Source organism: Pelophylax lessonae, assembly GCF_965119305.1.
Source record: "Pelophylax lessonae genome assembly, chromosome: 3".
NCBI lineage: Eukaryota > Metazoa > Chordata > Amphibia > Anura > Ranidae > Pelophylax > Pelophylax lessonae.
This window is the reverse complement of record NC_138770.1, coordinates 86,822,793-86,966,971: the sequence shown is the minus strand read 5'-3', so window position 1 is coordinate 86,966,971 and position 144,179 is coordinate 86,822,793. Positions and strand designations below refer to the sequence as shown.

General features: G+C 43.2%; 1 protein-coding gene across 1 annotated transcript; it reads left to right on the top strand.

The window, feature by feature from the left end:
- Window positions 1-23,106: 23,106 nt before the first annotated feature.
- Window positions 23,107-139,046, top strand: LOC309550373 (cytochrome P450 2K1-like; the record flags this gene model as incomplete). The annotated part of the gene is made up of 19 exons (XM_082250768.1): window positions 23,107-23,181; window positions 23,307-23,500; window positions 30,835-30,997; window positions 46,510-46,659; window positions 52,271-52,431; window positions 60,667-60,843; window positions 61,103-61,244; window positions 67,382-67,566; window positions 81,957-82,098; window positions 87,084-87,254; window positions 108,331-108,524; window positions 113,061-113,223; window positions 114,736-114,885; window positions 121,975-122,135; window positions 125,772-125,948; window positions 133,873-134,014; window positions 134,985-135,169; window positions 137,768-137,909; window positions 138,868-139,046. The coding sequence occupies exons 2-19, from the start codon at window positions 23,321-23,323 to the stop codon at window positions 139,044-139,046; spliced, it is 2,964 nt and encodes a 987-aa protein (XP_082106894.1). The 5' UTR covers window positions 23,107-23,181; window positions 23,307-23,320.
- Between the last annotated feature and the right edge of the window lie 5,133 nt (window positions 139,047-144,179).

The window sequence follows — 144,179 nt, the reverse complement described above, 5'->3', positions numbered from 1 at the left end:
TTTTCCCATTCACAAAACACTGTGTGGGGGCTCCTCCCGCCCAGCCACATTTTTTGCAGTTTGTGACAGGTAGCCGGGGGAAGAAGATCCTCCGCTAGCTGTCATAACGGGGGAACGGGGGCCGGTGCATCTATAACATGTCACACCCTGAATATGGGTGTAACAAGTAACATATTACAAAAAGGTGAACTTATCCTTTAGGAATCCTGCTGGTAGCTGTAAGAGTTAATTAAATAATCCGTTTGGGGGTTGGGACAGACACATTCATTAGCAGCTTTCCCACAGCCAGTGATCCCTCTTTGACAAAGAACAGCATTTACTGTTTGAAACTAGTTTGATTAGGTCACTGATGACATCACCAAAGGCAGGGGAGCCTGGTCTAAGGTTGCATATGTTGCAATCCACCATAACAAAAATTACAAAAGGGTGCTTATGTCCAATGGATCCTGTGCCAGTGTGAACAGAGCCGTAGATTCCAAAAGGAGTGAGGGCATGGGGTGTAGAAGCTAAAATCACTGGCACCCGAGCAGCTCTTCTGAGAGTGGAAGCAACTCTTAGTGCAGTATTACACAGTTTATTTGGTCAACACAATAAATTACACTTACAAGATGTAGGTGTGTTATAAGCTCATTTGACAATCACAATCCAAGACCAGGTTCCTGCCCCTGTGGTTCCAAGTCCCCTTGCCTACCAGCAGTAATTGGAGGGATCAATGAGAAGGCTTTGTCATCCGGAAGTGTTGGTGGAACGCACACACTGCTCGTGGACCACAAAAAACAAGGAGTGACATTAGAATGTGTGTCACATACCTGGTCAGAGGCTGAAGTGCTGAGAGGGCTCCCCTTCTGGCTAAGTGCAGAACACCCCTGGAGGTGGTACAGCGAATGCAGTGCCCAAAGAAGCATGGGTTGCCAGTTGTAATAGTCTGCAGAGTTGATCACCGGATGGCAGCAGGAACAGACAGGTTGCTCTGTAGGGCAGGTGTCCTTACAGTTAAGGGCATACTTGGCAGCAGGGCAAAGCAGGAAGCAGAACCAGAAGCCAGGTCAAGGATCATACATGGTGGATCAGTCAGTAGCATAGGCAGGTAGCAAAAACCGGAACAAGCTGGGGTCATACACGGGTAAACAGTTAATAGCAGAGTCAGTGAGCCAAGCCAAGGTCAAACACAGTGGATCAAGCAGAAGCAAATCAGATGTTCAACCAGGGGTCAGAGCCAGGAATCAAGGTGAATCAGGTCAAAAGGCTGATAAGCCAAGCCAGGTCGATAATAGGAGGTCCACGATGAGGAAACACAAGGCACAGGAACATGGGAAGCTGACAATCATGCAGCAATTAGTGGTTGCTGGCTTTAAACTGGCCACTGGGTGCCAGACTCTGTCACACATTCCATTTACAGATATTTCAGTTCTTCTGTGGATTGTTATCTGACAATGTGGGCAGTTCAGAGCATGCATACAATGTGGTCTACTGTATGGTTGCTAAATATTTTTTATTCCATGTAAGAGTCCTTGTCTGGTGATAGTCAATTTACACCCCAAAACGCATTTTACTACCTCCCTCATTTGTAAGATATTTTCAAAGCTTGAACTTATCATGTACTTTTTATTACATTTTGTGGCACATAAACCAATCAGCCGTGTATCAAAAACATTGTATTGTAATGTTTGCTTCTGTACAAGTTGGCAGGGAATATGGTTTAGTGCAGCTGCAACTATTGCAGTCCCTCTTACTATAAGTCAAACAGGTCCAACCTGGCCATCCTCAGGAATAATATACAATGTATGTTTACTTGCCAGGAAATACAAAAGACTGAACAAAAGAACACTTGTGGTTCCAGGAGTGCAGTTCTCTGCAGGAGATGGCTGGGACTGGTGTCTCACAGGAATATAGGAGTTCATTTACTAAAACTAGAGAGTGCAAGATCTGGTGCAGCTTTGCATAACCTCTTCTATCTTCATAACAATAAAGTGGTGGGTGGAACCAATAGGAAAAACTACTAGAGTACCAACATCCCTGAAATTTAAAGGAAATTGTGCATGGAATGTGGGACTTTTAGGGTAATCAGGGACTTGAACAAAGATACTGCTGATACAAAAAAATATATTTATCTTAAAACCATTAATATTTTATTTTACATATATTCATAAAAAACAAACAATAACAAATATTGAGTGTCTTATGAGGATATAACCATACAGTTTCTTTATATTAAACTTCAATTTCCGACCGGTTTCGCCGAACAGGCTTCTTCAGGGAAATTAAGATATATACAAAAAGAACATATGTGTAAGACAAATTTGTATTTCATGCATTATAACACAATACAGTATAGTTTCTATATGCCAGAAAACCACATCAACCATCCATATGGTTGAAGAGTTTTTAGTGATTTAAGTGGTATTTTTGTATGCCTTTTTTTTGTTTAAGATTGTCACCAATTTTAGTGGGGGAAATATATTTTTCCCCCTTATTTTTTTTTTTGATTGTGCGTGGGTTTTTCCTGTGTGTCTTGTTTAAAAAAATTTTTCTTTTTTTTTTTTATATAAGAATCAGATAATTATGCACATGTTAGAGGGGGGGAGAAGGGTAGAGGAATTGACTAGAGGTAACCTATTCATCACTAATTATGTATCACAGGGGGGGAGGGGGGGAGGGGGAGAGGGAGGGAGGATTTATTTCCCTTTTTCCCTTTTTTTTCCTCCCCCTACCCTTCCCTGCCCCTTTTTTTTTTTTTTTTTTTTAGGTCACATACTTAAGGGCCAATTTAAGTGGCCCCATAGAGGGGAGAATGAGGGAAAGATGGGGGACCCTCTTTTCTTTGATATATAGGATTTTGATCTTGGTTTATGGGGTAGGAACATTATGATTACCTTTGAGAAGAGAGGGGAGGGGAGAGAAGGGGTTGTGGGGTTTCTTTTTTTTTTTTTTTTTTTTCCTTTGTTGTATTATTACCATTGGTATTAATTAATACATGTAGAAGTATAGAATTATTAGACTGTCCATGTAGAGTTTTATACATGTGGCAGGCCCTTATGCTTACTTATATCTCTGGTATACTTATAAAATTATTAATATTGAAAATAAACCATTGCACTAATAACGAAGGAATATATATATCTATTCTGCATAAGTGCATATAAAAATAAACCAAAACCTTTTTTTTTTTTCTATTTTTAAAAAGCCACTAGTCTTAAGGTTGGCCAAAACCTTCACGCTAGTCTTTATAGAATTACTACCCATAATTTTTTTTTTTTTTTTAATCTTATTATATTTTTAAAAATTTTTTTTTTCTTTTTTTTTTTCTCCCTCTATGGGGTGTGATGCCTTGTGAAAGACCATAAAGGCCTTCTCTTTGTATCTGTGAAATTGTTTTAACTCTTTTTGAGAAAGGTCTGGGAGAGAAGAAAAGAGGAGGGCGATGTCAAGGACTGAATAGCAACCAAGTAGTAATTGTTTTGATAATCTTGCTTAGGTCTGCCTTACAGATATTAACTTTCTTTGTACCATGAAAGGAGTCTAGTCAAATAAATAAATGAATAAATAAACAGGGCAGAATACCAGTAGAAAGAAGGGAGGAGGGGAGGGGAAGAGAGAAGGGAAAGAGTTTCTCCTCTTTTCTTTTTCTCCTTCTTTTTTTTTTTTTTTGTGTGGTTGTTTGTTTTTGTTTTTTGGTTGCTGCATGCATATAGGAAATGGATATAAAATATGCCGGGGGCTGAGAGAGGGAGGGGAGAATCTCAACTCTCTAGCCTACCCCAGCCATTACCCTACATAGGAAATTGCTTAAGAACCAATAATAATTGGATGAGCAACTTAGCTTAAAGCCAAATAGAGACCTCCTTATAACAGAGAGGTCAAGGGAAGAATTTTCCCCTTTTTCCACCCTTTTTTTTTTTTTTTTTTCTCTTTTGATTGTTTGCTGGTTAGAAAATGGAGAACATACGAATTGTATCTGTGAATGCAAAAGGGCTCAACACCCCAGAGAAGAGGAGAATTTTGCTAGATGATGTGAAAAGATTAAGGGCAGATATTGCCATGATACAAGAGACACATTTCTGTGAGGATAAGTGTCCCAAATTGGGTAATGCTCTTTTCCCGATAGTATACCACTCTATGAACCAAGAATCAAAGTCGAGGGGCGTGTCCATACTCCTCTCGAGGAACTTACCATGGAAATGTTCACAGACCCTGAGAGACCCAAACGGGCGTTATTTGTTTATAAAAGGGACTATATGAGAAACTGAAGTTACATTGGCCAATTTATACGTCCCAAATGTACAACAAGATATCTTCATGAGGAAAACTATGGACAAGCTGAATGACTTTAGAGAGGGACAATTAATAATAGGGGGAGACCTTAATATCCCCTTGATTCCATCAGAAGACACGTCACGAGGTACATCTTCAGTTCCTCCAAGAGTACAAAAACAATTTGCAAAAACCCTATACAAAGAACAAGTAATAGATGCATGGCGCTTGATGCACCCAGGAGAAAGGGACTACTCATTTTTTTCTAATTTACACCAACAATACTCCCGTATAGATTATTTTTTAATTCCACATAGTCAACTACATGCTATAAAAGAAATAAAAATAGGTTTATTAACTTGGTCAGACCATGCCCCAATTATAATAACTTATGAATTACCTAATAAACGGTACAGGAGAGAGACGACCTGGAGACTAAATGAAGGCCTCCTACAAGACCAAGAGACCATGACAGAGATTGAATCAGAAATACAATTTTTTTTTCAAACTAACACTACTGAGGACACAGACCCAGGTATTATATGGGAGACCCATAAAGCAGTTATACGAGGCATTTTCATAAAACATGGGGCAAAGATCAAAAAACAACGAACGAAACAATTAGATCTTTTATTTCAATCCTTACATAAAAGCGAGGCAAGACACAAACATATACCCTCAGTTGAAGGAAAAGCAGAACTTATAAAAATAAGGAATAATATTAACGAACTCCTATCCTTTAGAGCTAAAGCGGCAATTCAGAAATCTAAAAGGACTTTCTACGAAGCTGGGGATAAATGCGGGAAATTATTGGCTAAATCTCTCAAAGAGCAAACTCTAACAACGTATATACCCCATATAGTGACTGAAGTAGGCCAAAAAATTACCTATCCGAAACAGGTAGTAGAAGAATTTAAAAAATATTACGCTACACTATACAATCTTCAAACTCCCACAATTCCACAAGGTCAAATGGAGGAATATGTTCGGAAGTCACAAATGCCCCGGCTATTAGAGGAGGAAAGTAACATATTAGAAGAACCAATTACATTGGTAGAATTAATGGAAACTATAAAAAACACCAAAGCAGGGAGAACACCTAGTCCAGATGGATTTACTATCCAATATTATAAAAAATTAATTCCATATTTGAAAGAATTCATGATTGAAATGTTTAATGCATGGGGAACAGGGAATAGAATTCCCAAAGAAACTATTCACGCACATATATCGGTAATTCCTAAGGAGGGGAAAGATCCCACCTCATGCAAAAGTTACAGACCGATCTCGTTATTGAATATAGACTTTAAGATCTTTACAAAGATCTTAGCTACAAGAATACAGAAATATTTGACGAAGTTGATCCATCTGGACCAGGTTGGATTTGTCCCAACCCGGGAAGCAAGAGACAATACCACCAAACTGTTGAACCTATTGCACATAATGCATCAAAATAAATTGCCAAGTGTTTTGTTCAATACTGACGCAGAAAAAGCATTTGATAGGGTCAGATGGGAGTATATGTTTGTAGTGCTTCGACATATAGGAATAAGAGAGAAAATGCTTAATTGGATAAAACAAAGTTACTCAGCCCCCGCTGCAAAAGTAAGAGTAAATGGAATATTATCAACAGAATTTTCAATTACAAATGGAACGAGACAGGGGTGTCCCCTGTCTCCTCTCTTGTTTGTATTATCATTAGAACCGTTTTTGTGTAGAGTTCGAGCGAATTCAGATATCTCAGGTATTAAAGTAGGAAAGGAACAATACAAACTATCAGCATATGCAGATGATGTACTGTTCTCGATTACCAACCCAGTCATATCACTCCCCAATTTGTTACAGGAACTAGAAACATATGGAATCCAATCTAATATGAAGATAAACTTTTCTAAATCGGAAACAATGGGGGTAGAGATCTCAGGATCACTTCAACAACAACTAAGTTTAAATTTCAGATTGAAGTGGACGAAGGTGGCTCTAAAATATTTGGGAACACTGATCACACCTAGAATATCTCAACTATTTACACAGAACTTTATCCCGTTACTTAAATCAATAGATTTATTGTTACAGAAATGGAAATGGGGAATGCATTCTTGGATTGGAAGGTGCAATATAATTAAAATAAGTATACTTCCAAAATTTTTGTATATTTTTCAGGCATTGCCTATTTTTATCCCACCTCGGTACTTTATGCAAATTGAAACCTTGATAATGAACTTTATATGGAAATCTAAAAGTCCGAGACTAGGGAAAAAATATCTAATTAAATCTAGAACAGAAGGTGGATTAGCTGTCCCAAATATGAAGAAATACTATCAAGCTATACAATTGGGAAGAGTGGTAGACTGGTGTCGGCACAGAGAATATAAATTATGGCCAAATTTAAACAGGCACAAAGTGAGATCCCGCTTAAAAGAGCCCCGTGGTGCTATAAAGCAATACCAACCACTATCAAGAAACACCCTATTATAGGAAACACGGTCAAAACATGTGCAAAAATATTTGAACAAGAGAAATTAATACGGGAAAATTCCCTATTGTTCCCAGTACTGGGGAATCCCCATTTCGCTCCAGGATATCAAGACAGGAGGTTCAGAACATTGCTGGAAAAGGGAATTTTTCAGATATCTGACTTCTTATCACAGACAGGATGGGTAACAGTAGATGAACTACGGGACCCTTTGGGGGTCTTTTGCTTAGACTTATGGAAGGCCTTTCAATTACGTGATTTTCTGAGATCTTTACAACTCCCTACCCAGGGAGACAAAGATCTAACAATATATGAAAAAATTTGCACCCAGAAAGGAATACTGGATCATACAATATCAAAACTATACTCCCTGTTAATAACAACAGTAGGGCAACGTAAATTACCTTTTCTAAGGGAATGGGAAAAAGAAATGGGCATTACTTTATCAGTAGAACGAGAAAATCAAATAATCAAATCAGTATTTTCAACTTCAATATGTGTCAGAATGCAAGAATTGAACTATAAAATACTAACCAGGTGGTACTATACCCCGGTAAAAATGAATAAGATCTCCGGAGGAAATACAGACCGGTGCTGGAGGTGTGGGACAGAGAAAGGGACAATGTTTCATATATTTTGGACTTGCCCCAGACTAGAAATATTCTGGGAACAGATTGTCCAGACGATACAGAAAATTATGAAATGTCAAATTTCTAAAGAACCAGCCCTCTTTCTGCTCCATACACCCAGCGCTCCCATTTCAGGTTATAAACAATCTATTATACCACATCTTATAAACGTGGCTAAAACATGCATCCCTCTTAAATGGAGAGATACAGACCCACCTAATATAAAAATGGGGATAAAGAAGGTCGAGGAAATAAATAAATTAGAGAACCTGGTATTATCTGCTCGTCAACAATTAGACAGATATGAGAAGAAATGGAAACAATGGAAAGATTACGTTAAATCGGAAGAGTGCCAAGCATTAATTATAGAAGAAGAACAGGATACTAGAAATAGAAAATAGTTAAAATAGAGCAAATGGGGAAAAAAGAGAGGAAGGAGAAAAGAGGGAAAAAAGGAAGAGAGAAAAGAATTTGAAGAGCTCTAGGTCCTCTATTAAATCTTACTGGGGTGTTTTTTGTTTTTTGTTTTTTTTTTGGGGAAAGAGGGGAAATTGGGAAAGGGGAAGAAATGGGGGATTTGAGAACGGTTATAATATAACTAAGAAATGCCCTGGTTCAGATGTGTTTGTTTTTGTTTTTATAAATCATGACATTGAAGATTGAAATGTGGTGAATAACTGTATATGTAACTGAACTTGAATAAATAAAAATAAAATTTGAAAAAAAAAAAGAAAACCACATCAATGCACAAAAAAAGAAGAAAAAGGGAAGCATGGAGTCCCAAGGTTATTAGAGAAGGTTGAAAAAAATGTGTAATGGGACTACACTTCCAGATGCCCAACAATCGTGCCTGCGAGAGGAGCGACCCCCACCTAATGAATCTCCCGCAGAGGGGGTATCCTGCCCCACATAAGACAGCTCACGATAAATAAAAACCTGTCAAAAATATATATGTGTATTTTATAGATATATTGTATAGATTAAAGTCTTTATTTATGTTTATTCATGTTTTAAAAAAATATCATTATATATACTTACATAGTATGGTGGAGTGAAATTAATGCACAATAGGCGCTACAAATATGCAGAACTCACTCACCCAGCGCTCAGATTAAACAAGAGATATAAATTGTAAATACAGGGGAACCCTGATATAGGGGTCACAGCTGCTGCTATAATGAAAGAATATATAATAATGGTGTAATAGAAAAATCCAAACTATGTAGATAAAACCACCACACTAGCAGCGCTAATAAGTATACATGATATACTGTATACTATAAAACACTAAACGTCAATCCTGCAAGGAAGTAATAATACAAAGTCTCTGATTAAAATCTATTCAGAATCCAGTGAGGCTCAGTCCAAACTTAGGGAAAAGGTGTGAAGGATCTCTCAATCATCCACCAAGTCTCCACCACCACCGGTGCTCCCCCCTCTCTCTGGACACTCACCAGATAATAGATCAAAACTCTCCTTTAGACAATGTACCGATCCTCAAATGATGCATCTCCAAACTTATAGGATCCAAATTCCAAGTGACGTTTAATAGCCTTCACAATACACTCCATTCATCATACCATGTAAATAAATAGAGTGGGGGCACATAGCGTAATTCCGCAAAACTTTAATATAGTAAAAGCAAACACACTTGCCCCTCTCCCCTCCAGGTTCTACTTACAAAAGGAAGCTGTAATGAAGGCATTTAGCAACACATGCACACTCTAATACCTCTGCTGCAATGGTCCTGAATCCAGCAGGAACTCATAGCGTGGCCAAGCGTGACATCAATGGTTGGCGACCGTGCACACATGCGCTGACGCGTTTCGTCGTAAAGGACTTCCACTGAGAGCGCTTGGCCACGCTACGAGTTCCTGCTGGATTTGGGACCATTGCAGCGGAGGTCTTAGAGCGTGCATGTGTTGCTAAATGCCTTCATTACAGCTTCCTTTTGTAAGTAGAACCTGGAGGGGAGAGGGGCAAGTGTGTTTGCTTTTACTATATTACTATAGTACTTTTACTTTTACTATATTATTTTGCGGAATTACGCTATGTGCCCCCACTCTAACTTTTCCCTAAGTTTGGACTGAGCCTCACTGGATTCTGAATAGATTTTAATCAGAGACTTTGTATTATTCCTTCCTTGCAGGATTGACGTTTAGTGTTTTATAGTATATATCATGTATACTTATTAGCGCTGCTAGTGTGGTGGTTTTATCTACATAGTTTGGATTTTTCTATTACACTGTTGTTATATATACTTACATATGTCATATATTGTATCCAGATTGCCTAATGCATCTATGGGTGCCCCTGAAAAAATGAAACCTCTAAAGTGTGGATCTTGTCAAAGGGTTTCCAGATTAACTTGAAAATCGTGTAATAACATGTGATGACAAATGCCAGAAAAAATTGGCGGCCAAAATATATATATAGAAATATTTCAAAAGATCCAAAAAGTATTTTCCACAAGTACAGACGAAGTCAAAATACACCTGAAAATAAATAAAAAAACATTTGCAATTTAGAATCACACAGCTTTTTCAGCTTGTTCAATTAAGCTTTGACGGAAAAAAAAAAAAAACCTGGAAGCTGATTTCTTATTGTCCAGAGCTGCACTAGATTTTGCATTCTCCAGTTTTAGTAAATCAACCCCATAGTTCTTGGGATGTGCAAATAGGTCAGTACAGGTGGCAGGCAGAGACATGGTCAGGAAACAGGCAAAAGATTATTTAAGACACAAGTCAGTGGCTGTATATGTACCTGATGATGATGGTATTGGTGATGGTTGGTGATCAGAACACCTGTTCCAGACAACAAATGGTACTAGATGACACTGTACTGGTTTGGCTGGTAATCCGGGTATTGGTGCTGGCTGGCATTAGTGGGACTAGTGATCAGAAAACTGTTGGAGGCTTCATGGGCTTAGGTGACATTGGCACTAGTGTTGATAGCAAACAGAACAATGTTGTTGGTAGGGATGGGAAAAAGTTTCGGCTCGAGCATGAGTTCAAGCCGAACATTTACTTGTTCGACCGACCACCGAACACCCAAATTTGCAGGGTGCTCATTTGGTGTTCACCCCAATGAACACCCTGCAATGCACTGAATGCTGCACAGTGCATTCTACGCCCTGATTGGGCAAAGCCTTTCCCAATCAGGGTGCAGTGTAAGCTGATTGTTATGGAGTGGGGCTGGGAAGCCGGCCACGGCGTCCATAACAACCGACGAGTCATCAGCTATAAATGGGTTTCCCCGCTGAACAATAAAAAATAAATGCTGGTAAAAAAATAAAGTAAAAAAATTGTGTAGCCCCCCCCACCCCACCCACAGTCCATAACAGGCCCTTTGGATCTGGTATGGATTTGGGAAGGAACCCTGTGCCAAAATTAAAAAATAAAATGGCATGGGGTCCCCCCAACATCTGTGCCAGACTCTTATCCGGGCATGCAGCCTGGCAGGCCAGGAAGTGGGGGGGATGAGCGGGCGCCCCTCCTCCTGAACCATACCAGGCCACATTCCCTCAACATGGGGGGTGGGTGCTCTGAGGCAGGGGGCTCTGCTCCCTCACCCCAAGCACCTTGTCCCTATGTTGATGGGGACAAGGTGCTCATCCCCACAACTAAGGCTTGTGGTTGTGGGGGGTCTGCGGGTGGAGGGCTTATCAGAATGTGGAAACCCCCTCTAACAAGATCCCGGAAGGCTTCTATGTTCCGATAAGCCCCCCCAACCACAGACCCCCACAGCTACCGGCCACTGACATGGGAATGAGGCCCTTGTCCTCATCACACCCACCCTCCTATGTTAAGCAAATGCAGCCTGGCAGGTCAGGAAGTGGGGGGGACTAGCGAGCGACCCCTCAAACCATACCAGGCCACATTCCCTCAACATGGGGGGGTGGGTGCTTTGAGGCAGGGGGCTCTGCTCCCCCACCCCCAAGCACCTTGTCCCAATGTTGATTGGGACAAGGGCCTCATTCCCCACAATTAAGGCCGGTGGTTGTGAGGGTCTGCGGGCGGGGAGCTTATCGGAATGTGGAAACCCCCTTTAACAAGATCCCCTAGATCCTGGGAGGCTTCCATATTCCGATAAGCCCCCCAAAAGCAAACCCCCCCAACTACTGGCCACGGATATAGGAATGAGCCCCTTGTCCCCATCACACCCACCCTCCCATGTTGAGGGAATGTGGCCTGGTATGGTTCAGGAGGGGGGGCGTTTGCTCACCCCCCCTCCCTTTCCTGACCTGCCAGGCTCCATGCCCAAGGAAGGGTCTGGTATGGATTTTGGAGGGACCCCCACACTGTTTTTTTTTTCTTTTCTTTAGAAATGACTTTTTTCTTTAGAAATTACATTTTTATGAAGCATGTTTTATGCATGCTGCACATGAGCCATTTTACAGGCATATTAAGGGGACCCCCCAGGCACAATATTTAAAGGAATTTTTCATTTTAATTTGTTGCACTTTAGGCATAATTTAAATCGCTGCTCCTGATAAAACAATAGTTTTTTTTTTTTTTTAAATTAAGCATCAGTAAATCAATTCTCATTTAAAAATGCTGTTTTTTACAAATTTATTTTTCACTGATACATGTCCCCCAGGGGAGTACCCAGACCCCCATATCCCTTTTATGGCCAATTACTTGCATATATGCTTTCAAAATGGGCACTTTTGATTTTTCCTGTTCGACTCCCATAGACTTCAATAGGGTTCACCGTTTGGGTTTGAACATTTCCCCTGTTTGGGAGTTCTGCTGCAAGTGATTTTCTTTTACCAAAAATATGTAGCAGAATACATATTGGCCTAAATTGATGAAAAACTTTGATTTCTCTTACGTCCTCCAACAGTCGCCGCCCCTCAAATAGTCTTCACCAATGGGTATTGACTTCCGCTCCGCAGGAGTAGCTAGGCATAAGACTTGTTAGAAACAAAAGCTTTTAGCATAGACACCCATGGGGGCTCTCCCACTGGTCAATACCCCCCCTGCTTTAACCACTTTACCGCTGAGTACTGGAAAAGTACTGCGGCAAAGTGGCACGCTCCCGTCTGGTCACGTAGACCTACGTCGGCGCGTTCTCGGCTCCCAGAGCGCGCTCCCGCGCGCTGCGGGTGCCGATTCCGATCGGATTCGGTTGGGAACCGATCAATCACCAGATACTGACCAATGATTTTTGGTCAGTGTCTGGCGATCGGTCCCAGCCAATGGTTAAATCTCCCCTGTCTGTGTAATGTAAACACAGACAGGGGAAGTGATGTCACTGTCCCTCCTGGAGTCCTTTCGGTTCCAGGAGAAGACAGAGACACAGCAAAAACGTGAGTTCCACCAACACTACACTGACACACCTCACATAGGTACATTTAACCCCTTCATCACCCTGATCACCCCCTGATCACCCCCAAAGCCCCTCACAGTGAACACTATATACAGTGGTATACAGATATTTTACTGATCACTGTATAAGTGTCACTTGTGAGCGTAGTTTGCGCTTGCGCTAGGCCCAAATAGGGTTAGGGCACCCGCCACCTATCCCCTAATAAAGTTTTAACCCCTTGATCACCCACAGTTAACCCCTTTACACCCTATTACTCTGTGCACTAAATGCAGTATATAGGTAAATACTGATCACTGTATTTAGTGTCACTAGTGACCCTAATTTGCGCTTGCGCTAAGCCCAGACAGGGTTAGGGCACCCGCCACCTATCCCCTAAAAAACTTTTAACCCCTTGATCTTCCCCAGTTAACCCCTTCACTCTCTAGAACACAGTGCACTAATATATACAGTAAATCAGATAACTACTGATCACTGTATTTAGTGTCACTTGTGACCCTAATTTGCGCTTGCGCTAAGCCCAAATAGGTTTAGGCCACCCGCCATCTATCCCTTATAAAGGTTTAACCCCTTGATCTTCCCCAGTTAACCCCTTCACACACAGTGCACTAATATATACAGTAAATCAGATAACTACTGATCACTGTATTTAGTGTCACTTGTGACCCTAATTTGCGCTTGCGCTAGGCCCGAATAGGTTTAGGCCACCCGCCATCTATCCTCTATAAAGGTTTAACCCCTTGATCTCCCCCAGTTTAACCCCTTCACTTCCCTGTCACAGTGTTCACTATATACAGTGATTACCGATCACTGTATTAGCGTCACGGGTGACACAACTTAGGCTAGCTAGTTAGCGTCAGGGTCCCACTACACCACCGTTACTTAGCGTCAGAGTCAAGTACACTAACACACACACCACCGTTACTAGTATAGTGTTTGAACAGATCAATATCTGATCTGATCAGAACTATACTAGCATCCTCATAATTTAGTGTTCCCAAAACGCAGTGTTTGCACAATCAGCACTGATTCCTGCTAGCACCTGCGTTTAGCCCCCTTGCCCAGACCACCTTACCCAGGCAAGTGTAGTAATCAATAGATTACTGACACTTCCAAAAAACACAAATCACACAAAACCGCTGCGTTAGCAGAGTCAGGCCTGATCTCTGTTAGCACTAGCAGTTTTTTTTTGTAGCGACCAAATAGTCCTCGACAACCAGGTGCTTTTATTACCTAGTAGTTGCATCACTGTACAGGTAAATTTAGTTACCAAAATGTCCAAACGCTCGTACAGTGATGAAGCTATATATAGTATAATGACCATGTCAAGTGAGAGCGATGGGGAAGCCTCACCGGCAGAATCAGGGTCAGTATACGAACCAGATGACAGCAGCGGCTCCCTGACAGATAGCTCCGACAGAGGGGTCCCTGCTAGGGTCAGGCGTACCCGACCCCATTCTGGAGTTGCTGACTTGCAAGAACCGGGGGTTTCTCGTATGCAGCAGAGTGCCAGTACTAGTGCTGCTCACACTTCTCGTGAACTGGCAAGCACGAGTGGCCTAGTACATCCTGGACCTTCAACCAGCACTGCAGTATCACCTGGTGACGTGGCGAGTCACCTGAGTGCAGTTGAAGCTGGTGCGGTGGCTAGCACAAGTCGTGGCCCGCAGCCACCGCGTATCCGAAGACAGGCCCGTAGAGCCCATAGTGTCCTCCCTGAAGCGCTGGCATATCCTAATTGGCAGCCCACAGATTCCACAGCGCCAGTACTTCCCCCATTCACCGCTCAACCCGGAATCCAAGTGGAAACAGCTGGTTTTAATCCCATAAACTTTTTTGAGCTGTTTTTCACTGAAGATCTTTACAGATCTATTGTGGACCAATCAAATTTGTATGCTCAACAATTTATCGCTGCCAACCCAAATTCACCCCTTGCCAGACCATTTGCCTGGAATCCTATTACGATTCAGGAGTTTAAAACCTATCTGGGCCTTTCCTTCAACACGGGCATTACAAGAAAGAATGAATTGCGGTTATATTGGTCCACTGACTCAATTCATCAAATGCACGTGTTCTCTGCTGCTATGTCCAGGATTCGATACGAACAAATATTTCGGTTCATGCATTTCAACGACAATGAACTCTGTCGTCCTCGGGGAGACCCTTAATATGATCGGCTCCACAAAATTCGGCCCCTCATAGACCACTTCAATCAGCAGTTCGCAGCCTTGTTTACCCCCCAACAAGATGTCTGCATTGACGAGTCCCTGATTAAGTTTACTGGTCGCCTTGCTATCAAACAGTACCTCCCCAGCAAGCGTGCCAGATACGGGGTCAAGTTGTATAAGCTTTGTGACAGGGCCACAGGCTATACAGTTAATTTCCGTGTCTATGAGGGAAAAGATAGCACTGTGGAGCCCCCCGACTGCCCAGGCTACATAGGGAGCAGCGGCAAGATAGTTTGGGACTTGGTGTCACCCTTATTCGGAAAGGGGTACCACTTGTACGTGGACAATTTCTATTCAAGCGTGCCACTTGTTAAACACCTCTTTCAATTGCAAATTGGCGCTTGTGGCACCGTGCGATCTAATCGCCGGGGCTTCCCCCAACGGCTAGTAAATGCCCCACTGAGCTCGGGGGAGAGAGCCTGCTTGAGGTGCGAGGAATTGCTTGCAGTGAAGTGGAGGGACAAACGAAACGTTTACGTGCTGTCCTCCATTCACCCAGACACGGCAGTCCAAATTTCTACGGTCACCGGTGTTGTTGTTGAGAAGCCCCTCTGTGTCCACGACTATAACCGTAAAATGGGAGGGGTGGACTTCAACGACTAGATGATGGGACCGTACTTAATTGCCCGTAAGGCCAGATGCTGGTACAAAAAAGTGTCTGTATACCTATTTCAGTTGGCTGTTTACAACGCTTTTGTGTTATACAAAGCGTCTGCCGGAACATTATCCTTCTTTCAATTCCAAGAAGAGATAATCAGAGCCCTCCTGTATCCTCCTGTATCCAGCTGGTGCTCCTGCCCAACTTCCCCAACCAGATGCAGTGAGCCGGCTGCATAAGAGGCATTTTCCGCAATACCTCCCGAGTACCCCTAAACAAAGATACCCCCAAAAAAGATGCCGTGTCTGCAGCAAGCGCGGATTTAGGCGTGACACCCGGAATTATTGTCCCGACTGTCCTGACCGACCTGGTCTTTGCCACGGTGACTGTTTCCGTCACTACCACACACTAGTGGATTATTAGCATAGGGTACAGCACGGCACAGTTTAGGGCACATTTACACAGGGTCTCAAAAGATGTTCGATGGCTATCGTCATTTTGAGAGACCCGAACCTGGAACCTGGAACTCGACGTTTGAAGAAAAAAAAAAAAAATACATAAAAGCCAAAAATAGTTGTCGTCTCAGTCATTTTTTATGTTCTTCTACACTTCCTATGTACTTTTAATGTACTTTGTTAGTTTTTCATTCTTTTGTGACCTGTTTCTCTTGCAGGTACTCGTCGGCTACCACGCATTGATTTTATATATTCTGACACAAACAGCGTTTGCGCTCAGCATATATGGATACCTTTGCTGATAGCAGCTGTGGTGATTTTCTGATTTCAGCACTGCAGTTAAAATCTTATTTTGGTATACGTGGATAGTGCCGTGTATACCCATCATTAAATTCAGTGGGTGGTTGTTTGGGCGGTTAATGATGAGAATCCAAAAACTTTTGTTGTGTCAGTCATTTTATATGTCCTACTCTTCCTAATGTACTTTTTTTAATGTACTTTTTTTTTTTTCATTCTTTTGTGACCTGTTTCTCTTGCAGGTACTCGTCGGCTACCATGCATTGATTTTATATATTCTGACACAAACAGTGTTTGCGCTCAGCATATATGGATACCTTTGCTGATAGCAGCTGTGGTGATTTTCTGATTTCAGCACTGCAGTTAAAATCCTATTTTGGTATACGTGGATAGTGTCGTGTATACCCATCATTAAATTCAGAGAAAGCAGTAAAATATTTAGGGACCTATATATCTGCAAATCTAGATCAGATTTACGAACTAAACTTTACTCCCCTGATCAGAGAAACAAAGAAAACCCTGGAACAATGGAGGGGAGGTCTCCAGTCATGGTTCGGAAGGGGAAATTTAATTAAAATGAACATCCTGCCAAAATACTTATATATTATGAGAGCACTCCCAGTTAAAATACCTAATAGTTTTTTTAAAATTTGGAGGATATATCTGGGCTGGCAAAAAAACACGGATAGCGCGCAATACACTAACGCTCCCTAAAAATATGGGTGGGCTGGCTATACCCCACCTGCGCAGATATTACCATGCCATCCATTTAAATAGAATACTGGACTGGTGGCATCATTGGGAATCGAAAAGATGGGTTCAAATGGAACAAGCACAAACGACGGTATCATTAAAGAGAGCAATCTGGTGCTATGAAACACTCCCTAAATCTGTAAAAGCACATCCCTTACTGGGAAACACAATAAGAATAGGGTTTCAACAGACTAGGAGACAAGGGTTAACCTCGATGGAATCTCCATTATACCCGATCTTGGGAAATCCCAAATTTAGCCCAGGCCTAGAGAAACAGCATTTTAAAAGACTGTGGGAAACAGGACAAGTTGATATTAAAAATTTTACGAGCCAGCAGATGTGGCCTTCAATCGGTAGACTAACGGATGAGGAAGGTCCATATAGGTTACTTTTTTGGGAAGCACTCCAAGTGCGACATTTCTTAGAGACGTTGCCGGAGCCGGAAAAATTAAAAAAAACACTGACATACTTTGAAAAGCTATGTGAGAAAATAGGAGGTATAGATCGTCCATTATCTATTTTATATAAAATGTTGAATACGCCATTAGACCAACCGAATTTGAAATGGTTGGAAAAATGGAAAGTGGATCTAAATATAGACGTAACAGACACACAGAAGCAGAGAATGTTTAGGGCTATATTTGGACCAACTAAATGCACGAAAATGCAGGAAATAAATTATAAAATCCTGACTAGGTGGTATAATACACCGGACAAATTGCATAAGTGGTACACTCAAGAATCAGACGGGTGCTGGAGATGCGGAGAGGGGGAAGGCACGATATGTCACATTTTTTGGAGTTGCCCAGAGATAAAGAAATTTTGGTTAGAGATTGGTGATATAGTTCAAAAAGTAACAGATTATAAAATCAAGGAAGAAGCTGCCTTCTGCCTCCTACAGATATCAGATCAGTCAGAGAGGAAATATGCAAGATCAGTACTGCCACACATGATGAATGCCGCAAGAGCATGTATACCCCAACATTGGAGAAATAGACAAGCGCCAACGGTGTTCGACTGGGTAAGAAAACTAGAACACATTAATAAAATGGAGGAGCTTGTGCTATCCTCACAATACAAACAGGAACAATACAAAAAAACATGGAGAACATGGAACTTATTCATATCCTCAGATGTAGGCAAACAATTGCTGATGTCTCCATCTCAGAACGTGGAAGTGGCATGAGATAGGAGTAGTCTTTTTTCTTTTTTTTTCTCTTTTCTTTCCACTCCTCGAAGGGAGAGGAGAGGCGGGAGAGGGAGGGAGAATTTTCTGGGGGGCTGCGGGGTTTTTCTTTTTTTTTTTTTTTTTACGGATGTGTGTGGTGATTGACAGTGGGTATGAATGAGGAGAATGAGAGGGGAGGGGGGTTAATATAGAAAAAAAAGGGAAAAATGTGGAAAGGAATGGATAGATAGAAGAAGAAGGGGAAACAAAGATAAGATTACTAATTAGGATACTCAAAATAAGCACAAGGAAGTAAAGGAGGCAAGGATTAAATGAGCGGGATTATAGACAGAGACTTGCTGACTTAACAATGCCTTGCTTTAATTGAATATTTGTTAAATGTCTATATATTTATGAGTTGGAAATCTCCAGAGATCTATATCAGATCCAGGAGAGGAGAAAAAGGAGGAGGATAATGTCTTTGTAAGCTATTTACTTATTACAGAGTCATATATTATGTAATGTTTTTCTCTTTTTTCTTTCTGAAAATTCCAAATAAAAATTATAAATAAAAAAATAAATAAATAAATAAATAAATTCAGTGGGTTGTTGTTTGGGCGGTTAATGATGAGTAATACTACGCATTATTCCTGTGCTGATTTCTGATAGGTTCTCTTTTTTTTCGTTCAGCCCACAGGCTGCATGAAAAAAAAAAAACCTATATGCCAAACAAGGACCAGCAATGTACTGGTACGTTGCTGAACTTTGAGTGGTTATACCAGGATGATGCCTGCAGATTTAGGCATCATCTTGGTATCGTTTTTTACAGCCAGCGGTCGGGTTACATGTAAAAGCAATCCTAGCAGGTAATTGGCCGCTAGACTGCTTTTACATGCAGTGGGAGGGGCCTCCCCCCCCACCGCCGCCTTCCGCAGCCTTCCGTGGTTTTTCTCGGGCTCTCCTGTCCCACCGGTTAACCCGAGAGTGCAGCCGGTGGTTCAATTATCTAACCATAGAGCTAATTGGAGATTAGAATGGCTCCAATCATCTCTATGGCCTAAGATACCGGAGGCTACGAGCAATTCATGACTTCTGTTTCGCCAGAAATAAACAGCGCCATTGGGAAATTGGGAAAGTATTTTATCACACCAATTTTGGTGTGGTCAGATGCGTTAAGGTCAGAGGAAAGATCTAGAGTCTAAAAGACCCCAATTTTTTTTAAAAAGAGTACCTGTCACTACAGATTGCTATCATAGGGGAAATTTAAATTCACCGTGATAACAATAAAAATGATAAAAAAAAAAATGAAAGAAAAGGTGTCAAAATAACATAGAAAAGCAAATAAAAAAAAATAAATCAAGCCCCCCTGCCCCCCTGTGCTTGCGCGCAAATGCGCACTCAAGCGTTGGTCTAGTGTCATATGTAAACTGCAATTGCACCATGCATGTGAGGTATCGCCGCGAACGCCAGGTCGAGGGCAGTAATTCTTGCAGTAGACCTCCTCTGTAAGTCCAAAGTGGTAACCTGTAAAGATTTTTAAAGGCTTTTAAAACCGTACGTAGTTTGTTGCCGCGGCACGGGCGTGCGCAATTTTTAAAGCATGTCATGTTAGGTGTCTATGAACTCGGCATAAGATCATCTTTTAAATTTTACCAAACAATTTGGAATTATATAGTGTATTTCTGCATTAAATATAAAAAAAGTGTTTTTTTTTACGCAAAAATTGTGTTTGGAAAATGTGTGCGCAAATACCGTGTGACAAAAAAAATTGCAACATCCACCATTTTGTTCTGTAGGGCCTCTGCTTTAAAAAAATATATAATGTTTGGGGGTTTAAAGTAATTTTCTTGTAAAAAAAAATATTTTTTCATGTAAACAAAAAGTCACAGAAAATGCTTGGTTTTCAATTGGTTAGAAGAGTGGGTGATGTGTTGCTAAAATTGAGCTTAAAATGCCAGGACTGTTCAAACACCCCCCAAATGACCGCTTTTTGGAAAGTAGACACCCGAAGCTATTTGCTGAGAGGCATATTGAGTCCATGGAGTATTTTACATTTTGCCCTAAGTTTCAGGAAAATGACCATTTGTTTTTTTTTTTGTTTTTTTTTTTACACAAAGTTGTCAGTAAATGATATAATGCTCACACATGCCATGGGTATATGTGAAATGACACCCCAAAATACATTCTGCTGCTTCTCCTGAGTACAGGGATACCCCATGTGTGAGACTTTTTGGCAGTCTAGCCGCGTACAGGACCCGGAAAACCAATCCGCACCTTCTGGCTTTCTAAGGGCTTAAATTGTTGATCTCACTCCTTACTACCTATCACACTTTTGAAGGCCATGAAATGCCAAGATAGCACAAAACCTCCCCAAATGACCCCATTTTGCAAAGTAGACACTCCAAGCTATTAGCTGAGAGGCATGGTGAGTCCATGGAATAGTTTATATTTTGCCACAAGTTTCGGGAAAATTATAATTTTTTTGTTTTTTTTGTTTTTTTACACAAAGTTGTCGGTAAATGATATAATGCTCACACATGCCATGAGTATATGTGAAATGACACCCCAAAATACATTCTGCTGCTTCTCCTGAGTACAGGGATACCCCATGTGTGAGACTTTTTGGCAGTCTAGACGCGTACAGGACCCGGAAAACCACTCCCCACCTTCAGGCTTTCTAAGGGCGTAAATTGTTGATCTCACTCCTTACTACCTATCACACTTTTGAAGGCCATGAAATGCCAAGATGGCACAAAACCCCCCCTCCGAAACTGTGATGGGTATTGAGGAGTAAAATCAAAAATTTACGCCATTAGAAAACCTAAAGATGGGGATTGATTATCGGGGTCCCGTACACAGCTAGGCTCCCAAAAAGTCTCACACATGGGGTATCCCCATACTCAGGAGAAGTGGCAGAATGTATTTTGGGGTGTCATTCCACATATACCGATGTCATGTGTGAGAAATTTATCTTTTAGTGACAACTTTGTGTTAAAAAAATAAATAAAAATAAAATTGTAATTTTCCCAAAACTTGTGGCAAAATATAAAATATTCCATGGACTCACCATGCCTCTCAGCAAACAGCTTGGGGTGTCTACTTTCCAAAATGGGGTCATTGGGGGGGGGTTTGTGGTATCTTGACATTTCAGGGCCTCCTAAACCGTAATAGGTAGTGAGAAAATGCAATAAAAAATGTACACCCTTTGAAATTCTGATGGTTGTGATTGGTTTCGAGGTCCCGTACACAGCTAGGCTCCCAAAAAGTCTCACATATGTGGTATCCCTGTACTCAGGAGAAGCAGCAGAATATACTTTGGGGTGTAATTACACATATACCCATGGCATGTGTGAGCAATATATCATTTCAATGACAACTTTGTGTAAAAAAAAAAAAATGAAATATTCAATGAGCTCAACATGCTTCTCAGAACATTCCTTTGGATGTCTACTTTCCAAAAAGTGGTAATTTGGGGGGGGTCTTGTACTGCCCTGCCATTTTAGCACTTCATGAAATGAGATAGGCAGTCAGAAATTAAAGCTGCGTAAAATTTCAGTATTTACACCATAGTTTGTAGACACTATAACTTTTGCGCAAACCAATAAAAATACGCTCATTGAATTTTTTTTTTGTCAAAGACATGTAGCTAAATATATTTTGGCCAAAAAAAATGACATAAATTGAGTATATTGGATATTTTTTAAAAGACAAAGTTGAAAATGTCATTTTTTTGCAAAATTTTCGCTCTTTTTTTATTAATATCGCAAAAAATAAAAATCGCACAGGTGATCAAATACCACCAAAAGAAAGCTCTGTTTGTGGGAAAAAAAGGACGTAAATTTCGTTTGGGTACCACATTGCATGACCGCACCATTGTCAGTTAAAGTCGAACAGTGCCGAAGCACCAAAAGTGTCCCAGACGTAAGACAGCAAAATGCTCTAGTGGTAAAGTGGTTAAAAAAATACAGGGGTTATGGCAGCTAGCTAACCCCGGTATTTAACATCAAAGTACCAATGTAAAACTGCGGCGGGTGGTCCGGAAGTGGTTAATGTGTGGTCCTTGCAGGTCCACCCTCCGGCTGTTAGTGCCCACGTGCCAGATCCCTTTAAGAGACTGGACCTTGCTGCCTCCACTCACAGTTTAGCTTAAGCATTGAATAAGAACAACCTCATTGAGAAACACATCAACCATTTATTATAGTTATAATGCACTCACATAAGTATAAAAATGTCTCTCTATAGTAAAACAGCAGGCTCCTGCCACGCTTTCGATCTTGCGTCCAAACCAGAAGTGACATAATTGGCTCCACCCAATGCGTTGCGTCACTGGTCACTTGACTTCCTCAGGGTAGCATGTGAGCTGGCACTGTGCTTAGTGGCAGATTGGTGGCACTTTGGAACAATTTGGAACATGTTGTATCACTTCCGAAGATTCATATACTTTATTTCACAAAGGTAAAACTTGTGGACCATTGACAGTTGATTTGTTATTATAAGACATTTAACTTTGTGGGTGATAAGTAACACATGGCACACATATATATGTCTGTTAACCACTTTTGTATTAATCAAAATAAGTTGTTTGGTATATTATATGATATTGGATTTATTAATTATAAATTCTGTTCACATTTTGGAGTAGACGGGACTGGAGCTTTGTACATGTAGCATACACAGCACTAATTCAGTTCATTTCATTTTAAGGGACAGCGCATCACTCTAATACACCTTATTTTTTAGATCCTTTAGTGTGCTTGATGGTTGCAACAATTCCACATATTTATCTTTTAGTTCATCCTGTTAGCAGCAAATGAGGTTATCCTGAACCATCTATAGAAATCTTGTATCCTCTGCATTTACTTAACGTTATACTCTATTTGAGTTATCTGGGTTTGAAACAGGTTTACTTTAACTGCAGCATAGCCTGTTTTTTTTGGTCCTGCAGAGGTTCCCAGGTTACATGAGTAGCTGAACAAATTACAACAAATCCATTGGCACGTAAAGCAATTCGCATATATCTATTTCAACTGTGTATTTAGCTGTTTGCCAGTTTAAATCGGTGCTTTGTTTGATGATTTTTTAAGTTTGTAACCTGACCAACATTTCTTTTCTGTCTTGATCAGACTTTGCTGACACAATGAATGTCCCAGATCCAATTACAATGGTTCTATCCATTATTCTCTGTGTGTTTCTGGCCATTGTCTTTTATGGATGGAAAAGAGGGACCCCCAACTTTCCTCCTGGACCCACTCCTTTACCGATCATCGGAAACATGCACATCCTAAACATGAAGAAGCCGTATAAATCATTTCATGAGGTAATAATGGCATCTACAGAATATGCTCAAGAAAAGGACCAGACACAGTTGAAATAATTTTGAGGTCTCAGGGAACACTGGGCAAAAAATTACATATCAGGTCAAAGTACATGATCATTAGGTTGTAGAATGTTTTAAATAGAAATAAAGAAATGACCATAACTAGGGTATTTGACACCCAAAGTGGATTATTTTACAACACTCCCCTGCTCTGTGCAGCAATAGTAATTAAATAAAATAAAAATAAATAAATAAATACATAAATAAGAAAATAAACACAAACTTCGAAAGTTGTAATGCCCCCTTACTTTGGTGGTCTATGGAAAAAAGCCCCCTTTACACTGATAAGTGTGAAAGTGACCTATTACATTGGATATCAGTGGGAAATTGCCCCCTTACATTGGTGGTGATTGTAGGTGGGAGATCGATCTGCCACTTTGCACTGCTTGAGGAACCCATAGCAACCTTTAGGTCAGTGATGGCAAACCTTGACACCCCAGATGGTTTGGAACTACATCTCCCATGATGGTCAACTACACTGCAGAGTGCATGATTATTATTGCAAATGTAGTTCCAAAAAATCTGGGGTACCAAGGTTCGCCATCACTGCTTTAGATGAACCCTAGGATTCCATGGAACCCTGGCGGACAAAGCCACCTTGTGGGCGTGGCCTCCTGCACCCATGCACATGGAGGTATATTATACATGGAGTGTGCTCATCAATGACCTGGACTAGGTGGAAGTGTTGGTCATGTGGAGAACTGAACATTAAGGCAGTCTCCTGTCACGCAGCGCAGGTCTCATACGTGTCCTATGTTAACGCTTTCCTTCCCGTACCCAGTGATCAGGTCTTAGACCTCCGTAAGGCTAGTCTGCTCCCATTGACAAGAGAAGACGAACAGCTAGGGAGGGAGTCAGAGCACTGACCCCCCTCACTACCAGAGGACCTGTCACCTAACCAGGTACCACTTCAAACAACTGGTTGCTATAGCTATGTTTCTTTTTGGTTACCCATAGCAAGTACCTCCTCTTCTTAGCTTTAGTAGGTTAACCTTAGTAGTGGAGTTACCCCATAGTGCTTTAACAGACCCAGGTTCTTTAGGGATAACTAAACTCAACATGCACCCCCTGAATAATGTCAGACCAGGCTCAACACAGCATTTACTAAGAACTCAGCACCACAGATATCCTGATGATTTTGGTACTCCAATGGTGGACCACAGGTTCAAGAAAACTAAAAAAAAAGAGGGCGCACCAGCCTAGCGCATTATCCTCAGTAGGCTTTTATTAATAAATAATTAAAAAGTGTCTACTCACAAACAAGTCATGTAAACCAGCATATTAAATCTGACAGACAACGTCCATAGTGTTGGAGTCCACTGTCTAAGTCCAGGAGACCGGCTGACGTGTTTCGAGGCAGTGCCTCTTCCTCAGAGCCTCTGGTTTACATCACTTGTTTGTGAGTAGACACTTTTTAATTATTTATTAATAAAAGCCTACTGAGGATAATGCGCTAGGCTGGTGCGCCCTCTTTTTTTGTTTATGTGTACAGTGTCAAGTCGACCACCCCGGTCGTAGAGGGCAGCAAGGTCTAGCCATTTGGGGATGCCAAGTGAAAAGTCCCATGATAGAGGGTGTTTGAGAACCAGGTTCTGAGCACAGGAGCAAGGTGCCAAGCATCGCATTTTTCTTCAAGAAAACTTCAGCAAGGCTCCTCTTCTCGTGCCTGTTTCTAGCCCCCTTTAGAGCTCTGTGAAGTAGCTGGAGATTACATGCTGTGTCTTGTCTGTGTCTCTTCCCATGCAGACTGCTCCCTGTGCAGTGCCCTCCCCCCTTTTTATTTACAGGGAGAGAGGCAGAGCCCAGAAAATGTAGAAACTGCAGAAACAGGTTTGACCCTTTACAAGCCTGGACAAGCCATGACTAACTAACTTATACTAGGCAACCTGCCTACAGCCTGATCTAGGAAGTCTGTGTCAAATGATACGCTAAGTTTCCATTGAAAAGGAACATATTTATGCAGACTTTATTGCATAACTATTTTTTGATGATTTTAGCAGAGTGGGAAAACAATATACAATGGCATCAATTTACAAAAACCATGCAGTGTTATCATTATTGTGTATTATTTTCTTTTTTATTTCCATGACTGTGTATTATTTTCTATTTTTTTATCTTTTTGCTTTAATTCACTGGAGCTTTAATTGCATGACATATGAATTAACCTTATCTATATGACATTATCTATTCTAGTTGTTCATCTTTTTATATATATAACCCAACTGACAAAGAAAGTTGCTTGGGTTTTCCATGATTACAGTGTACCTAAACCAAGAAATGCAACATATTAGAATAAAAATGTAATATATTGTAGCTTATTCTTTCTTATGTGTTACTTATGAGGCGCTATTACAAACAATAATATTCCAAAAGTGAAATATATTCAATATTAAACAAAATCAAATGAGTTAATGTCCATATTCTCCTGTGTTTCTTCCAGTCAGTCAAAGTTCCAGTTTCTTCCGTGGTTAAAATGCTTAGAATTCTTCTTAGGGCAGACATAAGGTGTTCATCAATAGTGATCCGCCACCTATATGTGAATGAGCCACTCACCAGATAATCTCAGGCCACCAGGATCCAAACCGCTTAAATTAACTTCCTTGTTCCCCAAGGGTTTTTTTTTTTTTTTTACCTGATGTCCTACCAGTAACACAATTCCTGTTTTAGCATGATATTGCTCACTAAATGTACTGTATATATGAAGTAGTAGGGTTGTTGGCCTAGGACAGGAAGTGTGTTGTAACTACAGAGGACCATCACCCTCCCCTTATCTCCATAACATTGGAGGGGAGGGTGTTATGTAGTCAACAAAGCTAAACTGGGCAAGTCTCAAAAGCTCACTGGACATATGTACTGTAAGTGCAACTGTATATAGGGAGTTGACAAAATGTTAGCAATTAGCTAAGTGGGGGAAAAAAAAAGAAACCGCCATAAAAAATCTGAAATCTGAATGTAATGCTGTATGAAGTTTTCTTTCATACTTGTTGAGGTTCTTCCTCAGCCACATTCTATCTGCATGCATGAGATCCATATATTTTGATAATCTAAACCTTGATTCCCAAAGGACCACATACAGCAGTTAAACAATCTGGCCGTTTCCTCAAGTATGTCTGCAGTATCTTCTTTAGTATTACATATACTGAACATTATGTGCCACTTGTTGTGCTTCAAGGACCACGTTATTCACTAACATACCTCCTTTAGGCCTCTATCTGTGCATCCAGTATGGTCACCTGCTGAATAAGCACCCTCCACAGACAGCTCAACTCTCCATTAAGACATGGCAGTTTAATCCAATGTAGTTTTACTTGTTAAAATGCAGTACCTGGAATGTTTACGGGTCATTTGAAGTGTAAAGATACAATAATCTTCTAAGCCCTATGCCTGATATGAATGCTGGTAGCCAACTGATTCCTCTTGTATTGTATTGTAAATGTATTGTCTGCCCTAATGATGTTTTAAAACTGTTGGCGATATATAAATCTTGTATAATAATAATAATAATAATAATAATAATTATAATAGCTGAGGGAACATGAAGAAGGTGGGAGGGGGGTCTATCTATGGACTAAACCAACAAGCCCCAACATACAGGGAATCTGGATTATACCATTTGCAGTCATAAAATACCAATTTATAGCAAAACTGAGTTGCCACGATAAGTGTCAGCACAAAGATATCATACATTCATATAAAAATCCAATGTTACAGTGATGGTACATGATAATGGTTCCAGAACACAGCCCTTTAGTGATGTTGAAGGCCCTCTCTACTTTGGAAGTTGACAATCACTGATATGGACACTGTCATGTGGAGGTTGGTCTTGGTGCAAGATACCCTATTAAGATGAACAGATGTGAGCAGAGCTATTACTTCTGCTACTGTTTTATATATACACTTTTGGATGAGGTTTGGTTTCACTGCTACCATGGGTTTGAGAGTTGCAGTATCAGTGCATTTATGTGCAGACTTGCTTCAGGAGAATTTAAAACAAATATATAATATACTGTATGACCTTTGAATTTTGGCCAGCAGGCATAGAGGGACCAAAAAGGGTATTTTGGGATAAGCCACAGTGTCAGTGCTTTAGAATATCCTTTACGGATAGGATAGGGAAAGCTGACATACTGCGTAGGAGGAAATTGGGGTCAGTTAGGACATTGTACTTTAACTATTATTACTAGCTATTTGGGCAAAAAAACTCCTATGCTGGCCCTTTGATTTTATCATTGGGGACTTTTTCTTGTCTTCCTTATTTTGCGGTTGATTGTGGTTGATTATCAGCAGTCAATTTCAGCTGCTGTCCCATCCATGGATTTTTTTTTTGCCAAAAGGCTTCCTATAAAAAATGACATTTTGTTTTAGGGGATGGTATTTCGGGGGTAATTGTTTTTTCTTTCTGTTTTACTGTACATTGACAAGGTTTTTTTAAGTTTTAGGTATGCAAAGTGAGGCATTAACAACTTGCCGACCGCCGCAAGTACATATACTGCGGCGGTCAGCCCCTCACAGGCAAAGTGACGTATGGGTACGTCACTAGCCTGTGAGGCTCTGGGGAGTGAGCGCGCGCCGCCGGAGGCGCGCTCCCACGCGGTCACGGACCCCCCACCCGCGCGTGTGACCGACGGACCCGATGTCCGCCGGTCACTCGGCGATCGTCGGTGGAGAGGGAGAAAGGCAGACGGCTAGTGTAAACAAGCCGCCTGTCATTCTCCCCTGTGTAGAAACAATGATCATACGGTTCTACTATGCAGGACCGTTGATCATTGTTCTTACAGCTCAAGCCACAGCCAATCATAGTTAGAATCACGCCCCTAGGGACACACAAAGCCCCTCCCTCTCAAATAAAGTTAACCCCTTCACTGCCAGTGTAATTTTACAGTAACAGTGCATATGTATAGCACTGATTACTGTAGAAATGTCACTGGTAACCCCAAAAGTGTCAAAAATGTCAGTCAAGGGTCCGATCTGTCCGCCGCAATGTTGCAGTATCGCAAAAAAAAAACGCAGATCGCCGCCATTACGCGTTAAAAAAAAAACAACAAAAATGACAAAAATCTTTCCCTTTGTTAGTAAACGCGATAACTTTTGCGCAAACCACTCAAAATACGCTTTATGTAGCATAAAACAAATTGGCCGAAAATGTTAAAAAATTTTGATTTTTACATTTTTTTGGGGGGGAATTTCATATAAAAAAATTTGAAAAATATTGTTATTTTTGCAAAATTGACGCTCTTTTTTTGTTTATAGCGCGTGATCAAAAAATCGCACAGGTGATCAAATACCACCAAAAGAAAGCTCTGTTTGTGGGAAAAAAAGGACGTCAAATTAGTTTAGGTACAGCGTCGCACGACTGCACAATTGTCTGTTAAAGTCACGCAGTGCCAAATTGCAAAATACCCCCTGGTCAGGAAGGGGGTAAAATCTTCCGGGGCTTAAGTGGTTAATTTGTTACTGACCATCCATTTGTGAAGTTGCCTTTTGTTCACTGTGTGAATCATTTGAAAGAAGAATAAAATAAACCCCGTAACGCTGGCGTCTCCTTGCCTTTAAAGGGGTTTCTAATGCTGGGAGGCGGGGTGGGGTTTATGAACATGTGATTGCCATGATTGGCTGTCACAGTGGTCACATGATCGGAAATCTCCAGATTGCTACTTGCCTTCTGTTAGACACTGGTAACTGTGCGTGGAGCACGCAGAGCGTAATCTCCCGACACAGGTTTGTTTACATTTTGGTACGCAAATATGCGGCCTCGCGGCATCAGGGCCCTCCCGCCCAAGAGGCCGCATATTTGCATACCACTGGCACAAAGAGGTTGAGAAAAATGTGCACCTAAACTCCCTCTCGTTGTATCAGTCACATTTACTGCGTTTCCCCCACCTCCCACCCCCATAGTAAAAATAAAAGTTAAACATACATTGGTTAGGCCTATTATCTCTGATTAAAACTTTCTCACTACTGGCTAATTTTAAAGCATGTGTGTTGAAACCACATTAAAAAGCTATTTTTGACTTTAATGATGTACGTAGATTGAGATGCTGTTGTATGTAAGCCATTCCATTTGTAGAAGAAAAAGAAATCAGTTCCAGCCGGTATATGCTATTTCAAGACTGTCCGTGAAAATAAACTGTTTTGTAACAAGCTTGTTGCTTAAAGTGATTGTTAATCCACTATACTATGATCATGCTGTTATATAATGCTATGTGTCCCTGTGCTGTATAAAAAAAAAGCTGATTACACCTTATATCAGAGCGTCTCCTGGCGCTCACGTAACTCCTTGGCTCTTTCCACTGCCCGGATGACAGCTCTAGCTGGAGGGGCCGAGCACTCCCACTGACGTCAGCTGGGGGGAGGAGAGAAGAGAGAGAGCCAAGGAGTCACGTGAGCACCTTAAGACACTCTGATATTACCTATAATCTGCATTTTTTTTATATAGCAGAGGCACAGGGACACATAGCATTATATAACAGAGGGGGTGGCATGATCATAGTATAGATATGAGAGCAGCAGGAAGGGAGGATCATGGAGTGGATGGAGCTGACAGGCAGGGAGGGAAGCAGGAAAGGGGACATAGGAGACACAGGAGAGCAGAGGGAGAGCTGTGAATTATGGAGGCACGTAAACTGACCACAGTGTAAGGGCTCAGCAGCCATTATAAACCGTGGTCAGTTTACAGGGGGAGGGTATAGCCAAGCAGGATCAGCCAGGTCTTTCAGGTGATACAGGGGGGCCGAATTTACACAGCACAAGCACTGTGCTATATAACATGCTTTAAGGCAGGGATCTTCAAATTACAGCCCTCCAGCTGTTGCGGAACTATACGTCCCATGAGGCATTGTAAAACTCTGACATTCACAGACACAGCTAGGCATGATTGGAATTGCAGTTTCTGAACAACTGGAGGGCCATAGTTTGAAGACCTTTGATTTAAGGGAAAAGTATCCATTTTGTTATTTAGGGTAACAAACATTTAAAATAATTTGTATATTCTCAATGTTGCGTTCAAAACTGCATGAAAGGTTATGGTATTTCTTTTTCTACATTGGTACATGCTTTATTTTGAGAATTACTTTTCCTATTAGTCCAAAAAATTGCCATAACCTACTAACAAGATTTGCTTCCCTTAGATTTTAATGGGATTTGATGCTAAGTCCCTCTGCAGATCAAACCCCAGAACATTCACCCATCCCTATATACATTATTCAAAGACGTAACTTTTTTGAAATTTCTGCTTGGTTATATATTTATATTACTGACATTTGGTCCAATTGCAGCTCTCTAAGAAGTATGGTCCGGTGTACAGTATCAAGATAGGAGAGGAAAAAATGGTGATCCTCTGTGGATATGAGACAGTAAAAGATGCGTTGGTAAATCACGCTGATGAGTTTTCCGGAAGACCGATGATTCCCCTCTTCAATGAAATCACCAAAGGACACGGTAACATAAATGTTTTACATTGTGACATTTTCTTTTATTTCCTTGACTTTTACCACTCATTCTTTTCCTCTCTTGTGATTCTGATAAGTAAGAAATATTGTGTATTTATTTTATTTTTAAACACCATTGTTTTAGTTGGTTCACTGCTGTGTTGTGAATGCAGCCCTGCATACTCATACAGTGGGTATAGAAAATAATCACCCCCTTTAAAATAATCACATTTTGTTGCTTTGCAGCCTGAAACAAAGACAGATACAGATTTTGTTTTATCCAGCTGTATTTACTCAGTGCAACTTATAACATCCAAGTGAAAGATATAACACCAACATGTCAGAAAAAAAATGTAAAAAGAACTCAAAAACAGAATCACTGAGTTTGAAACAGTATCACCCCCCTCCTAAAAATGACTTGTAAACTTAATCAGGTGTAGCTAATCAACTTCTCATTGGCACACAAAGCCATTTGACTTTCAACTGTGATCAGCTGTGGTTGATTAGCTCAGCATGAAAAGAGCTTTCCTGGAGTATTTCAGTCCCTGATAGTGCAACTGAAACAAACAATCGACTATGGTTGGCAAGGCACTGTCAAAAGATCTCCGGGATAAAGTTGTGGACAGGCACAAGTCAGGAGATGGGTAAAAAAAATGTCAAAGGCTTTATCAATGCCTAGAAGGACAGTCAAGTCTATTAGTAAGAAATGGAAGGCATTTGGTACAACACAGACCGTCCCTTGATCAGGATGTCGCTCCAAACTGGATGAAAGAGCCTGGAGGAAACTAGTCAGAGAGGCTACCAAGAGACCCACAACAAATTACATAGTTACATATAGTAGGTGAGGTTGAATAAAGACAATAGTCCATCCAGTTCAACCTGTGTAGGTGTGTGTGACTGTAATCATCTAACATAGCCCTCAATCTCCTGATCCTTGAGATGTAAGTCTAAGAGTCTTTTGAAAGTCACCATACTACCCGCAGAAACCACCTCTTGTGGTAGACAATTCCACAATCTTGTAGCCCTAACAGTAAAGAACCCCCCACGTTGCCTGAGGTTAAAACGCTTCTCCTCTAATCACATTGTATGTCCTCGAGTCCTCATGCAATTCCTTCGAATGAACAGCTTTTCTTCTAAGCTGAGATCCCCATTAAGATATTTATAAATTGCTATCATGTCCCCTCTCAGACGTCTTTTCTCCAGGGAAAATAAATCGAGCGATTGCAGCCGCTCTTCATAGGTAAGGTCCTCCAACCCCATAATCAGTTTAGTTGCCCTTCTCTGGACTTTCTCCAGCTCCAACACATCCCTCCTGAGGACTGGCGACCAGAACTGGACAGAATACTCCAGATGCGGTCGGACCAGAGTTTTATAAAGTGGAAGGATTATAGTCTTATCTCTGGAATACATCCCTTTCTTTATGCATGCTAATATTCTGTTGGCTTTGGAAGCTGCCGCTTGGCATTGCATGCTGTTGCCTAATCTATCATCAACTAAGACTCCCAGATCTTTCTCCATTTTTGATTCCCCCAAGGGTTCCCCTCCTAACGTGTATTGTGTTTTTATGTTTTTGGTCCCCAAGTGCAAAACCTTACACTTCTCCACATTAAACCTCATTTGCCATGTCGTTGCCCACTCCGTAATTTTGTCCAGGTCATTCTGTAGGATATCTGCTTCATGCTGTGCAGTTATTGCCCTGGCCAATTTTGTGTCATCTGCAAAAACTGATAACGAACTACTGATCCCTTCCTCAATGCTGTTTATGAATAAATTGAACAAGGTTGGTCCCAGGACTGAGCCCTGGGGCACCCCGCTTACTACCTCAGACCAGTCTGAGTATGCGCTGTTTATTACTACCCTTTGGATACCGCCTTTTAGCCAATTCCGTATCCAAGAGCAAACCCTGCTGTCGATACCTGCAGACCTTATTTTATAAATTAAGCGCTTGTGGGGAACTGTATCAAACGCCTTAGCGAAATCCAAGTACACCACATCCACTGGTCTCCCCCTATCTAGCTCACAGCTCACTTCCTCGTAGAATGCTAAGAGATTGGTTTGACAAGAACGCCCATTTGTAAACCCGTGCTGGTTACTACTGATGATGTTGTTGTCTTTAGCATACTCTACGATATAGTCCCTTATCATCCCCTCCAAAAGTTTACATATTATTGATGTCAGACTGACAGGCCTATAATTTCCCGGGATATGTCTCTGGCCCTTTTTGAATATCGGAATCACGTTAGCCTTCCTCCAATCCCCTGGTACATCTCCTGTCCTAATACTGTCAGCAAAGATCAGGAACAGTGGTCTAGATATAACCATACTGAGTTCCTTGAGCACTCTCGGATGTACGCCATCCGGGCCTGGTGATTTGTTTGTGTTAAGTTTATCCAGTCTTTCCCTGATTTCCCCCTCTGTTAGCCATAGTGGCAAGTCCTGTGTATTACTACTAACCATACAGTCATGGTCAGTGTACCCTTCCTTTTCCTGCGTAAAGACTGACGAGAAAAAAGAATTCAGCACGGTTGCTTTTTCAGTGTCCTCTGTAACCATCCTCCCATCATCATTAATTATGTGTGCAATATGCTCTGCCCTAGTTTTTTTGCTGTTGATATATTTAAAGAATTTCTTTGGGTTTTTTTTACTATCCTCGCTTTTTGTCTCTCAAAGTTGATTTTAGCCATCTTGATTTCGTGTTTACACTTCTTATTTTCCTCCTTGTATTGCTGGAAGGCCGATACTGTGCCCTCTGATTTATATTTCTTGAAGGCCAATTTTTTTCCCCTAATAAGTTTTTTAACGCTACGGTTTAGCCAGCCAGGTTTGGCTTTGTCTCTTCTAAATTTATTCCCCATAGGAATGCACTGCAAGATGCCTTTGCTTAATATTGTTCTAAAGCATTCCCATTTTTCCTCTGTGGTCAGTGATCCCAGGGTTTGGTCCCAGTTTACCCTTTCCATCAATGAGTACAATTTTGGAAAGTCTGCCCTTCTGAAGTTTAGGGTTCTTATGTTCCCCACTTGCCTTTTTATATTGTTATTTATACTAAATGTGATCATCCTGTGATCGCTAGAGCCCAGGTTGTCCTGGACTCCTACCTCCGAGATTATGTCTGGGTCATTAGTGATCAATAGATCCAGGATAGCATTCTCTCTAGTAGGGGAATCCACCAACTGCGACATGTAGTTATCCTGTAAGGTTTCCGTGAATAGCCGGGCCTTATGCGAGTGTGCAGTCCCCTCTTCCCAGTCAATGTCGGGATAATTGAAGTCCCCCAACATGATGACTGATCCTAGTTTTGCCGCTTTACCTATTAGTGCTAAAAATTCCAGCTCTACCTCCTCCCCTTGGTTAGGTGGCCTATAGCAAACCCCCACAACTACTTTTCCCTTATCTTCTTCCCTATCGAGTTCAACCCACACAGATTCTAAATCCATGCTCATCCCATCCGTAATGTCACTCCTTTCTAGCACCTTTATATTGTTCTTGACATAGAGACATACCCCTCCCCCTCTTTTACCAACCCTGTCCTTCCGGTACACCGAATACCCTTGGATATTGGCCAGCCAGTCATGTGAGGGGTCGAACCAAGTCTCCGTTATTCCCACAAGGTCTATGTCTTCCTCATGTACTAACATTTCCAACTCATCCATCTTATTAGCTAGGCTCCTGGCATTAGCATATACCCCTCTTAGTTTTACGGAAGTTAAACGTGATTGGCGGTTTTGTTTATTTCTGTTTGGTCTGCTGTTCTCCCGCACAGACCCGCCAATTGACGTTGTGGACCTACTGTCGCTGTTGACCCTACAACTGCCTTCAGTCCTCTGCTCCCTCCTGACTGATTCTATTTCTGAGCCCTCCCCCCCGTCTCCTAGTTTAAAAGCCCCTCCAACTCGGTGGCCATCTTTCTCCCCAAAAGAGCTGTACCGTCCCCATTAAGGTGCAGCCCATCCTTACTAAAGAGCCGGTAGCCGACTGAGAAGTCAGCCCAGTTCTCCAGGAACCCAAACCCCTCCTTCCTACACCAATTCCTCAGCCACTTGTTAACTTCCCTAAGCTCCTTCTGCCTCTCCTGTGTGGCTCGAGGTACCGGCAGTATTTCAGAGAAAACCACCTTGGAGGTCCTTTTCCTCAATCTATTACCTAAGTCCCTGAAATCGTTCTTAAGGATCCTCCACCTACCTTTAACTTTGTCATTAGTGCCCACATGCACCATGACCGCTGGGTCATCCCCAGCCCCGCCCAACAATCTGTCTGCCAGATCTGCGATGTGCCGAACTCGGGCGCCCGGTAAACAACAAACTGTTCGGTTCACGCGATCTTTTTTACAGATTTCCCTCTCTGTCCTCTTGATAATTGAGTCCCCAACTACCACAACCTGTCTAACCTTTCCTGCGTTACGGCCCCCCTTCTTCCTGGAGCCGTCCCTCCCCTGGCAGCTGGGGGAGGGCGCATGCTCCAGCACTGCCACCCCTGAGTTGATATCCCCCTCAACCTGCAACTCGGCAAACATGTTAGGGTGTACCAACTCAGGGCTGGCCTCCCTGACACTCTTCCCACTACCCTTCCTAACGGTCACCCAGCTGCGTACCTCTGCTGCTTGCATCTCCTCTATTCCTCCCTCCTCTATGCTGACCCCTGCCAGCGCCTGATGGGTAATGTCCAAGCTCCCTTTCAGGTTGTAGATGCCACGCAGTCTTGTCACTGTGTTCTCTAGATCCACGATGTGGGCTTCCAGAGCAACAAGTCGCTCACATCTTGCACAGCAGTATTCGTCCTCGATTGTTTCATCAAGGAACGCATACATGCCGCAAGAAGTGCACTGAGTGGCATCCCCAATCCTGTCGGACATTATTACCCACTACTCTATGGGGATAATATTAACGACCTGCTCTTCCTTACCTACACTACCTCTAACTTCCCTGGTACAAAACCTGGGGTACCCACCAGTCGCTAATACCCTCACCAGTCACTAGATACTCACCAGTCGCAAGGATACTCACCAGTCACAAGGATACTCACCAGTCGCAAGGATACTCACCAGTCGCAAGGATACTCACCAGTCGCAAAGATACTCACCAGTCGCAAAGATACTCACCAGTCGCAAGCTACTTCACCAGTCGCAAGGATACTCACCAGTCGCAAGGATACTCACCAGTCGCAAGATACTCACCAGTCGCAAGGATACTCACCAGTCGCAAGGATACTCACCAGTCGCAAGGATACTCACCAGTCGCAAAGATACTCACCAGTCACAAGGACACTCACCAGTCGCAAAGATACTTCCAGTCGCAAGATACTCACCAGTCGCAAGTTACTTCACCAGTCGCAAGGATACTCACCAGTGCAAGGATATTCACCAGTTGCAAGGATACTCACCAGTTGCAAGGATACTCACCCGTCGCAAGGTACTCACCAGTCGCAAGGATACTCACCTGTCGCAAGGATACTCACCAGTCGCAAAGATACTCACCAGTTGCAAGGATACTCACCAGTCGCAAAGATACTCACCAGTCGCAAAGATACTCACCAGTCGCAAAGATACTCACCAGTCGCAAGGACACTCACCAGTCGCAAAGATACTCACCAGTCGCAAAGATACTCACCAGTCGCAAAGATACTCACCAGTCGCAGGGATACTCACCAGTCGCAGGGATACTCACCAGTCGCAAGGACACTCACCAGTCGCAAGGACACTCACCAGTCGCAAGGACACTCACCAGTCGCAAAGATACTCACCAGTCACAAGGATACTCACCAGTCGCAAGGACACTCACCAGTCGCAAGGACACTCACCAGTCGCAAAGATACTCACCAGTCGCAAAGATACTCACCAGTCGCAAGGACACTCACCAGTCGCAAAGATACTCACCAGTTGCAAGGACACTCACCAGTCGCAAAGATACTCACCAGTCGCAAAGATACTCACCAGTCGCAAGGATACTTACCAGTCGCAAAGATACTCACCAGTCGCAAGGATACTCACCAGTCGCAAAGATACTCACCAGTCGCAAAGATACTCACCAGTCGCAAAGATACTCACCAGTCGCAAAGATACTCACCAGTCGCAAGGACACTCACCAGTCGCAAAGATACTCACCAGTCGCAAAGATACTCACCAGTCGCAGGGATAATCACCAGTCGCAGGGATACTCACCAGTCGCAAGGACACTCACCAGTCGCAAGGACACTCACCAGTCGCAAGGACACTCACCAGTCGCAAGGACACTCACCAGTCGCAAGGACACTCACCAGTCGCAAAGATACTCACCAGTCGCAAGGATACTCACCAGTCGCAAGGACACTCACCAGTCGCAAGGACACTCACCAGTCGCAAAGATACTCACCAGTCGCAAAGATACTCACCAGTCGCAAGGACACTCACCAGTCGCAAAGATACTCACCAGTTGCAAGGACACTCACCAGTCGCAAAGATACTCACCAGTCGCAAAGATACTCACCAGTCGCAAGGATACTTACCAGTCGCAAAGATACTCACCAGTCGCAAGGATACTTACCAGGTACTCAGTTGCAGAGACAGTCACACAGCAGTCAGTCGCAGTACAGACAAACAGCTATTGATTTCTTACAGAGTACAGTCACACAGCTTTCCCCCTGTTTGCAGCTGCTGCTCTACTCACAGCTGCTGACACACACACACACACTGGGACGGATGTCTCCTCCTCCTCACTGGGCACGGACGGTCCTCCTCCTCTTCTTCCAGGCACTAAGGAAGGCGGGTTCTGACCTCCGCCGCCGCCGCCGCTCTCTGCCTCGGCTCCCGTCCTCCACCTCCGCTCAGTTGCTGGTCCCTGCACGGTGCACCCGCACCCCTTGTGCGGCTTCCCCCGCACGTGTCCCCGCAGCTCCTCTTCCTTCCTCCTCTCTCCCTTTGCCGCACGAACCGCACGAACCCTCACTTCCGGTTCCGGTTCAGCAAGTAGTTGCAGGATTTTATGACAAAGAGTGGTCATTGTGTGCATGTGACAAACATTTCAAAAATTCTCCACAAATGTGGCTTGTATGGGAGGATTGCAAGAAAAAAGCCACTCCTTAACCACTTCTGGATTGGAAGATTTTCCCCCTTAATGACCAGGCCATTTTTTGCGATTCGGCACTGCGTTACTTTAACGGACCATTGTGCGGTCGTGCGACGCTGTACCAAAATAAACTTGATGTCCTTTTTATCCCACAAATGGAGCTTTCTTTTGGTGGTATTTGATCACCTCTGCGATTTTTATTTTTTGCGCTATAAACAAAAAAACAGAGACAATTCTGAAAAAAAGAAAAAAACAATATTTTTTACATTCTGCTATATACATAACATTCCCCAAAAAAAAATTAAAAATCAAAATTTTTTAACATTTTAGGCCAATTTGTTTTCTGCTACATATTTTTGGTAAAAAGAAATTGCAATAAGCGTATTTTGATTGGTTTGCGAAGTTATCGTGTATACTAAGATTTATGTCATTTTTATTGTTTTTTTTTTACTAGTAATGGTGGGGATCTGTGATTTTTAGCAGGACTGCGACATTGTGGCAGACAGATCGGACCCCTTGACACTTTTGGGGGTACCAGTGACATTACTACAGCAATCAGTGTTATAAATATGCACTGTTACTGTAATAATGACAGTGGCAGGGAAGGGGCTAACACTGTGGGTGATCAAGGGGTTAAGTGTGAGCCTAGGGGAGTGATTCTAACTGTATGGGGCGGGGCTTGTGAAATTATCACAGAGACCTGTGATCCTATATAGAAGAATCACAGGCGCTCTGTGATCATTCCAGAGAGAAGAATGGTCAGCTGTGTTTACAACAGCTGACCGTCTGTCAGGGAACTAGCCGCATGAATACGCACGCACGTATTGCAAACGCACGTCCGCTAGGGCAAAGTTGTGTGCGTGCTGGCCCACAAAGTGGACGTCCAATCCCAGCACCCTCTGGCCTTTAAAAGGATATCTGTGGCACATGAACATTGCTGACTGGTCTTCAGCTTCCTGTTTCCTGTTTCCTGCTTCCTGTGTTTGCTGCTGCTTCTGATCACCTGTTGTCAACCCGGCTTGTTCTTGGATTCCTCTTGTCTCGCTCCCAGCTCTGACCTCGGATTGTTCACGGATCTTCTCTTGTCATCTGCCCTGTGTATGACCCCAGCTTGCCTAACCACGACTCTTCTATCTGATCTGCTGACCTCTGGCTTACTGACCTCTGCGCTTCTGTCCCGGACTACGCCTTTGGCTGTGCCTTGTCTGCTGTGATCTGCCTTGGTGCCCACCTGCTGTACCCAGCCTGCAGAACCTGCTTCCAGTACTTACCTGTTGATCCTGCCAGCTGCACTCTCCATTACAAACTACTTCCAGCCGTGTGCTGTCTGCAACTTCCACAGCACTCCTGGGTCCTAGTGCTCACCTCCTCTGGTGTTCACCTGCAGAGAGATATTCCTACCATCAACCCTCATCTGGGGCACAGCTGGCAATCCCTGCTACTGTTACCACCTTCAGGGACACCGAGCACTCAGCCGCAAGGAGAGCCCTCTCAGCATTTCGGCTTCAGGACCAGGTACGTGACACCGTCCTTCTCTCTCAGCGGGGAGTGATTGCAGGTGGCAGGCGGCAATCGCAGCCACCTGCCCCGTGCATCGGAGTCCCCGCTGCTATGTTGGCGGCGCGCACTCGTCCCCTTGCTGCAGGTGCACAACCGACGTATACCTACTGCCTGCTGCTGTATAACTGCGGCGGGCGATCCATAAGTGGTTAAGAAAGGCCACATGCAGTCACGTCTGAGCTTACCAAAGCGCACCTTGAAGATTCACCACATGGAAACAGGTGTTCTGGTCAGATGAGGCAAAATGTGAATAATTTGGCCTCAACACCAAATGATATGTCTGGGGCTGAAACCCAATACAGCTCACCAACCAAATTACACCATTCCTACAGTCAGGGCCGGTGCTTCCACTAGGCAAACTAGGCAGCCGCCTAGGGCGCATTGCCACCTAGGGGCGCAGCCAGGAGTCGGCACTCTCTCTCCATCATGAATGATTATTGTGAGCTGAGGGGAGAGGTGGCGGTAGGGGAGGAAGAAGGGACAGAGAAAGATGCCAGGTGTCTTGGGCAGTGGCGGAACTATCAGGCCCTGGCTTTCCACCTCTGTTGGAGGGGCCCCAAGAGGCAGGAATGGAGCCCACCAGAGTGCTGCCTGCATGATGATCCTCTTCAGCTGGAGCTGAACGGCCTTAACCCCAGGCAGGAAGTGACCCTCTGCACTAAGCTGGTAGGCAGCCATTAATTTCCCTGGGTTGGTATTAAGCAGGGAGCGGAGGAGAGCTGAACCTGAGCCGGAGCTCGGCACTGGAGGGCGGAACCTTTACTGGGGCAGAAGCGACGAGGCACCGGAATGGTCTGAGGAGGTTGGTGATGAAGGACATGCGGAGCTCTCTGACTGCTGCTTTTCCCTCCACCAGGAGCCGGTTGGAGCTGTGGTGAGCACTGTGGTCCAGGAGAGGAGCATCCTGGGAGAAGGAATCAGCAGGATCATTGTGAAGGAGGGCAGAGTGGGGCCACTCTCTTCATACCGCCCAGTTAGTGTCCCCAGAACAGGGGATCGGGGTCCCTGGGTGTTACATGGAGCATCCCTGGTATGAAAGGGAATCAGGGTCACCAGGTGTGCCATGGGGAATCAGAGTCACCAGGTGTGACATGGAGGATAGGGGTCACCGGGTGTAACAGGAGTTCTGGGTCACCAGGTGTGCCATGAGGAATTGGGGTACCTGGGTGTGCCATGGGGGATTGGGGTCCCCAAGTGTGACACGGAGGAACATCAGTGTCCCCAGGTGTGACATGGAGGAACATCAGGGTCTGACATAGAGGAACATTGGGGTCACTGAGTATGACAGCATGACATGGAGGAACACAGGGGTCCCTGGGTGTGACATGGAGGAACATCAGGGTCAGTGGGTATGACAGCATGACATGGAGGAATATTGGGGTCCAAGGGTGTGACATAGAAAAACATCAAAGTCCCTGGGTGTGACACGGAGGGACATTAGGGTCCCCGAGTGTGACATGGAGGAATATGGGGCGTCACTGGGTATGAAAGCATAACATGGAGGAACCATCGGACCAGGGTCACTGGGTATGACATAGAGGAGTTTTTAACCCCTTCCCTTTTTTTGGGGGGGGGGGCGCAAGTAGCTGGTCTTGCCTAGGGCGTAAAATAGTCTAGCACCGGCCCTGCCTACAGTAAAACATGGAGGGGGTAGTTTCCTGTTATGAGGGTGTTTCTCTGCAGTAGGGACTTGAACATTTACCAGGATAGAAGCAAAAATGGATGGGGCAAAATACCATCAAATTCCTGAGGAAAATCTGCTGCCTTCTGCCAGAAAGTTGTCTATAGGTAGAAGGTTTACCTTCCAATATGGCAATGACCCAAAGCACACAGCAAAAATGACCACACAGTAATTGAAGGAAAAAAAAAGGAAATGTATTTGCATGGCCTAATCAGAGCCCAGACCTAAACCCCATTGAAAATCTGTGGAACAACTTGAAGACTGCAGTCCACAAATGGACAACATCAAATTTAACTGAACTTGAGCAGTTCTGCAAAGAAGAGTGGGCAAATATTGCAAAAACTAAATGTGCAATGTTAGTAGAAACATATTCCAACAGATTAATTAAACCAAAAGGTGGTTCAAAAAAATATTGACACAAGGGGGTGATCCTTTTTCCAAATCAGTGATTCTGTCCTTGATTTTTATTTTTTTATCTGCCATGTTAATGTTATATCTTTCACTTTGATGTTATAAGTTTCACTGAGTAAATACAGCTGGATGAAACAAAAACTGTCTGTGTCTATCTTCAATGGGGGGGGGGGGGATTATTTTCTCTACCCACTTTATGTATTGGACTTTTATTTATTCACTACTATTTGGACATTGATTCTTCATTAACTGTTTGATGTCCAAAATCAAGGAGGAAGCCGTATATAGAGCTGAGATATGCAAATTATAACATGGCAAAGTATAACATGGCTGGTCCAGTACATATCAAGTTCTCACATAACTTTCATTATTATACGCATGAGTAAAAGTTCTTTTCCTTTTTTTTTCTTCTTTTATATAAACTATATATATATATATACAGTAAAACAGAGAACATAAAATTCCCTTCCTCACCTCATCTTATACATCATTGAACTATATCATCAGAGTATGCATATCAGGTTGTAGGCAGGCATTCAGCACCCAAGAAACTACCACGGACATCCTTCAAGGTGTCACTACCATTCCTCCTCTTCAAGGGCAGTCAGCTACCGTCTCCATAGATTCCACCCATTTAGCCCAAATTCTATTAAAATTTCTTAGCACATCCCCTTGCCTCGTATGTCATTCTATATAACAAGATATTAGAGTTGACCAGAGATTTCCAGGCAGATAATGTAAGGTAATCCATCCTAATGCACTGTATTACAATTAATTTGTAAACATAAAAAAATGCCAATCTTAGAAGGGTTCTTGTACTGTTTTCCATAACCTCCATTTCAATAATTCCCAAACGCCCAGTCAAGGGACTGCATATGTTTGGGAGATCAAAAGCATCCCCTATAAACTGGGTGCCCTATGACCAAAGAGGGCGGACTCTATTATACTCCCACACCATATGCAGAAATGAACCTTCAGCCATTAAACATTTATGACATATGGGGGTATCTCTCCGCCCCATTTTAAACAATCGAAGAGGTGTATAATACATTTGGTGAAGAAATCACCATTGAATCATCTTATCTCTGGCAGGAATTACCATATTCATATAAGAGTTAAGCACTTCATCCCAAAGTTCTTCTGTCAGTTCTGGTATAATATTGTGCCATCTCTCCCGAATTCTCTGTGTTTTTTTAATTTCAACCCCTATTAAAAAAGAGTAGTAAGTAGATACTAATTTAGAATGTTCAGGCTGCAACAGCAGTTTTTCTAAGTTTGTATTAGCAATTTCAGTTGGATCAATTCTGAACTGACGCTGTGCTGCATGTTTCAGTCTAGTATATTGAAAACTCCAAGTGTTTGGTACTCCCATTTCAGCTTGTAGCTGTGGAAATTATTTGAGTCTACCAGTGCCATATATTTGATGGAGATATTTGATCCCAAACTGGGACTACCTATATCCATCTTCCAGTTTAAAAAAATTGTTCAAGCGTGGGTTGAACCATAGTGGAGCATCAGGCGATAAATGTAAGGGTTTATCAGATATACGCTTAAGACATATTCCCAGGATACGCTTAGCAGTCTTTTGTATGGCCATACCCTCTGTTGTGGGTACCTCTCCTCTGTAAGAGAAACTCAGCAGAGTTTCAAAGGAGGACGCCACCGCAGCTTCAGCATCTATTGACGCGTTTTTCAGTTGCGGAAACATCTGCCACTGAATAATGCCAGATGTCAGTCAATTGCACCATATTGCTATGCAGATACTTTGGCTGCCCAGTTTGGGAAAGGGTCAATGTGTTTCTCTCCTTTCCTGTGGTTTTCTTGGGTTCAGCCCCCTGTTATGGATCTTTAAATAATGAGGAAAGGCTCAGGTAAACAGTCATGCAGGCGGGAGATCAGGGGAAGGACTGCTGGACCATGTAGTCTTACCCCCCCCCCCTCTCTCCTAGAGCCAGGAAACCACCAGCTTTGGACTTGCATTGAAGGACTTGTTACCTTGGAGAAGGTATGAACTTTGACAGCCTTTATTAGGTAGTTAGTGTTGGACTTTGTTCATGTAAGGTGCATCATTGGACTGTACAACTGAATGTTCAGCTAAAGTTCCATTACCCAATTTATGCCTGGTCTGAAGTTTGTCCCAAAGGGGTGCTTTAAGGCACATGGTGTGTCAAAAGAACAGGTCCTGTAACATCAATGGGGATGAAGAAGAGAAGCTAGAGTGCCACCAAAGAAGGGTTAACCATACAGAGGAGTAGCAAGAAGTTCTGTCTAACATGTGGTTGCCACGGGTAACCAGGACTGGTGGCCGGTTATGGGTGAGGGGTTCTCTGGTTAGCGATGGGGCAGTGCTCTGACTCCCTCTGGTTAGCGATGGGGCAGTGTTCTGACTCCCTCTGGTTAGCGATGGGGCAGTGATCTGACTCCCTCTGGTTAGCGATGGGGCAGTGATCTGACTCCCTCTGTTTAGCGATGGGGCAGTGCTCTGACTCCCTCTGGTTAGCGATGAGGCAATGCTCTGACTCCCTCTGGTTAGCGATGGGGCAGTGCTCTGACTCCCTCTGGTTAGCGATGGGGCAGTGCTCTGACTCCCTCTGGTTAGCGATGGGGCAGTGCTCTGACTCCCTCTGGTTAGCGATGGGGCAGTGTTCTGACTCCCTCTGGTTAGCGATGGGGCAGTGCTCTGACTCCCTCTGGTTAGCAATGGGGCAGTGCTCTGACTCCCTCTGGTTAGCGATGGGGCAGTGCTCTGACTCCCTCTGTTTAGCGATGGGGCAGGGCTCTGACTCCCACTGGTTAGCGATGGGGCAGTGCTCTGAATCCCTCTGGTTGGCGATGGGGCAGTGTTCTGACTCCCTCTGGTTATCAATGGGGCAGTGCTCTGACTCCCTCTTGTTAGCGATGGGGCAGTGCTCTGACTCCCTCTGGTTAGCGATGGGGCAGTGCTCTGATTCCCTCTGGTTAGCGATGGGGCAGTGTTCTGACTCCCTCTGGTTAGCAATGGGGCAATGCTCTGACTCCCTCTGGTTAGCGATGAGGCAGTGCTCTGACTCCCTCTGGTTAGCGATGGGGCAATGCTCTGACTCCCTCTGGTTAGCAATGGGGCAGTGCTCTGACTCCCTCTTGTTAGCGATGAGGCAGTGCTCTGACTCCCACTGGTTAGCGATGGGGCAGTGCACTGACTCCCTCTGGTTAGGGATGGGGCAGTGCTCTGACTCCCTCTGGTTAGCGATGGGGCAATGCTCTGACTCCCTCTGGTTAGCAATGGGGCAGTGCTCTGACTCCCTCTTGTTAGCGATGGGGCAGTGCTCTGACTCCCTCTGGTTAGCGATGGGGCAGTGCTCTGAATCCCTCTGGTTAGCGATGGGGCAGTGTTCTGACTCCCTCTGGTTAGCAATGGGGCAGTGCTCTGACTCCCTCTTGTTAGCGATGGGGTAGTGCTCTGACTCCCTCTGGTTAGCGATGGGGCAGTGTTCTGACTCCCTCTGGTTAGCAATGGGGCAATGCTCTGACTCCCTCTGGTTAGCGATGAGGCAGTGCTCTGACTCCCTCTGGTTAGCGATGGGGCAATGCTCTGACTCCCTCTGGTTAGCAATGGGGCAGTGCTCTGACTCCCTCTTGTTAGCGATGAGGCAGTGCTCTGACTCCCACTGGTTAGCGATGGGGCAGTGCACTGACTCCCTCTGGTTAGAGATGGGGCAGTGCTCTGACTCCCTCTGGTTAGCGATGGGGCAATGCTCTGACTCCCTCTGGTTAGCAATGGGGCAGTGTTCTGACTCCCTCTTGTTAGCGATGGGGCAGTGCTCTGACTCCCTCTGGTTAGCGATGGGGCAGTGCTCTGACTCCCTCTGGTTAGCGATGGGGCAGTGCTCTGACTCCCTCTGTTTAGCGATGGGGCAGTGCTCTGACTCCCTCTGGTTAGCGATGGGGCAGTGCTCTGACTCCCTCTGGTTAGCGATGGGGCAGTGCTCTGACTCCCTCTGGTTAGTGATGGGGCAGTTTTTTTTTTCATGTTAAAAGGTAGACAACATATACTGTTGCTGCATATTGTGACATGTCTACAATTTATTGATGCAAACTTGTAAAATTACTGAAAAATCCACGTAACCTTTTATCATTACTTCCTAACCTATCCAAACCCCTATCACTAATATAAAACCAATACTTTATACCTGCACACCCTGGATTAATCAAACAATCACTGTAACTCCTATTAGTGCAAAGTGAGCATAAAAAAAGGTGAAATAATAAAATGAGACAAAATTGATGTGAATCAAAATTATTTTAACATAGTTATTACCAAAATAAATTGAGGCAGTGAGTAAAAAAAAAAAGTCCATCATTACCAAAGTGCTTCAAATGGTGACATATTTGAATATTCCAACTCCTCCAAGGAACTGTGTGCAGTAAAAAGTGATCTTCCACCACCGGTAAATGAAATACCTACTCACCAGAGGTATATTTATGTTTTTTAACGCATATTCAACCGATGAGGTCTCCGTCACACCAATAGATAATCTCCACTTGTGCCATCTTTGTTGTTGATGGACCTTTTTCCTATTTATATATTAATAGCACAGATTAAATTAGTGCTTGAGAGCACGGTTTATTTTTTTATCACTAATATAACTCCATATTTCCTTGAATTATTGATTTCAAAATATAAAAGTTCCTTAAGATTTTGATGTTGAAAACTACTTGTCCTTCTTTGATGAGACTACCAGACAGGAATTTATCTGGTATAGGAATATATCACCTGGGGTCATTTGGGATGTACAGAAACTTTTATCAGTTGTGGGTGGACTTATAGACTTTTTTCGTTCTCCCGTTCAGGAGTTATTTTTTCCCAAAATGAAAACTGGAAAGTGATGAGAAGATTTACCCTTTCAACATTACGAGATTTCGGGATGGGGAGGAAGACAATTGAAGACAGAATTCTGGAAGAAAGTGACTGTTTGGTGAAAAAAATCAGATCATTCAAAGGTCTTTTATTCTCAAATTCTGGATGACATTTGTGAATGAATGGCACTCTTGTAAAGCACATCTTATGAACATCTATGTTGTTAGTAACAAAGACTTAGGCCAACTTTCATAATGAAAAGATGATACCCACATATAATATATTATCAAATGTATTGGGACGCCGGCCTTTACACGCACATGAACTTTAATGGCATCCTAGTCTTAGTCCGTAGGGTTCAATATTGATTTGGCCCACCCTTTGCAGCTATAACAGCTTCAACTCTTCTGGGAAGGCTGTCCACAAGGTTTAGGAGTGTGTCTATGAAAATTTTTGACCATTCTTCCAGAAGCGCATTTGTCAGGTTAGGTATTGATGGGGACGAGAAGGCTTGCCTCGCATTCTCCACTGTAATTCATCCCAAAGGTGTTTTATCGGGTTGAGTTTAGGACTCTGTGCAGGCCAGTTAAGTTCCTTCACCCCAAACTCGCTCATCCATGTGCTTATGGACCTTGCCTTGTGCACTGGTCCAAGCCGTTTAGTGGAGGGGGAATTACGGTGTGGGGTTGTTTTTCAGTGGTTGGGCTTGGCCCCTTAGTTCCACTGAAGAGAACTCTTAGGGTGTCAGCATACTAAGACATTTTAGACAATTTCATGCTCCCATCTTAGCCACCTGACAAGTCGTGCTCCATTCAGTGCAATTGAACCGTTCTAATTGGAGCAACTCAAGTCGCTCCAACTTAGAAAAAGGTTCCTGTACTACTTTGGGGGTGACTTGCATTGACTTCTATTAGAGAAGTCGTATGCAAGTCATGCTGAAGTCGCGCTGCACGGGACGACTTCAGAGTCGGCCGACTTTGAAGCCGCCCTAGTGTGAACACAGTCTAAAGGTCAGTAGTGGGTAGGGCAGTGTACAGAGGTCAGTAGTATGTAGGGCAGTGTACAGAGAGGTCAGTAGGATGTAGGGCAGTGTACAGAGGTCAGTAGTATGTAGGGCAGTGTATAGAGGTCAGTAGGATGTAGGGCAGTGTACAGAGGTCAGTAGTATGTAGGGCAGTGTACAGAGGTCAGTAGTATGTAGGGCAGTGTATAGAGGTCAGTAGGATGTAGGGCAGTGTACAGAGGTCAGTAGGATGTAGGGCAGTGTACAGAGGTCAGTAGGATGTAGGGTAGTGTACAGAGGTCAGTAGTTGATAGGTTGTTTACAGAGGTCTGTAGTATGTAGAGCAGTGTACAGAGGTCAGTAATATGTAGGGCAATGTACAGAGGTCAGTAGTATGTAGGGCACTGTACAGAGGTCAGTAGTAGGCAGGGCAGTGTACAGAGATCAGTAGAGCAGATGACAAGAGTGAGCAAAAGAGAGACTAGCAAGGCAGAGATCAGGGCGTCTATAGGGCAAATGACAAGGGGTCAGCAGGGCAAAGGACTGGGGGTCAGCAAGACAGTTTAAAGGGGGGGTCATGAAGGCACAGTACAGACCAGTCAGGAGGGTACAGGGGAGTCCGGAGGGCATGGTACAGGTGGTCTGGAGGGCACGGTACAGGGAGGGGGTCTGGAAGGCACAGTGCTGGGGGGTCTGAAGGGCATGCTACAGGGGGGCCCTGGAGGGCATGCTACAGGGGGGTTCTGGAGGGCATTCTACAGGTGGGTTCTGGAGGGCATGCTACAGGAGGGTTCTGGATTGCATGCTACAGGGGGGTTCTGGAGGGCATGCTACAGGGGGGTTCTGGAAGGCACAGAGTAGGGGGTTAGGAGGCTTCGATACAGGGGGGTCTGAAGGGCACAGTTCAGGGGGTCTGGAGGGCACAGTGCAGGGGGTCTAGAGGGCACGATGCAGGGTCTCTGGAGGACATGATACAGGGGGGGGGGGGCCTGGAAGGCACAGCACAGGGGGGTCTGGAGGACACAGCACAGAGGAGTTTGAGGCCTCAATACCGGGGGGTTTGGAGGGCACGGAGCAGGAGGATATGGAGGGTATGGTACAGAGGGGTCTGGAGGGCACAGTGCAGGGGGGTCTGGAGGGCATAGTGCAGGGGGGTCTGGAGGCCACAGTGCAGGGGGGTCTGGAGGGCATGGTACAGGGGGGCCTGGAGGGCAAAGGAGGACATAGTACAGGGGAGTCTGGAGGGCTGCTGTGGCACAGCTACCTGTTCTGGTGCTCTCCTCCACCCGGTCCTCCTCTCTGGTCACATGGTGTTACCCACTTGAATGAACTGGAGAGGGCCAGCAGGGATCAGCGCACTGCACTCAGGGCTACAAGAGCCCAAATTAGCCTACAATGAATCCTAGGCGGAGGCATTCCCCACCCCACAGCCTCACATGAAAGTGGCATGTTGCAGGGTAGGGAATGCCTCTGTCTAGAACTGGCTATGCTTCCCGACTAGAGATCTCAGATAGCAAGATGCTGCTCTGCCAATCAGTGTGGGGGAGGAAGAGGAGGAGCACTTGCAGGTCAGCAGGAAATACCTGTCATCTTTCCGCGGTCAACAGGTAGATTGTGATCGATGGGCTGCTAACCCCTGGTGTACAATATTATTATTGATCACTGTATTAGAGTCACTAGCGAACAGTGGCGGCTGGTGAAGTTTTAAGATGGGGGGGGCGCAAGACCCCGCCCTTCTATTTTGGCCCCTCCCATTTCTCAGAAGCTACACCCCTTATAGACCCCACCCATTTTGTCCCCTGTATTTTGCTTGCGTGAACCAATTCTCCCAATATATCACATATTAAGGGCTCCATCAGTACTAGTATATCCCATAAAAGGGAGCAGGGGCCCTATTATGGGATATACTGTGAGAGACACCCTATTATGGGATACACTGACTGAGAGTGGCACAAACCCCACAGTACAGGCCCCTTGTACAAACCCCACAGTACAGACTCCCTAGCACAAACCCCACAGTACAGACCCCCTAGCACAAACATCACAGTACAGGCTCCCTAGCACAAACCCCACAGTACAGACCCCCTAGCACAAACCCCACAGTACAGACCCCCTAGCACAGACCACACAGTACATGCCCCCTTTCAATGTAGTGACCAGCGTACATGCCCCCTTTTAATGTAGTGACCAGCGTGCATGCCCCCTTTCAATGTAGTGACCAGCGTACATGCCCCCTTTCAATGTAGTGACCAGCGTACATGCCCCCTTTCAATGTAGTGACCAGCGTACATGCCCCCTTTCAATGTAGTGACCAGCGTACATGCCCCCTTTCAATGTAGTGACCAGTATACAGGCCCCCTTTCAATGTAGTGACCAGCGTACATGCCCCCTTTCAATGTAGTGACCAGTATACAGGCCCCCTTTCAATGTAGTGACCAGTATACAGGCCCCCTTTAAATGTAGTGACCAGCGTACATGCCCCCCTTTCAATGTAGTGACCAGCGTACATGCCCCCTTTCAATGTAGTGACCTTTATACAGGCCCCCTTTCAATGCAGTGACAAGCGTACAGGCCCCCTGCAGAGGTATGGCAGTGGGAGAGATGGGATCAGGCAGAGGGATGGTGGTGGGAGAGATGGGATCAGGCGGTGGGAGGGATGAGATCAGGCAGAGGGATGGAGGTGAGAGAGATGGGATCAGGCAGAGGGATGGCGGTGGGAGAGATGGGATCAGGCAGAGGGATGGTGGTGGGAGAGATGGGATCAGGCAAAGGGATGGCGGTGGGAGGGATGAGGGCATGAGGCAGAGAGGGATGGCAGTGGGAGGGATGGTCATGGGATGAGGCATAGCAGAGGGGGATGGCAGTGGAAAGGCTGGATGGTTGGATGATCATGGGATGAGGCAGAGCAGAGGGGGATGGCGGTGGAAAGGCTGGATGGATGGTCATGGGATGAGGCAGAGCAGAGGGATGGCGGTGGAAAGGCTGGATGGATGGATGGTCATGGGATGAGGCAGAGCAGAGGGGGATGGCGGTGGAAAGGCTGGATGGATGGATGGTCATGGGATGAGGCAGAGCAGAGGGGGACGGCGGTGGAAAGGCTGGATGGATGGATGGTCATGGGATGAGGCAGAGCAGAGGGGGATGGCGGTGGAAAGGCTGGATGGATGGATGGTCATGGGATGAGGCAGAGCAGAGGGGGATGGCGGTGGAAAGGCTGGATGGATGGTCATGGGATGAGGCAGAGCAGAGGGGGATGGCGGTGGAAAGGCTGGATGGATGGATGGTCATGGGATGAGGCAGAGCAGAGGGGGATGGCGGTGGAAAGGCTGGATGGATGGATGGTCATGGGATGAGGCAGAGCAGAGGGGGATGGCGGTGGAAAGGCTGGATGGATGGATGGTCATGGGATGAGGCAGAGCAGAGGGAGATGGCGGTGGAAAGGCTGGATGGATGGATGGTCATGGGATGAGGCAGAGCAGAGGGGGATGGTGGTGGAAAGGCTGGATGGATGGATGGTCATGGGATGAGGCAGAGCAGAGGGGGATGGCGGTGGAAAGGCTGGATGGATGGTCATGGGATGAGGCAGAGCAGAGGGGGATGGCGGTGGAAAGGCTGGATGGATGGATGTTCATGGAGGACTGACAGGACAGGAGGACCACGAGGACTCACTTACCGGTGGTGATGTCTTCTCTTCTTCCAGCAGATGACCTCCGCTCCTCGAGCTGCGGCCTGGTGAGGTGACCGGACCGGTCGTCTGGATCAGATACTGGTGGTCTACTCTCCGGTGCCGCCGTCACTCCCGTCCGGTGTCCACCCGACTCCATCGTCCGTCCGGGTCCGGTCCACTGCTGAGAATGACGCACGCGACGGACGCGTCGGATGTCCTGGAGGCTGTGATTGGTCCAGGCTGGAGGCTGGACCAATCACAGCCAGGAATCCACGAAGTGGGGGTTTCCAAGCAATGTGCCTTGCGCCCAGGTTACGCCCCCACGCCCCCCAGAAGGCAGCCAATCGGCGCCTCTTCTGGGTGGTAACCCCACCCCCCCCCTCCACATCGGCCGGCGGCGGCGGCGAACGCAATTTTTTTCTTTTCAAACTTTATTGCTCGTTTTGTAATTTTTTTTTCTTTTTTTAGGGGGGGCGGCGCCCTGGCGCCCCCTATGCACCGGCCGCCACTGCTAGCGAAGTCAGTGTCAGTCAGTGTCCCTCCCAGCCAGTGTCTGTTAGCGCCAGATTGCCTGCCACACTATCGCAGTACCACTAAAATTCGCTGATCACCACCATTACTGGTATAGCGTCTATAGCTGCGTAAATTCCAGTATATATACCGCACTTTGTAGACAGCATAACGTTCACACAAACCAATTAATATATACTTATTGGGATTTTTTTTTTTTTACCAAAGACATGTAGCAAAATACATTTTGGCCTAAATTTATGAAGAGATTTGGTTTTACTGGATATGTTTTATAACAAAAAGTAGAAAATAACTTTTTTGTTCAGAATTTTCGGTCTTTATTCGTTTATATAATAAAAAAAATACAAAATCCAGTGGTGATCAAATACCACCAAAAAAATAACTCTATTTGAGTGAAAAAAAATGATATGCCTATCATTTCGGTACAGTGTTGAATGACCGCCAGTTAAAGTAGCACAGTGCTGAATATCAACAAATGCCCTGGTCATGAAGGGGGTAAAACCTTCTGGGGGTCAAGTGGTTAATAATACTTTTCTTTCCCTCTGTATTGTAGGTGAAGCTTTTGATAATAAAATGATCATAAATGCTGCAGCAGCCAACATAATCGTTTCCATATTGCTGAGCCATCGGTTTGATTATGAAGATCCGACACTTTTGAGTCTTTTGAAAATAGTTAATGAAAATACCCACATCATTGGTAGCCCAGCCGCAATGGTAAGCCAATAAGCCAATAATTGTTGATATTATTGCGGACTATTATGGGCCGATGTAACGGCCCATAATAACCTTTTTGACCACTTCTGAACCGAGCCTTTTTCTGACACTTGTTGTTTACAAGTTAAAATAATTTTTTTCTTGAAATTACTTAGAACCCCCAAACATTATATATATATATATATATATATATATATATATATATATATATATATATATATTTTTTTTTAGCAGAGACCCCAGAGAATAAAATTGAGATTGTTGCAATATTTTTTTATCAAACCCTATTTGCACAGCGGTCTTACAAACACAGTTTTTTTTTGCAAAAAAATTGCTTTTTTTAATTAAAAAATAGAAAACAGTAAAGTTAGCCCAATTTTTTTCTATAATGTGAAAGATAATGTTAGGCCGAGTAAATAGATACCCAACATGTCATGCTTTAAAATTGCCCACGCTCGTGGAATGGTGACAAACATTGGTACTTAAAAATCCCCATAGGCAACACTTTAAAAATTTCTACAGGTTACCAGTTCAGAGTTACGGAGAAGGTCTAGGGCTCAAAATATTGCTCTCACTTTAACCTCCCTGGCGGTATGATTCTTTTGGATTTTAGGTGCTGAAAGCGGTACCATTATTTTGCATGTAATTCTTGTGAATGAGCAGCCCAAACCAACTGTATACATTTATTATATATATTATATATATGTATGTATACATATATTATATATATATATATATATATATATATATATATATATATAATGTATACAGTTGGTTTGGACTGCTCATTCACAAGAATTACGTATATATATATATATATATATATGTATATATATATATATATATATATATATATATATATATATATATATATATATATATATATATATATATATATATATATATATACACGTGTGTATATATATATATATACACGTGTGTATATATATATATATATATATATATATATATATATATATATACACATATACATATATATATATATATATATACATATATTTACATAAAAAGTACAGTAAAACTGCAGGAAAGGGCACTGGGGGGCAATGTAATGTGAATTTTTTTTATTTTGCATTGTATCAGTGTGTTTGGTGTGTTTTACATTTGAATTTGCCGCCGGTTCCACCCCCCGGCGGACGTCACGTCGCCGGAGACGGAAGCCGGGGCTCGCAGACGATCGGGAGGAAGCTCCGCCGCCGCATACCGCCCGCATACTTCACTGGATCCCGGAGAAAAGGTAAGTAAAACCTCTACCAGGATCCAGCGATCTTCCTAGCGCTACCCCGAGTGTGGCTCGGGGTTACCGCTTTTGGCACTAAAATCTAACCCCGAGTCACGCTCAGGAATACGGTTAATGATCGCGGCGATACCTCACATGTGTGGTTAGAACACCGTTTACATATGTGGGCAGGACTTGCATATGCATTCGCTTCTGAGCGCGAGCTAACGGGGACGGGGCGCTTTAATTTTTCTTTCCTATTTATTTTATCTTTTATTTTTATATTTACACTGTTTTTAAAAAAAAATAAAAAAATGCAGGGATGTAAACATCCATTGTAATAGAAAAAAGCATGACAGGACCTCTTTAATGTGAGATCTGGGGTCAAAAGGACCTCACATCTCACATCTACACTAAAGAAGAAAAAAAAAAAAACGGGCTCTTTAAATCTGTTGCTAGGAAGCGACGTATGACGTTGCTCTGGTCCTCCAAGGCCATAGAGTCATCTTTCCCTCACTCGACTTCCTGCCTAGGAGGACAGAAGACCGGATCCTTTTCCCCGCTACTGGCGGGTCTGGCGAGTGGGGAAAATGACCGGGAAGCGGTGGGAGGAGGGGTGCCCTTTCCCACAGTCCATAAGGGTGATCCTGCGGCTAATCCGCCGCTGGGACCACCCTTATGTTAATGCAGACCGCCCGCAGATTTAAAAAATACCAGGGTTATGGCAGCTAACTGCTGCAATAACCCCGGTATTTAACGTCCAAGTACCAACGTAAAACTGTGGTGGGCGGTTTGTAAGTGGTTAGTTATCCTTTATTTTTTATAACATATTTACTATATTAAATCTCACTTTTTTATTGATTTATTACAATATATTGCCTAATGCCCCGTACACACGTGCAGATTGTCGGCCGAAAAGATTCGGCCGCCGAACGATCGGCCGATTTTCGGCTTGTTAGTATGATGCTTCCGACAGCCGACAGCGCACTTTTCGGCCGAACAGAATCTGTCGTGCAGGCATTAAAATTTTTGTTGGCCGTCACCAGAACAGCCGATTGTTCGCCAGTCAGTACAGATTTCGGCCGACAGACAGCAGATTTGCAAGACTGGGCATGCTCAGAAAAGAAAAAAGACACGGAAAGTTAACCATCACATGACATCACTTCTGCAGTCGGCTGTTGTTGGCCGATAAAATTTGTGTGCAGTCTTTTGCAGTTTTCAACAGACAAGACAGCCCTGGACAAAAGACGGCCGATCGTTCGGCCGACGATCGGTACGTGTGTACGGGGCATTAGTTGTGAACTTGGTGTATGATAGGTCTGGGGCAAGTTCTAATAATGTGCACTCTGACTAGGTCATGCTACCAGAATTTGCTGCACCACTATCAAACACTAATCCAATTAATTGGTGTTTATTTACTAAAACTGAAGCGTGAAAAATCTGGTGCAGCTGTGCATGGTAGACAATCAGCTTCCAACTTCAGCTTTTTCAATTAAGCATTAAAAAAACTGGATGCTGATTGGTTTCTGTGCAGAGCTCCAGTACTCCAGTTTTAATAAATCAGCTCCACTGTGTCCCAAGCAATTTTAATCATTCTGTGTTTAAAGAATTTTATTCTATACTAGTTCCACTTTTAAAAATTTTACAGCATCTCTTCAATCTCATGAAATTATGATTTCTAAATAAATCATACCCCTTAAGCAAATTAGCCATTTCGAATTTTGCAAAGGCAGCACTATTTTCATAGGCGTGTGCACAGGGTGTGCCAGGTGTGCCTGGGCACACCCTAATCACCCTGTGTGGCGCAGATTCCCCCTGTTTAAACCCCTGGTATTTTAGCAAAGCCTCCTAACGGCTCCTACAATTGTTATAAAAAAATAATAAAAATAATAAAATTGTAAAATATCATAAAAAATAAAAACTTCTGACATCATCCACTGTCCTGACACCAATCTCTGCCCTATTGTCACCCACCACTGCTCTACTGACACCATCAGTATATATACACATGTATGTGTTTGAGCTTTGAGGTGCACACGCTAATGCAATAGGCTGTGCACACCTATGACTACTTTATCACTCTGCCAACCCTCTCCCTTGCTTGATAATTCTGTGTACAATGGTGTCATAAAGAACAGGAAGATACAGGAAATCCCCCCCATCTACTTCCTGTCTATGTGACATGGGTAAAACGGGACAGGAAATTAGGTGAAATCTCAGCAATGCAGAGGCAGGCATCAATAAAAATCACATTTTCAAGTAAAACAAGGAAAGTTTTGAGTCTCTCCTGCCTGTTTTTGCATGCAGCATGTCCCCCCCTCACTTCTCCTCCAGGTGTCAGATAGAATAGACAATGTTTTATGAGGACACAGGAAAAACAAAGTAAAAAAAAAAAAAAAAACATATGCAATTTTAAAGCATGTCGCGTTTGGTATCTTTTTACTCAGTGTAACAAAATCTGTTATATTTTACAAAACAATTGGGTATTATATTGTATTTTTGCACCTTAAAATTCATGTGTGTTTTTACAAAAATACGTTTGAAAACTGCAAAAATATATAAAATATGTAACACCTATATATAAAAATATGTAACGCCTATCATTTTATCCTCTAGAGCCTCTGCTTAATATATATATATACAGTGGGTACGGAAAGTATTCAGACCCCCTTAAATTTTTCACTCTTTGTTATATTGCAGCCATTTGCTAAAATCATTTCGGTTCATTCTTCTTCCTCATGAATGTACACATAGCACCCCATACTGACAGAAAAACACAGAATTGTTGACATTGTTGCGGATTTATTAAAAAAGAAAAACTGAAATATCACATGGTCCTAAGTATTCAGACCCTTTGCTCAGTATTTAGTAGAAGCCCCCTTTTGATCTAATACAGCCAGGAGTCTTTTTGGGAAAGATGCAACAAGTCTTTCACACCTGGATTTGGGGATCCTCTGCCATTCCTCCTTGCAGATCCTCTCCAGTTCTGTCAGGTTGGATGGTAAACATTGGTGGACAGCCATTTTTAGGTCTCTCCAGAGATGCTCAATTGGGTTTAAGTCAGGGCTCTGGCTGGGCCATTCAAGAACAGTCACGGAGTTGTTGTGAAGCCACTCCTTCGTTATTTTAGCTGTGTGCTTAGGGTCATTGTCTTGTTGGAAGGTAAACCTTCGGCCCAGTCTGAGGTCCAGAGCACTCTGGAGAAGGTTTTTGTCCAGGATATCCCTGTACTTGACCGCATTCATCTTTCCCTCGATTGCAACCAGTCGTCCTGTCCCTGCAGCTGAAAAACACTCCCACAGCATGATGCTGCCATCACCATGCTTCACTGTTGGACTGTATTGGACAGGTGATGAGCAGTGCCTGGTTTTCTCCACACATACCGCTTAGAATTAAGGCCAAAAAGTTCTATTTTGGTCTCATCAGACCAGAGAATCTTATTTCTCACCATCTTGGAGTCCTTCAGGTGTTTTTTAGCAAACTCCATGCGGGCTTTCATGTGTCTTACACTGAGGAGAGGCTTCCGTCGGGCCACTCTGCCATAAAGCCCCGACTGGTGGAGGGCTGCAGTGATGGTTGACTTTCTACAACTTTCTCCCATCTCCTGACTGCATCTCCGGAGCTCAGCCACAGTGATCTTTGGGTTCTTCTTTACCTCTCTCACCAAGGCTCTTCTCCCCCGATAGCTCAGTTTGGCCAGACGGTCAGCTCTAGGAAGGGTTCTGGTCGTCCCAAACGTCTTCCATTTGAGGATTATGGAGGCCACTGTGCTCTTAGGAACCTTAAGTGCAGCAGAAATCTTTTTGTAACCTTGGCCAGATCTGTGCCTTGCCACAATTCTGTCTCTGAGCTCTTCTTCAGGCAGTTCCTTTGACCTCATGATTCTCATTTGCTCTGACATGCATTGTGATCTGGAAGGTCTTATATAGACAGGTGTGTGGCTTTCCTAATCAAGTCCAATCAGTATAATCAAACACAGCTGGACTCAAATGAAGGTGTAGAACCATCTCAAGGATGATCAGAAGAAATGGAAAGCACCTGAGTTAAATATATGAGTGTCACAGCAAAGGGTCTGAATACTTAGGACCATGTGATATTTCAGTTTTTCTTTTTTAATAAATCTGCAACAATGTCAACAATTCTGTGTTTTTCTGTCAGTATGGGGTGCTATGTGTACATTCATGAGGAAGAAGAATGAACTTAAATGATTTTAGCAAATGGCTGCAATATAACAAAGAGTGAAAAATTTAAGGGGGGTCTGAATACTTTCCGTACCCACTGTATATATATATATATATATATATATATATATATATATATATGTATATATATACACACACTATATTACCAAAAGTATTGGGGCGCCTGCCTTTACAGGCACATGAACTTTAATGGCATTCCAGTCTTAGTCCATAGGGTTCAATATTGAGTTGGCCCACCCTTTGCAGCTATAACAGCTTCAACTCTTCTGGGAAGGCTGTCCACAAGGTTTAGGAGTGCATCTATGGGAATGCTTGACCATTCTTCCAGAAGCGCATTTGGTCAGGTCAGGTATAATGTTGGACGAGAAGAGAAGGCCTGGCTCTCAGTCTCCTCTCTAATTCATCCCAAATGTCTTCTATTGGGTTGAGGTCAGGACTCTGTGCAGGCCAGTCAAGTTCCTCCACCCAAAACTCACTCATCCATGTCTTTATGGACCTTGCTTTGTGCACTGATCCAAATCATTTAGTGGAGGGAGTATTATGGTGTGGGGTTGTTCTTTAGGGGTTGGGCTTGGCCCCTTAATTCCAATGAAGGGAACTCTTAAGGCATCAGCATACCAAGACATTTTGGAAAATTTCATACTCCCAACTTTGTGGGAACAGTTTGGGGATGGCCCTTTTTGTTCCAACATGACTGCGCACCAGTGCACAAACAAGGTCCATAAAGGACATGGATGAGCGAGTTAGGGGCGGAGGAACTTGACTGGTCTGCACAGAGTCCTGATCTCAACCCGACAGAACACCTTTTGGATGAATTAGAGTGCAGACTGCAAGCCAGGCTTTCTCTCCAACTCAAGGGTTTTCATAGATGGGACCAGATAAACATAGTTAGAGCACCAACATCCCCATTAATCATGAAATGATAAAGTATGAGGGCTGTGGGACTTTGAGACCCCATTCACACTGGGGCGACCTGTCAGGCGACCTGGTCGCCTGACAGGTCGCTGTAGGTCACCTGCCATAGAGTAGCTGTGGACCCAATCTAATAGGAGCGACACAAGTCCCTCCGACTTAGAAAAAGGGTCCGGAGCTTCTTTGGGGCGACCTGGAGCGACCTGCATTGACTTCAATGATATGAAGTTCCACCTTAATGGGTCTCCCACAGGGGGGGATATATGGCCAATGGTGTAAAAGTTAAGCACATATCACATAATGACTCAACCTAATAGACAGACACATCCTCTTGAATCCTCCAGGAACTTTGGCTTTTCTAGGACAAAGTAAATATTCGGCCCCTCAGTACTCAGTACTTTCTCTCCTACATCAGTGCCTGACTTCACAAATGCCCTTCTGGAAGAATGGTCAAACATTCCCATAGACACACTCCTAAACCTTGTGGACAGCCTTCCCAGAAGAGTTGAAGCTGTTATAGCTGCAAAGGGTGGGCCAACTCAATATTGAACCCTATGGACTAAGACTGGGATGCCATTAACCACTTAAGCCCCGGAAGATTTTACCCCCTTCCTGACCAGGGCCTATTTTGCTATTCGGCGCTGCGTAACTTTAACGGACAATTGCGCGGTTGTGTGACGCTGTACCTAAACAAATTTGATGTCCTTTTTTTCTCACAAACAGAGCTTTCTTTTGGTGGTATTTTATCACCTGTGCGATTTTTTGATCATGCGCTATAAACAAAAAAAAAGCGTAAAGTTTGCAAAAATAACAATATTTTTCAAAATTTTTTATATGAAATCCCCCCCCGCCCCCCCAAAAAAATGTAAAAATCAAAATTTTTTAACATTTTAGGCCAATTTGTTTTATGCTACATATTTTTGGTTAAAAAAAATCGCAAAAAGCGTATTTTGATTGGTTTGCGCAAAAGTTATTGCGTTTACTAACTAAGGGAAAGATTTTTGTCATTTTTGTTGTTTTTTGTTTTTTAACGCGTAATGGCGGCGATCTGCATTTTTTTTTGCAGGACTGCGACATTGCGGCGGACAGATCGGACCCTTGACTGACATTTTTGACACTTTTGGGGTTACCAGTGACATTACTACAGTAATCAGTGCTATACATATGCACTGTTACTGTAAAAATGACACTGGCAGTGAAGGGGTTAACTTTTTTTTAGAGGGAGGGGTTAAGTGTGTCCCTAGAAGCGTGATTCTAACTGTGATTGGATGTGGCATGAGGTGTAGGAACAGAGATCAACGGTCCTACATAGCAGAACCGTATGATTACTATTCTTACACAGGGGAGAATGACAGCCGCCTGCCTTTCTCCCGGTGTAACGGACGATCGTGAGTGCTCGGTGGACATCGGGTCCGCCGGGCACACGCGGGGGGGGTCATGAGCGAGCGGGAGCGCGCATCCGGCGGCACGCGCTCGCTCCCCAGAGCCTCACAGGCTAGCGACGTAGACCTATGTCGCTTTGCCTGTGAGGGCTGACTGCCGACGTAAATCGTCGTTAGGCAGTCGGCAAGCGGTTAAAGTTCATGTGAGTGAAAAGGCAGGCGCCCCAATACTTCAGGTAATATAGTGTATATAATGTTTTGGGGTTCTGAGTAGTTTTTTAACAACAAAAAAAAAAAAATGCTGATTTTTTACGTGTAGGAAGGGAATGTCAGAATTGGCCCGGACTGGAACTGATTATTAATATACAGCAATAAAAGTCACATAATCCTTTGTTTAGTGCAGGCAGTTTGACGTGTGTTAGTAATTACACATTCATGCTTAAATGCCTAAATATACAGTATGTTATTGTTTCTAAGTTGCTTTTATTTTTTGGGGCAGTTGTATAATGCATTTCCATCACTGATCCGCTGGTTGCCTGGAACACACAAAACGGTCACGAAAAACGTGGATATAATGCATAAATTTGTTAGGGAAACCTTTACAACCCAAAGGAAACAACTGGACGTCAATGACCAGAGGAACCTTGTCGATGCATTCCTGGTGAAACAGCAAGAGGTAAGGCAATAGATTCAGAAAAGAGAAGAAGCCACTAATACAAAGATATTACACCAATATTGCTGAATAAAATAATTACTTAATACTTTAGTTTACTAAGGTAAACTTCATATTTGTCAGAAAATGTATAATAATATATAACTGCTACACGGGCCCTTTTGGAAGCTGGAGTTGGGATGGGTTAATATCAGATACATTTATAGAAATAACAATGGCCACATAGCCTCTATCACAAAGTTTACAAAACTCAATTTTTCAGGAGAAGCCCAGTCATGAGTTATTTTTCACCAATGAAAACCTAACAGCACTTGTAACCGATCTCTTTTCTGCTGGGATGGAGACAACCTCGACCACGCTTCGCTGGGGAATTCTGTTGATGATAATTTACCCAGACATCCAAAGTAAGAGAGAAGCAAAATCTTGTACAGTCTTCATAAATGACCATGCAGCTGTGTTTTTGTTCTAACACCTATCTAAAAATAATGTTGATTACTGTATTATACCGTTGTTATATTCCCCATGCTTGGACCATATTTATGATGGTAATTTCCTATAGTGACTTATACCTACTAACAGATGCAGCGTCAGATATTGGAGTTAGCCTCCATTAGCTGAACTAAAGCTGAGAAGTTTATTACAGAACAAACCAATCAGAGACTGCATCATTTTGGAAAGGTTTCTATTTGCCCAAATCTTTAACCGCTTGCCGACTGCTCACAGTATATTTACTGCGGCAGTCAGCCCCTGCCAGGCAGAGTGACGTAGGTCTACGTCGCTCGCCTGTGAGGCTCTGGGGAGCGAGCGCGCGCCCGCGGAGGCGCGCTCCCGCTCCCGCGCGGTCACGGACCCCCCCCGCGCGTGTGACCAGCGGACCCGATGTCCGCCAGTCACTCGGCGATCGGCGGGGGAGAGGGAGAATGTCAGGCAGCTTGTGTAAACAAGCCACCTGTCATTCTCCTCGGTGTAAAAACACTGATCACATGGATCTACTACGTAGATCCGTTGATCAGTGTCCTTACAGCTCAAGCCACAGCCAATCACAGTAGAAAGCACGCCCCTAGGGACACACACAGCCCCTCCCTCCCAAATAAAGTTAACCCCTTCACTACCAGTGTATTTTTACAGTAACAGTGCATATATATAGCACTGATTACTGTAGAAATGTCACTGGTAACCCCAAAAGTGTCAAAAATGTCAGTCAAGGGTCCGATCTGTCCGCCCCAATGTCGCAGTACCGCAAAAAAAATCGCAGATCGCCGCCATTACACGTTAAAAAAAAAAACACCAAAAATGACAGAAATCTTTCTCTTTGTTAGTAAACGCGCAAACCAATCAAAATACGCTTTTTGCGATTTTTTTTTACCAAACATAGGTAGCATAAAACAAATTGGCCGAAAATTTTAAAAAATTTTGATTTTTACATTTTTTTTGGGGAATTTCATATAAAAAAATGTGAAAAATATTGTTATTTTTGCAAAATGTACGCTCTTTTTTTGTTTATAGCGCAAAAAGTAAAAATCGCATGGGTGATCAAATACCACCAAAAGAAAGCTCTGTTTGTGGGGAAAAAAAGGACGCCAAATTCGTTTAGATACAGCGTCGCACGACCGCGCAATTGTCTGTTAAAATCACGCAGTGCCGAATCGCAAAATACCCCCTGGTCGTTTAGCAGGAAAATCCTCCGGGGCTTAAGTGGTTAAATGACCTAGCAGTCGGTTTTTGAGATGTCTGGAGGTACAGATTTTCATTGATACAAGTTGAATCAGCTAATCTCATTGAAATGAGAAGGACCACAGCTTTCAATAAGATAGGCAAAAACTATCATTATCCATACATGGATTCAGGAATCTCCATTGACGGCTGTTGTGTTTAGCAGCCATGGCATCTGCAGTTGCCTGAATAGAGTAGTGCTTCTGAACAGTGATTGTTTACCCAAGCGTTTTAAGGCCACCCACAGCTTGCAGGGCCAATTGCAACCGATTTCAATCCAAATGTCACTTTTGCTGTAGTACAGTGGTGATCGAAAGTTTGGGCACGCCAGGTAAAAATTTGTATTAATGTGCATAAAGAAGCCAAGGAAAGATGGAAAACTCTCCATAAGGCATCAAATTACAGATTAGACATTCTTATAATATGTCAACAAAAGTTAGATTTTATTTCCGTCATTTACACTTTCAAAATCACAGAAAACAAAAAAAATGGTGTCTGCAAAAGTTTGGGCACCCTGCAGAATTTATAGCATGCACTGCCCCCTTTGCAAGGCTGAGACCTGCCAGTGTCATGGATTGTTCTCAATCATCGTCTGGGAAGACCAGGTGATGTCAATCTCAAAGGTTTTAAATGCCCAGACTCATCTGACCTTGCCCCAACAATCAGTACCATGGGATCTTCTAAGCAGTTGTCTAGAAAACTGAAACTGAAAATAGTTGACGCTTACAAAGCTGGAGAAGGCAATAAGAAGATAGCAAAGCGTTTTCAGATGTCAATATCCTCTGTTCGGAATGTAATTAAGAAATGGCAGTCATCAGGAACAGTGGAAGTTAAAGCAAGATCTGGAAGACCAAGAAAAATATCAGACAGAACAGCTCGCAGGATTGTGAGAAAAACAATTCAAAACCCACGTTTGACTGCACGATCCCTCCAGAAAGATCTGGCAGACACTGGAGTTGTGGTACATTATTCCACTATAAAGAGATACTTGTACAAATATGGTCTTCATGGAAGAGTCATCAGAAGAAAACCTCTCCTACGTCCTCACCACAAAAATCAGCGTTTGAACTTTGCAAATGAACATATAGACAAGCCTGATGCATTTTGGAAACAAGTTCTGTGGACCGATGAGGTTAAAATTTAACTTTTTGGCCGGAATGAGCAAAGGTACGTTTGGAGAAGAAGGGGCACAGAATTTAATGAAAAGAACCTCTGTCCAACTGTTAAGCATGGGGGTGGATCAATCATACTTTGGGGTTGTATTGCAGCCAGTGGCACAGGGAACATCTCACGAGTAGAAGGAAAAATGGATTCAATAAAATTTCAGCAAATTTTGGATGGTAACTTGATGCCATCTGTGAAAAAGCTGAAATTAAATAGAGGATGGCTTCTACAAATGGATAATGATCCTAAACACCTTATATGAGCATGTGGTGATCGTCAGGATTGTGTTCTCACTTATGGTGTTGGAATCCTCTTGCATTCATTTCTGCACTTCAGCATCTGGCTTCACGGACTTTATGGACTTTGTTTAGTCTATGCTTTTTCTTCCACTTATTTGTCATTGTGGCGCTGTACTTTATTACATACACATACACCTCGAAATCCACGGGGGATTACATCAAGAGGCGTAAACTGAAGGTTTTGCCATGACCTTCACAATCTCCTGACCTCAACATAACTGAAAATCTATGGATAGACCTTAAAAGAGCAGTGCGTGACAGACAGCCCAGAAATCTCAAAGAACTGGAAGACTTTTGTAAGGAAGAATTGGCAAAGCTACCTCAAACAAGAATTGAAGACTCTTGGCTGGATATAAAAAGCGTTTACAAGCTGTGATACTTGCCAAAGGGGGCAGTACAAGATATTAACTCAGCCGGGTGCCCAAACTTTTGCAGACGCCATTTTTTTGTTTTCTGTAATTTTGAAAGTGTAAATGATGGAAATAAAATCTAACTTTAAGAATGTCTAATCTGTAATTTGATGCATTTTGGAGATTTTTCCATCTTTCCTTGGCTTCTTTATGCACATTAATACAAATTTGTACCTGGGGTGCCCAAACTTTCGATCACCACTGCACATCCTACAGGTGTGCTACTTCATATGCAAGATGGTATGCCCTAAGCATATTATTTTTTATTTTTATTTTTATTATTGCATTTTAATTCCTACTAAAAGACCTGTTCCCTAATGAATGGCATTTTTTATTTTTTGGACTTGATAAAACACAGTAGATCAAAGCCAGCAGATGACATGGCTCCCCAAATCATCACAGACTGTGGAAAATTTAGCATTTCATTTGGAAATCAAGGTCCCAGAGTCTGGAGGAAGAGTGGAGAGGCACATTATCGAAGTTGCATGAGGTGCAGTGTGAAGTTTCCACAGTCAGTGATGATTTGGGGAGTCATGTCATCTACTGGTGTTGGTCCTCTGTGTTTTATCAAGTCCAAAGTCAGTGCAGCCCTCTACTAGGTAATTCTAAAGCACTTCATGCTTCCCTGTGCTGACCAGATTTATGGAGATGCTGATTTCATTTCCCAGCAGGACTTGGCACCTACCCATACTACCAAAAGTACCAATAACTGGTTTAATGATCATGGTATCACTGTGCTTGATTGGCAAGCAAACTTGCTTTATCTAAACTCCATAGAGAATCTGTGGGGTATTGTCAAGAGGAAGATAAGAGACACCAGACTCAATAATGCAGACGAGCTGAAGGCCGCTATCAAAGAAACCTGGGCTTCTATAACACCTCAGCAGTGCCACAGGCTGATCGCCTCCATGCCATATTGATGGAGTTATTCATGCAAAAGCAGCCCTGACCAAGTATTGAGTGCATACTATACCGTACATGGAATGCTTTTCAGTAAGCCAATATTTCTGTATTATTTTTTATTTTATTTTTATTGGTCTTATGTAATATTCTAATTTTCTGAGATACTGAATTTTGGGTTGTCACTAGCTGTAAGCTATAATCATCAAAATTGAAAGAAAGAAATGCTTGAAATATATCACTTTGTGTGTAACAAATCTATACAAAATACATGAGTTTCACTTTTTGAATTGAATTACTGAAATATAAACTTTTTGATGATATTCTAATTTTATGGGATGCACCTGTATATACAGTATCTCACAGAAGTGAGTACACCCCTCACATTTTTGTAAACGTTTTATTATATCTTTTCATGTGACAACACTGAAGACATGACAGTGAGTGTACAGCTTGTATAACAGTGTAAATTTGCTGTCCTCTCAAAATAACTCAACACACAGCCATTAATGTCTAAACCACTGGCAACAAAAGTGAGTACACCCCTAAGTAAAATTGTAAAAATTGGCCCCAAAGTGTCAATATTTTGTGTGGCCACCATTTTTTTTCCAGCACTGCCTTAACCATCTGGGGCATGGAGTTCACAAGAGCTTCAAGGGTTGCCACTGTAGTCCTCTTCCACTCCTCCATGATGATATCACGGAGCTGGTGGGTGTTAGAGACCTTGCGCTTCTCCACCTTCCATTTGAGGATGCCCCACAGATGCTCAATAGGGTTTAGATCTAGAGACATGCTTGGCCAGTCCATCACCTTTACCCTCAGCTTCTTTAGCAAGGCAGTGGCCGTCTTGGAGGTGTGTTTGGGGTCCTTATCATGTTGGAATACTGCCCTGCAGCCCAGTCTCTGAATGGAGGGGATCATGCTCTGCTTCAGTATGTCACAGTACATGTTGGCATTCATGGTTCCCTCAATGAACTGTAGCTCCCCAGTGCCGGCAGCACTATGCCGCCCAGGACCATGACACTCCCACCACCATGTTTGACTGTAGGCAAGACACACACTTGTCTTTGTACTCCTCACCTGGTTGCCGCTCCACACGCTTGACACCATCTGAACCAAATAAGTTTATCTTGGTCTCATCAGACCACAGGACATGGTTCCAGTAATCCATGTCCTTAGTCTGCTTGTCTTTAGCAACCTGTTTGCAGGCTTTCTTGTGCATCATCTTTAGAAGAGGCTTCCTTCTGGGATGACAGCCATGCAGACCAATGTGATGCAATGTGTGGCATATGGTCTGAGCACTAACAGGCTGACCCCCCATCCCTATTCAACCTCTGCAGCAATGCTAGCAGCACTAATACGTGTATTTCCCAAAGAAATCCTCTGGATATGACGCTGAGAACATGCACTTAACTTCTTTGGTCGACTGTGGCAACCTTTTCCTGAGTGGAACCTGTCCTGTTAAACTGCAGGATGGTCTTGGCCACCGTGCTGCAGCTTAGTTTCAGGGTCTTGGCAATCTTCTTATAGCCTAGGCCATCTTTATGTAGAGCAACAATTATTTTTTTCAGATCCTCAGAAAGTTCTTTACCATGAGGTGCCATGTTGAACTTCCAGTGACCAGTATGAGAGAGTGAGAGCGATAACACCAAATTTAACACACCTGTTCCCTATTCACACCCGAGACCTTGTAACACTAACGATTCATATGACATTGGGGAGGGAAAATGGCTAATTGGGCCCAATTTGGACATTTTCACTTAGGGGTGTACTCACTTTTGTTGCCAGCAGTTTAGACATTAATGGCTGTGTGTTGAGTTATTTTGAGGGAACAGCAAATTTACACCGTTATACAAGCTGTACACTCACTACTTTACATTGTAGCAAAGTGTCATTTCTTCAGTGTTGTCACATGAAAATATATAATAAAATATTTACAAAAATGTGAAAGGTATACTCACTTTAATGAGATGCTGTATATATATATATATATATATATATATATATATATATATATATATATAATATACTGATTTTTTTTTTTTTTTTAATCAGGGAAAGTTCAATGTGAGATTGAAAAAGTGATTGGATCATCTGCGCCACATGCTGGTCACCGTAAGGACATGCCATACACAGATGCTGTTATTCACGAAATTCAAAGATTCGGAAATATTGGTCCAACCAATATCCCACATGCTACTACTAAAGATGTCAATTTCAGGGGTTACTTTCTTCCAAAAGTAAGCAGAAAATATTTTATGCCCCATTATTTAATTCTTCACAGGAAATGTTATAAAGATACTGCTAGCTTTGAGCCGGGATCTCTGGGGCTGTATACATGCATCAAATATGTAGGTTGGAACTAGAAGTATGATGTGAGGAATGATGACTAGAGGATGGTGGACTGTACTAGACAAATGGTATGCCTGGTATGTGGGTTGGTTTACCTAAAGTGGAACTTTAGTCAAAAAATTAAAGTGGATGTAAACCACATTCATGAAATCTGACCTGGGCACAAATATCAGTAATGTTTACCTATCTCTCTCCAAAGCCCTAAGTCCCATGTCTTTCTGCTGCTCCATTCCTCTGGTATCAGCATGATAACTTCTGAAAAGTTCTCTGACACAGGAGATAAAAGCAGCTGAACATTTGTATTGGGGTGAGAACATAGAGATAGATTAGCAGAGAGCTTGTCTATTCACAGCACAGCTCTGCAAGTGTCTTTGTTTCTCTACCTATGTGGGGGGGGGGGTGGATGTGTGCCTTTCCTCCAATCAGCTCACACACAGTGGTATGCCTAGACTCCCCTCCCACTGCTGAAACAGGAAGAAAAATTTGTAACATGATGTGCCCTTTCTAAAGAGTTTAGAAAGCTGAATACAGTAGATATATATGTAAAGCTTATGTAGGGAGTTTTGTCTCATCTCTGTGTATCATCTGAGGCTGTTCACTTCACTGGGTATATGTGATGGTTTACATCCACTTTAAGTCCTGCTAGATGACTTCAGGCTGACCCCTTTTCAAAGTATAACTATCTAAAATATTAAAAATAAGTGCCTATAATGTTTAAAATCCAGGAATACACTGTCTCACCCTGCTCTGCACATGCTCAGTTGCTCTCTATTTTTAGGGACCCTGGCAAATTTGTAGAGGCCAATCTTCTGACAGCCAAAAGATTTACTGCTGTTCAGGTGCTCTGGGCTTCAGCAAAATGGCAACCTCTGGCAAGAAGAAACAGGAGCAAAGCTGAAGGCAATTTGCAGCACACACTAATTCTGGTAGCATAATTATTAATCTGGAATGTATGTACCTTGCTAAAGAACATTATTTTTATCAAGAGTGAAGGAGCTCCACGGAGGTAGTGCATTAAAGCGGCCTCCACAGCCACACGGGACGTGATCCAAACCCCTGAGCCTTAGCACTCACCCCGCGTACTGCCACCAGCATGACCAAGAGAATGAATATCAGCTCAGGGCCACAGAAATTAACAGATTTCTATCCGTCTTCCTCTGTCCACGACCGTCAAAGATGTCGCCGGCGCCCATGCTCCAGCCGGCATCGACCCAACACAGTCTGCTCTACAGACTGACAGCATGAGACCTCTCTCACCATGGCAATCCCAGGGTGAGTTGACCCCTCCAGACAGCCCCACCACATGCAGCCCAGCCAAAAGTAAAAAAAGCAAGCAGGGAGAACAGAAAGCTCCCCCACTCTATGCTTCCTGCCTGGGCTTTGCCTGTACTCCCTCCACACCATCACTAGAAGATTTTTCAGCATCATCTCAGTCTGTCTCCCTAATAGATTTAAAGGACATGCTCATATCCCTGCGTAGCTCTCTACACACTGACGCGTCCAGAATGCTCTCAGTGGTCCCCACAGCAATCCAAGACCTCTCTCTCAGGGTGTCCCAAGCAGAAGATAAAATTGGTGATGTATGCCACGCACAAAATGACCTGATTGATTCCTTTAATAAACATGATACAGAAATTCAAAAAATTAACTCCAAACTTGCTGGCTTTGAGGATCGAGATGCAATAATATCAAATTCAGAGGGATCCTAGAAACTGTAACTGAACCCCTGTCTGAACTGTTACCTAAAGCTGGGAATATGGATCTCATAATTGATAGGGCTCAAGTCACCACATTTCCAAACCGCCCTTTTTACCTGATACATTTCCAAGAGATGTCCTGGCCAGGATTCACTTTTTTCATATTAAATAAGTGATGAAAGCAGCAGGAGCTAACCTTGCACTATCTGAAAAATTCTCTGGAATTACTTTGTACACAGATTTGTCTGCAGCCACCATTTGCCCCAGGAAGCAATTCCTCACACTGACAAAGGCACTCCGCAACCACAGTGTACACTATCAGTGGGGTCGTCTTACCAAACTATTGATTACGAAACAACACAATATACAGTGTACTCTCTGGAGAAAGGCCTCAAGCTGCTGAAAGATTGGAAGATCCTACAACCTGATGCTACAATTCCTGACAAATCTCCACCGCCCAAACTGACAATGGACTGGTCCTGAACACTCCTGGGAACTTGTCTTGCTCATTCCCATATGAAGCTACGGTAATGCACTACTCGTGTTCTCCTTCCTAGGTCTACTGACACCAAGTCAACTTTTCCTGGACTTTTTTCCCAGAAATGTTTTTACAGGTTTTTTGTATGTTCTTTCACTGGTTCTTCAGAACTTTAATCTCTGGTTTTATGCAACACATGTGAACCTGACACCTCCATCACAGAAGCAAACCCTACAGCAGTGGTCCTCAACTCCGGTCCTCAGGACCCATTAACAGGCCAGATTTTAAGTATTACCTTGGGGAGATGCAGACTAGAATACTTCAATCACTGAGCAGCAAATTATATCACCTGGGATGTATTTCAGTTATCTTGAAAACCTGGCCTGTTAGTGGGACCTGAGGACCAGGGTTGAGGACCACTGCCCTACAGGTACAGCTGCAAAGTGAATTCTCATTTGAAACCCTTATCAAAAGACACTTCCAAGATGACATCATAATACCACATATGCTTTATAGGAGGAGCGACAAGATAATTAGCTGCTTGTTATTTTCTCATGGTTCTTAAATTTATTTCATTCAATGTACGCAGACTTAATAGTCCCCTTCAACAGAAGGCTTTTAATAATGAAGTGTGCTCTCTTAATGGAGAAATCCTATTCGTGCAAGAAACTCATTTTGCCAAAAATAAAGAGCCTAAGCTTTAGTTGAAAAACATGGCACACATCTTCACTGCAAACTCTGAAAAAAAAGCTGGAGTCCTCATTTTCATTGCTGCCTCTCTGAACTTTCAACTGATCTCTTCACTGAAAGATGACAACGGTCATTTTATTATCCTAGTATGTAAAATCAATGATGTAATTTATACCCTAGTAAATGTTTATGCCCCAAATGTCAGACAGGTTGCTTTTCTAAAGAAAGTACTGAAGAAGATTTCCTCTTGCCGACAAGGCTTTTTAATATTTGGTGGAGACCTTAACTCAGTAGGTGATCCAACAATTGACTCATTCACCAAGTCCAAACATAAACCATGCACCCTCAATGCGTCTCCCATAAACATAACCTGTTTGACATCTGGAGGTGTCATCATAATACTGTAAGAGATTATACATATTTTCTCTATGGCCCATCATACATATACACACATAGATTTTTTCTTGACTGACCAATGGGCCCTTCCACATGTCACCTCTTCCACGATTGAGACCATATCCTGGTCAGATCATGCCCCTATCATAATCACCTTCTCTTACTCAGCCAAACTCAGACCTGCCTCCCTTTGGAGAATGAATACTTACCTACTCTCGTATCCGGAAACCCAGAAATCTATTGATGAGGCACACAATTTATTCTTCTCCACTAACGATATACATTCCATGAATTGCTTTGTATTATGGAACTCCCACAAGGCGTTCATGAGAGGTATTCTCATCCAAATTAGTTCCTGAGCTAAAAAGCAATGCTCAAAATGCCTCAAGCTAATTATGCAGGATATTTGATCACTGGAAGAGGTGAACAAGCATAATCCCACTCACCAAACCTCAACAGACCTCATGAAGCTGAGGATATCACTTAGAGATTTACTACTTTACCAATATGAAAAACATTTTAAAACACTTAAAGCTGACTTCTATGCCCTTAAAAACAAGGCAGGTGCCTTTTTGGCTAAATGCTTTAAAGGCAAAGGCATCTCGCAGAAAATTCCCTTAATACAAAACAAAACCTCTGGAGCAAATATTTGTTCCCCATGGGGTATAGCAGAAATTTTTAAAGATTACTATGCTGGTCTATATGATCTTAAGGCAGATAAACAGACCCCACAACCTAGTGCTGATCAGATACATTCCTTCCTCCACCCACTTCGCTTACCTAGGTTGACTGACGACCAGGTATCTACGTTATGTTGCCCATTTACAGAGACAGAAATCAAGAAAATTATCTCTAGCTTACCTAAATCCAAAACCCCAGGGATTGATGGATATCCCAATGAATACTACCAAAAATTTACAGATACACTGATCCCCCACATAGTAAACATATACAATTTAGCAATGACCAAGGGTCACTTCCCTAAAGAAATACTACAGGCAGTGATCACCACGATACCAAACCTGATAAAGACACCTCTCTAGATAGCTATTATAGACCTATCTCATTACTTAATTCAGATAAAACATTTACGCAAAAGCCTTAGCTCTCAGACTACTGAGCATTCTTCCCTCTTTAATTCACCAGAAACCAAGTAGGATTCTTTAAAGGGCGTCAAGCTCCAGGCGCCACAAGGCCCAATCGTATCAGTTGTATTAGCGCTCTACTCTCAACCTTCAGCCAAAGTCTTTACATCTGGAGAACTTTCCTCCGAGCTTTATTACCAATGGCACCAGACAGGGCTGCCCACTGTCTCCACTTATTTTTGGGTTAATCATGGAACCTCTAGCACAAATGATCCGTTCATCTCCTAAGGTGACAGGAAAACAAACAGGCCCCACACAGAATAAAATTGGACTCTCTGATAGTCACTAATCCACTTGGCACACTTCAGGAGCTACAAAGGCTACTACATACCTTTAGCTTGGTCTCGTACTACAAAATTAATGAAAGTAAATGTCAAATCTTGGGTCTTAACATTTCACCATCTCTTAAAAATGCTATTACGAAACAATTCCAATTTTCCTGGGCCAATGCACCTTTAACCACTTTAAGACCGGAAGGATTTGCCCCCTTCCTGACCAGGCCCTATTTTGCGATTCAGCACTGCATTACTTTAACGGACAATTGCGTGGTCGTGAGACGCTGTACCCAAATAAAATTGATGTCCATTTTTTCCCATAAATAGAGCTTTCTTTTGGAGGTATTTGATCACCTGTGCAATTTTTATTTTTTGCGCTATAAACAAAAAAAGAGCGACAATTTTGAAAAAAAAAAACAATATTTTTCACATTCTGCTATATTGACATTCTCACAAAAAAAAAAGTAGGCGGCGCTGCAAGATGGACGCTTAGACCAGCAGCTCCGCTCGGCCATCCGGGACTTCAGCCCACTACAGCCCACAAAGCGGGTAAACTTACCTCTCCGACGCTTCTATAGCCCCCGGGAAGGATGAAGGGGAAGAAGGGCTCATCGCAGGTGAATCGGCTGGACGGTTTTCTCATCTCCTCCGCCGCGGGTCTCCGCCAGCATGGCGCGGGTAGGCCGCAACAGCACGCATCCCACTATTCCGGCGAGAGGGAGCTTCCAGGCCAGCCTGTGAGGCAAGTAGCGAACCTGGACAGTGGAAACTCGTCCGGATCCTCCACTCCTCCCTCACCCTCAGCCAGGAGCCTGGCAAAGCAAAAGCCCAGGTGGAGCTCCCCGCCACCGGACCCAGATCAAGCCTGCGGGATGGATCTCACAGCGGCCTCTCCACGGTCTGGGGAGACCCCGGCGCAGACACCAAGGGATCCCTTTGCTGCCTTCCCCTCAGGAGACCAGCCAGTGTCTGCCTCTCTATTGAAAGACATGATGCATTCCCTTTGGTCTTCCCTCCACTCAGACCTCTACCAAGGCCTCACTCAGACCAAGAAGGAGGTGAGACATTTGGAGACCAGGGTAGAGCGTGTTGAAACATCCATGGAAAAATGCTCTCTCTCTCTCAACACCATGGTGGCTGCTCACAACGGCCACGCTGAGGACATTGCGTGGCTGAGAGATAAAGTAGCGGACCTCGAGGACCGATCCCGTCGGAATAATTTGAAACTGAGGGGGATCCCAGAGACGGTTCAGCCCCAACACCTCAGGCAAGTGGCTACTGATCTTTTCTCTGCCTTGATCCCTTCCCTTTCAGCCTCTGACTTAGAGATAGATCGTATCCACAGGATCCCCAAGCCGGGCTTCATAGCCCCTGAACTGCCTAGGGATGTCCTCCTTCGGGTGCACTTCTTTCAGGTGAAAGACAGGATCCTCCAAGCTGCCCGCCAACTGCAAGTTATGCCTGGTGATCACCCCAACGTTCAAGTCCTTCCGGACCTCTCTAGGCATACGCTGCAAAAGCGTAGAAACCTGGCCACTGTCACCAAGGCCCTCCGCAACCATCGCATTCCCCATGAGTGGAAGCATCCAGCCCTGCTCACCATCACCTATCAGAACTCCACGGTGACCATCTCCTCCTTGGAAGAAGGTATGTCTCTACTGACCAAGTGGGGAATCCTGGTAGACCGCACTGCTCCTCCTGAGGCACCCCTGTCCGCCTCAGACCCTTCTGGAGACTGGCAAGTCTTCTCACGCAAGAGAGACAAATCTAGAAGCTTTCCCCCTGGGGCTGGGAAAGACACCCCGCTACTTCTGCCTTTGTCCCTGGCCTAGTTAGTGTCTCTGACCTGCATGGCCCCTGTGTTAATGTTGCAGGCACTGCCTGCCCTTGGACTACTTCTTATGTTTTTTCCTGCGCTTGGCACACCCTGCACCTGGACTCCCTCCCTGCCCCGCTGTTCCAGAGCTCACCTTTTGTTCCAGTTTCTGTTTGCTACTGATCTCCTGTTCCATACACCCCTGTCTACTGGCCTCAGACTCCTGCAGCCTCCGAACTTCTTCAGATATCCACCATGACCATCAAATTCTTATCCCTGAATGTAAATGGCCTTAACCACCCGGCCAAGAGGTTCTCCTTGTGGACTGAGTTATGCAACAGCAAAGCGGATGTGGTCTCCATACAAGAGACCCACTTTAAATCTGGTAAACATCCGAACTTCTCCCACAGGAACTTCCCCGCTCTATTTTTCGCCAATGCCCCTGAAAAGAAGAAGGGTGTGATGATCGCAATAAGAGATACTGTGGCGTTCCGGCTTCACTCGCATACTGCCGATCCTGAAGGAAGGTTTCTTATTCTTCAAGGGGACTTCAACTCGACTCCTCTGACTCTTGTGGCTGTGTACGCTCCTAACAGCCACCAAAAACGCTTTCTCCACAGGCTTTTGAAAACGGTCACCTCTAATGTATATGGTAATCTGGTTGTATGTGGGGATTTGAACATGGTTGTCGACCCTGGGCTTGACGCTTCGGCGCCCGCCCGAGGCCGACAACTCTCCCTCAACTCCCTTCTTTTGAAGGAACAGTTATATGACGTGTGGCGGTGCCTTCATGGCTCCGAAAGGGACTACTCCTTCTACTCTCATAGACATGGTTCATACTCGCAAATTGACATGTTTTTGACAGATCTCCCTTTGCTGGGTAAGGTCTCCTCCTCCGTCATTCGGAATATCACCTGGTCTGATCACGCGGCGGTTGAAATGGTGTTGGAGGAGTCTGGATCCAGGGAACGGACGTCAATCTGGAGATGTGATGCTAGGGTATTGCAAGATCCCTCTTCGGGTAAATTCATCAGGGGCCAATTATCCTCCTACTTTGACATTAACACCCCTTCTGTTTCGGATCCTTGGATTCTGTGGGGTGCACACAAGGCGTTTATTCGCGGTGTCTGTATCCAGCAGTCTGCAAGGATGAGGAAAACTTACAACAAAACGCTGACTACCCTTCTAGCCGACATTAAGGTCCTGGAGGCCCTGCACAAGACCTCGCCCACCCAGACTGTATTATTGCAATTGTCCCAAAAGCGGGAATCCCTGAAATCCCATCTAATGTCACGTTATGACCATCACCTCAAAACTCTTAAACTCAGGTTTTATGCTCATGCAAATAGAGCCGGTAAAGCCCTGGCCCTTCGCATTAAGCAACGTAGAGTTAATTCCCGCATCTCTTACCTCTCCCACAAAACTACTGGCGCAAGACTGTCACACCCTCGAGATATTACTAACGAGTTTGCAGAATTCTATAGCTCCCTCTACAACCTAGCTCAAGACCCCAGCACACTTCACCCCACACCGGAGCTTGTTCGAGCGTTCTTGGACAAGCTGCGTCTGCCCGTTTTGTCCGAATCCCACGTATCTTCCCTAGCCTCCCCCTTTATGTCAGAGGACATCTCCAAGGCCATTAGAACACTTCCCTCCGGGAAGTCCCCTGGACCTGATGGTCTTTGTAACGATTATTATAAACGTTTTGCCTTCCTCCCTAGCCCTTCGCTTGCGAATGTTTTTAACAAAGCAGCATCGACAGCGCGGTTCCCCCCTGACATGTTATCGGCGTACATAACTACCATCCCCAAGCCGGGTAAGGACCCTAGCTCGCCCGCTAATTATCGGCCCATATCCCTCCTCAATAGTGATGTTAAAATTTATGCTAGGATTGTGGCGGCCCGTCTTCAACCTATTCTCCCCCACCTCATTAACCGGGACCAGATGGGCTTCATGCCTGGCCGTCAGACAGCTGACGCCACCAGGAGAATCATTGATCTTGTCCACTTGGCCGAAGCCTCGCGAACGCCTTCTCTGCTCCTCACCTTGGATGCGGAGAAGGCGTTCGATAGAGTTAATTGGTTATTTATGAGAATGACGCTGGAGAAGTTTGGTTTCTCTGGCCCGTCTCTCTCATTGATCCTCGCCTTGTACTCCTGCCCTTCTGCTCAGGTTCTCACCTCGGGTACGACTTCCACTCCGTTCACTATCTCGAATGGCACCCGCCAGGGGTGTCCCCTTTCCCCTTCGATCTTCAATTTGATGATTGAACCCCTGGCGGAGGCCATTAGGTCGCATAGTGGGGTGATGGGCTTCCGAGTCGGGGATGTGACCCACACGGTGAGTCTCTTTGCGGACGACGTTGTAGTGATCCTCACTAACCCTTTACTATCCCTCCCAGCAGTACATCACATCTTGTTTGACTATGGGGCTGTCTCCTACCACAAAGTCAACACGACCAAGTCCCTGGCACTTAACCTAGGAATAGACGACTGAACGCTCACACACCTCCAGTCCTCTTTCCCATACCCCTGGACGGACACACACATTCCGTATTTGGGAATCAACATTACCCCCCGCATATCGTCGCTCCTTTCGGCGAACGTTGACGCTCTCCTTAAGAAGACTGCCAAAGAGATGGCCTCCATTGCCAAGGTTGAACTATCTTGGAGTGGCAGGATGGCAGCGTACAAAATGTCAATACTTCCCCAAATCTTGTACATCTTCAGAGCGGTCCCCCTGATTTTTCCTAAGACGTGCTTAGATGCTTTCACTAGAGCTATGCGCCAGTTTATCTGGTGCGGCAAGAGTGCCCGGGTAGCCACCTCTATTTTGACACAACCTAAGTGTCTGGGTGGAGCGAAGCTGCCCGACATTTCTCTCTACAATTGGTCGACTAGACTGGACCAGCTCAGGCCCTGGTTTCACGATGCCACTGACTTCCCCTGGACGCAGATTGAGAGACATTTGTCCCCGACTCGGGACCTCCGCCTCCTTCTCCTGGGCGACCTCTGGATTCCCTGGAGCTTGCCTGGACTCTCCCCTCCTATGCAGGCCTCCCTTCTGGCATGGCGTAGGCTGGGAGCGTCTCAGGGTGATGGGGCGGCTCCTGTTCCCTATGCATCGACTTCCCTGCCATTGGACATTTTGAGGGCTCATCTACCCTCCCTCAACTTGACACAATTGCAACCGAAGGGACTGACAACGTTATCCCATTTTTTCCATTCGGGCTCCCTCCGCTCCCCGACTTCCTTGATGAGAACCTACCAGATTCCTGGCACCTGGACATTCACGAATCTCAGGATACATAGCTTCCTGTCCAAACACCCCATGATGACAAGACTACTTCCCCAGGGGGTCTGGGACTACCTGCTCAATGTGGTCAAGCGAGGCAAGGGTATCTCACTCTTTTACGAATGCCTTTTGGGGGGGTCCCGTTCCCCCAAAACGACTTCTATGCTTCGCTGGGAGAAAGATCTAGCCTGCACGTTTACCCAAGAGCAATGGTCCCGAGCCCTCCTGGCACCATACAGATACTCCCGCTGTACTTCGCACTGGGAACAGTCACTCAAGATAGCTAATAGGTGGTACTACACCCCCATTAGACTCTCAAAGATCTTTCCAGGGGTCTCAGATCAGTGCTGGCGAGAGTGCGGTGGTACGGGCACGTTGGCTCATGTACTTTGGGAGTGCCCTTCGCTTACGAGCTATTGGTCCAGAATTTTTGGTTGCATAGCGGACTGTACGGGCATCCTTTACCCTCCCAGGGAAGCTATGGCCCTGCTGAACATTGGTATAGAGGATTATCCTAAGTGTTATCGTGGCATGGTCACACACATTTTGCTAGCTTCCAGGACACTTCTGCTCAGGAATTGGAGATCCCTGGTTATCCCGGGCTTCACTGACCTGATTAAACTAGTCAACGAGAACTACCTATGTGAACGAGCGTTGGCAGTCAACGCTCTCACCCTCTCCAAATTTGACGATGCTTGGAAATACTGGAAATATACTCCTAGTTAGGTTTGAGAAGGTCTTTTCTTAATGGTAGACACGGGTGTTCGGGAGCGGGATGGTGCTCCTCCCTGTGGCGAATAAGTTCCCAATGGGGGCCACATTTGGGAGTGGTACCGTCTCCTTCCGCCTCCCGTCTCTCTCTTCTGCATAAATGCCTACTGTACCTCTTGATTTCGGTGGTATTCACCTACTTACCTATTTATTCAATGATGAGTAAGGTGACTCAGTGGTCTAGTGTGTTAATCCTGGTTTACTGTTGTTTCAGTAGTTATATGATGAGTGTATACTCTCATGTTTGTGGAACAGTCCCCTTCCCCTCCCTCTACCCCCCCCTTTCCCTCCCACCCCCCCTCTCCCCCTACTTATCTTGCTTGGGCACTAATGTATGCTGTTTTGTTGTACTTTGCCCTGTTGTTCTCTAATGATGTGCATTAATGTCCATGTACCTTGTTGAATTCTCAATAAAAAATATTATTTAAAAAAAAAAAAAAAGTAAAAATCTTTTTAAATTTTAGGCCAATTTGTTCTCTGCTACATATTTGTGGTAAAAAAAAAATCGCAATATGCGTATTTTGATTGGTTTGCGCAAAAGTTATTGCGTCTTACTAACTATGGGAAAGATTTTGCATTTTTATTGTTCTGTTTTTTTTTTTTTTACTATTAATGGCGGCGATCTGCGATTTTTTGCGGGACTGTGACATTGCAGCGGACAGATTAGACCCCTAACTGACATTTTTGACACTTTTGGGGGTACCAGTGATATTACTACAGTAATCAGTGCTAAAAATATGCACTGTTACTGTAATAATGCCATTGGCAGGGAAGCGGTTAACCCTGTGGGTGATCAAGGGATTAAATGTGAGCCTAGGGGAGTGATTCTAACTGTGGGGGGGCGTGGCTTCTGAAATGACCATAGAGACATGTGATCCTATATAGAAGGATCACAGGCGCGCTATGATCATTCCAGGGGGAAGAACGGTCAGCTGTGTTTACAACAGCTGACCGTCCTTCTCTCTCAGTGGGGAACGATCGCGGATGTCAGGCGGTAATCGGAGGCACCTGCCTGCTGCATCGGCACCCCCTAGCTTCCTGCGCACGACCGATGTAGGTCTACGTCGGTTTGCGCAGGAGAGCCACCCTGCCGCAGTAAAAAGGCAGCGGGTGGTTGGGAAGTGGTTAAATATGTAGGAATTCCTATTCCCAAGGACTCAGCCAAAGCTTATACATGCAATTTCCAAATATTTCTAGGGAAACTAACTGGGGAACTGACCTCTTTATCCAAACTGGAACTGTTCGTAACTGGTAGAATAAATCTGTTTAAAATGATAATACTGCCTAAACTGTTATACCTCTTTTGTACAATCCCTATCTCCATTCCGTACTCCTTCTCTAAAACACGCTCTTTGATCCTTAACTTTATATGGAGAGGTAAAAAACCAAAATGTGCCACCTCTATACGATTTAGGTGAGTTATCACTCCCTGATAGATATCACTACTACCTAGCTTCAATACTGGACCAAACTCGATACTGGTGGTCCCCAAATCCACCAAATGTATGATCCCTTATGGGAAATTCTCTCCTACCCTCTAAACACTCCAGAATACCTATAATAGCTTTTCTCCTCTACACTCAAACAACCACATCCCTCTACCCCTCTATTCAGACAACTATTCAAGTGCTGAATACATTATCTAAACACCATCATACTAACTCTCCACAACAAAAACTTCTTATCCCTATAGAATATTTGGAACTCTTAATTCCCGGCCTCCAGCTCTCTCCCTCGGGTAAGTTGTGGCATTCAACACACTCAGCAACTAGTAGAGGAGGGTAAGCTTTTATATTTCGCAGATCTACAGACACAATATCACTACTTAATGAATTCTGAGTACTACCGCTTTATTCAGCTTTCAAAGCTATTTATGAAAGGTAAGATCCCTATAACAGTTAAAATAGAGGAAAACTTTTATAATCCAGATAAATCCATGCCTAAAGAGATCACACTCCTCTATAAGAAGATTTGTGATTCATAAAACTTTACCAAAACATCTACAATGCTAAAGTGGGAACAAGCATTAGGTCAGCAACATTCAGTATCCTCATGGTGATCAGCTCTACTCTGGACATATAAAGCCACACTATGCGTAGATCATTGGGAACTTTACCAAAAAATAGGTGAAATTTTCCACCTTATAAATTATTGAAAATTTCGCCCAGCAACTCAAATAAATGCTGGAGAAATTGCGACTCCACAGGTTCTCTCATTTATATACTGTGGTATTGCAAATCTGTTAGATCGTACTGGAATCAGATTTTTAAAATAGTCTCCGAATTCACCTAGCACCCTACTCTTCCTTTGGCTGAGCAAGCACTCCTGCATCTCAACATTATGAATATCCCCCGTAAAACCAGGGCCATTGTAGTCCACATACATCTGTCAGCTAAGCTCAATTTAACGAGCCACTGGGGCTCCCTAGACATCCTGAAATATCAGATGTCACCAGAGAGGTAAATAGAAGCTGTTCCTTCGAACAGATGTTCGCTATGAAGAATGACTCCCTGACAAAGTTCAATTCACTATTGGACTCCTGGCTAGCACATCTAAATTCCTCCAATATATGACATCTACTGTATTTACCCCAATAGTCGTATTTCCTCATTGCCACAGATGTAACACTTACTGTCTTCCTACCCCTAACCCGCTGCTGTAAAAATTATACAGTTTGGGTCTATATAATGCACAATGCATGTACCTGATTGTACTCGTTTTCATTACTGCTGTATTCTCCATTCCTTATCTCTACTGAGCCGCTTAAGCACCTGTTTACCCTTTTCCTAAATGTGTACCCCTCATATGTGTAAACCTTCAATGAAGAACATTGAGACATAAGGGTTGGCTGTGTTGTCTCACTCTCAAGACACAGAATGTTCCCAGATGGGGTGTCTGGGGGAGGAAGATAATGCCCTTCACCCTTTACTTTAGCTCTTAGAAATATGTAAGTTGTTTTAATATGCTTGTTATTTCTGTTCTGTCATCTGTAACCACCGAAATATATGCCTTATTATGCACTGATATATGACAGATACTGTTCTCCTTTGTTCTTTTTCTTTTTGATAAACCTTAATGAAAACATTGAACCATAAAGCATATCCATAGAATAATCTACTTTATTGGACTACTTTGTATAGTATTGTAGTACCCTCCTAGGTAGGTGCTAGAAGAGAGTATAGTTATTGAGTCTTTCTGCGTACCAGGAATATTTCTAGGTAAATTTAGTGTGCTCTCTGCCTACCGGGGTGTAGGATCTATTGATAGAGTCTGCTCATGATACTCAGGTGCAGCTCAGCTTGTCTGCATATTTCACACTGGTCCAATAGGGAGGCATATTGGACAGTGGGAGGAAACATGACAAGTGAGGGCACAGTCATTGTTACAGCCCTGGCTATTGGCAGAGGAAAGTGCCTCGTTGCATGCTGGGTGACTGTATAAATGCCAGGGGTACATGTGTTCGGGGTCTTTGGCTGGAGAGCAGGGTGGCTTTCCCTTTTCTGTAGAAGTTGCCATGCGGCCTTGGGTAGTCGACCTGAGGGCCAGAAAGTCAGAAAGAAGCAGAACCCAGAGGTTCTGCAGAGCTGACTGGAAGGGAGACACCAGGAAGGACTGTCTGCAGGTAATCAGAGTGAGATCTAGGAAGTCAACACACAGCAAGCCCTTCAGAGACAGTGCTATAATATTATAACAAACTGAATGTTAATATTTTTCAGGGGACACATGTACTTCCATTGCTAACATCGGTGCTGTTTGATGATGCCCACTTTAAGAGACCAAATGAGTTTTATCCTGAACATTTTCTGGACGCTAGTGGAAATTTCTTGAAGAAAGAAGCCTTTATCCCATTTTCAGCTGGTGAGCAAAAGCTAAGGTTTATTTTTTTTATTTTGTCTTTCCTGGTTCCCCTTACCCCCATCAACATGCTAAAAAAAGGTAAAAAAAAAAAAAAAACTTGCAGTTTTTCTTGCATACCTTTATTTAGACCCATCATCATGTATGAAACACAGCCTTCATAGAAGGGAGAGGTTGCAGGGTGCACCTTGCCTCAGGGAGTGCAAGCAGTGGGCAAGCTCTTGGAATGATTTATATAAATATTAAATTACCTTTATGAGAGGGTGTCAGTCTGGAGAAGTGTTCATTCCTAGGCAGAGAGCATTTGCATGCAGACCACCCTATGTAATGCACACAACTAAAGTTCAGTGAATGAAAGAGATAGCCCAGAGACAGTATGCGCAGGGTTGTCCAAACCAGTGATTTACTAAAACTGGAGAGTCAAAAATCTGGTGCAGCTGCGCATGGTAGCCAATCAGCTTCTAACTTCAGCTTGTTCAGTTAAGCTTTGACAATAAAACCTGGAAGCTAATTGATTTCTATGCACAGTTGCGCCAGAATATACAGTTTTAGTAAATAACCCCCTATGTGACTTGCTAAGGCTTCTAATGCACACTACAAGTTGTCCACAGTGTGCTAAGAAATCAGATTAAGTCTCCACAGTACAAGAGAGAAACCTGTGGAAAAATGCAGGTAAGGCTAGAGTTCATCTATAAAGTATATATCAGGGGTCTTCAAACTATGGCCCTCCAGTTGTTCAGGAACTACAATTCCCATCATGCCTAGTCTTGTCTGTGAATGTCAAAATTTTACAATGGGATGTGTAGTTCCGCAACAGCTGGAGGGCCGTAGTTTGAGGATCCCTGGTGTATATCTAGCCAAATCTGTCTTTATTTTTTTAGTTTTAGATTGCGTGGAACATGATTGGAATTCCAGTGGGGTTTTACTGCTACTCAGGAGTCGGTTACGCTAGGTTCACACTAGACATGGGCCCGAACACCCCCCTTCGGTTCGCAGCAGAACTCCCAAACAGGGGAAACGTTCTAACCTGAACTGCGAACCCCATTGAAGTCTATGGGAGCTGAACAGAAAAAAATCATAGGTGGCCATTTTGAAGGCTTATATGCAAGTAATCGGCCATAAAAGGGGTATGGGGGTCTGGGTACTGCCCTGAGTGACATGTATCAATGAAAATTAAATACAGGTCACAACGGCGGCTAAACAAACCATTGCGAAAGCGTGGAAATCCCCACATCTGCCTTTGACTGACGTGAAACACTGAATCACCAACGCTATGATTCACGCCAAAATCAATGCTGTTCTGACGGATACAGTCGAGAAGTATGATAGAATCTGGCAACCTTGGGTTGACAATTTTCTTCCCCCCAACTTTGATAGCTCCCTATTGCTGCCCTGAACCATACCTGGGGACCCAATACCTTCACTCCTTATGTACTGGCCCCCCCGGCGATCCTTCCCCTTCCTCTTTCCCCTCTGTCTACCCCTCCCCCATTTTATCCTTGTCCCCTCCTGTTCCCCCTTCTCCCTGTCCCCCCCCCCCACCCTGCTTTCTTCCTTCTGCATACATATGTTGTAGCACCCACAACGTCTGAGTTTGTTCTACCTTGTCATTTTAACTACAGTTTACAGGTTACCTGATCGACTTGTTCCATCATTCTGGCTGACTGTAGCCCATGTTTTTCCTGTTTGGTAGATACCCGTGAGGTTCCTCTCATCCCCCTGCCTCTTCCCACACGGTACGGTAGACTTGGGTACTGTCCCCTTTTAGTTTAACAATTGGTTGGTTTTGCCTCCCCACCTAGGCACAGTGTGCTCCCTATATGGGGTGCCGATGGGTTGGCGATGCCAATCACTACTCTCTCGTGACCACCCATTTTACCGCCCCCTTGTCTACTAACCCTCACGATTTGCTGTAGTTACAGTTATTGGTCATGCTCTGTTACCGAGCTCTGTTTATATTACCTCGCATTATACTGTATGTCAAACGTTGTTACTTACTTGCATTATTCAATAAAATACTTGAAACAGAAAATTAAAAACAGGGAGCAGTAATTTTTTTATTTATGCATAAAGTGCAACAATAAAAATGAGAAATTCCTTTAAATTATTATTATACAGGATTTATATAGCGCCAACAGTTTGCGCAGCGATTAACAAAATGAAGGCAGACATTACAGTTACACTACAATTTGGAACAAAAGGAATCAGAGGGCCCTGCTCGTTAGAGCTTACAATCTAAAAGGGAGGGTCAATTGATACAAAAGGCAATAGCTGTGGGGGATGAGCTGATGGAGCAAGTGAAACAGTGTTATTAGTTTGTAGCCGGGTAGGCTTCTTTAAAGAGAAGGGTTTTCAGGGATCATCTAAAGAAGGATAGATTAGGGGACAGTCGGACAGATTGGGGTAGAGAGTTCCAAAGAATGGGAGAAGCTCTGGAGAAATCCTGGAGGCTAGCATGGGAAGAGGTGACAAGGGAGCTAGAGAGCAGGAGGTCTTGGGAGGACCGAAGAGAGCGGCTTGGTTGATATTTTAAAATCAGGTTTGTGATGTAGCAGGGGGCAGAGTTGTGGATGGCTTTGTAAACTATTGTTAGCACTTTGAATTTTATTAGTTGGGTGAGTGGAAGCCAATGAAGGGATTGGCAGAGAGGGGTGGAGGACACTGAACGGTTGGTAAGGTGGATAAGTCTTGCAGCAGCATTCATTATGGATTGAAGGGGGGATAATCAATGTAAGGGTAATCCAATGAGGAGGGAGTTGCAATAAATTGAAACCCGGGGTGGGCAAATGAAATTCCTTTAAATCTAGTGCCTGGGGGGGTCACCTTAGACTGCCTGTAAAGTGGCACATCTGTAGCATATATAGAACCTCCTGCAGCCAAAATGACATTCATAAAGAAAAAAAAAAAGAGTCAAATCACATTTTAAATTTGACTCACGGTTACAAATACCAGCACCCGGCTATTAAAAAAAAAGAAAAACAGCAAAATTTAAACAAAACATGACGTGGGGTCCCTCCCCCCCCCCAAAATCCATACAAGACCCTTATCTAGGCATGCAGCCTGGCAGGTAAGGGAAAGGGGGGCAAGTGAGTGACCCCCCTCCTGAACCATACCAGGCCACATGCCCTCAACATGGGGGGGTGGGTGCTTTGGGTCGGGGGAACTCTGCCTTCCTACCCCAAAGCAGCTTGTCTCCATCAATGTGGGGACAAGGTGCTTTTGGTGGCGAGGCTCTGCACCCACCCCCATATTGAGGGCATGTGGCCTGATAAGGTTCAGGAGGGGGTGGCTCTCGCTTGTACCCCTTTTCCTGAACTGCCAGGCTGCATGCCCGGATAAGAGTCTGGTGTGGATTTTGGGGGGGGGGGGACCCACGCAGTTTTTTTTTTATTTTGACATGAGGTTCCCCCTAAAATCCATACCAGACCCAAAGGGCCTGGTATTGAGGGGGGGGACCCCACTCCATTTTTTAATTTATGTTTTAACTGTCTTTTTTTATTTATTCAGCTGTCAGCGGGGAAACCCATTGACAGCTGATGACTAATCGGTTGTTAAGGACGCTGCTGCTGACTTCCTGGCCCCTCTCCTTAACAACTAGCTTGCACTGCGCCCTGTGAATGCACTGTGCAGCGCTCAGTGCTTAAGCTAAACCCTTCACCCATTCCTAGATCACACTAGTCCATTCTCTGAAAATCTCTAGGTGGCTTTTCAGGGTACAGCTAAGCAGCAGCTTTCAAGTGTTGAGGAGGCGATCCTGCTGTATTTAATAATGTAATAATGATGTCTTGGTTATTGCACTTCCTGGAGTTTATATATGTGTAATGCAGGCCATAGACGGTGCAAATTTCTTTACTGCATCCACTGGTTGCAGCAAATAAATTTTCATGAATCACCCATCAACACAGACAGTGCTGACAGGGGAATCTCTCCTGCTGAGCCAGAAGCCGTCGCCGCTGGGAGAAGACAATGATTATTACTAGCGGCTATAGCAGCCACTAGTGATAATCACAAGTGAATCTGGCAGGCCGGTTGTACCCAAGTTGATCGATCAACTTGGTACATTCAGCCTGCCTACACACGATTCGAATCTCGGCTGGTTGCTGGTTCCTGCTGAACCGTTTGAGATTTGAACTGTCTATGGCCGGCCTAAGTAACACATCCTGACATTTCTAAAAAATGTAATATAGATCATGCATTGGTCTAGTTGGGTGTATCATGAAACAGCAATGGACAGGGATTAATGTATTTCATGAATTTGACTAGATATACTGTATCTGTAGTGATGCCTCTTTGACTGTCTATACAATCCTCAAATTCAATCCATATTGTGTGTTTCTTTTTCTTCTAATGAAACAATTACTACAGCCTTTCTCAACCTTGGCAACACAGAGGAACCATTGAAATACATTTCTGGTCTTTGGGAACCCTTGCTAAAATATTAACTGACCTTATAATTGATGTTTTTCAGCTGCTGCTAAATTGAAGGGTGTATATATCTTGTGTGCTAATATTTCAATAAGTGTAAAATAAATAATATATCGCCTGTAGTCATCAGGCATATTGTACTCACTTTAGAGTAACTTGTATAGTTGTATGACACTGCATTCACACTGGTATGACTTGGACCGCGACTTGTCAGCCTGACAAGTCGCAGTCCTCACGCTCCCATTGTGTAGTACAGGAGCCGTTCTAATAGGAGCGACACAAGTCGCTCCGACTTAGAAAAAGGGTCCTGTACTACTTCGGGGCGACCTGGAGGCGACTTGCATTGACTTCCATTATGCGATGTCCGTGCAAGTCGTGCCGAAGTCTCGCTGCACGAGACTTCACAGGTCGCCCCCTAAGTCGGAGCAACCTAATGTGAATGGAGGCTTAGGTTTATGTGGCCACTGAACTCCTCAGTAAACCCCAATATTCTTATTATTTACAGTAGCAGATACAGAATTCATATACAAATAACCACATAATATATTTTTTATATTTACTAGGTAAAAGAAGCTGTGCTGGTGAGACATTGGCCAAAATGGAATTGTTTATGTTCTTTGTGAGACTTCTACAGAACTTCACTTTCCAAGCTCCTCGTGGGACAAAGTTGGACCTAAAATCAGGAGTTGGGTTCACACGATGTCCTAATAGTCATACAATTTGTGCTGTCTCCCGTGTGTGATACTGGATCATGAATATGTGAAAAAATTACTTTATATTTATCTGGCCGATGATATAGAGACTTTACACATATATTTTGGAATCACCAGACCAAGCATGATATGAAGATGAACTGCAACACGTTTAGCTAGTCTGTGTACAATTAAGAGTACATTTATATGATTCCTAAATTCACAAATTAAAGTATATCTAAACACAAGAACAAAAATATAATATATGGCAACTTGTTGTTCTGAAACCACATTGGTGGCAGTCTACTTTAAAGCGGAGTTCCGGGCACAGATCTCATTTTTTAATGAACATACCCCCGGGACAGTCAGGGCTAGTACATTCCACAATGGATAGCCTCTGATCTGTCCCGGTTCGCACTTACATGCAAGAAGAAATACTTACTTTGAAAATTTCTTCCACAGCGTTTCCATCTCTCTTGTGGGCAGCTGAAGCCGGCGCGGTCCTCTTCGGTGTCTTCTTCCGCGTCTTCTTCTCCTAGAATGCGCCGCACCGGCCCCTCTCGTCACTTCCGGTGCGGCGCCGCATTCCTAAACAGCTTCTGGGCATGCCCAGAAGCTGTTTAGCAGGGGAATGCGGCATCGCCCGGAAATGACGTGCGGGGCCGGTGCCGTCGGATTGATTCCTGGGAGCGATGACGTTCAGCTCCCAGGAATCATCGCGAGGCAGGAAGTGACGGGGTGAGCCTCGGCGCTGGAGGAGGAAGTACCCTGAGGTGAGTATTTACGATCTTCGATTACAAGGTGAGTATACAAAAAAAAAAAAAATAACTATCCAATTCCTTTTCAGGTTATGTGTAGCTAGCGGAGGGGCACAAAAAAAAAAATACCGGAACTCCGCTTTAACCACTTCCATACCGGACCTATTGTGGCATACCGGACTCTCTTACATGTAAAAATCATAATTTTTTTGCTGGAAAATTACTCAGAACCCCCAATCTATCTATGTTTTTTTTTAGCAGAGACCCTAAGGAATAAAATGGTGGTTGTTGTAACTTTTTATTTCACACGGAATTTGCACAGCCATTTTTCAAACACTTTTTTTTTTTTAATTAATTAAAAAAAAAAGCAAACCACTAAAGTTAGCCCAAATGGTTTGTATAATGTGAATGATGTTACACTGAGTAAATAGATAGCGAACATGTCACGCTTTAAAATTGCGTACACTCCTGGAATGGGGCCAAACTTTGGTACTTAAAAATCTCTAGGCGACACTTTTAATTTTTTTACAGGTTACTAGTTTAGGATTACAGAGAAGGTCTTGGGCTAGAATTGTTGCTCTCGCTTGAACATTTGCAGTGATACCTCACATGTGTGGGTGCGACATACGTATGCGTTTGCTTCTGTGTGCGAGCACGCGGTAATGGGGGGCGCTGATATAAAGGGGGGCTGAGGACAGGAATGTGAAGGAGGGGGGGGTGATACTTTATGAAAGAGAGCTGAGGACTGGAATTTAAAAGGAATGTAGGGGTGATATGAAGGAAAGCCAGGACAGGAATGTAAAGGAGGAAAGGGTCATATAAAGGGGGCTGAGGACAGGAATGTGAAGGAGGAAGGGGGTGATATAAAGGGGGGCTGATGACAGGAATGTGAAGGAAGAGGGGGTGATATAAAAGGGCCTGAGGACAGCAATGTGAAGGAGGGAGGGGGTAATATAAAGGGGGGCTGAGGACAGGAATGTGAAGGAGGAGGGGGTGATATAAAGGGGGGCTGAGGACAGGAATGTGAAGGAGGAGGGGTGATATAAAGGGGGGATAATGACAGGAATGTGAAGGAGGAGGGGGTGATATAAAGGGGGGCTGAGGACAGGAATGTAAAGGAGGATGGGGTGATATAAAGGGGGGCTGAGGACAGGAATGTGAAGGTGGAGGGGGTGATAAAAAGGGGGTCTGGAGACAGGAATGTGAAGGAGGAGGGGGTGATATAAAGGGGGTCTCGAGACAGGAATGTGAAGTAGGAGGGGGTGATATAAAGGGGGTCTGGAGACAGGAATGTGAAGGAGGAGGGGGTGATATAAAGGGGGTCTGGAGACAGAAATGTGAAGGAGGAGGGGGTGATATAAAGGGGGGCTGAGGACAGGACTCTGAAGGAGGAGAGGGTGATATGAAAGAAAGCCAGGACAGGAATGGAAGGAGAAGGGGAGTAATATAAAGGGGGTCTGGAGACAGGGATGTGAAGGAGGAGGGGATGATTTAAAGGGGGGCTGAGGACAGGACTGTGAAGGAGGAGGGGTTGATATGAAGGGAAGCCAGGACAGGAATGGAAGAAGGAGGGGGTAGTATATGGGGGGGGGGGGGGGGTTGCTGAGGACAAGAATGTGAAGGAGGAGGGGGTGAATTAAGGGGGGGCTGAGGACAGGAATATGAAGGAGGAGGGGGGAGATATAAAGGCAGTCTGAGGACAGAAATGTAAAGGGGGGAGGGTCATATGAAGGGGATTGGTGTCTAGGGGGGACTGAGAATACTGATGTATTAATGTGACTGTGATGTGAAGGATGAAGGATCTGAGATTACATTTACATCATTGCAAACCGTTCACCCAACTCTAACCACCAATGTAAGGGGGCATTTCTCTGCTGACCACAAGTGCAAGTGGGCATTTCTCCACTGACCACCAGTGTAATGGAGCACTTTTTTATTGACTTCCAATGTAAGGGTCATTTCTTGAGTGACCACCTACAGTATATTAGGTCAAGTCTCCATTGACCACTAGTATAAGGGGCATTTCTCTATTCACTAGTCACTACCAATGTAAAGGGGCATTTCTCTACTGACTACCAATAAATGGTATATTTCTCTGCTGACCACCAATGTATGGTGATATTTTTCAACTGACCACCATCGAAAGGAAGCACTTCTCCATTGACAACCATCATAATTAAGCACTTTTTTTATGGACTACCAATGTAAGGGGTGATTTCTTGAGTGACCACTTGTATTAGGGCAAGTCTCTATTGACCACCATTGTAAGGAGCATTTTGTTACTCATGTAAAGGGGTGCTTCACTATTGACCACCAATGTAAGTGACATTTCTCCACTGACTAAAAATGTAATGGTGCTTTTTTCTGCTGACTACCAGCATAAGGGAGCACTTTTTTACTGACTTTCAATGTAAGGGGGTAATTTTTTTTTTTTTTTTTTCCATAAACATTTTATTGAGAAAAGCAAAAAAAAATATGCAGGGTTTACAAATAACATTGCAGAAAGCAGGTAAATGTGCACAAAGGAGAACATCACATTTAACAACAAACTTGGCTATACTCTAGCTTGAGTCCGAGGGGATCCAATCAATGCAAGTAACATACAGTATATCACCGGTCGAGCAGCAGTTATTATGTGAGTTAAAGCATGAGTCAAGAACCTAAGCCAAAAGAAATTATACAGAGGTAGTATCATGTGCCACAGTGGCACTAGGCATTGGGGATAGTTAGCCAGGTTGGATGGAGATTAGGTGCTACATGCGACCAAAGGGGAAGGGGGATCCCTACTAATCAACAGATAATGGACTGTATAGCCGGTAGAGAGAGGGGAACAACAGACATAGAAGTGAAGAGAGAATAAGAAGAAAGGGCAAGAGGAGAATAAGTAGGAGACGGGGAAGGGGAGAGAAAAAAAAAAAAAACAGCGGGGGGATGAGGGATAACGGAGTATACCCGGTGTGAGATAGGAGAAATTACAAAAGGGGGTGCGGGAGAACAGAGTCTCAGTGCCCCCCAGGGGGGTCCAGGGCATTCTAGCCACTTGCCGACCGCCGCACGACTATTTACGGCGGCGGTCAGCCCCTCACAGGCAAAGCGACGTAGTGCTACGTCGCTAGCCTGTGAGGCTCCAGGGAGCAAGCGCGCGCTGCCGGAGGCACGCTTCCGCTCGGTCACGGACCCCCCCGCGCGTGTGCCCGGCGGACCCGATGTCCGCCGGGCACTCACGATCGTCCGTTTTACCGGGAGAAAGGCAGGCGGCTAATGTAAACAAAGCCACCTGTCATTCTTCCCTGTGTAAGAATGGAGATCATACGGTTCTGCTATGCAGGACCGTTGATCCCTGTTCTTACACATCAAGCCACATCCAATCACAGTTAGAAGCATGCCCCTAGGGACACAAGGGACACAATTAAGCTCTCCCTCTCAAAAAAAGTTACCCCCTTCACCACCAGTGTCATTTTTACAGTAACAGTGCATATGTATAGCACTGATTACTGAAGTAATGTCACTGGTAACCCCAAAAGTGTCAAAAATGTCAGTCAAGGGTCCGATCTGTCCGCCGCAATGTCGCAGTCCCGCAAAAAAAAATGCAGATCGCCGCCATTACTCATTAAAAAAAAAAAAAAAAAATGACAAAAATCATTCCCTTAGTTAGTAAACGCAATAACTTTTGCGCAAACCAATCAAAATACGCTTTTTGCGATTTTTTTTACTAAACATATGTAGCGGAAAACAAATTGGCCTAAAATGTTAAAAAATTTAGATTTTTACATTTTTTTGGGGGGAATTTCATATAAAAAAATGTGAAAAATATTATTTTTGCAAAATTGACGCTCTTTTTTTGTTTATAGCGCATGATCAAAAAATTGCACAGGTGATCAAATACCACCAAAAGAAAGTTCTGTTTGTGGGAAAAAAAGGACGCCAAATTCGTTTAGGTACAGCGTCGCACGACCGCGCAATTGTCCGTTAAATTCACGCAGTGCCGAATCGCAAAATAGGCCCTGGTCAGGAAGGGGGTAAAATCTTCCGGGGCTTAAGTGGTTAAAGAAGGCGCTAAAGCCCCATAGCATTTTTATAGGTATCTGTGTCTTTGAAACGGGTCCAATCGAACCATTAAGCAGAGAACTTGTGGATTTGGTCACGGGAGATGCTAATAGGTAAGGGGTCATTTCTTAAGTGATCACCTGTAAGGTTTTGCACTTGGGGACTAAAAACATAAAATCACAATACACTTTAGGGGGGGAACCTCTGGGGGAATCAAAAATGGAGAAAGATCTGGGAGTCTTAGTAGAAGATATACTTAGCAATAGCATGCAATGTCAAGCGGCAGCTGCCAAAGCCAGCAGAATATTAGCATGCATAAAGAAGGGGATGTATTCCAGAGATAAAACTATAATCCTACCACTTTATAAAACTCTGGTCCGACTGCATCTGGAGTATTCTGTCCAGTTCTGGTCGCCGGTCCTCAGAAGGGATGTGTTGGAGCTGGAGAGAGTCCAGAGAAGGGCAACTAAACTGATTAGGGGATTGGAGGACCTAAATTATGAAGAGTGCTTACAAGCGCTTGATTTATTCTCCCTGGAGAGGAGGTGCCTGAGAACGGACATGATAGCGATTTACAAATACCTCAACGGTGATCTAAACATAGAAAAAAACGATTCAATCGCAAGGAATGCATTAGGACAAGAGGCCATACAATGCGATTAGAGGAGAAGCTTTTTAGCCTCAGGCTACGCAGGGGGTTCTTTACAGTAAGGGGTACAAGACTGTGGAATTCTCTACCACAAGTGGTAGTAACTGCGGGGAATATGGCTACTTTTAAAAGACTCTTGGACATACATCTCAAGGATCAAAACATTTAGGGGTATGTGAAATGACTACGGCCACACACACACCTACACAGGTTGAACTGGATGGACTATTGTCTTCAACTCAACTACTATGTAACTATGTAAATATGTATTGGGGTGAGTCTCCATTGTCCACCAGTGTAAGGGGCATTTCTTTACTCACCACCAATGTAAAGAGGTATTTCTCCACTGAGTACCAATGTAAGGGAGCACTTCACTGACCACCATCGTAAGGGAGCCCTCTTTTTTTACTACAATGTAAGGGGTAATTTCTTGTGTGATCACCTCTAAATTGGTGCAAGTCTCCATCATCCACCAGTGTAAGGGAGCATTTCTCGAATAACACGCATTTTCACATTTTTTTATCCGTATTTGCATCTTAGTGCTACTGGTCTCCTCCCGCATCTTTTAGCCACTTGCTATCTTCATGCACTCGCTCCAGCCAGTTTACTGATAGTAACCGCGCAGTGAACCATGCCTACCCAATGTGTGTCAGATCTACCAATAAAAGTCTTCACGGGGATAGCATGTGACTCAGTGACAATGCTGCAGAATTTATGTTGTATAGGTTTGTCATTGGCTGTAACATTAGATGTCCCTGCCGAGAATGTGTCCTTTTGCTCTACTACAGGTTATACACATATTTGCTTATCACTTCCCATACATTGAAGTGAAGTCATTGAGGTTGTATATTGTGAGTTACTTGGAGGTTGAAGTGTGTCTCACCGGTTGCATTAAGGTAAGACTGTTACAGCGTTCATGTAATTTAGACGTAGTCTCTCATGTTATTTTTTTATGTGTTCACTTTATGATTTCACCAAATAGAGATAATTATAATGATCCATGCATGTAAAGGCAGTTCAAAAATGAGCAGATTTGCAGAGAGAGAGAAGACATTTGTGAATAACTGCTGATCTGGTATTTTTTCTTTACAGCCCAAATCCAGTAAAACTAAAACTCCTCCCTTGCAGTGAGGTGGTGTCTGCATTGCAAGGATTAAATGCCTTTTTCTGTCATAGGGGATGGTAAGGTCCCATTCACCCCTGTGCCTTTTACACGTGTTTTAGGTGTTGTGTAGTGATGGGCTGAACACCCCCCTGTTTGGTTCGCACAGAACATCTCGAACAGGGAAAACGTTCTAGCGGACATGTGAACTCTATTAACCGCCTTAGCGGTATCCCCGAGCGTGACTCGGGGTAGGAATTTTCTGCTATTAGCGGTATCCCCGAGTCACGCTCGGGGTCAATGGGCAGAGCGTGCAGACAGCGCAGCGGAGCGTCTCTTACCTTATCCTGGCGATCCAGCGATGAGCTCTCATTGCTGTGACCGCCAGTGAGATCTCTGCCGCTCGTCTTTCGGTAGAAGAACTTCCTAGTTCTGTTCCCTGCAGCAGCAATGCTGCATGGGAGCGGAACTAGGGAGGGAAATTAAAAAAAAAAAAAAAAAAAAAAAACGTTGCACAAAACACATAACACATTTTATATTATATATATGCATATATATATATATATATATATATATATATATATATATACCTATATACACACACACACATATATATATATATATATAAAATTATATTATTGATTAGATTATAATTCATGCGTTATATATATATATATATATATATATATATATACACACACACACATATATATATAATATATAACGCATGAATTATAATCTAATCAATAATATAATTTTATTATATATATTATATATTAAATAATAAAATAATATTATTGATTCGATTATAATTCACTTGTTTGTGTTTCAAATTTATCACATCTGGGATGTCTACTAGAGTCTTGTTTTGGTCAGGTTTAAGTCAGTAATTACTAAGAACTGTAGGCCTATAATACATAACGCCAAATTTCCATGAAAAGAATTGTACAGCTTTTGGAACAGAATTCCTGACAGAATCATACCGCCAGGGAGGTTAAAGTCTATGGGACACAAACATGAAAAATCAAAAGTCCTAATTTTAAAGGCTTATATGTAAGTTATTGCCATAAAAAGTGTATAGGGACCAGGGTAGTGCCCTGGGGGACATGTATCAATGCAAAAAACATTTCTTTTATAAAACAATAGTTTTTACAGGAGCAGTGATTTTTATTATTGCTTAAAGTAAAACAATAACAAAGAAAAATTCCTTTAAATATCGTGCCTGGGGGGTCCCCTTAATGTGCCTGTAAAGTGGCGCATTTGTATGATGTATGGAGCCTGCTGCAGCTATACTGACATTTCTAAAGGAAAAAATGTCATTTAAACTTGCTCGCGACTGTAATGTATTGTCGGCTCCCGGCAATATACAAAAAAAAAAAATGAAAAAAATGGCGTAGGGTCTGGTATGGATTTTAAGGGGAACCAGATGCCAAAATTAAAAAAAAAAAAAAACGGCATGCCCCCCAGAATCCATACCAGACCCTTATACGAGTAAGCAGCCTGGCAGGCCAGGATAGGGGGGGATGAGTGAGTGCCCTCGACCCTCCTGAACCATACCAGGCCACTTGCCCTCAACATGAAGATGGTGCTTTGGGGTGCCTCCCCAAGCACCTTGTCCCCATGTTGATGGGGACAAGGGCCTCATCCCGACAACCCTGGGCTCTGGTTGTGGAGGTCTGTGGGTGGGGAGGCTTATCAGAATCTAGAAACTCCCTTTAACAAGGGGGCCCCCATATCTTGCGCCCCCGCCTATGTGAATGGGTGTCAGCTACATTGTTCCCCCACCCATTCACCAAAAAAGTGTACAAAAAAAAATAAACACAAAAGACAGTTTTTAAATGATGGAGAGTTGCTCCAATTTAGAGACTGCACCACCTAGTTGTGAACCAACCCTACGGGATCTTGCACATGGACGCCAAAAATACCATATTTTCAGGCATTCAGGCTTTTTTTTTTTTGCCAGTCTGAATGCCGCCCATTGGTTTCAATGAGACTGTACGCACAGTTGTGTTTATATCAGTAAAGCACATGCAAATATTTAAAAATAAGTCTAAATATGCAAGTAAATCACACATACTTACACTCCACATTATGAGAGCTAGAAACATGCTATGTGAATATATATGTGTAAATGCACACACTCTATGGGCAGCACTTGTGTTTTTCATCTATGAACCATACATGTGTATAGCATGCAAGGACCCTTAAAGCAGTTTTACCAACCTGGTCTTTCACTCCTCTGGTAGACGGCAATCCTCCATCTTCTGGCGGGGGACTGTCCCTCAGCGTCCCCATGTCCAATGCAGGGCTATGGACCCTTTATTGGTCTTGGTGCTCCAGCAGGGCAGCCATCAGAAATTCGATCACCGTCTCTCTTCCCTGATCGTTGGGGAAAGTGTGAGAAGATCCGCCCGCTTGTATAAATAAATCAGGCGGATCTTCTCTGTGACAAACAGGGACCGATCACAGGATTCAGCATAGCTGAACCTGCGATCTCTGTCTCTGTCACAGAACCCCCTCCCCCCACACACGTCAGTAAGCATGAGGCATACATTTAACCCCTTGATCACCCACAGTGTTAACCCCTTCCCTGCCAGTGTCATTAGTACAGTAACAGTGCATATTTTTAGTAGCACTGATTACTGTAGCAATGTCACTGGTACCCCCAAAAGTGTCAAAAATGTCAGTTAGGGGTCCAATCTGTCCGCCGAAATGTCGCAGTCCCGCAAAAAATCACAGATTGCCGCCATTACTAGTAAAAAAAAAAAATAATAATAACAAAAATGACAAATCTTTCCCGTAGTTAGTAAACGCGATAACTTTTGTGCAAACCAATCAGAATACGCTTATTGCGATTTTTTTTTATCAAAAATATGAAGCAGAAAACAAATTGGCCTAAATGTTAAAACATTTTGATTCATAATTTTTTTTGTTTGGGAATGTTACATATCTGCAGGGCTTTTTTTCAGTGGGAACGTGGGGGGACGCAGTTCCGGAACCTCCAGTCTGAATGTATACAATGGCAAAGGGGTGCTGGGGTCAGTGGGGTGAGCTGAAGGGCCTATTGATGCTGGCTACTGGGGGATCTATTGTTGCTGGAGGGCATTCTGTAGTGGGTGGGGCTGTTGTTGCAGTGGAGGATTTAGTGTTGCTTGGGGGAACTGTTGTTGCAGGTGGGGTTATTTTTGTTGGGGGGGTCTATTGTTGCAGGGGAGGATTTATGGGGGGTGGGATTTTTGCAGGGGAGGATTTATTGTTGCTGGGGGACTATTGTTGTTGGCGGTCTATTGTTGCTGATTGCAGGGGATCTATTTTACTGTATTTTCTATTGTTGCAGGGGAAGATTTATTGTTGCTGGGGGGATCTATTGTTGGGGGGTCTATTGTTGCTTATTTCAGGGGATCTATTTTCCTGCTTTTCTATTTATCATTAACAAACTCCATACAAATTACCTAGAACCACAACATGATACTTGATTCTGTATTCTCTAAAAGAGAGGGTACTGGGAGGTAGGTAGAGGATGGAATCAAAGCACAGCGCTCGGAGGTGGGAAGGGGGTGGAGACAAGGGGTGACACAGAAGAGGGGAGTACCTGCACCTATTCTAAGAGAAAAAAAGCCCTGTATATCAGAATGTGAAAAATATATTTTTTTCAAAAATTAACAGGTCATCAAATACCACCAAAAGAAAGCTCTATTTGTGGGGAAAAAAAGGACATCAATTTAATTTAGGTACAGCGTCGCACGACTGCGCAATTGTCCGTTAAAGTAACGCAGTGCCGAATTGCAAAATATAGCCTGGTCAGGAAGGGGGTAAAATCTTCCGGTCTTAAAGTGGTTAAAAATACGCTCATTGAGAATTTTTTTGTCAAAGACATGTAGCTAAATACATTTTGGCCTAAATATATGACAAAAATTTAATATATTGGATATTTTTAAACATTTAAAGTAGAAAATGTAAATTTTTTGCAAAATTTTTGCTCTTTTTTTATTAATATCGCAAAAAATAAAAAACACAGAGGTGATCAAATACCACCAAAAGAAAGCTCTGTTTGTGGGAAAAAAGGACGTCAATTTTGTTTGGGTACAGCATTGCATGACCGCGCAATTGTCACTTAAAGTCGCGCAGTGCCAAGTTGAAAAAAGTGGCCTGGTCATTGAGCAGCCAAATCTTACGGGGCTAAAGTGGTTAAAGTAGGGTTAGGTTATAAAAAATATCCCAAGCTTTGAACATCTCATGGAGCAATGTTCAATCCATCATCTGAAAATGGAAAGAGTATGGCTCAACTGCAAACCTACAGAGACATGGCCGTCCACCTAAACTGACAGGCTGGGCAAGGAGAGCATTAATTAGAGAAGCAGCCAAGAGGCCCATGGTAACTCTGGAGGAGCTGCAGAGATCCACAGCTCAGGTAAGAGAATCTGTCCACAGGACAACTATTAGTTGTGCACTCCACAAATCTGGCCTTTATGGAAGAAAGCCATTGTTAAAAAAAAAAAAAAAGCCATAAGAAGTCCTGTTTGCAGTTTGCAAGAAGCCATGTGGGGGACACAGCAAACATGTGGAAGGAGGTGCTCTGGTCAGATGAGACCAAAAATAAACTTTGTAGCCTAAAAGCAAAATGTTATATGTAGCTATGCTATGTGAAAACTAACAGTACACATCACCCTGAACACACCATCCCTATTGTGAAACATGGTGGTGGCAGCATCATATTGTGGAGATGCTTTTCTTCAGCAGGGACAGGGAAGCTGGTCAGAGTTGATGGAAAGTTGGATGGAGCCAAATACTGGGAAATCTTAGGAGAAAACCTTTTAGAGTCTCTAAAAGACATGAGACTGGGGCGGAGGTTCACCTTCCAGCAGGACAACGACCCTAAACATACAGCCAGAGCTATGATTGAATGGTTTAGATCAGTGATGGCGAACCTTGGCACCCAAGACGTTTTGGAACTACATTTCACATGATGCTCATGAACTCAGCAGTGTAGTTGAGCATCATGGGAAATGTAGTTCCAAAACATCTGGGGTGACAAGGTTCGCCATCACTGGTTTAGATCAAAGCATATTCATGTGTTAGAATGAGCCAGTCAAAGTCCAGACCTCAATCCGATTGAGAATCTGTGGTAAGACTTAAAAATTAGGTATATAATAATAAAGCCGCACTTATCCTAACATAATTAATATCTATAATCAATAAATATAAGTGAATATTTAATAATTATTGATTATAGATATTAATTATGTTAGGATATTATTGAGAGCTGCAGCAGATCCTGTCCTTCACACCTGATTCCTGCAAGAGATAGCTCTGTTACTAAGTGATAGCGCAGGGGTCATTTCTTAAACTATTAATTATAAGACTAAGCCCCGGTTCACACTTGTGCGTGTGCGGGGTTCGCATGTAATGTCGGAGCGCACTGCTCCGACATTACATGCGATCAGCTGTGCGGTGCGAGTTTAGCCATACAGTTTGTATGGCTAAATTTGCATCGCACCCGCAGCAAACACGCACAGGAGGCATTTTTGCTGCCGCATCAGGATCGGATCGCACAGCGGTTCACACTTGTGCGATCCGATCCTGTGCGAACTGCACGATCGCACTGCGATATGCTATCAAACTGGGGGTGTCGTTCAGATTACATTGACACCCCCAGCGTATCGCATATGGCAGTGTGAACTGCCGGGGGTGCGTGTGCGATGCGGGAACAGGCTGCGAATTCGCAGCCTTCCTGCATCGCATATATGTGAACCGAGCCTTATAAATCGCTGTTCACAGATGTTCTCCATCCAATCTGACAGAGCTTGAGCTATTTTGCCATGAAGAATGGGCAAAAATGTCCCTCTGTAGATGTGCAAAGCTGGCAGAGACATCCCCAAAAAGACTTGCAGCTGTAATTGCAGTGAAAGGCGGTTCTACAAAGTATTGACTATAGAGTAAAGACATTGGACTATGAAGTACAAATGCATGCCACACTTTTCAGATATTTATTTTTAAAAAAATGTGAAAACCATTTATCATTTTCCTTCCACTTCCCAATTATGTGCCACTTTGTGTTGGTCTATCACATAAAATCCCAATAAAATACATTAAAATTTTTGGTTGTAACATGACAAAATGTGGAAAATTTTAAGGGGTGTGAATACTTTTTCAAGGCTGTATACCAGGAGGCAGTGTGCTAAAAAAAAAAAAAAATGCTCATTGTGGTGTGCTGCGTTGACTCGGCTGATCGCAGATCGGAGTAAGGGACCGGTCTTGCCAATGACAGCTGATCATGTAATGCAAACAGCAGCCCGCGATCAGCTGTTTTTTTCTCCTCACGCTGTCAGTGTGAGGAGAAAAAAAAGCAGATCTCTGCTGCTGTCAGAGGGACATCAGTGCCGAAGAGGAGAGAAGCATCTGTGCCCACCAGTGCCACCTACCAGTACCCACCAGCACCATCTACCAGTGCCCACTAGTGCCACCTATCAGTGCCCACCAGTGCCACCTAACAGTGCCCACCAGTTCCACCTATCAGTGCCAATCAGTGCCCCATCATGAGTGCTGCCCATAAGTGTCACCTACCAGTGCCTATCATTGCCCATCAGTGCCACCCATCAGTGCCACCTATTAGTGCCCATCAGTGACCATGAGTGATGGCTATTATTGCCCTTCAGTGCCACCTACCAGTGCCCTTCAGTGCCGCCCATCAGTGCCCACCGGTGCCACCCATCAGTGCCACCCATCAGTGCCACCTAGCAGTGCCCACCAGTGCCGCCTTATCAGTGCCCATCAGTTCCGCCTTATCAGTCCCCATCAGTGTCTCCTATCAGTGCCCATCAACGCAGCCTATCAGTGCCCATCAATGCAGCCTATCAGGGCCCATCAGTGCCGCCTCATCAGTGCACATCAATGAAGGAGAAAAATTACCTGTTTGCAAAATTTTATAACAAACTATAAAAACATTTTTTTTTCCTGACTTTTTTTGTTTGTTTAGCAAACAATAAAAACTCCAGTAGTGATTAAATACCACCAAAAGAAAGTTCTATTTGTTTGAAAAAAATAATAATAAAAATTTCATTTGGGTACAGTGTTGCGGGACCGCGCAATTTTCATTCAAAGTGCGACATAGCTGAAAGCTGAGAATTGGCCTTGGCAGGAAGGGGGTTTAAGTGCCCAGTAGGCAAGCGGCTAACCATCGTTTAAAATCCACCTCCCCGTTTGTGACACATCGATCAAATGGCTTGTTGACTATTGATTGATTATACCTATTGGAAGAGATCCATCGGAAAAGAAATGGATAGTTTATCAAGGCGTGTACGGCCACCATAGCAGTTCAGTTTGGTGCACACAGAGGACTGAGCAAGGAGCATTCACACACTACAATGACGTAGGAGGAGGGAGGAGGAGAACAGCTGCTGAATCCATCACAGAGAGGCCTCCAACATGCCGGGAAGTGCCAGATTCCTAGAAAACCTGGAATGATTGTAGCAAAAAAAAAAAGTAATTTGGATGAACACGCTGAAGATGTGAGTATACAACACACAGTGCTACTGTGATCTGTACATCATAGACTTAATAATAGCATGCAATGCCAAGTTGCAGTTTCTAGAGTGAGCAAGATACTTTCCTGTATTATAATAAATGGTATATACTCCATATACAGAGACATAATATAGCCGTGCACTCCAGGGGCCCCCGTATATATTAAAAAAAAAAACCTGCAGCTTTGTAAAACAATGAATTGAACGTAGGGTGTGCATGTGTATTGTATGTAAACAATTACATATTTTGGGTATTGCCGCACATGTTGGAGGGAGAACAATAATTCTGGAAATAAATATGGGAATCAATTGTGTTTGTATACACTAAATGTATTTATTTTTTTACATTTTAGTGTATTTTTCCTAAAAATATTTTTAAAATGATAAAGGATATATAGAGTGTATATATATATATATATATATATATATATATATATGTGTGTGTAATATATATATAGGATATATATAGGATATATACAGGATATATATATATATATATAGGATATATACAGGATATATATATATATAGTATATATACAGGATATATATATATATATAGGATATATACAGGATATATATATAGGATACATACAGGATATATATATATAGGATATATACAGGATATATATATATATAGGATATATACAGGATATCTACAGGATATATACAGGATATATATATATATATATATAGGATATATACAGGATATCTACAGGATATATATATATATATATATAATATAGGATATCTACAGGATATATATATATATATATATATATATATATATATATATATATATATATAGCGTCAACAGTTTGCACAGCGCTTTGCAACATGAATATGCACTTGTTGTGCGACATATTGTGGGAGAAAACTGCAACTATTTCCTTTTAATTGTACAGGGTCTCGGAGTTCAGAAAATACGCTTATTGCGATTTTTTTAAATCAAAAATATGTAGCAGAAAACAAATTGGCCTAAAATGTTAAAAAAATTTGATTTTTAAACATTTTTTTGAGACTATTATATAGCAGAAAGTTTAAAATATTGTTTTTTTTTTTTCCTCAGAATTGTCGCTCTTTTTTTGTTTATAGCACAAAAAATAAAAATCGCACCGGTGATCAAATACCACCAAAAAAAAGCTCTGTTTCTGGGGAAAAAAGTTGTCCGTTAAATAAAGCAGTGCCGGATCACAAAAAAGGGCCTTGTCATTAAGGGGGAAAATATTCCGGTCCAGAAGTGGTTAATGGCATCCCAGTCTTAGTCCGTAGGGTTCAATATTGAGTTGGCACACCCTGAGCAGCTATAACAGATTCAACTCTTCTAGGAAGGCCATCCACAAGGTTTAGGAATGTGTCTATGGGAATGTTTGACCATTCTTCCAGAAGTGCATTTGTGAGATCAGGCACTGATGTTGGACGAGAAGGCCTGGCTCGCAGTTTCCGCTCCTATTCTTCCCAAAGGTGTTCTATCGGGTAGAGATCAGAACTCTGTGCAGGCCAGTCAAGTTCCGCAGCATACCAAGACATTTTGGACAATTTTATGCTCCCAACTTATAGTATTGCATATGGCTGACAATTTCTAGCCCTTTCCTATAACAAAAAAACAAAGGTTTGGGCTGGAACTCCTTGGGGATGGCCCCTTCCTGTTCCAACATGACTGCGCACCAATGCATAAAGTAAGATCCATAAAGACACAGATGAGCAATTTTGGGGTGGAGGAACTTGACTGGTTTACACAGAGTCCTGACCTTAACCTTTAGAATACCTTTGGGATGAATTAGAGTGGAGACTTTAAAAAAAAAAAAAAAAAATTGTGCTCCAAGGTATTAAAAATCACCAGATGCTAGCACACTAACAGATATATATTGGTACACATACAAGTAAAACAAGTGCTACACTTAATGAACAAATGAAAAACTATCAATCATAAATCACAAAGTGAAATAATGAAGCGTCCAAAGATAGTATGGTTATGCAAAAGTCCACCATCCAAAGTGAATTGAGTGGTGTTGAGATATATTATTGTCAAGCAAAAATTGAGTGCAGATCTTCCCACTTAGAGATACCACACCAGAGAAATCAAAATGCTGTGGTCTATGCCCAGGAAGACGTCATACGCGATAAAACGCGTGGGGTGGAGCCAACATTCGTGACATCATCACGCACCCTAGAGTCCAGAAAGCCTTTAGATTACCGGGATCGGCTTGAACCGATTGAAGGCATTATTTGGTTTATGCTTGTGAGTATTTTGGCTATTCGAAATACATGTTTTTTAGATAGTTTTATGCTATGGAGTATCCTTGGCTTTTTTAAATGAACATCTTGGAGCCTCAGAGGATATTTATTAGAGCAGTGTTTCTCAACTCCAGTCCTCAGGGCACACTAACAGGCCAGGTTTGCAAGAAAACTGAAATACATCACAGGTGATATAATTTGCTGCTCAGTGATTGCAGTATTCTAGCCTGCATCTCCCCAAGGTAATACTTAAAATCTGGCCTGTTAGTGTGCCCTAAGGACCGGAGTTGAGAAACACTGTATTAGAGACCTGTATAAGAGGATTGTTTTATGGTGCCAATGAGGATTACTTGTATATAAGCATATATTGATTTCTCCCAATCAGAAGGTCAAATCTTTATGGTGAGCGAATTTATTGAGCATGCGTTGGAGAATCACTGTGGTTTGGTATCTCTAAGTGGCAATATCTGCACTTGTTTGTTGCTTGAGAATTATATATCTCAACATCACTCATTTCACTTTGGATGGAATGGGAGCAGCAAGTAACTTATTCTTAAAGAGGAGCTCCAGGCTCCTGCAGAACATTTTAAAGTCAACAGCTACAAATACTGTAATACTATTAGATGGAAAAGGACCTGGGGATCCTAGTAGATGACAAGCATGCAATGCCAAGCTGCTGCAAGCAAAGCCAACAGAATATTGGCATGTATAAAAAAGGGGATTCACTCCAGAGATAAAACAATAATTCTACCACTCTACAAGACTCTGGTCCGGCCCCATCTTTAGTATGGCATCCAGTTCTGGGCACCAGTCCTCAGGAAGGAGAGTCCAGAGAAGGGCAACAAAACTAATAAATGGAATGGAGAACTTCAGCTATGAGGAAAGACTACAAGCATTGAACTTATTCTCTCTGGAGAAGAGACGCTTGAGAGGGGATATGACATCAATGTACAAATACCGCACTGGCGATCCTAGCATAAGGAACAAACTTTTCAGCAAAAGGGAATTTAAAAACACAACAGGCCAGTCACTAAAATTAGAAGAGAAGCGGTTTACCCTTAAACTGCATAAGGGTTCTTTACCGTCAGAGCAGTAAATAAGTGGAATCCTCTTCTACAAGCAGTGGTATCAGCAGGGAGCATTGGTAGTATAGGTATAGATATCTATAATACAGGCGGTGTTACTGATCAAATCACCAGTTGACAGAGGGAAAAAACGGATGCAGCCACCACATCTAAAGGTTGTTATCTGCAAGATATTACATTTTTGGTTTTAGGTTTAAAACCACTTTAAACTGACAAACAAGCCTCCACAGATAGCACCAGACGGTAAAGCTCCTTAGACTTCCAATAGCTCCTTTGTTGTATTGAGCAGCATCATTGACTAATATGGAAAGTAAGGCAGTGGGGGGGAGCAAGATCATGCTTTTTTAGCATGTCAAGATATTAGTAAAACTTTGGCTCATCGTATGGAGGGCATTTTCCCCAGGAGCCAGTACTAAAAATATACAATGGGAAAGTGGTCCTGAGTGGAGGTACTTCACCATTCAGACACAATGACCTAAATCAAAGAGGCTGAGCAGTGTCTATGGGCATTGTAAAGCTGTCTATTACCAATTTAGACCTGTGATCACAACATCTTGCATACAGTCTTCCAGTCCTAACTTCATTTGCAGCCCTGAAATGTCAGAATGCCAAGAATCATATGCAAAGATGAGTAAAAGTGCATCACAATGCCCTTTAGGAACACTCACATTTTACCATGGCTACCAATCACAGTAGCACCATGGCATGGTACATTTTTGTTAGCCCACAAAATTCTGTCTATACCATAAAGGGGTTTGTTCCCCCTCAGACCAATGATTGCCAGACCTCCACTGCTTCAGCCACCAGTGTCTCTAAATCTGGTTATCAGTTTGAAATGTGGTTGTTACAGTAAATAACCTATGGTATTGTGATATTTTGGGGGTCTGGAGCACAAGACAGCGATGTCTTTGCAAAAAAAAATGTTTATTTCTCCAAAAAAGACATACAAACAGCCCATCTGCAGCATTAAACAAACAAAACAGTCCACAAGCTCTGGTACAAAACAAAACTTCAGCTCACCGCCAGCATAAACTTGTCCTACAACAGGGTTTAAGGTCCCTGCTCCGGGGTCCAGAAACAGTCACAATAGCTCAGCTGCATCTCAGCAGCCAGCAGCCCACAGCTCCCTCGGCAATATGTCCTTTTCCACAAAACCCCTCATGGATACCTGCTGGCTGCTTCCTGCCTCTTTCAGGCCTCTCTCACATAAAGGTTAACAATTTCTGGTCCAAGGTACCTGTAGTTAGAGCTGGAAGCTCTTTTCCATCCAAGATCTCTCTCGGGCTACGGATTCTGGGACCCATATCAGGACTTAATAACCCGGGGAAAACTGCAAATCACTTTTCCCTCTTTAACGGCTCACCCTGAAGCCCCTCACCCTGCATAGGGGAGAATCCCTGAGTACTCAAAACTGCTTCTTTTGTTACCCTCCTTAAAGGGACCACAAACCACACAATGATGACACATACTGTATCTGGACCCATCAGCCTTTCTCAACCTTTTTATCACAGGGTAAACCTTACGTTTTTAGATCACAGGGAACCCCTGCTAAAAATTCTATCTACAGCCTTGCATGTTATCAATGTCAGCAAGTTATAGATCTAAAAAACAAATACAAGAATAAATAAAAAAGCATAGGTGTGCGCAGCCTATTGCATTAGGGTGTGCACCCCCATAGCTCAAACATGCATGCCTTTCTCTGTAGCCTCAGCTGCACTGGACAGTGACTGAATGGGAAGTGCTCTGTGCTGAGCGGCGTCCTGTCCATTCACAAACCGAAGCATAGTAAACATATCTTAGTAAAAACTGTTTACTATGCTTCAGCTAAGAACGAACACAGAGAGTGAGTGTGTTCACTGTGTTCATTTAGAAAAGAAAGGGGATGGTAAATTACATACTGACTAGCCCCTTCCCCTGCTTTTTATCCTAAAACATCCCCCGCAACAGCCGAGGGAAGAGGAGAGGAGGAAAGCCAGTAGCTCTGCAGGGGGTGCAACACAGGGGGAAGCCCGGGCAGTAGGGAAAATCGGCACTGCACAGAATGATTAGGGTGTGCCTAGGCACACCTGGCACACCCCCTGCGCACGCCTATGTAAAAAAGGCATACCTAGGGTATTTTATGCTAACAATTCTCTAGATAGTGTTCATTAGACATGTGCAATTCGTTTCATTACAAATCAAAATCCATACAAATTTGTTGTTATTCGGAGGTTGGATATATCCAAATTACTGAATTACAACAGTTCTGAATAGGCATTGGCGAACGGTTCGGCCTGAGCATGAGTTCAGGTTGAACAAAAGTGCCATTAATTGTTTTTTTCAAAAACAATGGCATGGGGTCCCCCCCAGTCCATACCAGGCCCCACGCCAAAATTGTTGAAAAAAACGACGTGGGGTCCCCCCCAGAATCCATTTAAGACCCTTATCTGAGCATGCAGCCCAGCAGGCCAGGAAAGGGGAGGAAACAAGCGAGTGCCGCCCCCTCCTGAACCATACATCTGCCCCCTCACACCAAAGCACCTTGTCCCCATGTTGATGTTTTTTTATTGATACATGTCCCCCAGGGCAGTACCCAGACCCCCATACCCCTTTTATGGCCAATTTCTTGCATATAAGCCTTCAAAATGGGCCCTTTTGATTTTTCCTGTTCAGCTCTCATAGACTTCAATTGGGTTTGGGTTAGAACATTTCCCCTGTTTGGGAGTTCTGCTCAGAATAGGGGGGTGTTCCGCCCATCCCTAAATCTGAAATAAATTATTACTGAACAAAATAACTTAACAAAATAATTGATTATCCGAAATCGAAGTTAAAAATGAATTCAAATTCAAATATAAAAAGAATAAAAAGAAATACATTTCAATAGAATAGAGTAGAACAGAATATAATAGAACAAATATAGCCATGTTCTGAAATTCAAACCAATTAAAAAATAACAAATATGCTATCCGAATCAGAATATACAAAACAAATTCCAAAAACGAATCATTCTAACATAGTGAATAGGACGAAACAAAAATTATTAACCTAATACACAAATCTGAAAGAAAGCAAAGCTAATTTTTCCATCATGCACATATCTATTGTTAATACTCTAACTAAAAATAAAACTCAGTTACAATTGCAAAATAATTTTCAGTAATAAACACAAATTTAAAAAAAAAGTAAAAATAATGATCATAAATGAAGTACAGCGAGAATCCCTTACATCGGTGGTTAGTAGAGAAGTGCCTTCATAACTTGGTGGTCAAAAAGAAGAATGCTACCTTTACCGACAGCTAATAAAGATCATTAGTGGCATGCCACTTACTCTGTAAAGTGATGTTGGACAATGGCCACTGTTGGATAGGAGGTCAGTCTGCCTCCACCCAAGAAACCCCTAGCACCCCTTGAGGAACCTAAGGGTTCCATGGAAACCTATTTGAGAACGGCTGCTCTAGGTGGTCTGGGTTTGTGGCAGGCTTCTGTAACTGAAGCATTGCACACAAAGAGGTCCAAGATCTGGCTTTTTGTCTGGCAGGGAGGGCTTTGATTACAAGAGTTGCCAAACCGTTTGACATACTGTATGAAGCTCCATTACTTATATTTCAGATGTATATTTGATTGGCTAGCTGGAATTCAGCTTCAAAACCCCTATTTTATTTTGCTGTGCTGCATCAAATAAATTAATGCCTTGTTTAATGAGTTGATGAATTAATCATCTTATTTTCTATCCCGATCAGACTTTACTGACACAATGCAGATCGCTGATCCAGTTACATTGTTTCTATCCATCATTCTCTGTGTATTTCTGGCCATTGCCTTGTTTGGATGGAAGAGAAGGACCCCCAACTTTCCTCCTGGACCCACTCCTTTACCGATCATTGGAAATATGCACATCCTGGACTCGGAGCAGCCGTATAAAACCATGCATGAGGTAATGCAGACTTCCAAAGAAAAAGCAGAAATAATGGACCGGTAGAATCCCAAAGTAGACAAGCATATGCAAATAATCGGGCACCCCAGGTCCAATAACATCTTTGGTTTCCAACAGGGATGAGAGGAGTGAGTCTGGCAAAAGTTAATTTTGCCATGAAAATCCAATTTTTCATAATAAGCCTATAATTTTGTAATGTAGCACCAAGTAGGCAGAATCTTTTTGTAATAAAAAAGATCCGATTTAGAAACCTTCCCTTGGTACATTAAAGGAAAGGTATGTTGGGTGCTATTTAAAGGGTAACTCCACTTTTGTGGGGAAAAAATAGTAAATAATCGAAAAAATATAATGTATATAATTGCAACACAATTCATATTGCAATTCAATGCTATTAAAAATGACCTTTCCTTTTCACTCAGCAGCTCTGTAATTTTCTGTAAAATTCAATGCAATATGGCTACCTGGAGGAGTTCTGTACAAATGGTGTACAGAACGCTCCACAGAAATGTAATTTTCTGCTTGTGTGATTCTCCCAGAAGTCTACACTAAGATACAAGTCAGATTTTGGGCATCCCCTGCAACAAAAATGTCATTTTTGGTGAGATACTCTCAAAGGGAAATCATGTCTAAAGGGAAGCAGACCCTGCAATTTTCCTTATTAGAACCCAGGAGGTGCAGCAGCTGATTGATAATTATAAAACCATTCCCATACAGATTCACTCCGCACATGGACACAGACAAACAAACAGCTATTATTTCCTACAGAATTACAAAAGGTAGGAATCTGCAACAAAGTTTGTTAAAATCCCTGCAATGTACAGAGATCACACAGCGGGGAATGTTTTTTCTCAACAAAAGTGAAGTTACTCTTTACCCGCCTCCTGCTCCGCAGTATAGTAAAATGACAGCGGAGCGGGCAGCTCTCATTCTGGGTCGTCAAATGAAGTCGCCCAGTCTGCATGATCGTGCACTCGTGGGGGTGCGCAGGGTGGCGATCATGTGTACTTTGGAAGCGACACGATCCTGATCTCAGTAAAGAGCCACAGCCGTGGCTCTTTACCCATCTGATCAGCTGTGTCCAATCAGAGTGGCTCACATGTAAACATAGAGGTGCCATTTATCAGCTTTCCTCGCCTCAAACTGACAGAGAGTGAGGAGAGGAGCGCCAATCAGTGGCATCTCCTCACAGGGGAGACATGTATAGGTAATCAGGGCACTGATTATTAGTGCCCTGATTACAGTGCAAACCCAACAATGCCCATCAGTTATGCCACTCTGTGCCCATCTGTGATGCCAACCTGTACCCATCAGTGACCTTAGTCAGTGCTCATCAGTGATGCCAATTTGTTCTCACCAGTAAGGCCAAACTGTGCTCATTAGTGCTGCCAATCAGTGCTGCCAATCTGTGCCACCTATTAGTGCCCATCAGTGCCACCTATTAGTGACCATCAGTGCTGCCTATGAGTGACCATCGATGCCGCCTATCAGTGCCCATCAGTGCCACCTATCAGTGCTCATCAGTGCTGCATATCAGTGCCCATCAGTGCTGCATATCAGTGCCACCCCATCAGTGCCCTTCAGTGCTGCTTCATCAGTTCCCTTCAGTGCAGCCTCATCAGCACACATCAGTGAAGGAGAAAAATCAGTTATTTACAACATTTTCTGACAGAAACTAAGAAAAATTTATTTTTTTCTTTAAAATTTTCAGTCTTTTTTTGTTTTTGTTTTTTTTTTAGCAAAAAAAATAAAAAAATCCAGCGGTGATTAAATACCACCAAAAGAAAGTTGTGGGAAGAAAATCATAAAACATCATTTTGGTACAGCATTGCATGACAGCGCAATTGTCATTCAAAGTGTGACAGCGCTGAAGGCTGAAAATTGGCCTGGGCAGGAAGGGGCTGAAAGTGCCGGGTATTGAGGTGGTAAATAAGAATGGCACTGCACTGCTGACTGTAAGTTAACATGCCTTGGGCGAGAGCATCTTATATGTGGCCATTGCGGGTAAAGGTAGGATGGAGATTCAAGAGAAACAGATTTATTTTTGTTCATTTATTTTTTTTTTTACTTTTTTTGAAACTAATGCAGCTTTGAGATAATCTTTTTTCTAAGCTCTACTTGACAGCTGATGGCATCTATTAGACATGTGTCATTAGCTTTAATATAACTCAAAATTTGCGTGATTCAGAGATTTAGATGTATCCGAATCTCTGAATCACAACAGTAACCAATTACAACTAATCTGAAATAAATTTTAACAAAACAACTAAATTCATTTGTATTCATTCATTTTATTTGGATGACTTGATGTGATAGTTTGGGCTCTTTGTTATTGTTTGAAGCATCTAAATAACCAATGATCTGAATTGATTTGAATCCATTTGTTTTTTATTCTACTGAGTACAGCGTGAATATTCTAAAAAGATTTTTATTTGTATTGGGGTTGAGACCATTTCTTTAATTTGCATGTGTGCTGCTCAACAAACAAAGTCAGTTGGGAATGGGGAAATTAATTCAACTTAAAAACATAAAGAATAAATACGTAATAATCCAGATTCATTCATTTTATTTGGTTGAGAGCGGCACAGTAGTCTTTGACTTTTAAAAAATCAGCTGATTCTTTTTGCATTAAAGTAAAACTAAAGGCAAAACTTTTTTTCGTTTTGGATAGAGGGGAGATGAATTTGAACCTGTGTCAGTTTTTATTGCTGTCTCTGTTCCCGTTGGGGACCCTCTCTATTTGTCTTGTTTACCATGATCATGAAAAGTGAAAGTAAAAGGAAATCCTACATTTTGGGTTGTCTCCAGAAAGTAATAGAGGAGAAATCTTCCAATGCGGAAACTAGTTCTGGTTACCCTGGGTCCCCAAGAAATTTCTTTATTTGCAGGGATTTTCTCTCACTTCCTGTTTGGCTATGGGACGAGAAGTGAAAGTAAATCTCCCCAATAGGGTTGTAACCCTCCCCTACTCTATCCAAAAAAAAAAAAAAAAAAAAAACAGTTTTGTCAATAGTTCTACCTTACCATTTTTAATTATTATAAAAAATGCACTACATTTGAAATGGAAACATATTGCAATAAATAAAGTAAGTTATAAAAGTGAAATTAGATGATTCCTACTGCGTTTTGGGTTGGATGGAGGTAGATCCTTCAGAATCTCCCAAAATAATGAATAAACACGTTAAAATGAATATAGCCAATGTTCTGAAATAAAAGAATAGCAGAACTTCCAAAAATATGAATCGATTCGGAACAATGAATATATACTCTCCCAAAATAACAAGAATATTCTGAAAATGATTCATTCTAACATGTAACATATAATCTGTAAAGACAAAGGCATAATGAGCTAGTATGCTATGCATCGCATACTAGCTCATTATGAAATACTTACCTAAAAACAAAGCCCCCAAAGTGCCGACAGGACAGCCGATATGTTCGGCCGTCCTGCTTCCTGGATCGCGTCCTCCGGCCATCTGATTGGCCGGAGGCACAATTACATCACTCCCGCCATTCACAGCTCTGGGCTCTGAAGGAACTGCACAGATGGCTGTCATCGGCTGCATGCACTGTAAATATCTCCTAAACGGTGCATGTTTAGGAAATATTTATAGCACCTATAGGTAAGCCTTAATGTAGGCTTATCTATAGGTAAATGTCAACAAAGTGGGTTTACAACCTCTTTAACAAATGAAACCGAAAAGAAACATTTTTTTCCATCATGCACATCTCTACCCTTCATTTTCTGTCCCTTTGTGACAGTGATTGTACCAGAGAGGAAGAGAAGGAAAATCTGCAATATAAGGATTTTTATTTCTGTATATGTTGCTATTGTGGAGTTTCTTTTCAATTCCTGTCTGCTAAATCATCTTCAGCAACACAGGAATTAAGTTGAAACCTAAGATAGACAGACAGACATGGGGCGGACATGGGGGCGGACATGGGGCGGACATGGGGCGGACATGGGATGGACAGACAGACAGACATGGAACAGACAGACAGACAGACATGGGACAGACAGACATGGGAGGGACAGACATGGGACAGACAGACATGGGAGGGACAGACAGACAGACATGGGACAGACAGACATGGGATAAACAGACATGGGAGGGACAGACAGACATGGGAGGGACAGACAGACAGACATGGGACAGACAGACAGACAGACATGGGGCAGACAGACATGGGACAGACAGACAGACATGGGACAGACAGACATGGGACAGACAGACATGGGACAGACAGACAGACATGGGAGGGACAGACAGATATGGGACAGATGGATAGATATGAGACAGATGGATAGATATGGGACAGACTGATAGATATGGGATAGACGTATATATATGGGATAGACGGACAGATGGATAGATAGATGGATAGAATGAATCCCAATAGAGGTGCTAACCCTTTTTCCGCTTTTTCAAAACTAAGAAAGAAATTTGGCTTTACATATACGTTATCTAATGCATATTTAATGACCCTACTAAGTGAATAAAAAGCTCTAAATTAATAATACTTTTGGTCCAATTGCAGCTCTCTAAGAAGTATGGTCCAATATACAGTATCAAGATAGGAGAGGAAACAATGGTGATCCTGTGTGGATATGAGACTATAAAAGATGCGTTGGTAAATCACGCTGATGAGTTTTCCGGAAGGCCAATAATACCACTCTTCCAAGAAATCACTAAAGGACACGGTAATATGAAAACCTCTTAGTTTTATGTACATCTACCTGTTTATATGGAATGTATAGGTATGGGTATGTGTTCATAAAGTTTCTTTATGAAATATGTTTACAAGTAACCAGTTTTCTGCATTTAGTCTAAGGTTCTTTAACACGGGCAACTCCTTGGTACAGATTCCGCTTGCTCAGCGGGGGATCACTCCGCTGATCCATGCTGAGCAGGCAGATGACAGGTCAGTGTTCGCTCACTGTGCAGAGCAGACATGGACACAGTCCTGCTTTCCTCTATGGGGAAATCGGATGGAAATGGACTGCCGGTCTGTTTCCATCAGATGTGATCAGATCCACCAGACGGATGGAAAATAAGACCACCATCTGTCTGTTTTTTTGTGGGCAGGATCGGATTGCGGCGGGTGTCAGAAAACATTTGTCTGCTGACATCTGCCGCTCCATAGAGGAGACGGAAGGGTCCAATCAGATCTGTCTGAAGAACTGACATATACAGATGCATCTCATAAAATTAGAAAATCATCAAAAAGTTAATTTATTTCAGGAATTCAATTCAAAAAGTGAAACTCATATTTTATATAGATGTGTTACACACGGAGTGATATATTTTAGGCATTTCTTTATTTTATTTTGATGGTTATGGCTTACAGCTAGTGAAAACCCAAAATTCAGTATCTCAAAAAAATTGAATATTACATTAGACCAATAAAAAAAGGATTTTTAATACAGAAATGTTGGCTTACTGAAAAGTCCATGTACAGTATAGTATGCACTTGGTTGGGGCTCCTTTTGCATGAATTACTGCATTAATGCAGTGTGGCATGGAAGCGATCAGCCTGTGGCACTGCTGAGGTGTTATGGAAGCCCAGGTTGCTTTGATAGCGGCCTTCAGCACATCTGCATTGTTGGGTCTGGTGTCTCTCACCTTCCTCTTGACAATACCCCACAGATTCTCTATGGGGTTTAGGTCAGGCGAGTTTGCTGGCCAATCAAGCACAGTGATACTTCGGTCATTGTGCTGGGAGTGCTGGGTGAGCATGCTTCCAGCGCAAATCCATGTGTTCATGGAGTTCATGGCATTCATGCAGCCCAGCATTAAAGTAATATATAAGTCTTGTTTTTTTTTTTTTTTTTAAAATAACAACCATGTTATACTTACCTGGTCTGTGAAGCGGTTTTGCACAGAGCAGCCCAGATCCTCCTTTTCACGGGTCCCTCGCCGACACTCCTGGCCCCTCCTCCTGAGTGTCTGAGTTGAAGAATGATCCCCTTACAGATAGCTAAAAAGATCAATGGTGTCAAAGGAAACTTTTCTGAGAGGCAGAAATTGCTAATTGCTCAAGGAATCTCTTGCAGCCTCTGGTGGAACCCTAGTTGAAAAACCCTTAATTAGAGTTTATTACTTATAGGAGACAGGTTGTTATTGGAGAATATTACCTGGGTTCACTTAGAATGTATAGTAACGTTTATTAGTTGTGGGTGGACTTAACACAATTTCATCTTTTTTCTGCCCAGGTATGACTTTTTCCAGCGGGGAAAACTGGAAAGTGATGAGAAGATTCACCATTTCATCCCTAAAAGATTTCGGAATGGGGAGGAAGACAATTGAAGACAGGATACTGGAAGAATGTGATTGTTTGGTGAAAGAGATCAAATCCTTCAAAGGTCTTTCTTCTTAAATGTTTTTATTATTGCAAAATGCATACCATTAACCTGTAAGTTATTAATCTCAATGACTTAGGTCAACTTTCATAGTAAAATTGTTTTATTGTGTGCAGGCCAGTCAAGTCCCTCCACCCCAAACCCCCTCATCCATGTCTTTATGGACCTTGCTTTGTGCACTGGTGCGCAGTCATGTTGGAACAGGAAGGGGCCATCCCCAAACTGTTCCCACAAAGTTGGGAGCATGAAATTGTCCAAAATGTCTTGGTATGCTGACGCCTTAAGAATTCCCTTCACTGCAACTAAGGGGCCAAGCCCAACCACTAAATAACATCCCCACACCAAAATCCCCTCTCCACCAAATGATTTGGACCAGTGCACAAAGAACACATTTTGGATGAATTAGAGTGGAGAATGTGAGCCAGGCCTTCTTGTCCAACATCAGCCTGACCTCACAAATGCACTTCTGGAAGAATGGTCAAACATTCCCATAGACACACTCCTAAACCTTGTGGACAGCCTTCCCAGAAGAGGTGAAGCTGTTATAGCTGCAAAGGGTGGGCCAACTCAATATTGAACCCTACGGACTAAGACTGGGATGCCAATAAAGTTCATGTGCGTGTCCCAATATTTTTGACAAATAGTGTAAATGGTATACAACATTCAGAGGAGACTATTTTCCTTATTTTTTTCTGGCTATTATTAGTATTTCATTTATTTCATGATTCCTGAAAATAATATTAATGTATAGAGGAGAGATTGGTGTGTTCAAATAATAATCTTTACCCCCTTGATATCCTTTATACTTTGATATAAAGATCGCTCTTGAGTAATTTACTAAATGCAGCTAAAGCCTGTATCCCACTTTACCAGAAACAAATTTTTCCACCTCCATTAGGTTTATGGTTGAAAAAATTAGTGATATTTGAACCATGAAGGACATTATCGCAACCTCTAATCACAAAGAGGACCAATTCCATTAACTGTGGTTCTACTGGTTAGATTTTACTTGTTCTGTGGAATACCATAATCTTTTATGCCTGCAGTGAGCTCCTTACCCCAAGCAATAGGTTTAGGACCTGCATACAAAAGGGCTTGGTTTGATGTGGGCAAGTCACAGTTTCAAATTCTTCAATTTACCCTTTAAACCATCTTCCCCTCTTTCTTCTTTCTATCATTTTCTTAACCTCGGTTTCAGGTATTTTGGATGCTGGTAAGTGGGGTTAGTCACTAGGGCAGTGATGGCGAACCTTGGCACCCCAGATGTTTTGGAACTACATTTCCCGTGATGCTCAACTACACTGCAGAGGGCATGATCATCATGGGAAATGTAGTTCCAAAACATCTGGGGTGCCAAGGTTCGCCATCACTGCACTAGGGGGATCTCCATCATCCTTACCTCTATTAGGTGAGTGGTACTGCTGTTTACCATGCTTAGACCTGGGATGGCTTTCCCTTGCCTGAAAAAGAGTTTATACATTATAAGGAGTTTCTGCACAGCGTACAAGATGTGTGGTACCTCTAATGCAGGGGTGGGGAACCTTTTTTCTGCCAAGGGCCATTTGGGTATTTATAAAATCATTTGGGGGCCGTACAAAATTATCAACTTAAAAATGTGTCTGTTATATTTGGTCAAACATTTATTTAACTCACCCCTAATGTGATGGCTGCAACTGCTTCTCTTTGGTGAGGTGTGTGATGTTAGCTGGTATTGATGATGTTGCTACTTGCAACTGATTTTCCAGGTTTGCGTCGGTCAGTCTGGAGCCAGGGGCGGATCCAGAGTCTAATCTCGGGAGGGGCACTGTCATTTTTATTTTTTTTACTAGTAATGGCGGCAATCTGCGATTTTTAGCGGGACTGCGACATTGCAGCAGACAGATCGGACCCCTAACTGACATTTTTGGGAGGACCAGTGACATTACAACAGTAATCAGTGCTAAAAATATGCACTGTCACTGTAATAATGACACTGGCAGGGAAGGCGTTTACCCAGGGGCGATCAAAGGGTTAAGTGTGAGCCTGGGGGGTGCTTTCTAACTGTGGGGGTGGGCTTGTAATACCAACACAGAGACCTGTGTTCCTAAATAGGAGGAACACAGGAGCTCTGCAGTGATTCCTGAGACAACAACGGTCTGCTGCGTTTCCAACTGCAGACCGTCGTTCTCTCTTCACAGGGAGCGATTTCAGGTGCCCGGCGCCAATCGCGGCTGCTGGCCCTGTGCCTCAGCTTCCCCGCTGGCAAGTGGGCGCGCATGCCCCCAGGATCACTCCTGCACACCACCGTACAGGTACGATGATTTGCGAGAACCTGCCGCCATATAACTGTGGCAGCTGATCGGCAGGTGGTTAAAACAGTGACAAAGTTTTAAAGTGTTCCATGTATCCCCATTAGAGATGTATAGAACTGTTCGCCGGCGAACTTCGAAGTTCGCGTTCGCCGCTGCGGGCGAACATATGCGATGTTCGGTCCACCTCCTATACATCATCATTGAGGCAAACTTTGACCCTGAACATCACAGTCAGCAGACACATTCCAGGCCAATCAGCATACCTCCCTCCCACACCCTCCCACCTCCTATAAATAAGCAAGGGCAGCATCCATCTTAGATCATTTCTGTGTTACTGAGAGCAGGGAAAGTGCTGCTGCTGCTGTTATAGCTGGGGACAGTTAGTCAGTGTTCCCGGTCTTGTTAGCCAGTGTTCTTGGTACACTCCTGCTGTAAGGACAGCACCCCAAAAAGCCCTTCCTAGGGCTGGTATTTGAGGTTTTTTTTGGATATATATACATATATATATATATCTATTGTCCCCAAAAGCCCTTTTGAGGGCTGTTATTTGTGTAATTTTTTTTGTTCTGTGATATATATATATATATATATATATATATATTGTCCCCAAAAGCCTCTTTGAGGGCTGGTATTTGAGTATTTTTTTAATATATATATATATATATATATATATATATATATATATATATATATGTAGCATGTCCAGAACCAGAAAAAAAGATCATATAGGTGTAAAAGGGGTTCCCACCATCCCTGCTCTACTGAAAAATTATCTTTTTTTCTGGTTCTGGACATGCTACAGAGCTGAAACTTCACAAGTACACTTTTTAGACCCCCTAGACACTAAATCACACAAAAAAAGTTCTTAAAAATTGTCATTTTTGATAGAGAGCCAATTATTGGAAAACTTAAAAAAAAAAAAAAAAACTTAAAAAAAAAGAATTTCTTTGGATTTATTGTCTGGGGGGTCTAAAAGGTGTACCTGTGAAGTTTCAGCTCTGTAGCATGTCCAGAACCAGAAAAAAAATAGAATTAGGGTTAGGGCTAGGGTTAGGGTTAGGGCTAGGGTTAGGGTTATTTTTAGTGCTTAGGGTTAGAGTTAGAGGGGTAGGGGTAGGGCTACTAACTCTAACCCTAAGTATCTCACCGTAACCCTAACCCTAGCCCCTAACACTAAACCTAACCCTAACCCTCTAACCATAACCCTAACCCTCTAAGCCTAGCCATAAAAATAACCCTAACCCTAACCCTAGCCCTAACCCTAACCCTAACCCTAGCCCTAACCCTAACCCTAACCCTAGCCCTAACCCTAACCCTAGCCCTAACCCTAACCCTAACCCTAACCCTAGCCCTAACCCTAACCCTAGCCCTAACCCTAACCCTAACCCTAGCCCTAACCCTAGCCCTAAGCCTAACCCTAACCCTAATTCGTATTTTTTTCTAGTTCCGGACATGCTACAGAGCTGAAACTTCACAGGTACACTTTTTAGACCCCCCAGATGCTAAATCCAAAGAATTTTTTTTTTTATTATTTTTTTTTTTTTAATTTTTCCAATAATTGGCTCTTTATCAAAAAATTACAATTTTTAAGAACTTTTTTTTGTGTGATCCCTCTCCGGCATGCCACAGTCCAGGTGTTTGTCCCCTTGAAACAACTTTTCCATTACTATTGTGGCCAGAAAGAGTCCCTGTGGGTTTTAAAATTCGCCTGCCTATTAAAGTCTATGGCGGTTCGCCCGGTTCGCGAACATTTGCCGATGTTCGCGTTCGCAAACGGCGAATTTTAGGTTCGCGACATCACTAATCCCCATGCCTGCATGCCATTTATTTGCATTCTGACACATGGCTGCACTGTCCTGATATGACATGCTGGTGCAGGTCCATGAAAGCACCCTGCATGCACACCTGGAAGCATGACATATTGGCACACAGTGGCTGTGTGTCTCAGTAGAAATAAAATGGGATGCCAGCACAGGGATATATGCAACACTTTATGCATCCTAAAGCCATTAAATGACAGCCCTGCATGTTAGACTCATGTCTGCAGCACACACTGTGTAAAGGAGGCAGGAAGATTGTTTTCACTGTCAGTCTATATCATCATTATCATCATGATAATCACACAATACAGGTGCTGTGGCTCAATGCATCTGTACTGTGTGATTATCATGATGATAATGATGATGATAGCATTTAGCTGCTGTATAATTCCTCATGGTGGCTGGCCAGCAGCAAGGACATGGCATAGGTGAAGGATCTGTACCTTTTTGGAGACAAATGAATTAATTGCAGTCTAGACGTTTTCCTTACTGCCCCTGTCTGCTGTGGAGATCTGTCCCTCTCAGTGTGTTCACACACACACAGACGCACACTGCTGTGTCTCAGGCTTCCCCCTCAGCCTGAGCCCGCCCTCTCCTCTCCTCTCTGCACCCATTGGCTGCAGGAGTCAGGCAGCGATGAGGCTGCTGACTGATATCACTCCGCCTGGCCGGAACTTTCATTTTAATGTTGCAAAATGCGGCTCCTGGTGGTATTAATCCACCTGAGCAGGGAAATAAAAAAAAAAAACTCTCTCTATGAAACAGCATCCTGGGCCCCTCTGAATTGATGGGGCTTAGGGATTATATTTTAGGTCTCCTGGGAGCTGGGGAAGCAGAAATAAAGTACCTGCAGATGCATTTAGATAATGCCTCTGTAAACTTAAACCTGGTACCATTTCCTGGGGGGGGGGGCAATTGACTCGATGCCCCCCCTGGATCCGCCACTGTCTGGAGCACAGTCGACTTTGTGGTGGTAAGTTTTGAAAAGAACTGCTGGCAGGTAATGCTGGTGGGCATAGCTGGCTGGTACTGCTGGTGGGTACAGCTGGCTGGTACTGCTGTGGGTACTGCTGGTTCTGGCTGGTACTGCTGTGGGTACTGTTGATTCTGGCTGGTACTGCTGTGTGTGCTGCTGGCGTGAAATGCTGGCTAGCAGCAGCACCACGCTGGAGGAAGAGGCGATGTTACCTGTATTCGTAACAGGCGGAGTGCATTTGATATCACTCCACCTGTGACTCACTAAGACTGTTACAACGGAGCCGGAACTACTGTATACAGGAAGCATTGGCTCCATTCTGACAGATCAGCTTAGAGACACAGACTCAGCTCCATGGGGGGCCGGACAAAATTACTTTGAGGGCCGCATATGGCCCCCGGGACGTAGGTTCCCCACCCCTGCTCTAATGGAATGGGTTGTTTCAGAGAACTATACAAAGTACAGTATAATTTTACGCTTTGCAAATGGACTTCACGTGGACCCACCTCAACTTTTCCTACTATTGTATATCTGTCTTCATGTCTTTGTTTTCGTGATAAGAAAAACCATTGAAAAAAAAAAAATAATAATATTAATCTGCCCAAGGGTTCTAATAGCGCCCAGTAGCAACTTACACTTAGAGCTGCTTCTATCAACAGAACCTTGGAAAGACATTTTGTGGATTTTCCAGGTTAATCTAAACCTAGGATTCACAGCCTGCATCAGAAATCATTGTGTTTTAACCGCTTGCCGACCGCCGCAAATACATATACTGCGGCGGTCAGCCCCGACCAGGCAAAGTGACGTACCGGTACATCACTAGCCTTTGAACCAATAGGGGGGCGAGCGCGCGCTGCCGGAGGCGCGCTCCCGCCCCGGCTCGTTCACGGACACCTCCGTGCGTGTGACCGGCGGACCCGATGTCTGCTGATCACTCGCGATCGTCCGCTGTGAAGGGAGAAAGGCAGACGGCTAATGTAAACAAAGCTGCCTGTCATTCTTCCCTGTGTAAAAGCACTGATCTAATGGTCCTGCTATGTAGGACCGTTGATCTGTGCTGTTACACACACAGCCACATCCCTGCACAGTTAGAAGCATGCCCCTAGGGAAACACTTAACCCCTCCCTCTCCAATAAAGTTAACCCCTTCCCTGCCAGTGTCATTTTTACAGTAACAGTGCATATGTATAGCACTGATTACTGTAGTAATGTCACTGGTACCCTCAGAAGTGTCAAAAATGTCAGTCAAGGGTCCAATCTGTCCGCCGCAAAGTCGCAGTCCCGCAAAAAAAATCGCTGATCGCCGCCATTATTCGTTAAAAAAAAAACAACAAAAATGACAAAAATCTTTCCCTTAGTTAGTAAACGCAATAACTTTTGCGCAAACCAATCAAAATACGCTTATTGTGATTTTTTTTTACCAAACATATCTAGCATAAAACAAATTGGCCAAAAATGTTAAAAAATTTAGATTTGTACATTTTTTGGGGGAATTTCATATAAAAAAAATGTGAAAATATTGTTATTTTTGTAAAACTGTCGCTGTTTTTTTGTTTATAGCGCATGATCAAAAAATCGCACAGGTGATCAAATACCACCAAAAGAAAGCTCTGTTTGTGGGAAAAAAAAGATGTCAAATTCGTTTAGGTACAGCATCGCATGACCGCGCAATTGTCCGTTAAAGTCACGCAATGCCGAATCGCAAAATACCCCCTGGTCAGGAAGGCGGTAAAATCTTCCGGGGCTTAAGTGGTTAAAGGAGGATTGCATCATGCCAAAGAAAGAAGATTGGTTTTACCAAAGATAGTAGCTTGGCAGTTGCCACTTGGATTTCTGAGTGGGTTGATAAATTCATTGGTAGTAGATGTAAAGGGGGTGCCTGCACAAACGTTTGGCTGAAAGCTGAACACTTCTACAAGAGCTATGATTTATGGAAAGCTAAACCCCATATACACTATGGAGTTTTTTTTCCAGTAACATCCATTTTCTTTGTGTCCTAATTGTAGGAGAACCATTTGATCACACTATGATTATGAACGCTGCGGTGGCCAACATAATTGTTTCCATATTGCTGAGCCATCGATTTGATTATGAAGATTCAACATATCTGAGGCTTTTAAATATATATGTGGAAAATATTAAAATCCTTGGCAGTCCAGCAGCTATGGTAAGCAACTACATTTAACCCTTGATATAGGCCATTCTAGAATTTGCAGAAGCAACCAATCAGGTCTACACTTTCTCCTACTAAATCCAGAATGCAATTGTAGTTTTAGAATACAGTTTGATGTTTCTTCGGTTTTCTATAGTTGAACCTTGGACAAGTAGCTACATACACAGACGAAATACATAAAAGTGAGCTGTTTTACTTATCAAAGGAATTACATTTATGTCCATCCAGTTCTGAAATGTACATACATGGCCGGCGCTACCTATAGGAAAGGTAGGCTTCGGCTTAAAGCACACATCAGTTGGGGGTGCCACGCCGGTGTGCTTCTGGCATTTTAAGCAAGCACGCTGGTGCTGTTTGTCTTCTGGGTCTTTCAGCCGGGTCCAGAGGATCAGGTGCGGGGACAGAGCCTTCGGACCACGGCTGGCATGAGGAAGCAAGGTGGTACCGCCACTATTTATCTTCAGGTCAGGTGTGGGTCTGTGGACCATGGCTGAAGAAATAGGTGGAGAGGCACTGCAAAAAATGTCAACTTCCGCCACCGTACACATGGGTAGGGCACAGGGGGTGGAGTCAGGGAGGAGCCAAGATGACGGCAAAATGTAGTTTCGCCTAGGGTGTAAAAAATCCTTGCCCAAGCCCTGTGTACACAGCTCTTCCACACAGCACAACCCAGCCTGGTTTCCCTTTCACCTACATTTCCTTCCTACTCCCACTCTGTGGACAGTGAAAGGACAGGGACCACATTAATGAGTTCATCTCACTGTCACAGCCATTTTTTCTGTTGCACTTAAAGTGGCTCTAAAGGCAAGACATTTTTTGGCTTAATGCATTCCCTGATTGGGGTAAAAAACTATCCTACTAGCCTACAAGCCCACCCTATGACTGTACAGTAAAAACAGAAGCAGCAGACTAATGAGCTCTTTCTCTGTCACTCTAATTTCTCATCCTATCAACATGCTTATTGTCAGCACATGAGCACTACAGCGGTAACTGATTGGCTCCTTGTGCTGCTTCTTCCTCCCTGTAAACTCTGCCGTGCTGGTACTGCAAGATGCTTGCTGATGCAAAGTCAAATTCAGATACTCACACACTGTTCGTATTTCAAAATAATTTTATTTAGCTTTACTGGCAGATATACACTCATTGGCCACTTTAATAGGTACACCTTGCTAGTACCGGGTTGGACCCCCTTTTGCCTTCAGAACTGCCTGAATTCTTCATGGCATAGATTCAACAAGGTGTTGGGAACATTCCTCAGAGATTTTTGGTCCATGTTGACATCATAGTATCACGCAGTTGCTGCAGATTTTTCGGTTGCACACCCATGATATGAATCTCCCGTTCCACCACAAAGGTGCTCTATTGGATTGAGATCTGGTGACTGTGGAGGTCATTGGAGTACAGTGACCCCATTGCCATGATCAAGAAACTACTGGTGAGATGATTTGAGCTTTGTGACATGGTGCATTATCCTGCTGGAAGGAGCCATCAGAAGATGGGTACACTGTAGTCATAAAGGGATGGACATGGTCAGCAACAATACTCAGGTAGGCCGTGGCATTTAAACAATGCTCAGTTGGTACTAGGGGGCCCAAAGTGTGCGAGGAAAATATCCCACACCCATTACACCACCACAAGCCTGAACCGTTGAAACAAGGCAGGATGGATCCATGCTTTCATGTTGTTTATGCCAAATTCTGTCCCTACCATCTAAATAATAAATAAAAGTCGCTCTGAAAAAATGATTAAACATTTAAGTGAAAAAATGTATCAAAAATATATAAATAATCCATAAAGTCCGTGAAGAACCAAATACAATAGATGTGACTGGGGATGTCCGTGTAGATGAAAGGCTTACCTGTAAAAGACGTGCCAATGATAACGTTGATTCCAGAAGTTTGGCAGCAACTGTACACCTTAGATCTCACAATCTCTAACGATCCCCTCGGTGACGATATTGTATGTGGAAAAAAATTATAACGCCATAGCGTAAAACCAAAATAACAGATGGGAAGAAATACTCTATATGAGTGTAGCACCAAAACTACTGTGATAATAAAGAGCTCAAAAAATATAAGTGATAAGCATGAAATTGGTTCCATGCATAGTCCAAGCTCTGCAGGTGGCTTAGTCAAGTAGCCAGTGCATTTAAATATCTCAACTAGTGTCTTTCCTACTATTGTCAATGAAATAACAGGCTCCCTGGCTAGTTAAACAACTGAGCTACTGCTATGGAATTGCTGCCTCCTGCATTGGTATTCATTTTTCTACATGTAGCCTAAGCTTGGAACCTGATGTGTATCTTTTCCTCATATTTGGCCACTGCAGATCGTGGACAGAGTCTTCAGTCCCCCAATCTGAAGCCTATCCTGCCACCAGAACACTGAGTTGCATAAGCTGCATTCCTATCGGTGGAGGTGTCTGGATCTATCCTTCAGTTTGTCATTTTTTCCACTTGGTAAGGAGTACCCTATTGGATTGTTTTGGTGTTGGACGTTTCACTTACCCTTTGCCTTAACACTCGGATTTCATGCTTATCACTTATATTTTTTGAGCTCTTTATTATCACAGTAGTTTTGGTGCTACACTCATATAGAGTATTTCTTCCCATCTGTTATTTTGGTTTTACGCTATGGCGTTATAATTTTTTTCCACATACAATATTGTCACCGAGGGGATCGTTAGAGATTGTGAGATCTAAGGTGTACAGTTGCTGCCGAACTTCTGGAATCAACGTTATCATTGGCACGTCTTTTACTGATATCTGGTAAGCCTTTCATCTACAAGGACATCCCCAGTCACGTCTATTGTATTTGGTTCTTCACGGACTTTATAGACTATTTATATATTTTTGATACATTTTTTCACTTAAATGTTTGATCATTTTTTCAGCGCGACTTTTATTTATTATTGGTTTTTGGGGTGTTAGTCACACTTGAAGTCGCTGCTTCAGATAATTTGGTTGGATTAGTGCAGTTGTCCTTGTCCATTTATCTTACCATCTAAATGTCACAGCTGTAATCGAGACTCATGAGACCAGGCAACGTTTTTCTAATCTATTGTCCAATTTTGGTAAACCAGTGTGACTTGTATCCTCAGTTTCCTGTTCATAGCTGACAGGGGTAGACCCGGTATGGTCTTCTGCTGCTTCAAGGTTCGATGTGTTGCGTATTCAGAGATGGTTTTCTGCATACCTTGGTTGTAACGAGTGGTTATGTGAGTTGCTGTTGTCTTTCTATCACCCTGAACCAGTCTGCCCATTCTCCTCTGACCTCTGACCTCTGTTTGTGTGTGAAAATCCCAGTAGATTAGAATTTGTTTTGAAATTCTCAGACCAGCCTGCCTGCCACCAACAACCATGCCACATTCAAAGTCACCTAAATTCCCTTTCTTCCCCATCCTGATGCTCGGTTTGAACTTCAGCAAATCTAGATGCCTAAATACATTGAGTTGTTGCCATGTCATTGGCTGATTAGCAATTTGTGTTACCAAGCAATTGAACAGGTGTACCTAATAAAGTGGCCAGTGAGTGTAATACAGTATATCTCAAATTAGGTCCATTAATATGTTCATTAATTTTATTTTAGCATAGAGTACATTTCATGTTTGTGTTCCTTTTTGTTTTGGCAGCTGTATAATGCATTTCCATCAATATTACGTTGGTTGCCTGGAACTCACAGGAAAGTCATTAAAAACCAATTAGAAATGCATGCATTTATTAGGGACACCTTTACCATCCAAAGGAAAGAACTGGATGTCAATGACCAGAGGAATCTTGTTGATGCATTCTTGGTGAAACAGCAAGAGGTAAGCTGTCACTTCGGGAAACTGAATAATCCAAAAGAGAACCAATTACTTAAATGTCAGGTAAAACTGTTGTAGCACCCTTGTCTTAATGAAGGGTTGCTATTGAAATTTAGTTTGCTGGGCAGTAACTAGCTTGGCTATACTGTGGTCAATCGAACTTCCTCTCTTTATCTGGGTTTGACTGCGTTTCTCCCTTCCGTCAGTAGGTGGCACTGTTGCCTCAGACACTAGAGTGAGAATAACAGTTAACCACTTTACCACCGGAGGATTTTGCTGTCTTACGTCCAGGCCACTTTTTGCGATTCGGCACTGTGCGACTTTAACTGACAATTGCGCGGTCGTGCGATGCCGTACCCAAACAAAATTTACGTTCTTTTTTTCCCACAAACAGAGCTTTCTTTTGGTGATATTTGATCACCTGTGCGATTTTTACTTTTTGCGATAGAAAACAAAAAAAGAGCGTAAATTTTGAAAAAATAACAATATTTTTCACATTTTTTTATATGAAATTCCCCCCCCCCCCAAAAAAAAATGTAAAAATCTATTTTTTTTTAAATTTTTGGCCAATTTGTTTTCTGCTACCTATGTTTGGTAAAAAAAAAATCCCAATAAGTGTATTTTGATTGGTTTGCGCAAAAGTTATTGCGTTTACTAACTAAGGGTAAGATTTTTGTCATTTTTGGTTTTTTTAACGAGTAATGGCGGCGATCTGCGATTTTTTTTTTGCGAGACTGCAACATTGCGGCAGACAGATCGGACCCTTGACTGACATTTTTGACACTTTTGGGGGTACCAGTGACATTTCTATAGTAATCAGTGCTATAAATATGCACTGTTACTGTAAAAATGACACTGGCAGGGAAGGGGTTAATTTTATTGGAGAGGGAGGGGTTAATGTATGCCTGGTGCTTACTAACGTGTGTGGGGGGAGGTGACTGAGTGACACAGGGACAGATCGCATGTTCAGCTATGCTGAATCCTTCAATCTGTCACTGTTTGTCACTGAGGAGATCCACCCACTCTGTTTACACAAGCGAGCGGATCTCCAAACTCGATTCCCCGACGATCGGGTAAGAGCATCAGCGATTGCCGCTGCTCCTCCCCTGGCCCGACTCCCGCTGTGAATGAATACAGTGGGAGCGCCGCCTACACGGGGAAGGAGTCCAGCGACGTAGTACTACGTCGCTGGACGATAACGAGCCACTGTGCCGCAGTAGAGGCACAGTGAGCGGTTGTAAAGTGGTTAAACAAACTGTTAATGTCCATGACTCTCTCAGCCAATTATAGTGTGGCTGCGGCATGCTGGGAGAGTCTATTTAACTGAGGGGAGGTCCATTAATCGTTCTCTTCCCGCCCGAACCCCCTTCAGGGAGGGTATGTGCTGTTGTGCTGCTGCTGGCTAGGCCTGAAGCCTGGGGCCTAGTCACATGCCTGGGATTCTGCTGAGGAGAGCCAGCGACCCACATGGAAAAGAGCATCCACAGAGATCCAATAACCTGTGTGAGGTACCTGCCTGTTTCTTATGGAGGACAGCTGTCCAGCCAGTACAGACCACAAAAGAGATTGAATCTGGTGGTGAGGAGTTGCCTCCCAGATCAGTCCGAAGCTTTATGGATACTGAATGAATCTCAAGGTCTGTTATCCTGTACCGCTGTCTGACTAACTTTCTTTTGTAATCAGAGTCTGCCTAATTGATTGTTCTCCAAGGGTGTCCTGAGCCCTCTCTCTCCCAGTTTATTCTTGCCCTGTTGAGAAGAAATAAACAATTTTGTTACTTCAGCATAAAAGTGACTGGCGCCCATAGTTTCTTTTACCTGCATCACTGCCCACCATGCCTGACAATCCACACCCACAGGAGGTATGTAGGCGCTCACTGCCCCTGAGGGTCATCACTAGGCCCTAGGAGGTTCCAGGGGTCCGCTACACTGTTTTCATGCAATTTGTTGCTTGACTATCCCTTTAAAACATAACTCCACTTTTGTTGAGAAAAAAAAACATTCCCTCTGGGTGATATATGGACATTACAAGGATTTTAACAAACTTTGTTGCAGATTCCTACCTTTTGTGATTCTGAAGAAATCATTGTTTATTCCTCTGGGCCTCTGTGCTGAGTGGGTCAAATGGGAGTGGTTTCATAATTATCAATCAGCTGTGGCAGCTGCAGAGCACTCATGGGGAAAGCTGCTGGGCCTGCATCTCTTTAGACGTGTTTCTATTGGGAGTATCTTACCAAAAATAACATTTTTGTTGCAGGGGATGCCAGAAATCTGACTTGTATCTTAGGCAAACTTCTGAGAAAATTAGTGAGCCAATCACACAAGCAGGAAATGATGTTTTTGGGGTGTGGTCAGTATACATTCTGTGTACAGGACAGCTCCAGGTAGCCATATTGCATTGCATTTTCAGAACATTACAACAGCTGCAGATTGAACAGGATACAATATATGATTTGTGTCAAAATTGAATACGCTATACTGTTTTTTCTTTATTTGCTGATTTTTTTCCCCACAAAAGTGGAGTTACCCTTTAAGGTTAAAAAAGGTCATTGCAAGGTTGGAAGAAAAGAAATGTAAAGTAGTACTAAATTCTTTAAGTGGATGTAAACACTCACATATATGATACATGATACACAGAGATGAAACAAATCTTCCTACATACTTTTTACATATGTAGCACTGTCCTCCGTAGGGCTTGCTGTATGATGAGTTCTCGGGCCTCCTCTAATTACCTGCACACAGTCACTTAGGATACAGTTCACACATCCCTCCTTACCCCCGATGGCTCGTCACTCAATAAACAGTCCAGGGATATTGGTTTTTAGTGTTTATTTTGGAATTTGGATGGGAGAAGGGATTAGTGGGATACTCCAACTGTAATTATTCACAATGGATAAGGACAACTCTCACTTGGCCTCACCAGGTTGCTTGTAGAAGCAGCTGCACTGCTTGAACCATACTGCCACATGTATGTAAAGGGTTAAGTCTCCTTGCTCTTTTCTTTCCAGCAATAGACTTGGTGAACCTACATTTTCTTCAGGACACTCACTAGTCACTCACTTTACTGACACTCGTCCACTGACTCTTCTAACTTCAGGGGTGGCCCCCCTCAGGTCAGGACCCTTGACACAGATCTGTACTCACTATACTGCAGAATCAGATCCTTCAATGTCCCCCTCTCAGTCAGCTACACAGGACCTCTTGGTTCAGTTCCTCTCTAATTCTCTCTAGGCCCTGAGGTCGACCACCTGAGAATACATGGCTTCTCTGCAGAGGAGGAGGCAGCCACTCCCTCCCTCCAGGACTCCATTCTCCAGACAAAAGACCCCGAGCACATGTGCTCCTGGCATTTATACAGTATCCCAGCATGCACAAGGCACTTTCCTCTGCCAAATCACCAGGGCTGTATCAAACACCTGTGCACTCATTTGTCAGGTTTCCTCTCACTGTCCAATATGTCTCCCTATTGGACCAGTGTGAAACATTCTGCAGACAGACTGAGTTGCACCCGAGCACAATGAGCAGACCTCACTAACAGATCCTGCTCTCTGGTAGGCAGAGAACAATATAGATTTACCTGCAATCCCTCTGGTAAGCAGACAGGATTCAAAGCTATACTTTCTCTCTCTAGCACCTACCTAGGAGGGTGCTACACATGTATATCTGCTGTCTTCAGCGTTCTACATTCTTTAGAAAGTGCACATCATGTTAGAAATGTTCTTCCTGTTTCAGCAGTGGGAGGGGGAGTCTGGGCATACACTGTGTGTGAGCTGATTGGAGGAAAGGCACACACCCCTTCCCCTCCACATAGGCAGGGGAATGAAGAAACTTGCAGAGATGTGTTGTGGATAGACAAGCTGTCTGCTTATCTGTCTCTAAGTTTCCTCCCCAAAACAAATTTTCAGCTGTTTTTATCTCCGGAGAGGTTATCAGAAGTCATCATGCTGATAACAGAGGAACTGAGCAGCAGAAAGACACGGGACTCAGGGCCAGTTCATACCACATTCAGTCCAGTGCATTTTTTTTCTGCATCAAAAACGCATGTAAAGTAGGTTATATGGTTTCCAATGGCATAGTTCACACCAATGCTTGAAGTTCCAGTCCATTACAGTTCCAAAAAAAAAAAAAAAAGTAGAACATTCTGCATTTTTCCTGCACTGGACTTTACTGGAATGCTGTAAAATGCATCAAAAATGCATTGGCACACCGGAACGCACCTAAATGCAACAAAAACGCACTGGAACACACATGGCCTTATTTAGGGTCAAGAAAAAAAGAGGGGGGGGAATGCACTGGACTGCATCAAAAACGCATAACAAATGCACTGGAATGCTTAAAAAATGTGTCAAAAACACGCATGCGGAAAAGCATCTGGAACACATCCAAAATGCATTTCTATGATGTTAACTGGCCCTTAGTGCTTTGGAGAGAGATAGGTAAACACTACAAATATATGAATCAGGTTTACATCCACTTTAACATTTTTTTTTTTTTACCTTAATGTATTCTCTGTATGAAGGTGAAAACAAAATGCCTCACTGCCCATTCTACCTCCTCCCCCCCATCCCTAAATACTTGTAAAATATAATCAGTGCAGCGGGAAAAAAAAAACGGTCAGTAAAATCAACAATATAAAAAGTCCATAAAAACAATAAAACATGGAGATTTCAGCCATTGGGGGAAAGGTGCCTGATGATGGACATAACAGTGCTAAGGGTGAGTGCAGCCAGGGCTGGTACAAGGGTGGGGCCAAGCGGGCACCTGCCCCGGGTGCTGTGTTGAGGGGGGCAGACTCCTGGTGCCGCTCCTCCATGACAGGAGTGCAGCCTATCCACCACAGACAACACAAGCCTCTCCCACCGTCATTCCACCAAAAAGGTCACAAAGCACTTTCCCACACCATGGGGTACAGTCCTCTAACGAACAGATCATGATGTAGGTAGCACTCACTGTACAGGGCGTATGTATCTAAAGGAGAATAGAAGAATCTAGTGCTCTCCGTTTAAACACCTTTATTTAAAAAGGATTAAAAATAACTTACAAGTAAGGCACTTCAACGAAGTGCATGTATAATGGCGTTTCTGTGTACAAGCAATCAAACCATGAAGATGGCCATGGGTAAAGTCATATATAGCTCCTCCCCCATAAGCGTTACGTCCGTAGGTGGGACTTCATCAGCAGGATCAGTGCCACATATCCAACCCGCTTTTAAATAACAAGTGCCATAGCAACCAGACACTAAATCATCAGTCTCCATGTATGGTCGGCGCAGCCGCAGATCACATCCAGCAGAAAACATTCAAGCTACAAGAGAAACAACGTGTCTGCATCTCATAAGAAACTGTTTATTACATGTAAAAATCCTCATCATTTCATAAACCTGATGCAGAGTGCCAGTATTGAACTGTACTACTGGAGACCTGTTCTATCATATGAACATCCTTCTGCCATCTAAATGTATCAATCTATATGGCAACATAAAGGGGAACTCCACCCTCCAAGGACCAATATCCAAATTGAAATCATCATTATATACTAAATTTAAATAAAATAATTAATGAAAATCTATGCTACATTACACCACAGCCATCTTTTTTACAGAAATTATACATATCTCAGAAAAATATATATTTGTGACTGCCACCAGCTCCAGAGTCACTCCCCTCACTTCCTAGTTTCGCAGGGGAAGCTGAGGGCAGCTAAGCCATAGGCTTATCAATGTGCATCTTTTTTATTTTTTTCAATTATCAGAATGGAAGCAGATACTAGAGCAAACTGTGTCTAGTGCCTTGGGTAGGCTGTTGGGTAAATGCAGGTTGTGGCTCCTTCTATAATCAAGGGAGAAAAGTTTGCTTGGCCTGGTCTGTTTAGGGTTTCACAGGTTGGGAGTGTTATTGCTTCACCATTCCTCTAAAAGACATTTTGAGAGTTTAGGGAGGGGGAATTAAAATAACCAGCCTAAATATTGATCAGAGCCCAGTCAATACCAGGGAAGATGTGCCCAGAAGGTGACTGGGAAGCACATAAATAGTCTGAAACTGTGTAGAGAATGTCTTTGCCCTGGAAGAAGTGTCTTAAGCCTCAGGGGGCTATTGCCCCTTAGGGTGGCCTATGGACTGTGTTGCCATTCTGTGATGTCTCAGCGATGGCAGAGCTTGGACCTTGAAGTAATCTTGGACTGACTGCAAGATGGTCTGGAACAGTGTTTCTCAACATTTTTTTTTCAGTCAAGGCCCCCTTTGAAAGCATATTGAGTCTCAAGGCACCCCAGTCTAAAGCTAGGTTCAAACGAATGCAGGTGTTTGCGGATGTGGGAAATCGCAGCTGTTCCCGCACCTGCAACTAAAATGTGCTGCTCTTTACAGACGCGTGGGGCTGCCATTTATTCTTAATGGCACCCCCATGCATCTAAAAACTTAGTACATTTGCAGATGTGGGAACCGCTGGGAAAAGGTGCAGAAGCATTTCCTGGATGCTGTGGTTTAAAAATGGTGCAGGAACTGTTTTCCTCCATGAAACACAGGCACAGAAGCCCATTCAATTGAATGAGCTGTTGTGCCAGAGCGAACGAGGTTCGCAGAGCCACAGTAGTGTGAACCTAGCCTAAGAGCTCATTCATGAGGTTGGGGGATGGTAAAGCAATGCGACTGAGCCACATTTTTTCCACCCAGTATACATACTGTATATTTATACATTGTATCTCCAAATGCAGCCTCCTCGTGGTGTCTTTTCTCTTCACTCCTCACACAGCTGCACTAGCCTCCTTATCTACACCCACAGGAGAAGGGAAAGCATCCCATCCAACAAACCATGAGCGCGCATCCCAGAAAGCTGTGTGGGCGCCCAACTGGCCCTTAGCAACTGATGTTGATGTCATCAGTTGGCAGGATGCGGGTGGGCAGCCCCCACTGCTTTCTGAGTGGCTGTGGCACTGCTGAAATTGAAAAAAAGTCTTCACTGTTGGCAAGAAGAATATTTTACTGGATGCCTGCTTAGTTTGGGAGGTTTTTGGTCATTTTGCCACGGGACCCCTGGGGACCCTTTCCGAAGCCCAGTGTGCTGCAGCACCCTGGTCGAGAAGCGCTGGTCTAGAGAAGAATTGTCTCACTCACTAGAATGTGCTTGGAGGAAGCTGAAAGATGGCAGCTGTCTTGGGGACTTGTGAGTAATGACCCTGAATTGATTCTTGGTGACTGAGTACTTTTGGCATACACAGGTAAGTGCCAGAGGCAGCTTGGACTGAGTCACCTCTCATAGGGTCTCAGTTACTGACCATTCCCCCCCCCCCCCCAAGCAGTGCCCTGGACTATGATCTTAGAGAAGAGTGCCTTCCTGTACTTTGCAGGGTTCTTGAGATTATACTGGGTACCAATAGCTGTGCAGTGGTGCAGGATAACCAGATGCCAAAAAGACTTGCCTCATGGTCTTATACTGTGAGGCCTTATACTGTCCATTATTCACAGTTGCCTACGGAGAAGACTGTCCTCCAGCTGTTATGTGCTAGACAATTTGGAGTATCCCATGCCCCCTAACCTCTCTCCTGCTACAAGTTTTATTAGCAATATTTTGCAAAAAGACAACCCCAAGACTGTTTTTTGGAGCCAGAGTGAATAGAGTTTCTTGGGTGGATGGTTGTCTCTGTACTTTTTGGGGGAGAAGCAGTTAAAATCAGCAGCCAACGGGGGCTAGTGCTTCATGTGTTTTAAAAACTGAATAGGAAAAGAGTGAGGTCTCAGACCACTCAGGTAGAGTTGAAAAATCCATTGGGAGGTTATAATGTGTAATGTGTAGGTAATTCAGCTATATATAGTATATAAGTGTTTGCGTAATGTTTGGCCCAAAGGTCTGGAGTAGAAAAGACCCATTTTTGGAACAACGGCTAATAAGAATAGGTGGTCCCATTCAAGTTCAAAAACCTTGTCTTGCAGGAGAAGCCCAATGAAAAATTATTTTTTACCAATGAAAACCTTACAATGCTTGTAACCGATCTCTTTTCTGCTGGAATGGAGACCACCTCGACCACACTTCGCTGGGGAATTCTGCTGATGATAACTTACCCAGACATCCAAAGTAAGAGAAATATTGCTTATGTATAGTCTATTGGAAATGCCTTACAGCTGTGTTGTTAGCATAGTATATATCTGAAAACTCTTTTTATTTATCATTCATTATTTTTTATGTCTTAGCCATAGTTTTATGATGATGTTTCATATATTGATATGTAACCACTCGAGTGAACAGCCTTTTTTGTATGACAGATAGTGCAGACAATATCCTTTCTGAAAGTGAGAAAATTATTTAAGAAAAAACAATTAGAGTAAGGCATCTCAGCCAGGGATCTGTGGAACCCTAGGGTTCCTCCAGAGGTTGCTGGGGCTTGAGCAACGAGCAATTTCTGTCTTTCACAAATGTTCCCTCTGACACCATTGATCTTTTTAGCTGTCTGTAATGGGGTAGGTCTTCCCAATGACCACAGGTGTAAGGAGCATTCTTTCCAGAGACCCTCACACTAATTTATCATGAGTTGTAGATAAAGTCACTTTAAACAGGGGTTCCTTGAGACTGGAAAGTTATTCCTAGTAGGGGTTCCTTGAGACTGGAAAGTTATTTCAAGAGTTCCTCTGTGTTAAAAAGGTTGAGAAAGGCTCATTTAGAGAGTGCATTGTTTTGGAAAAAATGTGGTTAGTCAGCTTTTCACAGGAAAAGTATCAACGATATATTCAGTAATAATCAGTCAATGAACAAATAAATGAATAATTCATGTTTTTATTTTTTATATGTACTACTTTTTTCCAGCAGTTGCTTTGCCTTTTCCTGCTAGACACAACCATCATGTGGCTAGTGCTAGGCTTTCCTAATGGATGAACCTTGTAGTAAATTATTGTTATATTTATAATAAAAAAATGTACATAAACAATTAAAAATGTGTATAAATTATTTTTTTTAATTATACATCTGTATCAGTAAGGTTTAAATAAGAATTTATTGGAAATTAAAATTTTACTTGCGACTTTAGCTTTAATTTTTGTATTGGAACCAGGGAAAGTCCAAAAAGAAATTGAGAAAGTGATTGGATCATCTCCGCCTCAGGCAAGTCACCGTAAGGACATGCCATACACAGATGCTGTTATTCACGAAATTCAAAGATTCGGGAATATCGTTCCAACCAATGTCCCACATGCTACTACTCAAGATGTCCACTTCCGAGGGTACTTTCTTCCAAAGGTAAGCAGCAAGTTAGCACTGTGCTCTGTTATTTAATTATTGACACAGTAAAATTAATTGGTTACCATTATTTTTACAAGTAGCACATTCAAACAAGTTTTCTGTCCTCAGATATAATTATTTTTTTTAAACTTCTTTTTCCCAACTTTTGACGTCCCGTAGTACCACTGCACAGCTTCATGGGGAATAAAAGCAGCAATATTAAGGCAAAAGCCAGAAAGAATTCTAGTAACTAAGTCATGATACTGTGATTACAACTGATTATTATTACATAGTATTTATATAGCGCTGACAGTTTACGCAGCGCTTTACAACTTGAGGGTAGACAGTACAAATACAATACACTTTAATACAGTATGAATCAGAGGGCCCTGCTCATTAGAGCTTACAATCTAAGAGGGAGGGTCAAGAGATACAAGAGATAATAACTGTGGGGGATGGGCTGATGAAGAGAAAATAAAAGTACAGTTGTTAGGTGGATGCCAGATAGGTTTCTCTGAAGAGATGTGTTTTCAGGGATCGTCTGAAAGTAGAAAAAGTAGGAGATAGTCGGACAGATGGGGGTAGAGCATTCCAGAGGATGGGAGAAGCTCGGGAGAAGTCCTGGAGGCAAGCATGGGAAGAGGTTATAAGGGAGCTAGAGAGCAAGAGGTCCTGGGAAGAACGAAGAGAACTAGTTGGTCGGTATTTTGAGACCAGATTAGTGATGTAGCTGGGCGCCAAGTTATGGATGGCTTGTACGTTATGGTTAGTAACTTGAATTTAATTTGTTGGTTGAGTGGCAGCCAATGGAGGGATTGGCAAAGAGGGGTATCAGACACAGAGTGGTTTGCAAGGTGGATGAGCCTGGCAGTAGTGTTCATGATGGACTGAAGGGGGGATAATCTTTTTATTTTTAAAGGTAAGCCAATGAGAAGGGAGTTGCAGTAATCGAGACGAGAGATGGCCAGGGAATGGATAAGAAGCTTTGTGGCATCATTGGTTAGGAAGGGTATCTTGGAGATGTTGCGGAGGTTGAAGCAGCAAGCTTTGGACAGTGACTGGATGTGTGGCTGAAAGGATAGTTCAGAGTCCAGGATTATACCTAGGACCTTGGCATGGGTGGACGGGTTGATAGTTGTGCTGTTGATGTAGACAAAGAAATCAGGGGAGGAGGACCGTGGGGGAGGAAATATCATGAGCTCGGTTTTGGATAGGTTGAGTTTGAGGAAGTGATGTGACATCCAGGCTGATATGTCTGTTAGTAAGCTGCTGATTAAAATTTATATGATCCCAAACAACTCATTTTATTTATTTTATCTGCTACTGTCAATATACCATTGGAAGTGTTTTGTTATATCTGTTTGCTGATAAAATAAAAATTACTTGTTGGTGTGATACGATTGTGATATGGCTGTATCAGAGAGAGTGAATAGTTAAAAGTAATTAATCTTCACCAAATAATGGATGACATCCATGTAAACAAGGGTTGTTTTCTGACAGTGAGAACCAGCTGTTGGTGAGAACCAGCTGTTATCAAATTATTTCATGGGAATCAAGGCCGCTTCAGGTTGAGAACCTGTTGTTTTCATAGATATGACTTGTGGGAATGAGATGAGCAGTCTTGTGGGAATTAAATGAACAGTCATTAAAAACAAGTTATTGTGCATGTCCGCATGAGTCGTCCATGCGCTGGATCTATGGACTGCTCATATCCATGCATCCTGCTTACACAGCAAATATTTATCACGTATATATGGCAAGAATGACTTGACAGAATTATGGTATAAACAAAGGGGATTCTCTGGGGAAAATCTGGACTTTTCTGAAGACGCAAGACGTGCCTTGAGTCGATTTCCCGGTGTTCCCCTTGCTGATTGCTGGAGTCCCCCAATCGTAGAGGCAACAGGTGATGCTACAATATCCAGTGATGTATTGATGCTAATTCTTTGCTTTATCTATTGATTCTGTAACTAATCATTGCATGTTAGAACTATCTTTATAATAAATTGAATCAATTGTTGTGCCATTTATACACTTGTGCCTATCTTGTATGGTAGCGAGTGTAGTAGTAGTAGTGGATAAAAACACTGTTTTATTAGGCAAAACAGTTGGTAAACTCAGAAATCTAATAGCTTCCAATGCCCTCAGCCTGTACTGTGCTCTTTGGCCCCCAAAGCTCATTGGCTTTGTGCACAGTTTCTATTTGGACGTTAATGTCATGATGTGACACTTTAGTTTGTTACAAATTGGGCTGGATTTACTAAAGGTAAATAGGTTGTTCACTTTGCAAGGGAATTTCCCCCAGAACTTAGTGAATGGGATGAAGCTTTGCTGACTTACATCATCCAACCATGTTTTTTATTTTTTTCCTTGCATGTGATTGGGTATTCTTTGGTTTTCATTTAAAGTTTACTACACCTTCAAAAATCTCCAAAAAATACCCTAATTTAGCCTTCCATACTTGCATGTCACCTAACTTCCATAGGAATCGAAACTGCTAATTTGGCTCATCCCTACTAATAAGGCAATCAATAAAAAACACATCATCACAATCATTTTGCAATTTTTTCAAAACATATTTTACTGTGATGTTAATAAAATGTTGATCTTTTTGAGGGCACACAAGTGATTCCATTGCTAACGTCTGTAATGTTGGATGAGGCCCACTTTGAAAAACCAGAGGAGTTTCATCCCGAACATTTTCTGGATGCTAGAGGAAATTTTGTGAAGAAAGAAGTCTTCGTTCCATTTTCAGCTGGTGAGTTAAATGTCACGTGTGCGATCCCATGGTATAATCCCAGGTCACGGGTTAGTCATTTATGATAATGCTTAAAACTGTTTTTGCTGTTTTTTGTCTTCATCTTGGAGATATCTTCTTATCTCCTGTTCGGTTTGATATTAATAAAATATACAGGAACAAGGAGAAATCTCCCACATGTTGAAAGAAGCAGCACTATTTTGCTATATTGCTGTGTCCACAGCTATGTACTGTACATGCTTTACTCTGTGTTTATTTGGTTCTCCATGCCAAGCAGGATTGTACGAGATGGAGCGATGGTAGGCTAACTTTGAGTACATTCTGCCTAGTGTTTTTTTCCCCATTTGTTCTCTATTATGGAACTGCTAAATATAAAATCAACAATTTTTCAGTTTTTTTGTCCTATTTATTACTAGTGTAGCACCCTCCTACATAGGCAGTAAGTTTAGTATGGGCCTTCTGCTGTAACAACAAAAGTCAGGATTGTTTAGTTTAGTCTGCTCAGGACTCTTCTCTGGGAGTTTGATTACCTCCCCCTGACTCTAGGAGAAGCTTCTGGAGATTAGGATGGGAGGATTCAAAAACCTGGCCTGAGTATTTAGTAGATGAGAATGGGGGTGATGGCGCTGCTTATGTTATAAAGTGTAATTAGGTAGAAATACCTATGTAAACATATATCATCGGATGAATTGTATATAGAAAAGACTATGGAAAATAGCCTCAAGGTGGCGAAGTGCAATGTGCAAAGATGTGCTGAGATAAATAAATATGTGTATATATACAATATGCAATAGTGATGAAAATAAATAATCAACAAAGTGAATATATAAACAACATTAAATAGATCAATCAATGAATAATATAAAATGACTCAAAAATTGCGATGATAAAAATTAGTAAAATAGGTATAGAATCCTAATTTCTAATAACCTGATAACATATCTATTATATTTCCTAGGTAAAAGAAGCTGTGTTGGTGAGACATTGGCCAAAATGGAATTGTTTATGTTCTTTGTAAGTCTTCTACAAAACTTCACTTTCCAGGCTCCTCCAGGAATTAAATTGGACCTTAAAACAGCAGTTGGTTTCACACGGGGTCCTGTGAGTCATAAAATATGTGCTTTGTCCCGTGTGTAATACTGAATCATGACAATGTGGAAATGACTTTGCATTTATTTAGATGACAATATGAATGTATTCTAAACATGTTCTGTGTTGTGTTGCAAACCTCACCTTGCTACTTTAAAACATCTGACTATTTTGTGTGCAGTTAATAAATGTATAATTCTACAAATTTTCTTCATAAATGCTTAATTTTTGGCAGATATTAGTGCATACTTGCCAACTGTCCCAGATCTACCGGGACAGTTACGCTTTCTGGTCTGATGTCCCATGATGCCTCTGTTCCGAGACTTGTCCCGGAATAAGGGCACTGAAGGTGCAGTTTCCCTATAGTAGCACCTACCCAGAATGCTACAGTAGAAAATAGATTACATTATACTCCCACCGTACCACCCCTAAATAAGTTACTTAGTTATGGACAGTGTGGTAGAAGTATAATGTAATTTATTCTGCCCTTCCCACTCCCCCCCACAAGCTGACTCCACTTCTGCCCCATCTCTATCCTCAATCTGCAGTATCGGTCAGAGACTTTATCTACTACCTCTCACATGCTCACATGTCCCTGGCTCCACCTCTCACAATAGCCTCTCTGAGATTTTCTGGCTGCCAGGAGGGAGGTCTCAGGGGCAACATAGGGTGGGGGAGTCCGCAGAAGTAGCTATTGCAGGTAGATTGCGCTGTCACAGTACCAAGTTTGCGAGGCAGAGCACACAGGATGGGGCACTCCAGTTAATGCTTGGGACAGGGGTGTGGCCATTTCCTCCTGTCGTAACACAGGGGGCTGCTTCATTTTGGCTCATTTAGCAGCTGAAGTATTGAAAAGAGGAGGAGCAGAGATAGTAACACAGGAAGCCTTCTATCTGCAGCCATGTGGGTAAGTGACTGAAGTATGACCCTGCTAACTGACTAACCTGCCCTGACATACTGCTGACTGACTACTCTGCTCTTACGTACCCGTCACTGACTGCCCTGACATACCATTTACTTACTGCCGTGACAAACTGCTCACTGACTGCCCGGTCCTGATATACTGCTCAGTGATTGCCCTGACATACTGCTTACTGACTACCCTGCCCTGACATAGTGCTCACTGACTGCCCTGATATACCGCTCACTGACTCCCCTGCCCTTATATAATGCTCCCTGATGGCCATGCCCTGACATACTGCTCACTGACTTCCCTATCCTGACATACCGCTCACTGACTGCCCTGCCCTGATATCCTGCTTACTGAGCACTCTGCCACTATAGACTGCTCACTGACCACCCTGCTGCTACTTTATATACTGTACACTAACCACCCTGCCACTACATACCGCTCACTGACTGCTCTGCCACTATATACTGCTCACTAACTGCCCTGCCACTACATACTGTTTACTGATTGCCCTGTTACTACGTACTACTACGTGCCCTATTACTACAATTGCCTACGTACTACGTACTTGTCATGTACCTGACGGCTGAGCCTGATTTGCAGAGAGAAGGCCTCTCGTACAACCCCGGCTCAGGGACCACCTCAGGGATGTGTGCAGCCACAAGAGCGTAGTGGTGTGTGGGTGCCTGGATCATCTTCCGTGTGGTGGATGTGTCACCAGGGTGGACCAGAAGGTTAAATGGCAGGCGTTTGGCAGGCTAGCAGATTCCGGACTGGTGGCAGCAGGCAGCAGGCAGCAGGCAGCAGGGACCAGGCAGTGGCATGCAGAACAGAAGAGACACAGGATGCATGGTCAGGCTGGTAACAGACGATCAGATGCAGGCATACACAGCAGGCAAAGGATAGTCTGGGTACAGGCAGAGATCGGCAGCGTGAGTTCAGGCAGATGAGCAAGAGACAAGAAGCAAAGTCTAGATACAGACCAAGGGGGGAGAGAAAGCCGGGTCAAACATAGGAATAACGGGATCAGGTTTCATGACCAATGCACTTCAGATGTCATCTAAAGCTTCTAGAATCTACCAACCGCCCCAACTCCTTTTACCCCAACTATCTATGTAAAAAATGCCCAAACACAATTGTTGGATTAAAATTTTTGGCCGTACTGGCCGTTTATTAAAACCAAACAGAATATAATCAACATTCCTTAAAACAGGAAACAAAATAATAATACAGTAACGATAAAACCAGAGGTTGCAGATCTTTGGAGGCACCAAGTATCAATCATCCACTTTTGTATCTGCGTAACTATTTACCCGGTCCCCAGCCGCACCACACCAGTTCGGGGACGACCTCAACATTCAGCAGATACCTCACCATTTTAACCTACCAGTTAACCCCCATTAACTGGCATTCCACAGGTGACTACATACCTTAGATGGGTCCCTAAACTGATAAACACAGCAGGTCATTTTAAATGCTTTCAAAGACCCCAACCGCCAAACAGGAATACAAACACTAGATGCAACCAAGTCCAGGATTAGGGTGGGCGGCGGGAACGTTTTTCCCCACGCGTCTCAGCCAAATGCCCAGGCAAATTGGGCTGCCTTTGCCACAACCTCTTTGTGGCTCCACCTACCTGTAAGAGAAAAGCCCCCTAATTGGGTAGGGGCCTGATAAACATTTTTATTATTAACCCTATCACTCCCATGTTCCCCTGACTGCCTAGTCATGCCAGCCCAGCACTTTATTTTTATTTATTTTATTTTTTTTAGTGCTTCGGGCTGTACTGGAACACAGGTACAGCTGCATATCAGACAGCCAAGCATTAGTGCAACTGCTGCACTCATATATGGCACTTGGCGCTATTAGTGTGCCTGAGCAGAGCTTCACCTCATTTATTAAGCTCTTTTAAAAATTCTCCAGCAAAGTGAACAGTCTATTTGCCTTTTGTAAATCAACCCCAAGAAGTCCAGGAATGAAGGCTTCTACAAGTTCATGGGACTAGATTTATTTTTCTGGTACAGAGAGGAAAATTACTTTTTTTACTTTTACATGTGTTTGTTAGATCAAGGGGAACCCCATGCATGTTACTTGACGGTGCTGCCCTTTACTGATCCAGGGCAGTGAAGGGTTTGAGCCCTGTCCTAAAAGTATGCTGAAAATAGCAGAACCACATCATCATGCTCTCTGCAGCATTCCTTTGAGATCCGCATTCCACCAGAGCAAGTAAAGGGCAAAGAGGACCTGTCTAGACAGAAGATATTTTAGAAAAGATGTGTGTGTAGTTTTAGAGTCATGGAGTGCTCCAGTTGGGAAGGGGCAAATATAATGAAACTCACACACTTATTTTTTTAATTTAAAATGTCCTTAACCACTTTAACACCGGAGGATTTTGCTGTCTTACGTCAGGGCCACTTTTTGCAATTTGGCACTGTGCGAATTTAACTGACAATTGCGCGGTCGTGCGACGCCGCACCCAAACGAAATTTACATCCTTTTTTTCCCACAAACAGAGCTTTCTTTTGGTGGTATTTGATCACCTGTGCGATTTTTACTTTTTGCACTATAAACAAAAAAAGAGTGTAAATTTTGAAAAAATAACAATATTTTTCAAATTTTTTTATATGAAATTCCCCCCCAAAAAAATTTAAAAATCAAATTTTTTTTAAATTTTTGGCCAATTTGTTTTCTGCTACCTATGTTTGGTAAAAAAAATCACAATAAGCGTATTTTGATTGGTTTTCGCAAAAGTTATTGCGTTTACTAACTAAGGGAAAGATTTCTGTCATTTTTGGTGTTTTTTTTTTTAACGAGTAATGGCGGCGACCTGCGATTTTTTTTTGCGGGACTGTGACATTGCGGCGGACAGATCGGACCCTTGACTGACATTTTTGACACTTTACTACAGTAATCAGTGCTATACATATGCACTGTATAAATATGTACTGTTACTGTAAAAATGACACTGGCAGGGAAGGGGTTAATTTTATTGGAGAGGGAGGGGTTAATGTATGCCTGGTGCTTACGTGTGTGGGGGGAGGTGACTGAGTGACACAGGGACAGATCGCATGTTCAGCTATGCTGAACCCTGCAATCTGTCACTGTCTGTCACTTAGGAGATCCGCCCGCTTGTGTTTACACAAGCGGGCGGATCTCCAGACTCGATTCCCCGACAATCGAGGAAGAGCAGCGGCGATCGCCGCTGCTCCTCCCCTGGCCCGACTCCCGCTGTGACTGAATACAGCGGAGGCGAGCCTCCGGCGGTGCGTGAGCGCCGCCCACAAGGGGAGGAGTCCAGCGACGTAGGTCTACGTCGCTGGACGGGAACGAGCCACTGTGCCGCAGTAGAGGCACTGTGAGCGGGGCTAAAGTGGTTAAAAACCATCTAATTTCCACATACTTTGAGACTGCCTCACGTGTTTTGGAAGTATATCTGGGGTTATATGCATCCATCATGTCTGCCTCCTGATGTGTATGCAAATACCTGTAAACGAATGGTTACACATGCTTGAAAAAGCACCATCCTGTTTGAGTTTTTTTTAATTATGGCTTTACATTTCTAAATAAATAAATTTTACTACAATATATGAGTTTTTTTATTTGTGTGGAATAACTTCTACAAATCTTTCAAAAAAAGAAGTTCCACTAAGACCAAGGAGTAGAGATGTATTTACAGAAATTGTTGTATTGTTTTCCACATGGAGGGGTTATGCGGTTGCCTTCATCCCTATTTACTAGTAACTAGCTAAGACCCTCTTTTGTTTGGGACTATAATGGCAACTATCTAACCAATATTGATACAAGTAAGGTCAAAAAGGTCTAATCTTAAAAGATTCTCTACATTTATTTTACAAAACATTACAAAATCTTACAATATAAAATCTTACAAATTTGCAAAAAGTACAATTACATCACATCAATTGAATTGTGTAAACACATCTAAGGTTATCTGCGGTACATGTAACCTTGCATGTACAGCTTCAACTCTTCTGGGAAGGCTGTCCATAAGGTTTAGGAGTGTGTCTTTGGGAATATTGGACCGTTCTTCCAGAAGCACATTTGTGAGGTCAGGCACTGATGTTGGATAAGAGAGCCTGGCTCACAGTCTCCGCTCAAATTCATCCCAAAGGTGTTCTGTCGGGTTAAGGTCAGGACTCTGTGCAGGACAGTCAAGTTCCTCCACCTCAAACTCCCTCACCCGTGTTGTCATGCCTCCAGCATAAGGAAATAATTAATGCTATTGGAACTTGTAATACCAATATTGGCCACAA